Source organism: Pteronotus mesoamericanus, unplaced genomic scaffold, assembly GCF_021234165.1.
Source record: "Pteronotus mesoamericanus isolate MK-2021 breed Mesoamerican mustached bat unplaced genomic scaffold, CSHL_Meso_final contig_90, whole genome shotgun sequence".
Lineage (NCBI taxonomy): Eukaryota > Metazoa > Chordata > Mammalia > Chiroptera > Mormoopidae > Pteronotus > Pteronotus mesoamericanus.
In genome coordinates, this window is record NW_026555277.1 from 7,303,309 (window position 1) to 7,447,487 (window position 144,179).

A 144,179-nucleotide genomic window follows, 5' to 3' on the forward strand; every position below is an offset into this window, starting at 1 on the left:
TCTGCATTTTGGGAAATCCATCAGTCCCCCAAAAATGGGGATGGGGACTATACTCAAATATTACATTATTTTAGTTTAGGATGACCTTTACTTTAAAATGGTGGATTTTTTTCATATACACATATATATTTCTTGATCTTAAGAAAATGTAGTTTTCTCTACCTTACTCATCACCATCTTATATGGAATAAGCCAGGAATTAACAAACTTGTGATCCATCTAATCTTATGATCAGGTCTAGTTTTTAAGAATGAGGACAACTTAAATCTACAAATTGAGATAAATAATATATTATCAAATAATGCAAAAGCAAAAGTCCTTGACTCCTATTTAAGATTATCTGCTACATCAAGTAAACTGACGTTCAAATTGTAAAGTGTAGGTAACAATATAGTTCTCCAGGAAATTTAGTAAAAGATACTAGGAGATAGCTTTTAAAAAATGCCTTAGTTTGAAGTGAACAGAAGTTATCAGATTCATACTTTATACACTAGGTTGAAAAAACAACAATAACACTTAATTTACCATAAAAGCAAGGCTTTTAAATAGATGAGATATGGGCAAACAGCCCAATATTTCAAAATAGAAAAATGAACTTATAAACTAGAGCGCTACATCAAACTGACCTTGATGTTGATTCTGGCCATATTCTGAAATAAAGTTGAAACAAAGGAACCAACATAGACAATCAACTTGTCATACCAAACTAATTTCTATTATAAAAAGAAAAAAGAATCATAGGCAGGAAGATCAAGAAGACACCATACAAAGAATATATATTGATTTTAGTAAGTTTAAGATACAATATTTCATTTGTGGTTTATTTTTTCAAAGTTGCCCTCTATATCCTTAGCAACAGGAACACACACACACACACACACACACACACACACACACAGAGTGAGCCTAAAGTAGGTTGATTAATGAGTCAATAATAGTTTAGGGTGTGGCAGGACTCTATAATAGTCATCATCTAGTCTGCTTCTTAGTTACTGCAAGCCAAGAGTTATCCTTATCAAGTTTGTATAAGATATACAAATCAGTTTTCAAAAAGAACTTCACAGGCTAGAATTAATGACTGTGCTGATTTTTATTCAAGTCCTGCTCTTAGGCCTCAGAAAACAAGTACCCCAGTGAATTGCAGAGATGCCAAATATGACCATGAGATTGTTTATAAAATTGCTTTGGAGTTTTGGTTGATATTCACTTAAGAGCCAACAGTATGGCATAGTTGCCAAGAAAAGCTAATGCCTATTTACCATGCACAAGTTAGAAGTATCCTGTCTAAACAAAGGCAGCAGTGTTCTTGCACTGAGAGTCCTTAGCGCAATCCTTGCCACCATATTTTAAGAAAAAAGACTTTGATTGACTGAGGTTTATCTAGAACAGTGAGACCAGAACTGTGGAGTCTCTAGGAAGTGGGTTATAGGAGTAATTACTGGAGAAAAGAAAGATAACTGGGGACAGAGACCAGTGGAGACATAATAATTATGTTCAAATATTTGAAATTCCATTTTAATGAAGGGGGATTGAATTTACTCCACAAAGCTCCAGAAGACAAAAGTCAGATCAATAGGTTGAAAATGTGAATAGGCAAAACTGAGCTCAGTGCAAAGGAGAATTTTCTAGTAATTACAGCTTTTTAATAAAAAGAATGAAATACCAGTATCACCAAGGGTATGAAACCATGAATATTTTTATACAACTGAAATGGGAATGGAAATTGGATCATTCTTTCTGGAGAGGCAGTTTGGCAATGTATTCAAAAAGACTTAAAAGTGTATATCTTTTATTTTATGTATATCAGAAATTCCACGAGTAGACATTTACTTACATAATTAGAAATGCTGGAAAAAGTTTATAAAAAGATTAACTGCAGTATTTTTGTACTATACATTTTGAGATAACCTAAATAGCCATTCTATATGGCTTTACATATATATGAAACATGTAAAATAGAATACTAAGCTGTTATTTAAAAAGCACATGGTAGGAAGAAAGTTGTAGAAACAAATATTTATAATACACCATTAGCTGAAAAGAGATCTCGAGCTTTCTTTCTTAAAAATAGAAAAATAGAGAGAAAATGAAATGAAATAGACCAAAATATTCGCATTGCTACCTCTAAGATAAAGAACAAGTTTTTTCCCTATGAGTGTTTTTCTGTACTGTTCTGTTCTAACCTAAGGTAAAAATATGTATAGTTTGCAATCAGAAATAAAAAAAACAATGAAGGTTCAGAACATGTGTTCTTGCATCCCTAGTACCAAACACAGTAGGAAATCTACACAGTTTTTGTTGAATAAATTAATAAATTAATTGTTATATTTTATGGAGTGAACTCTCTAAAAGAGTTCATAGCTTCCCATTACTGGAAATGTTTAAGCAGAGGCTGAATGACTTTCAGTGAATTTGGAGGGCATTCTAATTGTGATTTAGATGAGTGGTTCCTAAAAAGAGGTACATGGGAAATCTAAAATGCTCTCCTATTTCATGAAATAAAAATTTCCAGTGACCACCCTGGATTGACTGGGTCACAACCTACAGGAGTTCTTAGAATTTGCCTAGGTTTGGGGTTTTTTTTTTTCATGCATCTGGAAAACCAACCTGTAGTCCTGGACCATGTAAAGGTTATTCAGGACTTTTTCAATGAATGTTCCCTGGTCTGAAACATTCAGCTGGTATCTGAGAATTGCTTGGTGGTGCAGGGCGGGAAACCACACATAGAAATTAGGGTACAGAATTGTTAGGCAGCCTCACAATGTCCCTGCTGGTGACTGAGTGGGTGAGTGAGCAATGGCCTAAGTGTAGACCCAGATCCCAACGTACTGATCAGGCAGAGAGTAAATGGGTTCCCCTTGCCTAGCATTTTTTGTGTAAAGACCCCTGTTCAGAACCCTAAAGAAGAAGAAAGATTCCCTAACATTCACCTTAACAATTATTTTGAGTAAATGAAAGTTTTACTTGTCTGAATCCCTACCTTTTTTTCCCAACTATTATTCACAATAAAATACTGCATTGACTTTGAGCAAACAGGATACCATTGTTATCAAGTCAACACAATCAAATATGTCTTCTGTCTTATATGTATTCTTTTCCTTGCTCTTATAATGAATTAATAAATGTCAGAATAGATATTAGTTTGTTGTTGACAGCTATATCCATATGTTTACTGTCCCCTGAAATTGATGCATCAAAATCTTAGGTTAGTTTCTAAAGAGACTACATACAGGGTCCAGCAGAAGTAAGGCCTGCTTGAGTGTGGTTGGTAGGGTAATAATATGGGTTTAATAATTTATAGTTTTAATTTGAACATTTCACCTAAAATATCATATGGTATGCTTGAGTGTGATATTGTTATGTTACAGTATTACATGCTTATGATTTTGTAATAAAAAGGGGCATTATTTGTGCCAGGCCCTGTATATTTCTGTGGTGGCAAGTTGGAATATATTCACCTAATTCATTTCCCATCCTGTTTTCTTCAGTTAAGGCTGATGTATTAAAAAACAGGCTTTTGTCTCTATTAGATAGCAGCATTTTATATCCATTCATATATAGGTGAACTAAAAATATCTCCAAACACACACACACACGCGCACACACACACACACAAACATATATTGCAGCCACTCATGATGGAACACATGTGAATGCTACTGTTGACACCAGAAACTCCAATTACTCCAGGAATTGAGCGCTGACTGGGTCCTGATTTATTTTAGGCAAATTAGGTGATATAATGAGTAAAACAAACACTTCAAGGATCAGATTTAAATGAACAAATGTAAAGGAATTCAGGTATAAGTCTAACGTTCATGGTTATTTCTCCAATTGTGGTAAAGTCTTGGCAGCTGCAAACATCAATGAATGATCCAGCGTTCCAACACTAACAGAGTCCTGCTCAGAATAGATTTACAGAAACTATGGCCAATCTGATCCAAAGCTACCAAACTGGCAAATTTATTAGAAGTAGATGGAGTCAATTGCACTTCACAAGACTATGATGACAAAAAAATTCTGCTGTACAGAAGATGATCGTTTTCAGGGGGGTTAGAAAAGAAAAATCACTTTATTGGTCATTACATTTCCAACTGGATATAATAATCTGCAGGCACTCCTTGCCCTGTGCTTGAACTGTGCTACCAGCATGCTTTCCCTTGTGCCTGAAGGTGTCTAAGGCCACAGCCCTGAGACAGCAATGAGGTGATGAGACCACCTGGGCTGGGCTGGTGACTAACCCCAGTTAAGTCCTGTATATAAACCTTTAAGTTTTGGCGGGTGGGTACAGAAAACTGCTCATCTTGGGGCCACCAACAGAAGCCTTGTAAGTAAGTTTCCTTGCTCTTTAAACCTGCCACCAATCTGGAGTGGCCTGCCTCTTTCCGTGTTCTCTCCCTGCCCTTGGCTTAGAAGGACCAGCTTTAGATTTCCCCCTGGCAGCCTTCTGTAGAGTTTGCAAACCAACATGGCCATTGTGTTTTACAGTTTAAAATGTTTCCACAAACATCATCCTGTAAAATGCTCACAATAACCCTGTGAAGTCGATGTGCTTACTTTGGCAGATAAAGAAATGGGAATTCTGAACAATTAAATAACTTCCCTAAATTCGCACACACACAAAAATGGTCCAGACAAGTGACTGTATGAGCAGCTGAAACTACAAAATAAATACATAAAGATGGCCATTCATTAAACATGGCCAGATTGTGGCACGGTCTCTTTCTTTGTGAACCAAACAGACAACCTCATTCACTGGCAGTGTTTTCCTAATCAGTGATAACCAACTGGTGGCCTGAAGGACACAGCAAACCACCAGGTGATGGAGGGCACTCCAAGGAACTAGACACCACTGGATAACAAATGCTGACACATACTTCCTCGTCGCCCACTGGTCCTGAATTCATCCGCAGCCAGTTCTGAAACACATATAATACTTTCCTTCTCAGGTTTCCAGGAACTCAAGGATGTGCTTTCAACAAAACAAAACAACCTTACCCATAAATTATTGGTAGTGTTAAATTCTGCATCTTGCCCCCTTTCTCATCTTTCTCTGTTTCCAGACACATATGTGTGGGCTTAAGAACCAGACTAAGTCTGAAAAATATTTGAACAGTATTTTACAGTTAAAAAAAATGCAATTTGGAATTTGAATAGAAGGATCCAATGTATCAGTGATCCTCAAAACACCAAATCATTCAAAGATCTGATCAGTGCTTTTCTATGTATCACAGCACTTCAAAAGTGGACTTTTGGAACCACAGATGTTAAGTTGGAAAGAAATATAGATCCCCTAATTGAAACCTCTTATTTTTCCCAAAGAGGAAGGCCCAGTGACAAGAAGTGACTTTTTATAGGCCATGCAACAAATTAATGTCTGAGCAAAACCGAAAAACAAAAGTCTACTGACTTGTCTAGGTCTTCTCTGCTACGATTGCATAGTAAGAAGGTGTCTGCTCATTTAAGCAACAATTCCTCAGATCAGTCAGCTCTAAACTACATAGATTTTTTTTTCCTTCCTATGAACAAGGACCAAAAAACATATTTTTGCTTCTTATTTCTGAACTTTCTCAGGGGAAAATAAACTGGCATTATCTTGAGGGCAAGACATTCAAATCTTCAAGAACTTAAGACATAAGGATGTAAGCTGCCTAAGTAACCCCTATAAGATATTGGGGACCAAATTAAAAATGGTAAATGTTAAGGGAGTGGCCTGGGGGTGCCGAAGATAGTTTCAGTTTAAAAGTTTGCATAATGACATATGACTTCAACAGGTATCATTTATTCCTGATCATACATAGCCTCTCCCAATAGTTCAGAGGGTTTGAGAGAGCAGAGAATTTTTCCATTTCTTTTACAACCCATCAGAGCCACAGAGTAAGTGTTCAATAAATTCTTCTTGCATGAAGTTATAAAATACTGCAATATTCTTTAAGTTTTTAAAAAACTAACTCTCTTTTTTTAAAAGACTTTATTCATTTATTCTTAGAAAGAGGGGAAGAGAGGGAGAAAGAGAGAGAGAGAAGCATCAATGTGTGGTTGCCTCTTGCACACCCCCTACTGGGGACCTGGCTGTCAACCCAGGCATATGCCCTAACTGGGAATCGAACCAGCGACCCCTTGCTTTGCAGGCTGGCACTCAATCCACTGAGCCACGCCAGCCAAGACTAAAAATTAGTTCTCTTCGGATTAGCAAAATCTCAAGAAATATAAATTGCCTGAACTCCCTGAAAAGATTAAAACAAACTTTTCATAAAATAATAGGAAAAAAACAATCTCCGGAATTATTGAATTTAATTTCACTGTATCATAAGCAAGGAAATAGAAGTCTAGTTGGAGAAACCTACTTGCTACATTTGTGCACACCAAAGGCAGCACTTGGGATAAGTCCTCGTTCACATGAGCCTTCAATGCTCCAAGAAACCTCAGAGTGTCCCAGCTCTGTGAGCCACTGCATCACAGAGAGGAACTTTTGAGATTGTGGTAATTGGTCCATTCGTCCAGGCACACAGCAGAGACCATCAATTCCAACACACCGTGCCTGCTGCCACCCTTCTCATGACTACCGTTCAAAATCCACCTCCTCACCCGGCACCATCTGCGTCCTGCTCTGTGCACTTTATCTGACTCACTCCCTCTCTTCTCCCCTCCCTCTGAAACTCTTCCACTGTCCTTTGGTCAATTTCAGGCTCCTCTCTAGTCTCCATCCTTTCTCAGAATATTCCCCTCACCTCTTGTCTTAACTAAAGCTCAGCTCTCCTCTGATTCCTTCTTTGAAGACTGCTCGGTTGAAGGAGGCTTTTATATTTCTCAGTCATGGGTCAGAGCACCCTCTGTAGTTTTTGTTGCCTCTTTACTCCAGCACTACTCCCCACTTTGTGCCAAAACCCCTGAATTCTTGAGGCTCAAATCATGCAAATATATCACCATGCTCTCTAATGGTTGTGGTCATCTACCAACCTCCTGGTTACTCTCCTCCTCATCCAATGAGGACTTCCGCCTCTAGTTCCAGTCTTCTTCTACACCTCACTACTTTTAATGATTTAGCATCATGGATGAATTGTCAACATCCTGACCTCTTAGACCCTAGATCTACTCCTACATAGGTATATGTTTTCAGAAGTCAAAGAACACAGACTTTAGCACAGGAAACATTAAAACCTTCCACCTCACTTGTTATAAAATGGTAAGTTCTGCAATATAAGAAACAAAGCTAGGGATTTTATTAATTCTCTCTCATAACATTGAGAAAGTGTAGATGAGAGTGGCTAACATTTGTGATAGACCTTGAAAGATGAGTATCAGTGACAAGACGGACAATGGCAGGAGAACATGCCAAGCAGAGGAAACAGTACAAGCAAAGCCATAATATGATGTCAAGGTGGGAAACAGCAAATCACTCAATATGGCAAAGAAACCAAATATGTTGGGGAAAGTGAAAAGAGATAGTAAATGTGCATGGCTAGGCCAGATTAGGAAGTGTATTTAAATAATAAGCCAATAAACATGGAATAAAGTGTATTAAATAACAAGCCAAGAAATATTGAAGGTTTGAAAAAGAATTATATGGTCAGATTAGTATTTCTAAGTTAACGGCTGCACAGTGTAATGAGCAGTTTAAAAGTGGTAGAAACAAAATACTCTTGGATCATGGGCAAGGGAGAGGTTAATCCCACTTCAGTAGCAAATTCTTGGCAGAAGCTGAAGTCCACAATGCTACCTAAAAAAGAAAACTGTTTTTATTGCTAGTAATAACATTCTAATTTGGTCAACTTTCAATGCTAAAAGTAGAGGGCAGGTTGCTTAGGTTCATGTTGGTGAAAAGCAAAGGGGGGTCTTCTGGGGGGCACTTCCCAGCAGCATTGGGCTGTCGGTGCCCATGGCTCTTGCCCAGTCACCAGAGCTCCCTTAGACACCTGGAAGGCTCAAATCTAGAGTGGGCTGGGGGTTCCTTCAGCACCACAGAAGACCTTTCAATTTGTCAAGAAGACCTCAATATGAATCAACTGACTTAGTTTATTGTCCACTGTAGTGGGAGGGCTTCCCTTTCTCTCAAGGCCCATATAGACCCTCAGGGTCAATATCAAAGCTCCAAATAACCTGAGTGATTTGAATAGAAGGAGTACTTGCTGGTCTAAATCATCAACCTAGGATGAAACTAGTTTATTTACAAAATTCTACAGGTTGTGACAAAGGGAGATTTGTATGACTCACTGAAATTAAAGTCAAAGTCTTGGTTTGACATCATTTTGTTCTTATCTTTTGTACCTGAACCCCTACATACAAAACATAACATATTTATGGTTTGTGCATGAAAGTATATGCTTTCATGCATGAGACTGAGCATTCTGACTGAACTGGAATTCTGTTCAAACATGTATGGGGTGGTGTTTTTTTTTTTTAATTTCACTGAAGTGTCCCATTTGACTAATAAACAAAATAAACATATTAATTGAACTCAGGATCCACCTTCACCTTTAATGTTTAGAGTGGTTAACTTGGTTTTCTCACATAGATATCCTTCAGTGACTGGAAGAGAATAGAGTGTAATTTTGCTGCAACTCATTTTTAGGATAGGATTCAAATTTCCTGTCAATTTTTTTTTAAATATAGATGTGCCTGTTCTCATGGCTTCAGCTGTTAGTACTTATTTCCCTGTTAGGAAGTGTATTGCGATGCTCCTCAGGGATCTTTTACCTTTGCCTGAGATGACCTCATGAATCATTGGCACTAACGTGTAATGGTACAATACAAACACATCTAGTTCAGAAGTTTTTTTAAAAATCACTTATTCTGCCTTATTAAACCAAACATGAAGTAGAGTTTTATACAGAAATGACAAAATGGCTACTGAAGTGATATTTCCACTTTGAGGTAATGACATCACTAACGTGATTAATATCAATTTGAGAAGCATATCAGTATGGATACTGCTACAGATGGCAATAGCACATTTTGTTTTGGATAAATTAATCTCTGCAGGATATATGCATGTGGATTTATTTAAGTCAACTTTGCTTCAAGGAAACCTGTAAAGAAATATGCACAACGCCTCATTCTGAAGCTCTCAGAAAATAATCTCTTCAGGATAAGCTGCAATTATGTATGTCTTGAATTACATTGAATTGCAACTTGACATTAGATTCTAGGGAAAGCTACAGCACCGGGGAATTGAAGTTTCCATAAGGACTTCCCTGCATGCTTACAGACTTCTGGTCTGTCAGTTTGACAATTTGAACAATTCAGATTTGAGGGCCTCTGGACCTTTACACTATTTGTCTTTGGACAAAACATAGCACAGTACCACACATACCTGTCTGTGGGAAATACAGAAGTGTGTTCTCCCATCAGGCCACGGGGCTGCTCTCCAGCTGTCACACTGTGGAACGTCTGACCACCAATGTCTGCCTAAAATGCCAGCTTGTGTCTGTTTTATCTCCAATTCATCTGAGTATAAATGATTGTTTGCAAGGCCTTGAGACTATACAAGTCACCCCAGGCAGAATAATAATTGTTCTTGTAGTGGCAGCTAGGCTATTTCATGGACATATTGGGTTGGCAAAAAAGTGAATCAATTTTAGAAAGAGTGTGTAGCATTAGATAAAGCCCAAGTCCCCATGGTCTTATCTGATGCTTTAGTTTGTTTTCGAAAAATGAGATGCCCAGAGGTATTGGTGCTCTATTTTAAGCAGACCGAGAGTTTAATAGGAAGGTGCTGACAAGTAGATGAAAGGTCATCAGTGGACACTACTGTGCATCTAATGGAATTGAAAGTTTACACCCTGCAATTGCACCAGGCACAAATAAGTTTATTGTTTCAGATAATTCCAGAACAGAACACCTGGTCTGTTTTGCATCTATTGTAATCAAGAGGTTGATAGTTATCTAAATCTCTTATTATATACATTTTTTTCTCTTTTGAATATAAATACAGCAGGTTCTCTGAATAACATCATTTTCATCCAGTCACTTCATTATAATGTTGATGATGTAGGAACTTAACTCTTGTTTATATCCATTAGCCTGAATTGATATTGTTATATGTTGTTTTGCTTAAAGACATTAAGTGAAGACTTACTGTATAGCACCCACCCTTGGGATTGGGCACTAAAATGAGAAAACAAAGCACAAACTAAACGCAAAAAGAGACAGTGATTATCTGAAGTCATATTACAATAGTGGTCAGTAACTATGGGAGTTGAGGCTTATAAATAAAACATAAAATACATGAACTATTTTGTCTCTGAATATATTCTTTGAGGATCCAGTAAACCAAACAGACTTAGTGAAATAGAGAAAAAGTCAAAAGTCCAAGGAGAGTCACATCAAGGATTACTAATGAAAGTTGCATTTATAACTTATTCCTATTATGTAACAAAGAACTGAACTGGGGGAAATAGAAAAAAAATGAATAGCAGAACTTAATCTCTTAATTGGTCTCTCTGCTTCTATTGTGTCCTGCTCCACTTCCTCCTCCTTGCTATTCTCAAAGTTAGCTTCTGAAGCACAGAGCTGGACGTATTACTATTTTGTGTAAAATGTTCAGTGACTCCCTATTGCCCATAAAATTCTAAAATTTGGAATTCAAAACCCTCCACTATTTATACCCCATCTCTGATGCCAACCACGTCTCTCACCCTGCCCCCAGGAGAAGCAGTCATTCCAACTCTCCTTTATTTATCTGCAGTTCCTGCCCAAACCCATCCTCCTCCAGAAAGCCCCCTCTGCTTCTGCCCCATATGGAGAGATTCAAGAAAACAGAGAATGTGTCTTAATTCTGAACACTGTCTGTGAGACTTGTTGGATGCAAAGCACTGTGCTGAAGGATATACTTTTATTGTCTTATTTAATATTGGCAACAGCCTTCTGAAGTAGCCTATTTTATACCTGGGAAAGTGCAGCAGAGAACATTTAATTAACTTGCCCCAGGTCACACAGCTAGTAAATGATGGAACTAAAGCCAGGTTATCAATTCAAGAGCCTTCAGAACACTTCAGCAAACTACATTACATCTCGTCATGCAACCAGCTCTCCACCAACAGGCACAATTTTTAGGTACAGTTCATCAAATAATGGTCAATAAAATATGGTTAAACCAAAGCCTCACTAGGCAATATAAAGAAAATAATAAAATGGTTTAAAGAGAGAGAAAAGTACATTACCAAGAAGCAGAATGAAATATTGACTTCAGAGAGAAGAAATGAAATAAAAAAGGAAATACATTTTTTCTCAGCAAACCCAGGTTGTTGTGTAGTAGGTACTGTCCTGCAGGTTAGACAAAACATCAGAAAAAAGAACAGCTTACCATAATGAACTAGAGAATAACAACAGTGACTCTGGAAGAATTTGCAGAGGGCAATGAGTGAGGCTTCACAGTTACTTACAGGAAAAGTCAAGTTCTAATTCAATGCTTCAGCTGTTTACCGAATGGACTTACACTATTAGGTCTTGAGGGAACACAGTATATCAAATGAAGGGTTTCCAAGCTGAAGACTTATTATGTAAAATAAAATCAAAGAAGACAGTTAAGTGTGACAAGAAATCCATCAAAACAGTGACGACACCAAGACAAAAAGTCCAAGTAACAATACAATGCAAGTGAGAGGGATCAAATGAATTGAGAGAAAGAAACTGAGTACTGGCAGGGGACATCTGGACTGGCTCTTGGAGAGGGGACTAGAGTTGAGCAGAACAGCATACACAGAGAACAGAGTCTGAGTAAGTAGAAAGCAGTGAGAGAGATTTTTTATCGCATGTTAAAGCATACAAGCCAAGATCTCTTGGGGATATATCTGTCACAATATTTTCTAAGGTGTATGCCAGAAAACATGAATCCAGCCAGATGTTCTATGGAAAAAAGAGTTAGTGGTTAAGTAAGTCTTGGACAGGCTGAACTATTCATGCCTCTTCTACAAACTCATAGCACTCATGAACATATTAAAGGCTCTGAGAAGACCCACAGTAGTAGCAGTACCACAACTAATAGTATAATAGCAGCAACAACTTACATTTATTGAGTTCTTACTATGTACCAGCCACTGTACTAACACTTTACAGGGAACCCTACATGTAACACCCCTTATGTGATTTGTGTATTACTACCCCAGTTGATTGCTAACAAAACCAAGGCTTAGATAATAAACTAACAATCAAGATCAGACAGCTAGAAAGTGATAGGATTCAGATTTTAAATCAAGTACTCTGACCTCAGAGTATATGCCCATGCATGCCACACTATTACTGCATCTGACTAAACAGTTCTATTTAACATTTTTATGCAAATTCTTTAAACCATAACATATCTATCTTGTTCCTCACTGTTTCCTGTATCTTCCCTTTGATCTAATAAAACCTTCTGTTGAATTCAGTTTTCTGCATGAACACTGTGTACTAAGAGGTATCCTGTCTGGTTACTGTGTTTGACTATGACTTTGGTCTACTACTCTTCTTCGATGAAAAGCCTGCTATCCTGATTTACTTACTAAACAACATCCTGCAAATTGGGGAAATATCATGCTTAAGAAGGACCTGATTTTCACTCACTGAGCAGATCAGTGGTCAGAATTATATCATCTTCTGGCCTCTTTCCAACAACTTCCCCCTTCACTGACTAAGACCAAATGCAAAACAGCCCATATTTGGTACATTTATTATGACTATCTCATCTTCCTGAATTAACTAAGAAGCTATCTATGACACTGTCTTACCTATTTTTGGTAGGTATGTTATATTTCACAAAATTAAGCCATTTATAAAATATATCTGCTGTATAAAAACAATCTTTTGTGTTGACAAAGGGGTGTGCTTTCAGAATTCCCTCTGGGAAAATACTGACTCTTGGGCAACCTAACACCAAGCTGATAATTTTGGGGTCTTAGAGAACAAATGCCTTGTGAATTTCAAAGAATGGAAAATCTGGTTTGAAAAAATATCCGCATCATCCTATGGAGTATGCATTTGGCACATGCATTGCCTATCTGCCATTAATACTATTTCAGAAAAGATATTTTTCCAGGGGAGCCTGGAAGTGCCATGGCGGGGCCAAGTAAGAGAGAGAATTTCTGTAAAGGTGTTGCCTGTGACACCTGAGAAGAAAACTCAGTGGCATCCACCGGAAGAAGAATGTCTTCAGGGAGGCAGACATGAAGGGGACACTGTTCAGTTTTCCACCTGAGAGGAGATAACCCAGGATTCCCCAGCCCTCCATTCCTGCCCCCAAAATCCTCTTTCCTTTATTCCTACTGTGAGGGCTCCTTCCAGGAGGATCCTAAGGTTTCTGCCATTCCCTGAGTCTCAATCTATTTGGGTAACTTAAAAATCAAACACCCCAATCAAGCTTCATAAATGATTCCCAATTGATGGAAGGTACCGCCTTTCTGCATTTGCCCAACATGTCCCTATAAAAAAGAAAAAAATCAAGCAGTGAATTTCTCAGGCCCTGCCAAAGGAATGATTAACTTGGTGAGCCTTCGGAGTATCTCTTTCCTGTTGACAGCTGGTTTTCTTAAACAAGTCAGTACCTGCTGAGATGGGTTGGATTTTATCTGATCTACCAGAGCCGATGTCTTTAAAAACACCCCAAACATCCCCACACTTTGATTTTTTGTGAACCACCGCCATGTAGCTAAATAGGCGCCCCATGAATAAAAAGAAGAATTGCAGCTCTGTACTGGGAGATTGAAATACAACTTGCTAAGTAAGCTACATGCGATTTTTCCCAGGCAAGACACGTGGTGTAATTTTTTCCTTTTGATTACATGATGTCAGCACACACTCCACCGCCTCCTGTATAAACTGACACTTGACAGGCCTATTTCAACATATTCTGAGCCTGCACCAGCACAGTTTTTGTTTCCAAGCTTCTAAGAGCAGTTAGAAGAATGAGGGGCAGGGGGGAGTTTGGTTTGATTATCAGGCTGGGAAGCTTTGAGGGAGCCAGAGCTGCTCCCTTCCCATAAACCTTCCCATCCAAGGCACCACGTAATTGCCTTTAGAAATGCCCCACCTTTGGAGAAAGTAACAATCATTCTTAACAGTTTCAAAAAAGAAGTATGTATTCAATCACTGTGGATCCAGAGCGTAACAGACACATATTGGCCTCCATAGATCTCACGTCTAAATACGAAATTGGGAGGGATTAATCTGTGAGAAAGAAAATTCAATTCTTGCCCAAAGGTTTGAGGAGGCTTTTAAGAAACATAACCATCCCAGTACTATTGGATCCTTATTAACCTTTTTATTACTATCTATGGGGAGTGTGTGTGTGTGTGTGTGTGTGTGTGTGAGTGAGTGTGTGTGCATGTGTGTGTGATAGTAGAAAGAAGTTGAAAGTATAAGAGAAGGTATAGCAACCATGGAAAAAAGAGGGTTTCTGTGTAAAAGAGTCCTATTCTGAGTTAAAATATTTTGTCTCTCTTAGCAATACTGCTTCTTCTCCCCACGCAATACCCATGCCTGCAAGGCCTAGAACTTATAATTTTCACTCAGAGATTCTGGCTTATTTGGAAATCCACAAAATGAACTCTTTGTATGCAGAATCAGAATGAGGGTATACTCTACAATATGTCTCTACAAGAAAGTGAACATACCCACTAGATGGTTATTTACTATCTCAAGGAATACAAAATTAGTTCTTGTTCAGTTCACAGCTCTTTAGGTCAGGACTTTGCTAAGGCCAAAGCAGATTAATTTTATTCCAGGAACCAGCTGTCAAACCAGAAGGGAGAACACAACCCTCCATGGTGGAAGTGAGTCTGTTTCATATTCCCAATAAGGGGGAGGTGTCACTTTGGCTGGCTGAACAGCTTGCCAGTACAACCACTCAGAGAGCTCAAAGCACCTCCAGAACTACCCCCAACTTCCCCCAGCAGTGGCCCCTAAGCACTCTTCAGATTGAACTTCAGGGCTAGGCACATCTGAGCTTAGTGCCACGTTCCCTCACTGACTTTGTGATGTTGACCAAGTCAACATCTTCAAAATAAAGTAGAAGGTACTCCTAGCGCAGCTGTGAAACCGCATAATATAGTGTACGACATTCTGAAACACTAGAGTTCAAACATATAATTGCTTCCACCTTGGGTGTTTGCACCTAGGAGTGATCGTGTTTACAAAACAGAGGTCGTCTTATCAGTGGCAGCTCACCATGGAGCAACACCTTAAAATTCCTGTTAACAACCTTCAAATGTCAGCAAACAGCGATCTGTTTCTGTCATCTCAGGTTCTAGAGAAGACATCACCACCTGCCTCTGAAAGGCAGCCCTGCCCGCACAAATGGCAGCTCTTTTATGAAATATTGGAACAACCAAGACAGTCCTCGTTTCTTCCTCCAATGGTATTTGCAACCCGGAGGTGAAGTTACCATGCTGTTAATAGGGCTTAAACTTGAGGACCCTTTAACTGCAGTTGCCCATTCCAATGCCTCATCACAGCTTCAAATTTATAGTATTAATATTCTTCTCTGGAAAGAGGGTCTCTCAACTAGTATACATTCTAGACCCTCAAAAATAAAGATCTGCCCTTGGTCTCACCGTAATGACAGTGTCTTCATGACTTTACAGCTAAAGAAATGAAAGGCCCGAGGTCATCAAGAATAAGCTCTGAGCCTCTTAGCTCCAGCCTCAAGTGTAAGCTTCTACTTAAGTCACAGGCTTTAGAGGGGCACCATCTCCATTCACCCGGGTCTCATCTCCCTTCTCTGCCCACCACTGAGCTTGCAAAACCTAACTAGGGAAAAGCAAACTGGGGATTCAGAAGGTCCACATCTTACCAATAATCACAACTAAGAAGCTCATATTTTTGTCAGGATAAGTGGTAGATAATTTTCACTTAAGTATAAATATGAAATTTTCTCTCAGACTAAAGCAAACCCTGATAATTACACAGTTGCAAATTATTGTGTTAACAAAAAAGGTCTAAATTATCTCCTTGCAACATTTATTGAATTCAGCCACTTAATGAATTCCCCGAATGCACTGCCTTTCCCCCTTCCACTTTCCCCTTGCTACAGTAAAATTCTGTGTCTTTTGAAAAGAAGAGGGACTCCCGTGGCATCCCTACAGAATACTGTTTATTTGCCAAAGGAAAGAACTCAGGGTCGGAGGGGTGGGGGTGAGAAGGAGAGACGAAATTGTCTTTGATCAGTGGGAATTAGTTGCGAAAGCTCAATAAAAATGAAAGCTGTGTTTGACTGTTAGTATGTTTAGGACTTCAATGATGCAATCACCCAAATTTAGAATTTATAAGGTTGCTTTGTTCAGCTCCTGCAGCTCAGTTCGCATGTAAATGTTTGCTCTCGGGGCAAAACATATGAAGCATCTGGATGGAATCTATTCTGGCTGCAGGAAGACAAAATGCCAACATCGTAGAAAAACTGTCCATCTTTAAATTAAATTCAAATCCAAGCAGCTTGCACCCTAACCAGAGCCTGTTTCTCTCCATCTTCTTTAACTACATGATTTAAATCATCTGTGCGGTGAGTCCTTTTTTTTCCCCTGTTCTTCACAATCTTTTGGAATAAATGTGGTCCTTGTTCGCATGAGGAATTGATAGTTTGTTGCCATTTTCCATGGTCTTGACATTTGGGAACATTTGTAATCAATAAAGGCAAACACAGCAAACAAATTTGATAAGTGTTTTAAGGAATAGAGATAGAATATTAAAATAGGATTCAAAAGAATTGCCCTTCCCCCAAATCTAATAAATTCGTTATTTGAAATGTTTGATTAACTATCTGTCATATCGTCCAACCTCCTTCTGCATACGTAGAAGAGCTTCTTCTCATTCACGTTTGCCCACATCCCATCCGCAGCACCGTACTGCGCAGGCACCAGTGAGAAATCGGTTCAGTAACATCCATGCATTCCATTTGGCACTAGGAAATGACAGTCAGCCAGCCCTCACCAAGGCATAACACAGTCAAATCCTGGTCTATGTGTCACCATCTTTCCTTCTTTATGGCAATTTTCTCCCATTTCTTTGCTAGTAGAAATGCCCACTCACCCTTTTGCCACATGGTTACATGGGATGACCAGAGTAGCAGAATCTGCTGTGTTGAACAGTTTGTCCTGTGTAAGCTCTTTCCCCATGCCTCTCTCCACATCAGCATCTCTGTGTTCAATGTCTGATCTTGCAAAGTCATAATCTAGGCAGGGCCTCTCACGGACATTCAGCTTTGCTAATGGAACTGGTTTATCTGAGCTCTGTATCATCACAGAAAAAAACCCATTCAGCATTTAACGATGGATTCCAACAGAATATCGTAATATTCTCAGATATGTTTTATTGTGCTTTTTCTAATGGGACCCATTATAATAATAGCACCTTAACGCAAAGAAGCGATTCCAAGATGACAATGACAAACAATGATGGGAAGGCGGGTGTTCAGCAGGACCCCACGAGGCAGAAAATTGTCGGCACCTCTCCGGTCACATGTCCCAGGAGGCCCCCTCTTGTCTAAATTTTTCACAGAATGAAGCTACTAGGACTACAAACATATTATATTATGACCTATTTAGAGCAAAATTTTCCAAACAGTTTTTCAAAGCATCCATGGTTTTGCAGTAGCCAAGGATCTTGAGATTGTTAAAAAACAACCTGGGAGGATGAAGGAGACAGGCACTGGCAGCGTGCAGCCTAGCATCGCTCCGGAAGGTCCGCTTCACCCTTCCTCGGAAATTAGCCGCATTTCATTTGTAAAGAAGTAGCCTATTAAATGACTCTCTTACCCTACTTAGCTAGGCTAATGAAATTCATGAAGAAGAATGAGAGAAAAACTTCATTCCTTTCACTCTCTCAGGTCAGTATAGTCCCTCTGATTGCAACTATTTTGCATGGATTCCAGAAGTGATCTTATCCAAGAGAAACAGCCTTCTTTCTCAAAGATAAAAGGAGCAGGACTTGGGAAACTCTTTATATGCCAGAGATTCGTGGTCCCCTGTGGTTCCAGTGGAAGGTGTATATAACTCTACTTTTTAGCTAAGGATAGGAAAATAAGACACATAGACCAATTAAAGCACCTAACATCAAAAATTTAATCGTGATAGAGGTGGAATGATCCCTGATCATCACAGGATACAAGCCAAGTTCAGGAAGGCAAAAGCAGCATATTATAATTATTTTTAAAAGAATCCTGGTAGAGGTCTGTGAAACTATTGTTGCCCCATGATGTCCAGAAAGGTGCCAACGGCTTTCTCTAATGCTCACACAAAGTGGAATCTACATATAGTTACCTAGATTGTCCCTTCCTATACTTATCCCCAGATTACTTACAACGGAAGATAAATGTAGAAACCAAACAAGGAAGAATGTCATTTGGCAATATTAAGGTCTAAAGTTCCTGGGCCAACTCTCATCACTGAAATAAAAAATAACCTTAATTTACATGATCCATATTAAACATATGACACACCCTACTTTCTCACTTGTGGAACTTGGAAGCACAGTGATGAAGCAGATCAGGATAAAACTATGCTGGCTGCCTCTCTTGTAGAGAGCATTTATTCCACTCCTGTTTGTGTGGGTGAAACACACTCTGGAACATGTTTCTTAGCACATTCCGCCTACTTCGCATCCTTGCCTCCTTCTTTAGGAAACAGTCTTCTAGGACATAGACCCTAATGGCATGAAAATGGAGACTTGGGACTGTGTGTAACTTCCTAGTATTAGTCAACAACTGAAGAAAAATGGATAAAATGTTTTGAAGAAGCTGCGTCATCTCCAAACAGCAAATAAAATACAGTAAATTATTATTGAGCTGGCTTGCAAACAATTACAAAAACAGAAACCAAAAGCCTTTTTGGAGCTTTTGCCTTATTTTTTGAGAAAGAGACAAATGACAAGTAAAGAAGCTGTCATCAGGGAGGCATTCGATGTCCAGAGAATGCCTCAGCTCTGCAGCGTCTGGGGCCCCATCTTCTGAGTCATCTCAGTTTCTTATTATTCTGGAATGAGTCTGTGTTCAGAGTCCTGGACCCTGGGTTCTTCTGAACCTCAGGTTCAATATATGCAGAACAATTTTAGTGTTTATTTTTTAAGTCTTTGAAATTTAGAAGTCCACAAAGGTAACTATAACCTTCTGTTATTTATACAAATGTCTGTCCAGCACATATCCAGTCATGTAAAATGAAAAATAGAAACATTTATTGAAGAAGATAGAAGATATAAGAAACATTGTACATAGGACAATGACACCTCAGTCCCCTTCAAAATAGGCACCTTGGGATCTCACACAGTTCTCCCAGCATCTCTTCCACTGCTCAAAACACCCTGCAAAATCCTTTGTTGGATTCACCATCAGCTGCCCCCTCATATTTTCTGGAATCTCATCAACAGTTTGAAATCTCTTCCCTTTCAAAGGTGATTTTAGTTTTTGGAAAAGCCAGAAGCCACAGGGCGTCAAATCTGGTCTGAAGCGGGGCTGAGTCACCTGGGTAATTTGATGTTTCACCAAAAAACTCTGCACAAGACCTGATGCATGAGCAGGTGCATTGTCATGAGAAAGCTGCCAGACACCAGTTGCCCATAGCTGCGGCCTTCTGAATTATCCCAAGAGTTTCCCCAGAGGACTGTTCAAGCTTAACACAAAACTTGATGCAGCCTTGTTGCTCTACTTGCTCAGTCATTTTGAATGCGATGGCCACACAGTACCCATGCTCAATCTCAATGGCATCTACCACCCCCACTGACTAGTACAGTGAAGTCATCATTGTTCATGTATGCACATTCCAGTCCACTCTCCTTGGCTGCCAGGTCACATAGATATCATGCAAACTGTTCTCGTTACATTAATAATGGCTGGACTTTTTATGGACAGACCTCATATGTTGCTCTCTGTCCTGAATTATACCATCAATGAAGGGCTGAGTTCTCTCCTACAGAAGAATATGCCTCCTGGTGCTGGGAGCATGGGAAGATAGGTGCTGGGAATACCTCTCCTTTCTCGTACAAACACCCAGTGACAGAGCAGAATTACCCATAGAGAAATCTAGGTTTTGGTGGCAAAGGAACAGATGCTGGCCAAACTCTGAGTACCTTGGGACCAGATCTACCATCAGAACACCTCTAGCCTCCCTTCTCTGAAGTTCCTTCCTGGCAGATGAGGTTCTTTAATAGTTACTCAACTTTTATTTTTTTATTATTTGGGTTTTCTATTCTTTAAAATTACATTCTTCTTTCTTGATGATTATATGAAGGGATTTTTCTAAAAATAACATATTTGAACTTAATTTGCAATGACATTTAATGTCACAGTTTTTCTTCATCCACTTTTTTTCTTTTTATTAAATGGAATTAGTCACTCTCACTCACTTAGAATAGAGGTAACTCACACAGTTGTGTTTCCAAAAGCTTCTTACAAACACATTTAAAAGCTTCTTTTACACGCCATCATGGGCTGCCCTCCCTGGAAAGCAGACTCTGAGGTTTGCATCAGGAGGTTGACGGGGCAGTACACTCAGGAATAGCACTGGCAAGAAGTGAGGGAAGCCGGGCCCAGCAGAGAGGAAAGAGGAACTGGGATCGAGCGGCAGGAGAGACCTCACCCAATCCTGTGAGAAGCTCCAGCACTGGAATGACCTTCACAATTGTCCCACTGAAGGCAAAGGTCCTGTTTTTTGTATCCCCACTCCCACATCAGCCAGTAGACAGATGTGGGTTGCCTCCATGACTGGAATGTGTCCTTGGACAAGGAGACTTCCTTCAAGTGGAGGAAACTCCTTGAAAAGGGACTCAGCTGTGATCTATCAGTGACTAATACTTTGGCCAGTTACAATACTACATTCTATCCTTTGCAAGCTATTTGCTTCTTCTGGAGAGCTTCCTATCTGAAAATGGCCAACCGCAGATTGTGTGGGTCCCTTTGCTAGAGAAACTTACAAGAGGAAGGTTAGTGGGACAAACTAACTAAAGCCCACACCACTGCAGCTGGTTTTAAAACTGCAACTGGTACTCCTTTCTCCCATTCGAGATCCCTCTCATCCTTGATTAGTGTCTGCTTTCGTCTTGGTAACTTTGGTGGGGTAACCAAGACTCTCATCCTTGAGGGGACTGAGTTCCTGTTACCAGGCTCTTCTCATGCCTGGGCACCAGTCCAGGAACCATCAACATGGATGAGAGTGTGACAAGTCATGCCCAAGTGGGTCAACCAGTGCTACACAAATTTTCCTCTGTCCTCACTACATAACGGATGTCTTATCTTTTCTGGATGGTAAGGTTCAGTTATCCCTGCCAGGCTGGTGACTGTATTCCTTGCCTTGTCTTTTGGCACAAAGATCTCAAAGTGATGGATGGGCAGCCAGAGTGTAAAACTTAATGGACACTCACTGCCCCCTGGAGTCAGTGCTTCCCATCTATGGCTTGGGAATTTCAGAGCCTAGTGTTGTGGGAGCAACAAATCCCCCCCCCCCCCAAGAATCACGGAGTGTGATGATAGCAGGCCACTCCTATTTCCATCTCTTGATTCCCAGACCAGCTATTTCTTCTCTTTGGGATACAGCACCTTATAATAGTCACTGATTTAGAGTGTATAGTGCAGCCTGGAGCAGGGCTCCCCTTCCCTGTGCTCTAATCTGGCACGTCCGTGTAGCCTTCAAAGGCTCATTCCATCATTTCATCAGGACGTGGGGTTTGGGGTGACATGGTTTAATAGCACTAGTGAATTCCATGGCCATGTACCTATTGCCACATCCCCTGTGCTGTAGAGCAGGCCCCTTGGTCCAGTGCACTGTTTTGCAAGATTCCATATCATTGACTCAAACTGCTTAAGTCCTCAATGGTGCTGGCAGGAAAGGCAAACCCACACCCAAAATATCAGTCTATTTCTATGAAAATAAATATCTGCCATTTCCAGGATAGAAGAGATTCAATCTAATCAAATTCCTACCACATAGCCAGTTGGTTTCCTCGAAGGACAATGCTCCCACCTCAGATCAGTATCCCTAATCTTTCCCTTTCTGGCCCTAGGCCTACCAAGCAAGCATGACAAATATCCTTTTTCACTACACACACACCTTTCATACCATAAGATCTGCTGCAGAACCCTGTCCAGACTGCTCTGTGCCACACCTGAAGCACGTAGCTTTTTGTTACTTGGTCAATCAATCAGAGCACATAATAAGAAACCGCTATGGGAGTTCTTCAGGCTACCAAGTATAGCCACACCAATGAACCACTTAGAGACCAAAGGTAAATGACTCGATGATTTGCTGGTCATGGACTCAGAAGACCTGGGCCAAACTCCCTTTATTACTTGGGCCTCATATGTCCTTACCCTATCCTGTCAACTCAGAGTTGATAGCCTTCTCTACTTACTATATATAAGAATTTGTGTGGTTCTAGTTGCATTTGGGGAAGTCTTGGAGTAATCATTACTGAATATATGCTTGCCATGGTGTCACAGAGTCCTTCCTGGTGAGGACTCAGCATCTCCCTCTTTTCAGTGGGTTCTGGGTCTGACGGCCCCCTCAGTTTGGGAAACTGGTCAAAAGATAATGACTTTTGATTAGAGCACTTGCCTTCTATCTACTGATCATTCATCCCTATTTTCTTGTGTTTTATAGACTGGCTAATACCCTTGATGGCTGACTACTTATTCTATCCCAGAGAACACCAAGATCTACTCACCATCTCCATAGCTCTTTTTAGGTCAAGCCGTTTTTGTTTCACTGGGGTCTTGCCCCTCATAATAAATGCATCTGCTTTACTTCTGCCAGTTAAGCACTATCAGCTGGAATCTATTATTACAGAATCATATCATCTATATTGTTATCAGGGAGCCCACATCTTTGACAGTATGTCCCTAAATCAATCCTTGCCTACAAAGAACAGCCCCTTTGTACTTCTTAATAATTACTGATAATGCTGATCCTGTCTCACTAGCACACTGCCTATTATTTTGGTAGATAAAGTGCCCCAAGGCTCTCTCATTGCGCATAGTCAAATAGTGGGTTCTCCAGTCACATGTAATAAATACGTTGTATCAGGCTCAAGTCCTTGAAATGTTGACCTCTTCTTCTACACAAAAGTTTGGCATTTCTGGCTCACTTACTGTGGGCCAAGACTTCATCTATACTTTCACGGGTCAACCCAGTGATACATGAACACCTCGTGGGGCCTACCCGGTATCACAGCAGTATGCCCACAGCAATAACCTCTTCCTTACCTAACTTCGAATCCTTTCTTCCTTGACCCAGCACCCTCAAGATCCAGTCCTATATGAGCTCTTCCAAGCAGGGTGTTCACACCTTCTCTGGGTATATAATCAGCATAACCTGCCATAACAAAATTCCACAGACTGGGTGGTTTAAACAACAGACATTTATTTTCTCACAGCTCTGGAGCCTGGAAAGTTCAAGATGAGAAAATTCTGTTCTGGGTGAGAGCTTTCTTCCTGGCTTGCAGATGGCTGCCTTCTTGCTGTGTCCTCAGATGTCTTTTTCTCTTATAAGGGCACCAGCGTGATCAGATTTAGGGCCCCATCCTTACAACCTCATTTAAACTGTTATCCCTTCTTCACAGGCCCTGTCTATAAATAGATAGTCACATTGGTGATTAGGGCTTCAACATATAAATTTTAGGGACACGAACATTTAGTTCATAAGGCTGAGTACTTGCCTGATGACTAAATAGTGCATTTGGGAGAGTGCTACACTATTCATAACTGTTATCCAAATTTATGTCCTGCCCTGCTGTGATATAATAAGAAGTATATTTGGTCTTGGTCCCTAGTTCCAGGCACAGAACTTCTCAGTGACAGGAATATCTTTTGTTTCTCATAAAAAGCCCTTTTTGAATTTACGCTAATAAGCTCTGAATTTAAGCTAATACGGTGATTTAGTGTTGGACTTCCAGATAGACCAAGATGGGATTATTCACCAGAAAGACCAAATTATTAGAGGATTGAAACTTTAAGCCCCACCCACCTGTCCTGGGAAGAGATGGAGGTGGAGAGTGCTGGTCATTAAGCTCTATAATTACTCTTAATCAATAAGCAACAATCATCCAAAACCAGAGTCCCTATAATTACTATTTCCCCTAAACTTCCCAAATGTAGTTGCTCCTGCTGGTGTATGACCAAGTTCCAAAATCCCATTTTACATTCTTCCTTGGACCACATCTATTGTCAACTGTCATAAGTGAAATTCAACAAGATAAAGATTATAAAATCCTGAGATTTTCATGGAGAAGGTTTACTGGGAAATGTTCTTGGGAACCAAACTTATGAGGCATGAGGACAGACAATGGGGCAAAGGAAGAGGTTAAACTGTAACGCAGTTACAGAAGGAGCTTCTAGAACTGAAATTGCCCTAACTGAGACAAAGAAGCCAGAACTTTGTACCCTTGCATTGACCAGGCATCAGATGCAGGCTTCTCACAAAGACCTGAAACCTTGAGAGAATCAGTTTCACTCAGTAAAAAGCAATTCCTGGGAAGTGAATCAACTGTGATCCATCAGCACCCTCAGTTCTGAGGTGGTACCTTTGTGCTGCATCACTGTGTGTGTTGGCCTACCCCATGGAGCATGCCACCTTTTACCCAACTGGAAGTGTCCATTCCACTCATTGCCCATAATGGAGCCCGAGGTCTCCTAGGAAATGTTTGGCAGTCCTGGGCATTAGGATCACAAAGGCACTCATTTAGTAAAAGGAAAGGAAATGACTTCTACTTTTACCTAACAAGTCACACTGCCACTCCAGTCCCCCAGAGATGGCCATAGGAATATTGATACAGCAAGGAGGGAGGGAGGGAGAGAGAGAGGAGGAGGAGAAGAAGAAAAAGGAGGGGAGGAGGAGGACAAAAATAACTGTGGTGGAGGAAGAGGAGGAGGAAAAGGAAGACGAACAGGAAGGGGAAGGAGAAGGGGAAGAAGAAAGAGAAGATAAATTTTTAGTAGGTTACACCTCTATCTATTATAAGGAAATATGATACCATATTTCTGATTTTCTTTCAATATTATTGTAGTGTGCCCAGAAGATTGTTGCCTCCAGCAGCTGCCTGGCTTTCCCACCCCTAACCTGGATCTGGACCCTCCCCACAGAGCGGATGGTGGTTCTGCTATGAGTTGGGCTTCTGGTGACTTATATTTCTCACACCTAGAGTTGCTGACTCTTTTCCTTTTGCATAGACCTTAAGAACGCAAAGAACAGAAGTGAAAAACATCAAAATTTGTTTCCACTTTTAGGAAGTTAGAGGTATCTGAGCTTCTTTAGAGCACTCAACATTTTTCCTTTGTTCCCCAGACAGGACACTGTTCCCTTAATAATTCCTGAAAATCAGAAAATTCCCCCTAAAACTGTTCTCCAAAGTTGTTTCAGTTAATTTCTCCTAACACTTGAAGGAGTCCTAAATTCTTCACATTCCACACCTTCATTAGACATAAGAGAATGTATTTAAAATGAAGCTGTGGTCCTGGAATCCCAGTCTTCTATTCCTTGACCCAGTTCCATTAGGCTTCTGCCATTCAGTGTACCTGTAGTAAACAGAATGTTAAGTCTGCTTCAATATCTCAATTCTTCTAAAAGATTAGAATTTATTGAATGTATTTCATCAGGGAAAAGGTAACACAAATACTTGCAACAGGTGGTTAAACCCTAAAAGCAGGGTCAGTTTTGTAATTTAGGTAGAAACAATAAGCAATACATGATTTTTGTTTTAATATGCTAAAAGATAATCAATTCTAATATTATAAAAATTATTCCATTATGTTTTTGTGCTCCTAATAGCATACTTAATAGAACAATGTTTCATTTCAGCTCTTTTAGAGGCTGTAGCAAAGTACAAAATATGTCTCATAAGTATGTGTGAAACAATTTGATCTACAATTGTCAGACAAAATATTTTATCATGTCTATTAGTATTTGAAGCAGAAAGTATTTTTAAAATGATTTTGTTGAAAATGTGTTTTTCGTTAAGAAATAGTGCAAATATAAACATGAAATAAAACTACATTGAGTACAGTAGAATGGGCTGATTTATTTGTTTCTTCATCAAACATTTAATAAACAGCAGCACTGTGCCAGGCACAGAGTAAAAAACAAAACAAACAAAAAAAAAACATAAAAAGATGCCAATGATTTACTTGCTCACTTCCAGAAGTTCTCTGTCTAGTGCAGGGAAAAGACATGTGTGATTATACAAGGGGTTACAAATAGGCATGGACATTTTTAGTTATGAACCTTTTGACAAGGACAAAACCTGTGAATAATATTACTATATTTTAGAAATTTTTTTATTTGAGTGTCCATCTGATTCTCACTACAACCTCATAAAATAGGCATTATTATTTTTATTAGGTTACCCTGAGATCACGTAGCTTGTAAGTAGCTTAAACCCCACTCTATCTATCTCCAAAGTCTCTACTCTTTATACAATACTACCAGGAGTTGGCAAACTGTCTGATCCATGGGCCAAATCCTGTCTGCGTCCTGCTTTTATAAATAAAGTATTATTAGAACACAGTCATTCCCATTTGTTTTCATGTTGTTTATGGCTGTTTTCCATTTACAACAGCAAAGTTGAACAGCTACAGCAAAGACAATTTCACCCATGAAACTAGAAACATTTACTATCTGGCTTTTTACAGAAAATGTTTGCTGACTTGTGTACTACACAATAGCACAGTGATTCTCAATCAAGAGCAATTTTGTCCCCAGAAGACACTTGGCTATGCCCAGAGACATTTTCTTCTCCTCAACTTGAGGGTGCCACTTGCATTCCAGCACATGGAGGCCACAGATGCTACTAAACATCCTGCCATGCACAAAACAACCCTCCACCACAAAGAATTAGTTATTCAGCCCAAAATGTCAGCAGTGCTGAGGCTGAGAAACATGGCCCTTACAAATCCTCTATCTAATGAAATTTGCATAATCCCATTATATAACTTCATGAAATATATAATTTTAATTCTGTGAGACTGGCTAAATATTTTTCTGTATGTTATACCAGTGAGTTGAACATTGACTAGAACTTTCACAAGACTTATTTCTTCCAAAATTAAATTTGGAGGCTATATGTTTCATATTATTGTATTTTGGAAATATAATCTATAAAATTGACCATTTAGAGATGTGCATAAAGATAGCCGATTAAATCATATTAACTAATTAAATCATAGTCATCTACTTTTACTCTTGAAAGCCAACCAAAATGACAATAAAAGGAGTTTTTTTAATCGTTATAACCCTGTAAGAACAGGAACGATGGCAGAGGAGATCATGCCAATGATAGCAGACCTAAGACACTGAATCCTGGGAAAGCTGAGAACCAACCAGATTTCCACCAAAGTTTTCTCCAGGGCCTTGGGAATTGGCAAAACAAGCTCCCTGGAAGGACTGCTGAAGTTAGTGCTGAAAGAGCAGAGGATTTGCCAGAAGTCCATTAAGGATGGGAGGCCCCATCCCACCCCTTGCGCTGTGCAGATAAAGAGCTGTTTCTCTCCTGCCCAGCAGAGATGTGAAAGCATAGGTTTTAGAGTGGGGCATATCAGATTATTACCAAATTGGAAAAATCTGAACTGAAAACATAGGAGTTAAGGGAACCAATGCATAAAAATAATTTTGGGACTTATATAAAGAGGCTGTATGGTGAACTTACAGCATCCTTCTTTAGTTAAAAAAATAAACAAACTGAAAGTCCAACTTTCAAACAACTACTGCACCCTATTGTTACTATTTATTTATAATTGTTCTAAAAGAAAAGACTGTATAGCGAATTACTTATTTCCTCTCTGAAACTACTTTAAAAGCAACGTGATTTAAATTTTGAGAACACAAATGAACTCATGTGTGATTTTGCTACATACGATTATGTATTACAGTTAAATTATTAGAAAAATGTCCTTGAGAAGGTATAATAATAACTTTCTTATATATTTACTATTTGAGGACTTACATACTTGTCATGCTGAGCTTCGAACATAAGTTTTAACAAACTATTCCATTTTTTTCCATATACTTAAAAGCATAATGTAGGCTCTGAAGCAAACCAACAGGAACAAGTATGGGTCACAACACATTGCCATTTTTTTCCTCATAGCCATCAAAATGAGAAGCTTTCTCTTTTTGAAGGTTATCTCAACTTACTCATGACACTGGAAAACAGATCAGTTTTAATAAAAAATTTTAAACTTCTGCTCTGCAAAAGAGGCTGTTAACATGATTAAAAGACAAGCCACAGACTGTGAAAAAATATTTGCAAAACACATTATCTAATAAAGGACTATTATCCAAAATATGCAAAGAACTGTTAAAGTTGAACAACCTAATTTAAAAAATGAGCAACAGGCATCTCACCAAAGAAGATATAAATATGACAAATATATGAAAAACTGTTCAACATTATATCTCAATAGGAAATTGCAAATTAAAATCACAAGCTAGCACTCCACACCTATTAGAATGGCCAAAATCCAAAAAACTAACAATAGCAAATGCTGACAAGAATGTGGAGCAACAAGGACTCTCATTCATTGTCAGTGGGAATGCAAAATGGTACAGCCATTTTGAAAGAAAGTTTGGAAGTTACTACAAAGCTAAAATAGTCTCAGCAATCACATTTTTAGATATTACCTAACTGAATTAAAAACAGATCCACATAAAAACCTGCACATGAATGAGTATTAGCAAGTACCTTTATTCAGAATTACCTAAAACCGATGGCAATCAAGATGTCCTCCAGTAGATGAATGGACAAAAAATTGTGGTACATCCTGACAATAGAATATTATCTAGCAAGAAAAAGAAGTGAAAAAAAAGAAAAGAAATGAAGTATTAAGCCATAAAAAGACAGGGGAAACCTTAAATACACATTGCTAAATAAATGAAACTAGCCTTAAAAGGCTATATACTATATGATTCCAACCATATGACATCTGAAAAAGGAAAAATTATAGAGGCAATAAACACATTAGTGGCTGTCCTATGTTTCGGGGCTGAAGGATGAAGGGATGAACATAGTGAACTTTTATGGTAGAGAAACTACTCTGTATGACACTGTACTGTGGGTATATTACATTATACTTAGTTAATAAATAGTTAATAATAGATCAATACTGACTCATTAATTGTAACATATGTACCACATTAATGCAAGATGTTAATAATAGAAGAATAGAGAAGAAGAGTGGTTATGAGAGTTCTCCATACTATCTGTTCAATTCTTCTGTAAATCTGAAACTGTTCTAAAAAATAAAAGCTATTTTTTTAAAGACAATAAGAACTGAAAGGATGACCTAATTAAGAAAAAAACTACTTTTACCTCCAGTGCAACTCCAAGCTAACTCCTTACTGTAAAATGAAATTTGTCTTAACAATAGTATGAACCAACTCATGTAAGCCCACCCTAAAAGCCCCCAGCTATCACAAAATAACTAAGAGGACACAGCAAAGGTCTTAGATTACTGGACCCGTTGCCAAATGCGAGTCCCACTTATGAGCTGGTAACCATACTCTACTAGTTTTCTATAATGGTATAGCAAATCACCATCAATTTACTGACTGAAAACTGTACACATTGATTGTGTTACAATTTCTGTGGGTCAGAAATCCAGACATGGCAGAAGTGAGTCCTCTGCTCAGTATATCACAAGTTATAATCAAGATCTCAACTGGGCTGCATTTCATCTGGAAGCTTAGCAGGGTAAGAATCTGCTTCCAAGGTCATTTAGGTTGTTGCCAATGAAATTTTCTTACGGTGTATGACCGAAGATTTTTTTTGCTAGCCACTGGCTGGAGGCCACCGTTAGTTCCCAGAGGGACCCTCACAGTCTCTTGCCATGTGGTTTCCTCAACATGGCCAGCCAGGAGAATCTGTATTCAGCTGAGAAGGGTCAGGTAGCACAATGTAATCACAGAGTGATAGTCCGTCATCATCATCATATTCTATTCATTAGAAACAAGTCACAGGTCCTGCACACAGTCAGGAAAGGGGCTGCACACATGTGTGGACACTGGGAGGCGGGCTCACTGGATGTCACCGAGGGTCTGGCTGCTGCACTTGCCAACTGGAGGACAGCAAGAACAAGAATAGCAACCAAAACAAAAGACATTAGAACTCATAGTCTCATGGAGAAACTTCAGATCTATGAAAAATAGCAGTCAGTCCACTGGCTACAGTTCTGACTGAGTGGGTGGGATTAGATGTCAGTGTGGGCCCTCAGGTTTCTCTGAAACATAATGGATATGCAAAATACACAGATGTCTACACTTCCAAGCCAAGGCTTGTTGTTTTTATTCTTTCTTTTTTAAGAATTATAATAGCATCAAACATATATGTATCACTTATTATGTGTCAGACATGGTTTTGTAACTCAATCATTGTTTTTAAAAAATTTTTGTTATGACCATTTTACAAAAATGAATGGAAACATAGAGAAGTTCTAGGGCTAGTAGGTTGGAATTCAAACTAGAGAGTCCACCCTGCCTCTTATTATTTATGCATGACATGAAATAGTGAAGGATGGAAGAAACGCCATGAAAGGTTAAAGAAGGTAAAAAGAATAAAAAAGTTATTATAAAATTGTTCTATCACATCTAAGCCCACTCTCCCCAGTACAACTCTTTACCATCTGGTTCATTCACAGATTTTAATGAAAGTTACTAGATCAAATTTTAGAGTGCTATAGTCCATCTGTTATAACTGGGGCTGTGGAAATATAACTTTTGCATTCTGCTAGTCAATAACCGAGACTTATTGTTCAATTCCTATCTCTAATCTACAAGTCATAATCATTGATGTCTCCATGACAACAAATCAAATTTTAAAAAGAAAGATTCTGGCAATGCATACACAGATATATATATACAGCGAATTTCTGACATGTGAATTTACTAAGCACATGGCACTGTAAGGCCTGGTCCTAAATGTAGATGTGTTATGCAGGGACAAAAATGAAGATGGATTCTTTCTGTTCCCGAGGAGTTTATAATCCAGTTGGAGAGGCAGGTGTATGACAAATATAATAAAGGAGGCACAAAGCAAGTGCTGCTAGTAGAGGAATAAGCAATATGGTATGGGACCACAACAGAAGCAGGGATGGGCATTTCAGAACAAGTCAGATGTCCAACTTGCTCCCAGGCCTTAGCGAACTACAGCCTTCTCTGTGATGTGAAAATGCCAACTTAGGGAACAAAGGAGGAAGCACTAGAGAGGCCACACAGTCATTCTTCAGCAGTCAGTAGGCGGAGCACGGGATAAGGACTGGACACAGCACACTGCTTCCACAGGGTGTGTTTGTTATCCACCTGTGAGGAAGATTCTCTGAGAAACTGACACCAGGAGACACTCTTGTTTTTGTTGAAAACTGGAGACAAGGTAGAGGAGAGCAGAATTTTAAGGGGAAAGAAAATTAGCTAGAGCTCACAAAATTTACAATTTAATCTAATAAACATAACAGGTTCAGACCTCTGGGATAACTTTTATGATGCCTTCCAATAGTGGGATTACCACATTTATCTAAATTCAAAGGAATAATCAATTTCGAATACTCTTTGTCACTCAAAACTGCAGCAGGGATTTCAAGCAATGTTTAATCTCCATAAGAGACACCTGAAAATCTTGTTACAATACAGATTCTGATTCAATAGAGTTGGGGCTGAGGGATTCTGAATTTCTACCAAGACCTCAGGAGATGCTGATGCTGCTGAATCACAGGCCACACTTTGAGCAGCAAGGATTTAAAGCAAAAACTGTAAGAATATAGTGCATGCCCTGGCTGGTGTGGCTCAGTGGATTGAGTGCCGGTCTGAGAACCAAAAGGTTGCCAGTTCAATTCCCAATCAGGGCACATGGCTGGGTTGCAGGCCACATCCCCAGTAATGGGTATGAGAGAGGCAACCACACATTGATGTTTCTCTCCCTCTTTCTCCGTCCCTTCCCCTCTCTCTAAAAGTAAATAAATAAAATATTTTTAAAAATAAAAGAATATACTGCATACACAACCTGTTCATTGTAAAGGTGCAGTTGTAGCCCAGATTGCAGACTGAGTGACTACAGGATGGATTAGGAAGAAGAGAAGAATTTTGAAAGTAGGTCTTAGTTGGTGAGTTATCATGAAGAGGAATATATTCTGCTCCAAAGCAGGGCATAAATTACTTGTATATTATAGAAAACATTCTTCCTTAAGATAGTCCCAGAATGAAGTCTGTCTCTTCCTCCTCTTGCCACCTGCTACTTCCAGCCTGGGCTCCCCACTTTCTATGGCCAATGGGAGACAAAGCATGTTATCCCAGTCCCTCTTTTCCCATTCCCAGCATAATAGAGGTTTTTGCCTTTTTAAATCTGGTACTGCTGGTAGCATTAAGGAAAAGAATCCGAAGAGAAAAGGTCTTTACTAGGCACAGAGGTCCTGGCAAGGTCTATGAAAGAAAAAGGGTAACATTTGTTTTCATTTTATGGACCTAGCTATTCCAAATATGTAATCATAGAAGTGAAGGCCAGGTGCATGGATAGGGGCCCTAGAATATAAGCAGAAAGGTTGAATTGATAGGGCAGGTTTAGGAAAGCTGATGAAGATACTAAGCCTGGGGATATGGTCATGATAGCAAAGGAGAAACAAGGGCACAGGGGTCCCTTCTCCTCATTCCCACCTCCACCCAGTTCTAGCACCCAGATGCTTCCTTACATCCTTGTAGGCCAACACAAGAAACGGTGGGGAATGGTGGACAAGAGCAGGGTTGCAAGCTGCCCTGCAGGGGTCAACAACAGAGATTAGAAATAGAGAACAGCCAAAGCATTAGCAAAGAGAAGAAAGAGCATTTGTGCAACTATGCAAGGAAGGAGGCTTTCACCAGGTGCTACTCCAACTTCAGGAAGGTAGAGGGCAATTGTGTAGAAAGTCACATCAGCATCATGTCGGGCTAGACCAAGAGATTCAGGAGGGCTGACTCTTCCTCCTTTGCTTGAGGCTCAGATTACCCTGGTAAGTATCTCTTTTTTTTTCCAAGAAAGTATAACACCTTTGAAATTTTTCTCTTTTTTCCTGACCCTACACCCTTGCGTTTGCAACAAAAACATTTTGCCTTCCACAAACTAGTTGCCCAACCAAATAAAATTCTTTATTCTCATGCTGGCTGGTTTGGCTCAGTGGATTGAGTGCCAGCCTGTGAACCAAAAGGTTGCCAGTTTGATTCCCAATCAGGGCACAGGCCTGGGTTGTGGGCCAGGTCACCAGTAGGGGGTGTGCAAAAGGCAACCACATATTAATGTTTCTCTCAATCTCTTCCTCTCTCCCTTCCCTTCTCTCCAAAAATAAATAAATAAAATCTTTTTAAAAAGTTCTTGACTCTTGATCAGACTTCATCCTGAGGAAATCTTCTGCCAAGAGAAGGAGTATCCAAACAGCCTGTCTACCAATGTGTGTTTTTCTTTTAAGAGCCCCACACTGGAACCCAGGGAAAGGACAATATTCACAGGCTCTAAAATTCACACCCCCAGCCTCATGATTCAACATTGTTGTTTCATTTCCTATACACTCTCTCTCACTCTCGCTTTAATTAAGGGAAAGCAATTTCTCAACTTTTATTAAAAAGATAAACTTGATGTGTTTCCCAGAACTATGGTTGTGTAGTTTAAATTCTCACTTATTGCAGGCTATTTATTTGCGTAAATCACATAATCTAGGTAACCTTTCAGCTGCCACTGTGTTTCCGACCAGCACATGTCCGAGATCCAAGCTCTTTGAACTTCGTGGTGAGACCTTTCTTTTTCCTCTATTCTATGGTCCTGTCACCTCCACGCACATACCCTACACAACCCTGTAAATTAGTAGGTTAGCATGTTGTCTGCAGGCCATTTGTCTCTGAATATAGTCAAGTATAATCTTTATACCCTCAGGCAACACCAGCCCAGGTGTAAAAAATGAGGTTAGTATTTTTCTAACTCTGCCTTGACCTGTTAAAAGAGACCCTCCATTCTCTTCACTCCTCTAAACTTTTCTGGGAGTCCTTGGGAGATCCATTCTGTCTGATATGAACACAGCCTACTCTACCAGTCCCTGGCATTTATGCTGTTCCTCCTCCAGTTCCACCTTCCTGCATGAATGACCACTAACAAAGTCTCTAAGCCCACGAAGTGTAATAGAAGTGCCTCCCCACACCAGGACAATTGGGGAGGACTGCCAAAGTCATACCTTAGTACCTCATCACCTGGACCAGTGATGTCTTGATAGCAACAACTCGGGGACTTAATTTGATAGACTGGGAACATTCTGAGAGGGTGTCTCATTGTTGCCCTTCCTTCTGGTGTCTGCACTGTGGTCCTGCACTCCTCTGGGGCCAAAGTCACCAGAGGGTAAGGACAATCTTAGCTAGGCATGGAAAAGGCTGGCTGTGCTCTTTGACCTTTTTAACCATCTTTGTATCACCTGTGGTCACACCAAGGGGCTCCAAGCAGCACTCCCCAGATCTCAAATTCCTTCTCTTTATTCTACATCGCTCTCTTTGCAGGGCTCAAGCACAGATTCATGGCAACGTGCAGCCTCAAGGCAATTTTAAATAGAGACATAGCTCTCAATCTATCATAAACTTAATAAGAGTTTACTATTTGCCTGGCCAGTTCTAGAGGCTGGATTTACAGAGATACATAGTACAAGCCCCTGCCTCCTGAGCTTGTGATCTGATGGGAACTCAGATAAACAATCAAGGAAGTAAAGAGAGTCTGAGGCTCAGGAAGGACCAGGGACATGTGAGGGCCCTGGAGAGTAGCTAGGAGCAGGGCTCTGCAAAGGCTGTCTGACTAAATTCTGGCCTCATCACTCACCAGCTATGTGCTACAGTAATTTATTCAATTTCACTGTCCCTCAGTCTTCTCATCTGAAGAATTCTGTTGACAGCTAGGCTATTGAAAGTACCAGATAGAGTAAACATGCATAGCAGTTAATACTGTTCTATGGTGATTACCAGAAAGAGAGAGGGGTGGGGAGAGTAGGAAGAAGGTGAAAGAGAGATAAATGATGATGGAAAGACACTCGTTTTTGGATGGTGAACACACAATATAATATACAGATGATGTATTATAGAATTATACATGTGAAACCTATATAATTTCATTAACCAATGTCACTACAATAAATTAAATAAAATTTAAAAAAAAAAATAACTCAGCACAGTAAAGTAGTGAGTAGAAAGCAAGGAAGAGGGAGGTTTCTGGTTATGAATACTCTATATCTTAACTTGGGTAATTGTTAAATTTTGTAATGTAGTGGGTTTATACATTCCTCAACCTTCATCTAGACAGATAGCTAAGATTTGTGCATTTTATAACATATATGTTATATTTCACTAAGAAAGTAGAAAAAAATTTATGGCGAAAAAAGAATTAATATTGTTTTATTAACTTTGTTAAGCGACTATAATCTGTGGTACTTAGAAATGTATACAATTTTAATTGCTATTATAAAAATGTTAACAAGAAATTACTATTAACATATAACTTATAAAATATGTATAATTATTTTTAGTTTCTAGAAATCATTGAAAAAAACTATTAAAAATAAGCATGAAAACCATGACCCCACTTGAGAGGTGATTAGAAATTCAGGGAAATTATTACCTTGGGGAGAAAATGATAAATGCTCCATGCAAAGGGAACCAGACCTCAGCCCTCTGTAATTTCTATAGAGTAACGAGGGACCCAAAAGGTTGGAGATGGTGTAAGCAGAATAATTCAATCTGATTGTTTCGTTGTGTGTATATCAACACACTTATTTGACTGTCTGCTTTTCTAGCTGTCCAGACAGCTGTGGTGCTTATTGGGTAGACCAAAGGGGTCCATGATGACAAAGTAATTACAACTCCTACCACTGCAGAAATACATGTTTTATAGCAACTCGTTTACTCCACTCCAATGATTTATTACATTTATATGTGTGCACGTGTAAGTTGGCCATGACAAGATGATGCTTAGTAATTAATTTGCCAACATAGCTTTATGTAATATAACCCAGCCATACTAAATGTACCACATTTAATAAAAAAAAAAAAAAAAAAAGTGCTTAAACAGAACTCTGTTCTGAAAAGCCATTTGGTGTGATGGTGAAACATCAGGAAACCAAAGCAGAAATGTAAAGCAGGAAGCCAAAATCTAAAACAGTGCTACAAATCCCAACGAGGTAGTCTGTTGGAGCTGTGAAGACTTCCCATTCCAAACAGCAGTGTTCTTGCATTACATAAACCTGAGTGGTCTTCTGGGAATCTGAAGAGAAAGAAGTTAACACAATTTCTTATTCTTTCAGATGGCCTACAAATTTGTACATGAAATATTAGAGATTGCTCGGAATGGAGACATTTGAAGTTCTGGGAGCGTTTCTGTTTGGAGCCTGGGTCCTCAGAAGTGACATCATCGCTGCTATAGCTACCTTGACATGGGGAGCACGCAGTGAACTTCTCAGCTATTGAGCGAGATCATTTTTGTTTAATTTGTTTGGGAAGAAAAATTGATTCACTTTTTGTCTTTCCAAATAATATTAGTGATATGCTCTCTTGAGTGGAACATCTCAGAACAAACCATTTTTCTCCCTTTAATTAATTGCTGCTGAAATTTTTATTATGTCCTTTAAAAAAAGAAATGACGTTTGAGATTAAAAAGAATCAAAACACTGTCTGTACATAGGACAAACAATTGCACATTTGCAGGTCTAATAATCCATCTGAATATCCTATTATGATTAAAAGTCTTCTAGAAAAGACAAATTCTCAGCCTTTTTTTTTTCTCATGTCCCAGCCTACACACACAGTCCCTACATACCTTATCCTGCCCTCTGCATGAAAGTTCTTCTTTACAAGAAATAGCAGCATGTGTGGAAGATGACGTGCTGTTGCTGCCACTATTTGGCTTCTATTTCACAAGAACTGTCCAGAGGATAATAACTAATGCCAATTAGTTTGGGGAAAGAGCAACAAATTCCACCTCCCTATTAGTGTCACTGCATATCCCCTAGAGAAGTTGTTCATGATTTATGTCTCTCCTCTGCCCTTATTGATTTCTCTTGTCCCTTGCTGATTTGCATCCCTTTCTATATACTTGAAAATATTTGTTTTTTGTATCCATTGACTTCATATCACTCTGCACACTCTTCAGAAGACCACGTATCCCCTATCACATCTATGAGGCCAAACAAGATAATCTACCCTCATTATATCATGCCACTGTTGCAGGAATTTAAAATCTGGAAAGGTAGATAGATTGTTACATTCAGTTGCTTCCCCAAAATGCTTTTGTAATTAGAAAACAACAAATGGTAAGCAAAGATGCTTACTTCAGGAAATTTGAGACTTAAAAGTATTAAGAGGGTGTCATTGTAAAGATATTGGTGGACTTCTGGTTTAATTTTCTACAAGAGGTGGATAGGTAGATCCCTTTGTCAAGTTCCTACACAATTAAATATGTCCCCATGCAATGAATAAGAATTACAACAATTCTATAATTATATTTGGGAGAATTTTTTATACTAAAAATATTCGGCCTTTACACATAGAAATAGGTCTCTATGTTTGTTTAAGTACCTCAGTGAAATTCTATAGGTTTCTTAATAAAATTTAAAAGTTTCCATACTCTTCTTTATAAAATACTTTTTTGTCTTTGAATAATTTTTTTTCTTGTGAGTGGAATCTGATATTTTTTATCTTTTTAGACCAGTTAATGGGTGGTGTACTGGACAAGCTACTGTGCTTCATCTATTAATTTCTTACTAAACTCTAATCAGTGGTAATAACTTTTCAGGCAAGTACATATTTTTGCAAGATAAGAGTAAGGATTCGTTATGGAGACCAAAAATGCAAGAGAAGACAAAAGCAAAGGAAAAAAAATCAGAGATGATTGGAGAGCTTCCTGGTCTGTCTGTCTGTCTGTCTGTCTGTCTGTCTGTCTAAATGGAGAAAAGAAAAGTTGAATACTGTTTTGAACCCTGTTTCTACATGTCTCCAGATGCGTATTTTTATTGTGAGTATAAATCATAAAATAAGCTCTCAATTTATGTTTTTTAAAGAAATAAATTGCAAAGCAGAATTTGAATAAATAGAAATATTACCCACATTATATGCACAAAATTACTAGTCTTATTTTTACACAAAAGAGTGATGAAGGGGAAAGATATCCCCATGAAAGGCAAAAGAATGCTGAATTGATCAATCTAGGCCATTAATCCATGAATTCTGTCTGGTGCAGTTGACAGAATTGGGATTTTTACATGGTAATATACATCAGATCAAGGCTCAAAGGCAAGATAAATTTACATTGTGAATCAAGAAGTTCAACTCAAACAACTCTGCCCAAAATGGGTGTTCTGGGACCAGTGGTTACTAGGAAACAGGGTAAAGCTCTTTGATGTGACCACAGCAGCAATGGGACATGCAGTGGGTGTCACTTGTCTCATGGCCCACCTCCTCCTCCTCGGCATTACGCTAATCAAAGTGACCTTTCTGTGATGGTTAAAACTGGTAATTTCTTAACATAAAATCATATTCCTCTCTCTGAGGGTTAATGCTTAAATAGCGATAGGAATATCTTTGGGTGCTCTAAAATAATAAGTAAAGGTAGGGTGAAAAGACAATTATAATCAGCCAGGAATTAATTAAGCCACTCTGTCTGCTCCTTCTGTAGAGTCTTGCAGTCCAGTATAGTAAAGAAAGTTCCTAGTAAACTCTAGGCCATGGATCCTTTTAAATACCCAGGATAATAAAGAACCATGAGAAAGTCTAAACCTCTCAAAATTCAAGCAAAGCATTTTATTCCTTTGGAAAAATTTCTAATTCTTAGGTTTGTCAAGACTATTCAGTTGTAGGCAGTGTGTTTGTGTGTGTGGATGTTTTATTAGATCAAAAAAAAAGTCCCTATGAACCTGTTTCAAATTAATTTGTGCATTAATCTGTGTAGGGAGCTTTCTTTATTTGATAAAAGAAGAGGGGAAAGACATCCCATCAACTTAAAGTTTTGATGAATTTCTAACTGTGCCTGAGGAGTTTCCACTTTGTCTTCCAATCAGCAAAGGATTTGTGACTCTTTTCAGTATGACTGAGATTACACAGACAAATTACTTAAGAGCCCAAAGAGATTATCTCTAATTGGCATAAAAAGGACATGGCATTAAAAACAAAACTCTGAAATTCTGACAGTGTTTGGTGCCCAAAGGGTAAGGCAGTTCCCAATGAAGAAACACTGTGGGAATAAATACATCAGTAGTGATAGCAGGTGGCTTTCTGGGGTCTTACATAGCTTTAAGGAACTTAACTTTGCTTGCACTACGTTTCACAGAGCTATGTCACACCTGCTGAATAAGGGCAATAATGGACTCACTCTGGCAGCCCCTTTCTTTGCTGCCTGCCTTTGCTGTAGCTAATGAATTCCCATTGTTTGTGAAATACCAGTATCAACGCTCACTAAAAGTCAATATGAAATACTTGATGTTTGGATAATGCAGAGACTAGAAACTGAAAACATTTGGAGAGCAGTGGGAGGAGCAGGGAGGCCATTGATAGGAAATGGGCCTTCCATCTGGGCTTGAAAGTCAGGGCAAGTTCATACTAGCAGATAGGTGGGTATATGCAGCAGTAAATTTCACCAGGTATTTAGTTAATAATAACAATCACAAGACCCTGAGTTAGGTAATGAACCGGTATCAAAGTTTCTGCCCTCAATAGGTCTAAAAATCACATGGGGAAAATAATACAGATTCATGATAAAACTGAAGAAAAATAGAATGGAAACAGCAATAGAAAAACTCTGGGACAAAAATCAACAAGGCTAGGTAAGCTATTAGAGATCATCCGAACCAAACCCTCTATTTTGTAGTTAAGAAAACTCAGGCCCAGAAAGATTAAACCTCTTGCCTGTGACCACATAAATGGCCAGATAGTCTGGCCCAGAACTCAGATCTTCTGTTCTTACCAGTACACCACACTGCCTTATAGGATGCGATGTCAAATATAGGTTTATGAGTTCAGGAGAGAGAGAAATGGCTGTGTAAAATACCAGGTCCAAAAAGTTTGACTTAATAAGTTACAGAGAGAGATATAGAGAAGGAAAAAACAGGTGTAAACACCACCACCACCAGGCCTTGAAGGGAGGTAAAATTTTAAACTTCAAGAAGGAAGGGAATGGGCTGGGAGAAAAGCCTGAGCTCATACTTAGGTGGGGGGACAGAGCCATGTTGGGACATGGGGGCGTTTAGGGGGGCTGAGCTGAAGAGACCTCATGTAAGGGCAGTGGGACAGGAAAGATGAAGCATTTTCCCTCTAACATCCCCAAGAACAAACTTTGGTTTTAGAATTCTGCCCAGGGTTTAAGATCAACATCTTCCAATCAGTCCAGTCCGGTCATTAGGCTTTAAACACCTGCGCTTCTTCCTATACCCTCACTTTTGCTCGCTCACACAGGTCCTTCCAGGACCCACTGTACCTGACTTTCAAGCCCAGATGGAAGGCCCATTTCCTTAGAACGTCCCCGATCCTTGGGCCTATGTAAAGCTCTATTTGCTGAACTCTGTGAGTACTGGCTGAAATACTCATGCAACTATGTAGCTGTAAGTTTTGAACAGATATAGGTATCATACCTGCATGTTCACAATAATTGTTGGCCTGTGGTTGGCCCTTAATAATAGCTCGCTGGCCAAATAATGAATGGAAGTCATTCTTTCAAGAGATTGTGCATTTGTCATTAAATCCTCATCAGTTATCCGTGCATCTTCACCTGAGCTGCAGAATGATGATAATGACAGTGAGGAGGAGGATGGCGGTAGTGGTGAAGGTGATGATGATGATGGTGGTGGTGATGATGATAACACCATTAACGACAATAGCAGCTCACACATTGTTTAGTCCTTGCAGCATGCCACCTAGACACTTTTCAAAGCACTAATATATTACTGTATGTAACACTTGACACAATTTCATGAGATACACACTGATATTATCACCACTTTATAGTGGATGAAAATTAGGTAGGTACCAAATGCATTCGATCCTAAAAAAGCCAACAATTTTCTATGCATAAAGTTTTCTTTCATGGCTGTAGCATATCAACTGATTAGTACTTCACATAAATTCAGATTTTCATAAAAATAATTGGAGTTAAATATTGCTTTCCTTGTTTAAAAAATTATTCCAAATTTAACATTGTGTCCTTCCACATGAAAGCAGGTGAGATACTTCAAATTTTAATAACCCCTAAGGCAGGGATATCAGCCTTTACCTGTAGATACTTGACTATCAGATCTGTGCGAGGGACCTTTTATCAGATTGCCACTGTGTCTCATCCCTTATCCCCTTGTCCCTAGGTAAGAAGAGTGATGAATCTAATTGAAAGCTTTAGGAGAAGGATCTGACCATGTGTGGCTTGGGACCTTCCTCCTTCTCTTAATAATCTGGTGCCTGCAAACTGTACACACTCTACTCAGCTCCTCTAGCACTTAACGGTGAGTTTATAAATGAGTGGGAGAACCCGTCTGATTTTGAAGTTCGGTGTTAAGTAGCACACCGCTGCCACATACCATGATCAACAACTCTACTGGAAGCTGCTGCACCTCCACTCTTGTCTTGCTCTCAGTAGTTCTGCAATTCTCATGGAGGGCTGGTGCTGTTTATTGGGCTCTCAAAAAACTGTACCATTAATCAGAATCTACATAACAGAGGATGCGCAACAAGAATGCAATTTTATATTTAAGTACAAAGCTTTAATTCTGTGCTTAACATAGAATTTTGCTAAGCAATATTTTATTTAATCTTTGTGTCCCAAGAATGAGACTGTCATTGAATCATATCAAATGCTGTCATAAAAAATTATATCATTGAGGAAATAGTTTCGAGACTCTGGCACTGCATTCACACCTGTTTGTACCACTTCTTTCTTTTCCAGAAAGATTTGTATACTGCTAAGAAGATTCTGTAAAGCAGACACTTTGTAGTGACATGCAATGACAAACCTATCACCAAAAAAGAATTTTTTTCCCCAAATAAGAAAATAATGCCATTCTTAAATGTTTCCATGTTAAGAAGTCACACTAGAATCTATTATAATATTTATATATTATAGCATTATGTTATGTCAACCATAGCTACACCTTCACATTTTGGGAGAAATTTTTTAAAAATTCATTTTATATAAAGAATGATGATCCTTATTTCTTTCATTCAAGAGAGACATTAGTAAAATGTAGCACTGTTATGTTTGGGGATTCTGTTAACATTTTTAAGCCCGGACTGTCAAGAACAAAGAATCACTTTGCTAACTAATGTATTAAATATGTTGTCTATTTATATTGTAATTGTTTGATGGAAAATTCATCTCTTTTGTTCCTTCTTATCTTTCCTTCCCTCTTGTCCATGCAGTGTATTTATGAATTATGCATGTGAACATAATTAAAAGTAACAATCGGTGAATTGCACTTCATGGACATTGTTCCATGTTTCAAGTCTTATTTAGACTGAACTAAATTTATGCAAAAAGAAGAGCTTATAATTAAATTCATAGCCATCTTTCTTGAGAAGGTTTCCTTTATGTAAAATGCATTGCTTGCTAAAGGCCGTTTATCTGACCAAAAGCTTTGCATAGCATGTTTAAGAAATCAGTAGACAATTTAGCAACAGCCCCCGCCTTTGCTACAAATGAAGATTTTCTGTAACTGGTCATATATCCTCCTTTATCCTCTATAGCTTGGTTAGTCTGCAGATCATGTAGAAGTGTTAAGTGTCAGCTTCTAAGGTGGTTCTGTTATTTGAAAACTGGGAAGAGATACAACATGGCAAATGGTAGAATGAGATTAATTCTTAAAATGCTCTTCTTTGATTATTCTCAGGAGCTTTCATAGTTTTTCATCTTTTGTGTTCTTTGTTGTTTTTATGTTCTAAGAGCAAGAATCCTGAAAAAGCAAAAAGACAGCTGAGACACTTGGAAAGATATTACTCTATCCACAGGAATGTTTATTCTGGAAGGGAAAGAAAATTACTGCAAACATTAGCTCAGCTCCAAACTTATTTCTTCCCCATTTATATTTCTCAAAGTAATCTTTCTTTAGGAAAATAGTTTTTCTTAAGTGACTCTATTTTTTTAAGCTATGATCCAAAACCCCAGCTTAGTGTCATGAGCACACTCACCAAAAATCATTAAAGCTTGAAATTTTCTGTTCAGAACCTGTTTGATATTTTACTAACATATACCTGCAGAGTCTTTCTTTCTTGACCTAGGGCATCCTTAGCAATTTATCTCTCTGCATTATTTTCCTGAAACAAAAATCCTTCTGTGAAGATACCACATGATAAATTTGTAATAAGAAATTGTCTCTCTCCTTTCACTGTTAACAATCATTCCTAATTCAAAGTCAATTTCTTCACAATGTGACACTATCATGAGATGGATAGACCTGCAGGCACTCAGGTTTGCTCTTCAACTCAGGGAAGAATCTGATGCGCTGCCGCCTGGCCTGCTGTTGTGAAATGTAGCCAGATATTCTCTCCTCCTTCTCCCTTTGCTCGTCCCTTCTCCTGTGACTTGAAAAATGTCTCATTTAAAAGCTTTGGCTGGCCTACAGTGTCATCCACTTGATCCATCATCATCTTCTCAGCTCATCTTTCTCTCTATTAAAAATAAGATATTTATATTTCTAGATGAAATGGAAGAAACCTAGGCCTGATAAATGACTTCCTGTTGTCATTATTGTTGAGCAGTATATTATTGGAAGGAGTTCAGCCATGATCTAGTGTTATTGCCTTCTGTTATGGTGACTGGAAACGATCACTCATAACCACATACTGTAAAGTTTATTTTTGAGAATTAAACTGTTAATTAAAGAGAAGAATAATGAAGCCAGGAAGCATGAATAGAAAGGCGGTGACAGATGCCACAGGCTGCAGGTGCTAAAGTCTATGGAGGGGATACGTGGATTCCCTTAAATTATCCATATCTCTGAATAGTTGAGTGAAGTCAATGATTATAAATCTGAAGGGAAAGAAACAGTTGTTTGAAATAAGAGCCACCCTTATTTACTACCCCCTTGGCAATGGAGAAGGTAACCCCTTCACAAATCTGCTGAAGAATTTCCCATGAGAGTCTGGACTAGGGCCATATTGTTGCCCTTTGAAATGCCCAGAGTTCAGTGGATGACCTTAGGAGACGCCCAGATATAGCATCAAGCACCCTGAATCCTAGAGTGAGGAAATCATCATTTTTATTTTTAGTCTTTCTTCCTGTATCTAACAGTAAGTCTCAGGTGGTTTGAGTGTTTCTTTAGCATCACACATCATAAGCTAATCTTCCTTTTTAACACAGAGAAGCCCATGAACCCTCTAATAATACCTGGATAGAATTTAGAGACATCAGTTTACATTTTATTTGTTTTTCCAATTTTCTTCTATTTATTGTAAGCATAGCTGGTCTTTTATTTATGGTAGTCCTATGACATTGCCTTCTAAAATAAACTAGTTTAAATTTTTTAAAAGTAAGTCAATTCAAATAAAATATTACAGGTAATAATAGACATGATACCCAGATGTAACAAAATAATTGAAGAAGAAAAGTCATAAAATTAGTATGTGAAAGAAAATGTTAAGGTTTGCACAAATGATCAAAGTTTGAGAAATGCTGGTTTAGCAGGGATTTGTGTCAAAAACCACACAAAGGCTGAAGTAAGTCTTTAATGTGGTGATAAAAATATCAGAAAAAAATAAAGAGAGATGCTATAATAAAATCAGTATTAAGCCCAAGGGGAAAAATTGCCTGATGTTTCAACAACTATTTTTAGGCTGTCTCTTAATAACTCTTAATTACTAATTAAACAAATCAGTTTTCTGTATTAAAAAAAAAAAAAGATGTTCAACAAAATTAAGTAAAAAAGGAGTTAACAATATTTGACTTTTTTGCCTTTCATGCATTCTGTTCAAAGTGATTCATACTGAAGCTTACAAAAATAAGTGTATTTTGACTGGAAATGGAAGGTCAAAAGTCAGAAATTTATTTTAAGCTTGCTTGACACTTGGTGGAGGGATGTATAAAACTGTCTGGTAGATATGACTAGAGCCTGGTAAATTTCTGTTCTTTTTCTTTGAAAGACCCTGACTTGGGGCGTAGGATTCCCTCTTTCCACATGAAGCCAGCTCTCTTGCCAGACTCTCTGGCCTCCAAGACTTAGAGGTTGTCCCCATCGCTGTATCTCTAGGGAACAATTCCTGTCTGGCCCGTCGCTGACACTTCACTGTTGAGTGAGTGAGTGAATGAATGAATGAATGAATGAATTTAAGATCTTTATATAGGCCTCAATCTAGTAAGATACAATAAGAGGAAAGGAAAAAGTACCTCCTCTCCCAGAAAATAGTAACCAAACTACTGAAGTCAACAGTTTGTTGTTCTCCCCATTGTTAACCTTAAAAGTGAAGGTCCTAATCAGTGCAGTTCAGCCCTCTGCTTTATACTCAGTGCACGAGTTTTGTTCATCTCTCTGTGAAGCTGAAAAGATTATAATGAAAATGCCTAAAGAAAGAAGGGAGGGACAATTGTAAATAGTTTTCCCTGACAACTGGTATCAGCATTTTCTTATAGCCTTGCATTTATTCCAACTAAAAACGACCAACGTATCACAATGAATAGATGAGATCTTTCTGTCTGGATATGGCATAAAAATAAAACAATACTGTACTGATTTTTCTCTCAGGGTATTGTCCTCTTCGCACAATTGCGGGACACTGGCAGAGCTGTTAACACCATTGATAGGAAACAAAGCAAAACTTGGGAGAGATTCTGCAGCCCGGGGCTGTGAAAGTCTGGGATTTGCTGCACAGCTGGAGACCGCTGTCAGACTCCTCTGGCTTCAGTATCTGCCAGCGACACGCAGGGGGCTTTCCTTTCTCCATGAAAGTGCACCTTTCCTCAAGGTCACACATTTACAGTTTCTTAAAGAGATTCCAACTGATCCTGGGACTTCTTTCAGTCTGAGAAGCCTCCTGGGTGCTTTGAAGCACAGCTCCCTGAAAGCTGCCCTGCAGCCCCTGGAATTGGAGCTGGAGTATAGAAAAGGGACTGTTTGAAATTGAAGGACCCCCAGCATTTCACCACAAAGTCCCTCTGCCTCCCTCACAGAGCCCAACAGAGCCCACTGAAAGTGTTCATCAGTTTCCCGGAAAACATGCTAGAATACATCCCAAGCAGGCCTGAGGGCAATTAAATCAAGTCTATGATATAGCGCTCTGGAAAGAGAGCAAGCTTAAAATATTCCCTGGCCTGTGCCCTACATTTGAGTTTTTAATAGGAGCGCAGTAACTTCTCCCGTTCTAGGAGCAATGGGCAAGGTTCCAATCATCCCCTGCTCCTGCAAACCCCTGCCAAGAGGGAGCTTCACTTCCTGATGAATCATCCCCACCGACCCTAGAGGGCCTCATGGGGCAGAGGGGCCAAGACCATGTTCTCAGGGCACCCTGTGCCCGTAATTGCTCACATCAGGGAGGAGGAAGTGATGTCCTAGTTCTGCAGATGATTGTAGGACACGTGTCAGTTATCTTTCTTTTATTTTTCCTTAGTCTCTTGTTTTACACCCTTCGGCCCATAGGGCAAGAAGATTACAGCTTTTAAGATCAGAGATGTCTTTTCAAAGGAGCCTGAGTAACAGGACTCTCTCACGGGCACAGTGAACCAAACTGAAGGTAAACTGGCTGAAATAGCCATGAGAAATGACCCAAGAAAACAAGGATTCCAAGTAGAGAGGCAGCATGGTGCCCTGAGAACACAGGCATGGGTCTCAAATAGATTTGGGTTTGATTTCAAGCTTTCTCACCTTAGCTAAACAACAGAAGTTGACCAAACCTTTATTTTCTCAATTGCAAGAGGGAAGAAGGGACACGATTGAGGAGGACCGGACATAATGTACATAAAGTATCCTGTGTATAAATGACAACTATATTCTAAGTTCCAGATTAGTGTTTTATCTGTGAGTAAGAGGATCTTTGGAAGAAGTGTATTTTGTCCTACTCTGTTTTCAAAATTTATTGTGCTCAATTCTGCCCTTAGTAAGTAAGGTTCTAGCTGTTTGATTAACTCCACTGAAATTAAATTTCATTAGAGCAGGTCATTGTTTTCCTAATTGCTGTGTTACCGGCTATTACAATATTATTTAACACATGGCGGTCGCTCAATAGTTAGTTGTTGGTAGATCCAGTTAATACTCAACATTTTAAGCCATAGTAAGAACACAAGTATTGTTCTTTCTTCCAGAATCAGCTTTTAAATTATACCTTCCCAGAATACCTCAGGTTCACTTTAAGATTGCTTATCTTTTTAAGGCTGTGTCCAATATCCCTGACTAGACTGGAGTTTCTCAACAACAAGAATGTTTCATGCCAGTATATGTTAATATTGACCCTGGCAAATGCTTCTTGCGAGAAACTGCTGTGGCTTTGGTAGAAACCTCTTCCAAGTCTTATGTCTGCCAAAGCATTTGGTTGTTTTTACCTGCCATTAATCATGGTCTATATATTTTCATTCCAATCTCTCTACTTATTGGGTATTATAATTTATGAAATTTCTAATTCAGTCAATAAACACCCGTCCATAAAACTAAAATGGACTTTTTAATTGGTATTTCTTTAAAAAGGCAAACAAATAATAAGTGACTTTTTACTTTCTATTTAGTTTTTTTTAGAGTAACTAGTGGCATTTTTATTTTTTGTGAGTTGTATCAATCACTGTTAACACTCCCGAAGAAACAACAGTGCTTCTGAAAACTGAACTTCGATCCTTCTGACTTCATCAGGAGGCCTCTTACTATAGAATGGCTGTTTTAAGTGTATATCCTCCCATAATTTATCTCTCTCCTAATATTGCAGAGTAAAGCTGTAATGATCAATCACTTAGAGATGAATCGACCCTTTCCCTCCTTGACTCAATATGAGGAAATAGCCAAGAGCATGCATCAAATATTGACTGTAGAGATAAGAACTGTGTTCTTTGGTAAAAAAAATAGTTTTTCAATGTTACGCTCATGACATATTTAGAACATCTATTTTATCATTATTTGGCTGCACAAATCCCTTTCTAAAACATGCTCGGAATATCAAGGAATCATTTCATGTATCTATCACATAAGTATATCTAGTTAATCTATTCTTGCCCATTTTCCCATGGTTTTTGAGACAGCCTTTCATATGGAGAAGCCAGCATTTCTAACATCGCTCTCCCCACAGAGATGATTGTAAAGCCAGAGGAATTTTGTCAGAATCTCCTCAGCCCTCAGCTTTCTTCCACATATTTTCCTTCTTATCCTAGCCCCTGGCATTTGTCAAGGACATGTGGAAAATTCACAGTAAGAACATGGCCTTAGATGGAAAACTCTGTTGAATGGAGCAAAGGGGTAATTGTTCTTACCTTCCTTAAGAAGAGTTCTCTCTCCTCTCCTATGGCTAGAACAGAAAATCTTCTGTTGTTTTTCACCTTAATATGAGACATGGCCAACTCACAATATCCGTGTGGGTCCAGGATTGGATACCAAGTGAAAAGGACATGCCTACATAGGTGTTTGAAGCCAGTACCAGGAAACTGGTCAACTCCTTTCAACAGTCAAAAACTCAAAGCTAATAGTGATAAACATTCAAATAAAAGTCTATTTGATATGTATATGCTTATTAAACTGTAAGCATACAGCAATTGTCAACTTTAATGTTTGCCATTCATCAATAGAGACTTCTTAATATTAGGGTGGCAAAAAAGTTCATTTGTTTCATTTGGCTTTTTTTTTTTTTTTTTTTTTTGGTAAGATGACTCTGGTAGCACTTAGTTGTCTTTAACTTCATTGGACACAATTTTGTTAGATTCTATTGTGACAGCTGTCATATCAGTGTACATTGAAAAAACAACAACAAAATTGGTGAATTTTTCTGCAGCCATTTTAATACTGAAGATGAAAGACAATATGCAACATTTTCAGTATACTATGCTTTATTCTTTCAAGAAAGGTAAAAATGCAAATGAAGTGCAAAAAAATTGATTTGTGCAGTGTATGGATAAGGTGCTGTGACCGATCAAACATGTCAAAAGTGGTTTGCAAAGTTTCATGCTGGAGATTTCTCACTGGACAATGCTTTACCATCAGGTAGACCAGTTGAAGTTCATAGCAATCAAATCAAGACATTACTTGAGAACGATCAAGGGTATACCATGTGGGAGATAGCCAACATACTCAAAATCAATAAAGTTATTGGTGAAAATGAAAAATGTGTCTTTTATTTTACTGAAAAAAACTAAACGGACTCTTTGGCCAATCCAAAATTGATGGATTTACTAGAAGGTCAATGAAACAAGTCTATAACAAATACATAAATAACATACTCTGGAAGTTAACAATTTGAAAAGAATATGGACAGAAGAGAACATACTAGATGCTATTTCTGGTCTCTCTGCCCAGTTTTTCCTACTTGCTAATGTTTTCTCTCTAAAAGTTGTTTGCTCTCTATATCTTTTCTTGTCTTCATAGTCCTAGATATGCAGGGTTGACAGTAGGTAAACCAAGACTATTTGTGACCAGTGTTTCCTCAGTGATTGTTTTGGCTTTGTCAGCAAAGTATTCACTCTACTTTCAATAACTTCAAAAACCACACAAAAAGCTATCCATGTGTTTAAAAACATTAAGTAAGGGCAATTGTAGGGAGAATGAAATATAAAGGACATTCTTGTACAATTAGAACCACAGTGGTTTTATCTACCCTTTGTTACAAATTGTTTCTTAACCACATCTCTTATTCTCAGACCTACTGGATTATGGCCAACCTGAGATTCTTAATATGCAATCCTTGGCCTAAATCACCTATCTCTCTCTGCCAGGGCTTGTTTTTGTCATGCTCACTAGCTAGTTCTGGCCAATACTCCTTACCAGGGGAAGGCAGGGCTCCTAGAGTAGTACTCATTACTAACACAGAGGTCCAGACTTCTGGGTACCCATGGAAACCAGATAACATCCTCCTTCATGTGTCTTCGTTCTTGGCTACCTGTAACACACTGCCCCTCTCACCTGTTGTTAGCCAGGCAGACCACCTTGCCTTCCCCCAGCAACTAATTTTTTTACTAGTAGGCATACTTTCCAATTTCTGTTTCTGGCATTCATCTTCAGTTTAATACATACCAATTACCCCTGGTTCACATTCACCAGCTCACCAAGTGAGGGATATTGTGATGTACCTGGGACTCTCTGTTTCTTCTTTTATATGTTAAAATCTATTCTTCCTGTACAATCACTTTGGAAAACTATTTGGAAGTATGCACAAAGCTAAATGTATTCATGTAATAGGACCCAACCTTTCAACTATTAGGTATAGACTCATCAGTGATGCTCACAAATGTTCAGCAAAAGAAGTAAGAAATGATGTTTATAGTTACACTCTTCATATTAAAAAAAAACAAACAAACAGGAAACAAATATAATGTCCCCCTACAAAAGAATGAATAAATTGAGGTATGAAGTAAGTTCACCTCAATGGAATTATTCTATAGCAAAAAGAATGCACAAACTAAAATCACACACAATTTAAAGAAATCTCACAATCAAAACTGAGTAAAAGAAACCTGACATAAGAAAATTCATGTAGTTTGATTACATTTTATTTCATTTTATTGAACAGTTTATTTTTATAGTATTTTTTCCATTACCATTTATCCTCCCATTCCCTCTTCCAACTCTAACTAGCCCGTCCCCAATGCAATCACCACACTGTTGTCCATGTCCATGGGTTCTTTTTCTTTTTGGCTCAATTCCTCTACCACCCCAACCCCCCACCCCAGGCTGTCAGCCTGCTCTCTATCTATGAGTCTGTCTCTATTTTGCTTGTTAGTTCAGTTTGTTCATTAGATCCCACATAAGAGTGAAATCATGTGATAATTATCTTTCTCTGACTGGTTTATTTCACTTAGCATAATGCTCTCCAGGTACATCCATGCTGTTGCAGAGGGTAAAATTTTCTTCTTTTCTACAACCAAGTAATATTCCATTGTATAAATGTACCATAGCTATTTTATCCGCTCATTTACTGGTGGACTCTTGGGCTGCTTCCTAATCTTGGGTGTTGTAAATAATGCTGCAATGAACATAGGGGTGCATATGTTCTTTTGAATTAATGTTTCAGGTTTCTTTGGATAAATTCCCAGAAGTAGAATCACTGGGTGAAACGGCAGATCCATTTTTAATTTTTTGAGGTAACACCATACTGCTTTGCACAGTAGATACACCAATTTGCATTCCCACCAACAGTGTGCAAGGGTTCCCATTTCTCTACATCCTTGCCAGCATTTGTCTTTTGTTGATTTATTAATGATAGGTATTCTGAGATATGTGAAATAATATCTCATTATGGTTCTAATTTGTTATTTCTCTGATGGTTAGTGATGTTGAGTATATTTTCATGTATCTATTGGCCAGCTGTATGTCCTCTTTGGAGAAGTGTCTATTCAAGTCCTTTGCCCATTTTTTAATTGGATTGTTTACTTTTTTTGGTGTTGAATTCTGAAAGTTCTTTATAAATTTTTAATATTAACCCCTTTGCAAATGTATAGGCAAATATATTCTCTCATCCAGTAAGTTGTCTTTTCATTTTGTTGATGGTTTTCTTTGCTCTGCAAAAATTTTAGTTTGATATAGTCCCATTTGTTTATTTTTTCTTTTTGTTTCTCTTGCCCAAAGAGATATATCAGGAAAAAAAATCTTGCTATGAGAAGTGTCTAAGATTTTACTGCCTTTTCTCCTAGGATTTTTATGGTTTTGAGTCTAACATTTAAGTCTTTAATACATTTTTAATTTATTCTTGTGTGTGGCATAAGATGGTGGTCTAGTTCCATTTTTTTTGTGATTCTATTCTATTAGGGTGGTGGTTACTCTCAAGGAAAGAGATTGGCCAGTGACTGGAAAGAGTATGGGAGCCCTTTCCAGATTATGGTTAAGTTCTATTTCTTGGTCTGAGTGCTGGTTACCTAGATGTGTTTATTTTGTGAATATTCACTGAGCTAAGCTATATTCTTACAATTTATGTACTTTTCACTATTACTGTATGCTTCACTGAATTACTTTAATGAATTTATACAAATGAATGATGTGCTTACATAAATTTTTAATTGATGGCACTGCATCAGATATATTAATACCAAAATATAAGATTCTCATCAAGGAAAGAAGGTTGAGAGTCACAAGGGCTGAGGCATCTTTTCCAAATGTCATCAATTAATTTGGTTTTACAGAAAGTAATTCTGGAATCCAGATCCTGAAGAAAATAATAAATGACTTTTCTTAAGGTTAACAATATATTTGGAGGTAGAATTAGACTAGAAACCAGATACATAACTCAGTCTGGTATTCTTTGACCACACATCATTCCTTTGGATAAGAAAACATCTTGAAGTTCTCCATCTAAATAGTTTGGGCTTTTTAACTCAATTTGTTATTCTTCTACTAGGTATACAAAATTCAAAAATTTTTGTATAATAAAAAGCTCCTCTTCATGACACTTCTGGAGCATGAGTATTCCAGTGTCCCAAGCATCTAAGATGGCTACAGAGTTAAGTGGTCAATCCTGGTTGAAAAATTCAGAGTTTTCCTCCAGTCCCTGCTCCTTTCATATACATCAACTTCCTCACTCTCCATTTACACCCACATTAACTCTATCAATCACCTGCACATATTCACACATTCAGTGTGGTCATTCAACACAATTAGTATCTACCTACAAGGGGCCAAGCAACACTTTTAATTGTTTTGTTCTAATAATAGTATTGGATTCACCCCAAACCATCCTGACTCTCTTATTAAGCTTTCTAATAACCAGATTACTAATTTGCATGACTGCTGATAGAAATCACTGAAATGATTTTTTTCACATGACACTCGCTTCCCAAGAGTTCTTCTAGTCCACAGCTAAATCTACATCACTTCACATATAGACTCAGAGCCAGACACATCTTAACTGGTGGGGGGCGGGGGGCACTCAGTGGAAGAAATAAAAACAAGTAGTCTTTATCAACACTTAATATGCTCTAATGGTCCTCATAATTTCTTTCTAAAGCCTTATTTTTTTTCACTATAAAATTTTGAACAAGTTGCTCAATATCTCTAAGCTTCAAACTTTTTCAAATGGGAAATGGGAATAATAATAACATCTACCCCATTTGATTTTTTAAAAATTCAATTAAAAACTGCATATAAAACAATTAAAATCATGCCTGGAAAAGTGCAAGAATCATTCAAGGTTAACTATTATTACCACTATAAATTTACCCTTGCTCTTATAACTAACTCTATCGTCTTGACTATCGGCTTATTGTCTGTCTTAGAGCAGGTTCTACAAGAAGCAGACTCTGAGCTAAGGATTTAAATGCATGTGATTTATTAAGAGACTGTTCTTAGGAAAAACCAACACAGGAGTTAGGGGAACATGATCAGACAGAGGAAGAAGTCAAGAGATAGTATGCTTTCAGGTGAAACCCAGCCTCAGCCTGATCTCAGAAGGAGCTATGGAACGTAAATGCACCTCAGAGCCTGGTCTATCTCAAGGCAAAGTTGCTGGGTGCACCTGTTTGTCATTGGTTAAGGGGCAGGAGGGCTTGGGTACCTGTCCTGGTGGGAGTAACTTCTGAGGACTTTGAGCTCTTCGCTGGTGTGAAGCAACTCCAGGAGCCTAACAACAATCTTCTGAGGGTTCTAACAGAAAAGAAGAAGTCCACAAAACTGGTATAGGAGGTTTGAGGGGCTTTGGGCAGGCTGGTAACAGTGCCTGTTTCAACTTCATATGACTAAATTTGTGCAGTCTGTTGCCAGCTCACCATGTTAATGATCAGCCTATTTGAATTTTTCAACCAGCTGGCCATATTTTACCTATTCCTAGTTCTGTTTGGCTTGACACCAAGAAGCGCCTTCCAATGTCTATAAGAATGGCTCCCATGCTCCTTTCTGTGTTGAAAACTCCTGGATCAACCTAACCTTGATAATCTACATGCATTGCCCCAGCCAGGTTCTATTTCTGCTTCTCTCCCAACTGGGAGGAAGAAAACTGGCATCACATCTCCCTTAATTTTGAAGTACAGAATTCTTAGGATTATCCAGAACTTCTCATAAGAGTCAATTTATTTATTTTTAGTAGCTATGTATTTTATTTATAGTTGTGTATAGAGCTATATTTTATTTACTAACTGTATTTGTGGCTTCGTTTGAGAACATGAGCAGTCACAGGAGTAAAAGAACCAAAAACTAAATACCAGGGAAATAACTTGTAAACCAAATAAATGCACTGGGAGAAAAGATGCAGTATCAAACTTGGCACATACAAACAATGATAAATGAATCAAATGTATGTAAAAAAAAAAATCAATTCTCCTTCCCATAATTTATGTCAATATTTTACATATAATAAAATCCTCCCTAAGCAAATAACTGATAAAGCAATAAAGCCATCAGACTGTTTGACTGGGCTATCTAGAAACACTTGCATTCAGAGTCAGATATCCTGTTATATTAAGCTACATGAAGAAAACATTTATCTATTGTGTGATAAACCTGACAAGAACTAAATCACCTGCCTGAGAAGACTTTCTGGAAATGCACCTCTACAAAGGCTGATATTTAATTCTATCACCCTGAGAGCGTGATATAATTGCACCTATTATGTGATAGGAGGAAAAACGGAATAGAAATTAACTCCTATTGAACAACAAAGTGATTACCCATTATGGAAGATAAGGTAGGACATTTCCATTGTATTTTACAACTGCACTTATTCATCGATGCTTCTGTTGCCCCCTCTGTACCTACATGACCTAAAAGGAATGTCAACCAGGCAGCAAGAGTGTTATCCACAGGTGAGCCTTCCTGACACCTGAAAACATACACTAATATGAGCTCCAAATGTCTCAGCCTCAAAATGTTATCTTTCTGCTCATCCTGGCTTTTCCTCCTGTGTTTTTACTGCCTCTACCCCAACAGCTGCCCAAGCTAGAACACTCAAAATTATTCTTAGCTACCCTCTCCTCCCTTACGTCTACTGGGATATCAATTTTTTATAATTCTATGTTCTGAAAGCCTATGAGTTCTGAGTCTTCTTCCTATTCTCTGGATCCACTGTCTTATATTATGTTCTGGACATTTCTTGACGTGTTTGTTGTATTTGCTTCTTGCCAGGCCTTGCCGCCCCTAGCCTGGAGGCTCCCCAGGCTACTGGCAGAACACTGACGGCAAGGGAAACTCACAAAATGGAGAGTTGGTCATGTCACTTTCCTGCCTCAAAAATGGCCTGAGTTCACCAGCAGAGGGTTCGGAAGAAGCAGCCAGACAAGAAAGAACATTCTCAAGGATCCCACTTACAGAAAGTGAAAAAACATAGGTAGTGTTAAGGGACGCGGACTTGGGTAGTGTGTCAGTATACTATGACTCCTGTAACAAATTACCAGAAATGTAGTGGCTGTAAAAAACACAAGTTTATTATCTTACACTTCTGTAGATGAGAAGTCTGCAATGGATTCTTTGGGGCTAAACGTAAGGTATCAGCAGAGCTGTGTGTCTTCTGAAAGCTGTAAGGAAGAATCCATTTTTTGCTTTTTCCAGCTTTTAGAAACTGCCTACATTCCTTTGATTGTGGCCTCCTATCAGAAATCAGATCACTCTGACCTCCACTTATATCCTCTTATCTCATTTTCTGCCTCTTCCGCCTCACTCTTTCACATCTAAGGACACTTGTTGGGCCCATCCAGATATCCAGGATAATCTTTCCATCTCAAGCTCTTTACCTCAATCACATCTTCAAAGTCCCTTTTGCCAAGTAAGGTAACCTGTTCACGAGTTCTGGGTATTAGGACATGGATATCCAAACTAGGGGTTAGGGTGAGGATGGGGGAGCAGGTATTATTCTGCTACCACAGGTGGCAAAATCATACAGAAGCTTAGGAAAGTAATGACCATGGAAGTCAAAACAGTTTATCTATGTGGGAAATAGGGTTGTGGTAAAAAGCAGCACACAGAAACAGGCTTGAAGGGGGTTGGAAATTTTCTATTTCCTGAAACAGGTGGTGGTTATGTAAGTATTCACTTTAAAAGAATGTTTTAAGCCATACATTTACAATTTTTTTTGCATTTTTAATATGTGTTTATTTCACATTAAAAAAAAAAAGATTTTGATAACCTGCCTAGAAGTCTCCATCATTTTACGTTACTCTGGCTACCTGGTCCTCACAAAGACAGCCCTGGTTTCCTTTGCCAGCCTCATCTCTAGGGCGTCCTTGCCCCTCCCCCAGGCCACCTCACCACCCCCACCTCACATTATGTACTTAATAAACATATCTTAAAAAAATATATTACATTCTACTGTGTGAAAATGGCTAGAGCATGGGGTTGGGCAGATGGAGGTTGAAAAAAATGAAGAAAAGCCAGATTCATACAATCATATTCTAGGCCCACAAGTTGAGTGAAAGAAATTGTAGTTTTGAAATTAAGCTTAAATCCAAAGAGTACAGCCACTTCATGTATAGTTGATTCTAATGATAGTTATGTTCTTTAAAGTCACTGGAAATAATGAATCATTGCTCCTAGCAAGAGAAGCTAGGGCTGTATGTAAGGAACAAATATCCAGAATAATATGAAAGAGACTTTTAGGCAGGTTTTTAACATGTTTTTAATGTGAAATAGACACCTATATAAAAGTACATAAAATAGGGGAAATGCAAGGTTAGGAATCTGTGAAACTCTGTTAACATTTTCATCAATTAGTCAATATATAACTTTGTTTTAGGCGTGTTTCCTTTTGAAGATACCTAATTTATTATATATTGTTGATTCATTAACTTTGAACTCATGGCCCACAGCACTGTAAGTCATGCCCAAACAAAGCTTATCTGACACACATATTTCCTCCTAAGATATATCACAGCTTTCTTGTGCTTAGGACACTTAGCATGTCAGTGTTATGCTTGAGGGCTATTTGAAACAGCAAAATCATCAACAAAAGCAGAAAAATGACAAAAACGTGGCACTAAATATGCCCTGAAAAGGATACTTGTTTACAATGTGAGAGCTGAAACAAGGAAACAGAGCAACTCCTCATCTTGTTCATATCAACTGGGAATATACACATCTGGTAACTGAACTATTTTGCTACCACGTGTATGCCCATGTCCACAAATGACCACCAACATGAGGTTGAGTATTCATTTGGGGATTAAAAATAAATTTTAGCAAGTAGGCAAATTCACAAATACAGAATCCACAAATAACAAAGATCAACTATACATTATTTTAATTTCACTGTAATACCTACTTTCCAAGAGTAGAAACCAAGTCTTAAGAGTATTGACTAGCCTAAGGTCACCAGGCTGATACACAAGAGAGGCAGAACCTAGACTGAAGCTGAAGCTCTGCCTAGGGTTAAGGCTTGTGCTCTGCCCCCTACAGGCTAGTTGTAGTCCTGCAAAGTGGCTTTTGGAGTGAGTCTCAGGGACTGACTCCAGGTTTGAGGACTAGCTTTTTTTATGGTTTCTTTTGTTCAGTCATTCTCTGACATCTCAGGATATGTAGCTTGTCTGGCCTCTTAACAGAATTCTGCTGTGTTGATTTTTACTTTCGTCATTAATAGATTATTTGACGGAACTACTTTCTTACTCTTTGCAAGATGTTTCCAGGAAGATAAATTTAATTTTAAAACCTTCACAAACCTAACACCAGAGAATTTATTAATTATTTTTTCATTATTAATTAATAGAAACTCAACTAAGATTTATTGTTCTCCTTCAGTATAGTTTATTGAATTAATTGGCCTCGGATCTTTAAAAATTATAAGAGTAATGGAGCTTCTTCGAGCTCTTCTCACACTTCCAGGGATATAGGAGTCCCAGAAAAGGGAGAAAGCTGATGCACAGAAACCACACTGTGTGAGCTGCGTGTCCATGAAACAGAAAGCCTGCAGAGTTCCTCTATGTGAATGTTTTCAGCTATGGCCCACTTTCCATTTAGCCACAGATCAATGGGAATTAAGCAATTTCATTATTGATTTATAATGCAAGAAATGTTTTCCATAATATATATTCCAGCGCGAGTGTTCATCATAAGCAAAATGTTCTTAGATACTCATTTTATAAAATCCAACAGCCTTCAGCCAAGATAACCACAGATCATAACTTCTGCCTAAGTACAGTCATTTCACCAGAAGGTCCTGGTTGGGACTCAATATTTAATAAATATTATTCTGTCAACCGCTCTTTATTAATGTTCCTTTTAATGTGATTATGATCATGACATTTATAAGATCAAATTCTAGAATTTCACATAATGGCAACCAAATAGTTTTGTAATGACTACTAAGAAAAAAGTTGTTCTGTAATGTTGAAATAAAGTTGAATGTTGATAAAGTCAATCCACCCCCAAACCCCTCCCATGTCTAATCCCCTGCTTTCACTTCTTAAGGAATTGAAATACAAAGGGAAATACATACTTAGCAGCTAGTCAGAGAGGTGTATTTAAATCCTGTACATTTTTAAAAACAAGTTTTTCCTTGTATTACTATTAAATTATATTGACCATTAGCTACTTCTCAACTTAAGTGTCTTTCAAAAGTCACCCAGTAAGGCAACAGGTCAACATTTTATTCCATTCTTCTTAGAATGAAAACCAAATGGCTTCATTTTTGGTAAGTGCTTGAGACTTACCAGGTAAAATTTTCCCTACCCTCTCTGACTGATTCAAGAATTCCCCAGCAATCTTAAATTGTTCCGGTGAGTCAGTACCTGAGTTTTTTAAAATTTGATTACAATTCTAAAAATGACAAACAACCTCTTATTCTGGATGCTATTGGAGGTTAAGAAAATATTTATGTAATCAGCAATGAGCACAGAGAATCCAAGAAGTCATTAGTGACAAGTTATTTTATGTGAGGGATTGCAGGCGGGTCAGATTCAGAGCTTAAGCAAAAGTATTTTCCTGTAACTTTTCTCCAAATGAGCACATTAAAGTCAGAGAAAGAACAATGCTTTCACCATAATTCATAGTTTTCTGAAAGCTAAATGACCTTTTTAAAAAATTCTTGGCCTCAAGATGTGATAAAAATGGAAGAGATATGAATACCTACAATGCAGTAATGAATTGTAAATGGCTTAGTAATCCACCTCCAGCGCTCACAGATCCTGTCCAAAAAAGCATCTATTCATACATCTGAACCATCCAACAATAGCTCCTTCTACTGGTATCTGAATTGAACATCAAATTGAAAAATTATTCTGGGTATTAAAAAAAGAAGTCTTTCCTAGGTGATCTGGGAACACTTCTGTGTTGTTTACTATAGCTAATTTAAAATTCATTCTAACATATCAAACAGTATATTATAGATCAAATTAAATACATTATATTAGCCAGGCTGCTCCCTTAACTACACATTTTAAGAAAAAATATCAAATGCTGCAGTCCCTTCTCTCCTTCCCAGGACGAGTGTCTGAGGATCTCGGATTGTGCTCTGAATGGAGAGCCCAGACCTTTCCAACTCATTAGGTATATTGACTGCCACTCACACTTTGGAGCCACACTACACAACAGACATATTCAGGTGATCCAATCCAAACTGAAGAGGTACGACTCGGCAGCATTCTAGAGCTTGAACTTCTAGCCTCATTCCAAAAACAAGTAGTGAGCAGTAAGGGGCCTTGAGTCAGGAGCCCTGGGTTTTCATTCTGGGGCTTCTAAGGCTTCAGTTCATCCCTGCCCCTCTCCAGTTACTGTGATGATTAAATGAAGTTACCCTGACAGGTTTTTGCATGTAGCCCAATCAGATCTGGGTCTCAGGAGGCAGGGCCTGGGTGACAGCATTCTACAAAGCTCCCCAGGTGATGCCGGATTCAGGACCAGTGAGTTAAAGTCTCTATTCTCTCTTGGAGGAGCCTGAGGGACAAATCCACAGCCAGAGCACACCATGTGGCTTGGCTGGAAGTTCCTCCTAACTCAGTCACCAGGTCCTGCAGGAACAATGGCTGAGCCCGTGAAGGAAATCTGGGGAATCTGCATATGGATGGGTAATTTTGGAAGTGAGTTACCTGCTCAGTAAACACCCCTGTGGCCTAGACAAGATCTGGGCTCAGTGGGAGCAGCCTTGCAATTATGAACAAGATAGATTAGACTGCACGGGGCCACCTGGTTCAACAATGACTCCACATAGGTACAACAGAAGCAAGGATGAGAAAAAACAGGGCTCCACTAGAGGCCTGATCATAAGCTCTGATTACTTCTCACCTTGGCATTGGGGAGCATATCTGTGCCCTTCCAACTAAGCAGACACCATGGTACTTAGTCAACCAAGGTGCTGGCGCTGGGATGAGAGAGGTAAGGAGAGACCCAAGAGAGATACTGGATTTCCTGCTAATTTACCATTCTTAAAATTTATTGCATGATACATCCTTATGTATTACATAATCTGAAAAATATTATACACAATTATGAATATACAATCTGAAAAAAGTTATTCAAAAAGTTGACTCTAGGTGCTTCTATCTCTAAAGAGTACAAATAACCTCTCTGTAGATCTTCTTCTGTTTAGTAAAGCATATCATTCGGCCTCTTGGTTATAAAAAGAAAAGCTCCAAAGCATCAGCCGGATGATAAATGGGTGAAACTAAAAGAAAGAATTCGCTCTGCATTGTGTTCCACATTATGACTGTATCATGATTTATTTATTTATTCCCTACAATGGACATTTTTGCTGTTTCTAATTTTTTGTTATTACAGATTTATATACATATGTAATATTTTAGATATTAATATAAAATGTTCATTATAAATGTATATTAGACAGACAGACAAACAGACAGACACATATGTGTTAGTGTTTCTGTAGAATAAACCCCAGCACTGAGATTTCAGCGTTAGGATACAATGTTTCCTAACTTTAACAGGCATATGAATAATCATTAGGGGTCTTACTAAAATACAGATTCTGACTCAGTAGGTCCAGGAAGTGGCCTGAAATTCTGCATTTCTAACAAGTTCTCAGAATGCCCATGCTGCTGGTTCATGGATCATTTTTTTGAGCAGCAAATTTAGAGGATATGTACTTTGCTTTATTCTGATAGTTTTGAAAAAGAGGAAAAGGTTAAAAGTTAAAAGTAGAAGAGTGGAGAACAAAATCTTTAATTTCATACATTTATTTATGTATTGTTGGAATTTGTTTTAGTGCACATATTATTTTAATAATTAAAAAATAGACAATTAACACAAGCAATAAGACTGCCTTAATAGTTAACAAGTAAATAAAAATTACTATTTTTTCATCCCAGTAATAATCAGGTGGGTTTCTCTCCTTCTCTCCACTGTAAATGAGTTTTTTAATATTACCGCAAATTTTCTAGAGAGATTTTTATTTTCCTCTTTTCTTGCCTCTTCTTTGAAATGACCTCTTTCATTTCTTTTCCCCAACCACCTGCATAGTGGCCTCACCCTGCCTCCAGCCGGGTGCCTCGTAAAACCCCCACAGCTTCCTTCTCTTTGTAAAATGTAAAAAAATCTTCAAAGGTCCTGGGATCCTCTCTGTTTGAGATGAATAATGAAATTTCCTGCCTGAGAGAATAAAACTATTACAGGATATCTGGAAGTCAGGTATGCCAGGAGCAACTCCAGGTGGTCAACTCCGTTTCTCTGCAAAACCCTTCAGCGACCTAGTCTGCACAAAGTGGGTCCAGCAATCCCAGGTGTGACATTTATCTTAGGTAACTGACTAAACTTTATTTTATGTTATCTGCTTTTTCTGTAAATCTGTTTTTATGAGTTTTTCATTGTAGGTTTTGGAAACCAGAGAAGTTTAGGCAGTTGGGAAAAGTCTCACTTGATGGATAAACAAAAACAGCATTTGATTTTTGGAAAGATAAATTTACAAGAAATATTGTATAAGAACCTGAGAACGGGTTTGAAATCATTTTGATATTATGAGAAATCCAGGCTTACCTTGATAACCATACCAACAGAAAGAAATATTAGGGTTGGCAACTAATTTCAAGATCTAATTAATGCACTGACTGGTGTTAGATGACCTTGAGAGTATAATTCCAATTAATTTTTTGCTTAAGTTCATCATGTTGTTTCTGCAAACTTGGAAATCTGCCATTCAAAGTATTATTTGCCTACTTATCTGTCAGCCCAAGCGGGTGATACAATGACTACTCCCCACCCCAGTCTCTAGCAAGGAAAAAGGAAGATGTTGTCATCTATGGCTGAAGTCTTGGCAATGTCAAAACCTGAGATTAAACATTTTATTTCAAAATTGTTTGGCATTTTATTGGTTGAAACTCAAGAGACCCCAAGAAGAGTTAACATTTTATAGTTTATAAACTATAAACTAGAACATAAAGATTTATTGAAACCATAGATCTCACTTTTTGATCCTTTGTAAAGACAACACCCCAGGATTTTAGGGCGGGGCAGAGAATCAGAATCATTTCCCTGGTTACAAAGACACATTTATGGAAGCAAAAAGCAGAATAAATGTGTCACTATAAGCAGAGAAGATGACAAATGGTAAGGCGGGGGAGGGGGTGTGTGTGTGTGTGTGTGTAGATGTGTGCGCGCGCGCGCGCGTGTGTGTGCGCGTGCGTGTGCGTGCCAAGCATCTCGCAGGTGTCTTTAAACAGAAAGTAATTAGGGCAAAGTGTACTTATTGTTTCTCCTCTGGCTTTGTAAATAATGCTGTGTAACTGCTGGTCCCAGGACCCAGAAGGGTGTGCCAGCACTAGCCAGTCAGGTGCCATTGTGATACATAAACAAATAGGTTGAGACTGACTTCTGATCCAGTGGTTTTGGTGAGACATTCTTAAGTATTTATTTAGCATGTGTTCCCCTATTTTACTTTTATGTTTACCCTCTCATCCAGCCTATACTTATTTGGGCAACATAATCAGAGTTGAACAATTATTCCATAAAAATAATTATATACAGCAACCTTCCCGGATTCACTGGGAGACTTCGAAATTGCAAATTGGGTTTCAACCAAAGATGCCGTATGCTGGAGTAGCTGCAATAAACTGAAACCATTAGGACTATTTGCAAACTAAGTGGATGTGTCTTTGTTAAAATTTGATGTTTATTTTTAATATGGTTGCCTGCCCTTCTCTATTTGAACAGCTCATTACACCTTAAATATAAACCACATGCACACTAGAGCATTTATGTAATTTTCTGGGGCAAAGAATTTGGGCTATGATCCAACACTAAAATATATTACTTTAATATTTATTTGCATCTGTTTGGTATTGTCATGATCCATATAAGACTGGATCATTTTGCTTTCCTTTAAAAAAAATAAAAAGGGAACAAAATTTTCTGTTCACAGACGACTACTTCTAGTCAAGTGGATTTGAAAAGCTTCATTTAAGATTCAGTTCCTCTTTGCAGATATTAGTATCATAAGCATTGATGAAGAATAATGTAATGAATGATGAGTTTTGAACAATACTATAGCTGATTTGGTAAAGCTATGTTTTTGGCTTAAACAATAGGATGTTTGATCAAATCAACCACAGAGAAGGAAATGGTATTGCAAAAGATGAGTTTCTAATTGAGATAGACAATGAACTCTGCATCAGAAACAGCTGCAGAAAAATGGATCCCACTGCATTTTTACATGTTAATATGCTGAATTTCCACCCTAGACAGTCACAATTTTGAGTCCTAGCACATCCAGGTGCCTTTACATCTGTGTCGTATATTTAGAAAGAAAGAAAGATCAGATGGAAAATATGCTATATTCATACTGTTCCTTATTTTAGGTTTTTCCTTATTAATTTCATTATCATTATAAGCTATGCAAATGAAGACAGGCTTTCAGCAAGGACATCATTCATAAGGTTAGATGTCACAGTTCCTTCCTTTCCATGAAAAAAGGACATGTGCCCTGGGTCTGTGGTAAATATCTGCATTTACCTTTAGATAGTGTGTTGAAAGAAGCCAGGCAATGAGTGTTATTTCTCTGCAGAAGGTACTTGTACCAGGCAAGGTAATGCTGAGAACAAATAAACCCCAAATCTCAGTGATACCACAATGTAAATGTTCATATATTGCTGTGATGTATTTCCCCCAAATTTATATATTGAAGTCCCCAGTATGATGTATATAGTCTTTGGGAGGTAATTGGGTCAGCAGGGTAGAGCTCTTATGAATGGGATTAGTGCCCTTATAAGTAGAGATATCTCTTATGGAAAGGTGAGAATACAATGAAAAAACAGCCATATGGAAACCAGGACTGAACCCTCACTAGGCACCAGATATGCTGCCACCGTCATCTTGAACTTACCAAGCTCCAGAACAAGGGGAAAGGAATGTTGTTTAAGTCGCATGTCTATGGTACTTGGTATATCAGCCCAAGCTGACTAAGACAGTTGCTCAAATTATGTATTCAACATAGGTCAGCAGGAGGCTTCGTTCCACATCCACCAAAAGCCCATATGATGACATTCTACCATCTTATAACATCACCATGTTGGCACATGATATTCAGGATTGACACATCAGGGGGAAAGAGCATGAAGAACTCATGCCTACCCTCATTTCCTTATATGTGCAGTGACAATGAGCACTTACCCTCACAGGTCATTGGCCAGAACTGGTCACCTTGCCGCACACCAGCTTAGGGAGGCTAGGGAGGGAAGCAATTGAATATTTGGTGAACATTACCATTGCTGTCACAGTGCTTTTTCCATCTGTGGGCTATAAAGCCCAAATCAATTATCTCCTTCAACAAGATATATTGTGTTGGGAGTCAATGCCATCTCTTTACACATTACCAAATATTGTGTATCTTATTAAGTTCGGTTTTTAAATTTCTATGAAACTATTATAGATTAAAAAGAAATCCTGATGTGAATTTACATATCAATCACAAAAATTAATTATTTTCCTAATGGTTACCTCTCTTAGATTTTGTGGGATTTTTTCCAAATTCCAAATATATATATATTCAGATTCTTGATGCAGAAAGAGAAAAACCATAAAATTAATGAAAGCATTGACAAGACCTATGAATGGCCTCCAAGGACACAGAACTTATTATGATCCATCTTTATAACATGAAATAATATGTGCTATGATACCAACTCTCACTTTGGAAATAACTAATTGAACTCATTCTCCTTATATAGAGCTGAAAGCAAGTTTTAAACTAGCATGTATCAGTGGGCTTGGTGGAATTGGATCAACAAATCCCAAAGGCAAGTACTACACATTGATCTCAGGAAAGACCTGAGTGCCAGGAAACAGTTGAGAAATTCTAGGCTCAAAAAGGGTAAAGGCTGGAAAAATACGTGACTACTTGAAATGTGCCTAAGGAAGGGGCATATGAAATAGACCAGTATAACTGGAAGTATTAGCTTGGGCACAATAATGTTCCTTAAATTAAAAAGCAATGGGACTGATGGGAGAGCGTATATGAAAAGACAAAGAATAAAGTAAGGGAAGGAGATATCAACCAGTAGAATGGGATTACATTCATCAAGCTTAAATATGAATGCTCACACTCATATCTACACAGCAAAGACAAGTTTAGAATAAGGATTTTATTTGCATGTCACTTCTTAGGCAAATGACTAGTTGTTTTAAGGGAAAGGATTTTCTGCCTTCAAAAATGGTTTAATGCCGTGGAAAAAATGTAAACTGTGTTTGAATTTCCATAACCTCTACATTTTATGGCAGGGACCCAGAGCCTATTAACAGTTTTCTGTTTCAACACCTGTTATCAAATCATAACATTTTAGTTAAACTGGCAAATAATTCTCTTCCACAATGAAAGTGTAAATGAACTCTGATTTAGAATCATTTTTCTAATTTTTTTTCATGCTGTGGACATTAATAGCTGCTCAGTCTCCTAACATGACCTAAACACACACTTATCTTTATGCAGTATATAAAAGTAAGTTGTGTATATTCTCTCTCTGCCACTGGAACATAATTTTTTCAAGGACAAGGTCAACCTTATCTTCTATGAATTAACTCAGTGTGTATTTATGGACTTTGAACAAAGATGGTCCTCAGTAAATGCTTACCAAATGATACACACATAGTTCAAAGGTGAATAAAGGTTTGTTTGATTAATGTTCGATTGCTGACTTTTGGTTGAGAATCACTTGGTGACAGAGGCCTTTCAACAATTTATATTTAGAAGGAAAAAACATACCTTAAGCCAAAAATCATTAAGCAAATTTCTGAATTTGGGGGGGAACCATTACTTAGAGATTTCTCAGTAAAATGGGGTTAGAATGCCTACCTGCCCAGATTAACATGATCATTAAATGTTTATAGCTCAGTGCCTGATTCTTTATGGGTTTTCCATAAAGAAAGATAATGTCTAATGAGAGTGTATGTTTTCCTTACCAAAAGGTATAAAAGTCACAAACTAGGAAAAATGGCCACAAAATAGTCCCCAAAGAGAAATGATCACACACACACACACACACACACACACACACACACACACACACATCATTAAAGTTCAGGAATCTAAATTTTAACAATTCTAAATAATCCAAAGAAAATTAAGAAAAGACAAGAGCCAACCACGCCACATGCTAGAAGACTTAGATAAAAACAGAAAGGGCAGTTAGGAGACTTTCCAATGATCCAGATCAGAGAATATGGTTGTTTGGATCACACTGATGACAGCAAATGTGGTGAGAAGTGGGTGGATTCCACATATTCTGAGAGGTAGATCCAAGAGTATCTCCTGATAACCAGAATGGAGGATGTAAGAGAAAGTAGGGAGGTGGGGCTTTTGACTTAATCAAACAGACAAGAAGACTATAAGGGAAGCACACTTGCAAAGTAAATCAGGAAATCAGTTAGAATACATTAAATTTAAGAGTTGAAATGCCTACTAGAGATGTCTATCTAAGTAGAAATGTTCATTCACTATGCCGGCAGACACACTTTAAAAATTTATCTTTTTAATCATAGAAATCCTAAAGAGAAGCTAATTTTTCAGGTGAACGAAAATTCAGAGAAATAAAACAACCTGTCCAAAGATCATACAGCCAGTGTAGCAGATATTATATCAGCATACTAAATGTGCAAATGTATTTTATATGTATTAATTATGCATTTCATGTGAGGTTTATGTATGGTCTGATGATTTCATGCATGTGTGTCTCACATATCTAAACAGATAGCAAGGTGTCGGGAGGAGGAACCAGACCTTATTCAATTCTATATTCCCAAAGATGGTTAATACAACACCTTATCAACTGTAGACACCCTTTAACAATTATTGTAACTCTGAGTAACTACACATTGTAGAAAGACATATTTGGAGGCTGGAAGAAAATATAATAAACCCTTTTCTCTACCCCTGATCCAGGCAGAATTCTCTCATCACCAACAAAACATATCTTAGAAGAATAGAAGGGGGAAACATAATTGTGTGTCAATGTTGTGAAATCTCTTCCTTGTCTCTCCTTTCTGAGGACTAGGGGTATATTGGCTCACCACGGTTATTTGTAAATAGCTACTTATTAAACTGGCTTCAAATCATCCAAGTTGAGGGGGCTGGGACCACACACAGGTGGCCTAAATCATCCAAGTTGGGATTGTTAGATGTTTCATGCTGGCAGGGAGGGCTACCATAGAGAGATCTGACTCACAGGAGTGGTTGGGTCTGCAGAAATCCTCAGAGAGGGATTTGAGAGAACACATGTCCTACTCTCCTCCTCCTCCCTTCACCCAAATTCTGTCAGTGTTCTCCATAAACCCAACTGGAAATCAGGGGGCCAAGGAAACTGTTGACTGAGGAAGGCAGAGAGAAAACCTGATGGGCAATGGTGAGCTATCCCTTCCTCTTGTAGTCTTTCTCATGCAGAAGCAGAAAATCACCCACTTCTGCACCACCACCAACTCCCCAGTTCTACGATGGGTGCTAGAGGTTACAACATAAACTGGGAATCAGAAAAGTAGGCCATGATCTCCTCATTAGCTCTGAATTGAATTATCCCTTTTAAAAAAAAACACCTGGGCCTCAGCGTCCCCATCTGTGGTTCTGTGACTTCATCCTTCCAGGACCCATGATGGACCTAGCTGCCCCAAACAGCTCTGAAGATTTCAAATGTGGCCAGTGCAACTGAGAAACTAAACTCCTAATCCTTTTAAATTGTAATTCGTTTAAAGTATATAATCACCTGAAGCTAGTGGCTACCATATAAGACAGCCCAGATATAGAACATTTCCCTGAATGCAGAGACTACATTCAGAATTGGGGGAGCAGATCTTACCTCCTGGCCAGCTGACTGTGCTTCTTAAGTCAATGGCATTCTCCATTCTCCTTCACCCTACTCCCCCTAGCCCTTCACTAGAAAATATTTGGAGGAAATTCCTTTTTTTTTTTTTTTTTTACTTTTTAACATTTGTGTTCCTATCAGCCAGCTTCAATTGAATATAGATGTATAACTGAATTTCTGTGAACCTTTCTCCAGTTACATTCCTCTCCCTCCTTCCCAAGAAGTAACCACCATCTTGACTTTGTGTTTATCACTTCCAGTCATGCTTTTAGCTTTTACTATATGTGTACCCATAAACAAAGACAGAATTCTTGAGCCAAAGCCCATAATGTGCCCCTCAGATGACTGGACCCTTAAATGGGAGAGAGTTTACATCCTTATAAAACATGGATATTTCCCCAAACCAGATGATTCCTGAGACATGTTTCCAAGTAGCCTACCACACCAGGGGTTGTAAAGTCTGTCTCTGGAGGAAACAGCAAAGTTGTATTTACTTAAACTCACATACGAAGATCATTCTGAGGGAGAGCAGAGGGGTGGAAAGGCAGTTTCAAGCAAGGAACACCAAGACTCTTCACAAGCAAAATAAACACAAGTCATGGAGGACGTCCTCTAGTAACAGATCACAATTGTCCAGAGGCAAACCAGTAAAGTGGCTCTATCTTCTCTTCAGACACCCACACTCTCTAATAACTACCTTCCTCAGTGCCCTGCCCTGCCCCTGTCCTCTCATGGATTCAGTTTTAGCAATCTCAAGGGCCCTTGGTTGTCTTCCATCTCTGAAAAGCTCTAATAAACCCTCCACATATTCCATTGTGTTCCCCAGAAGCACTGAGATAAATATAATGCGAGTGTCCTATTAAAGAAGTTCTCCCAAGAGACACCCCCAAAGGAGTGAGAAAAACAGAACAGTGGCAAGGGATAAACCGGATTCCATGGAGGAATTCTGGAGAAGAAGTTTCTTCAGAGTTGTCCTGATTCTGTTTGAAGCCAGTGGTTTGCCTTTCAAGGTCACATTCTTAGCCAGCTTTGGCTAAGCACCACCTAGGAGTGGCTTGGGAGGGAATCTAAAGGCCCAGCTCTCTACACCTCCAAGGGGGCAAAGTGGCTCCTGTAGGGTCAGGTTTGAACCCCTGGAAGCAAAAACATCAGAACCAGAGGAGGAAAGCTCAGGAAGGATAGAAGTGACCCACGGAGGTCAGGGAAGAGCACTAGCAATGTTCACCATACAGCACTTGCTGGAGTTGACGGATAACTGCATTTTAGTGGTGATCAAACCCTAGAGGTAATGGGATGACTTTAGAATTTCAGAAAAGAGCATTTTGAGTTGAAAATCCCTTTAATATCTGTACTTCCCAAAATTCCTCCCTTCAAATCAGATGATGAAAGTAGACTTCAAGCAGGCACTAAGCCCAGCCTTAACTGACAATTCGTCATTAATAATCATAATTGCTGCAGAGTTTTGATAGGTGCTCTTAATCAAGTTAAGAAGTTTCACTACTATTCATAATTTACTTAAGAGTATTTTCTAATTAACACAGGTTGAATCTTATCAAATGCTTTTTAAATTTCAAATATTGGAATGATCACAAAGGTTTTTTTCCTTTATAATGTTGTTGTATTTTATAATAGATTTTGTTGAGGTAGAAACCTCCTTGTAGTCATTAGATAAAAATCTTCTTATTCATGATGATTAATTTTTGATATAATCTGCTAAATTTAATTCATCAAATTTTACTTATTATTTTTGAAGCTATACTCTCAATAAGATCAATTTATTCTTTTTCTTGTATCGTTCTTGACTGGTTTTATAATATAAGTAAAATTGCTTCTTAAATAAGTTGGGGAGTTTTTCTTTTTTCTGTTTTCCAAAAAACGTTCTTGCAATTATTGCTTTTCTTAACATTATGGTAAATATCACCTGAAAACTATCTAGACCTAATAAAGTTGGGGGTTTAGAAGTTTTAATATCAATTTGATATGTTTAATACTTACATATTTAAGCTTTTTATTTCTTCTCTAGTAAATTATGAAAAATTATAGTTTCCTAATAAATTTAGTTCATTTAGTTTACATTTTCAAATTTATTATCATAGTCATTCTATATTATCTTATGATTCCTTCAATCTTTAATTATAATTGTCTTTATTTTCATTATTAATATTATTTATTTAATTTAATATAATACATTTTATCTTTCATATTTGTTTTGTTTATTGTTATTCTTGTCTATTGTTAGTCTTTCAAAGAATCAACTTTGGTTTTACTTCATAAATATTACTTTTTCTTTCTTATGAGCACAACTATATATTTGTAATATTTTTAATATTTTATCTAACTTATCTAAATTATTTTTTTAATTTGTCATCCTTACAGAAGCAGAATGTAATAGGAAGAAAGGAATGTGAAGGGAAGGGAAGGGAAAGGAAGGGAAGGGAAGGGAAGGGAAGGGAAGGAAGGAAGGAAGGAAGGAAGGAAGGAAGGAAGGAAGGAAGGAAAGAGAAGACATTCTGAATGACAGATACATTGTATATATTCCTCTGGGTTCTCTCTTCTACAGGTACTTTAAAAATTCCACTATCAGCCTATATTTAGGAGGATGTATCTGAGACTAGGGAGGCTCCCCATTCCACACGTCAATTTTTCCATTCTCCAAGCTGAAACAGAGAACCAGGCCCACACTGGAACGGTGGGAAAACAATTTCTATTATACAGTAAGAGCAACTAGACTACAGGGAAAGTATTTTGATATAGCACATGTTGGGGACCATCTCCTGTACCTTCTAACCTAATTAGTTCATACTGGAGGCTTTCAGTAAAAGAACACTCTTACGAGGCTTCTGCTGTGTTTTTCTTTTCATCTGTGCTAATTACTATACCTAAAATCACAATAATCAACCTCTTGGGTTGCAAAGAAAAACAAGGGTGTGAGTGGTTAATTACAAAAGCAAGTGGTCCATTGCTTATGCAATCAGCAGACCTCCAACATATAAAATTTGGTGCCCAGTTATAGCTTAAATATTACAAGTGGCAGGAGCTGTCCTCTTAAAACTGACTCCGCCACCCTTTGCAATTCTCTTTTAAAAATCACAAACAAAAAAACATCACTGCCATTGGCCCACTTATTGATTTCCTTCCCTCCACTTTCCAAGCTATGACATCTTTGTGTTTGGCTTCAGAACCCATTTTGGTGGTGGCAAGACAACTGTCTTTGGGATGATTTATGATTCCTTGGGTTACACAAAGAAAAATGAACCCAAACATAGACTTGAGAGACCTGGCCTATATAAAAAGAAGAAGATCAAGAAAAAAGGGAAAGGAACTCAAGAACAGAATGAAGAAAGTCAGGGGGACTGCAAAGGCCAGCTTGGTGGGGGCACAAAGTGAGCTGGAGACTGGACAACAGAAGGAGAAAAGAGTCTTCGGTGAGTTTATCTGTGGTGATTGTGCAGATTTTTCACGAGAAAAAATAATAAACTAAGAACTTTTAAAAATGAAAATGAACTGGTAATAAAGTTTGTACCTAGTTGTAATATTTTAATGCTATAATGCAATTCAATCATACCCTTCAAGCAAGTGAGAGCTGTTTTCAGGGTCATTTGCTAAATGTCTCACACCAAAGCTAAAATGGAGAACAGTAGTTAGTTGTAAACACTGAGCTAATAGTATTCTTTCTATTCGAGATCTAATGAGGCTCAAACCCTCAGAATGGGAAATGATTTAACAACAATATTTATTTAGATGATGAGCCCGGTTCTCTGACCCATATGGTGATGTGCAGCAATGTTGTGAAGTAGATATCTTCCATATGGACATTAAAGCCCCAGCCCCATTCATTCTGGCAGACCTGACAAATGGAGAGCAAGGTGTGTTTATTTTTTAAACGGAGCCCGATAGTACTAAGGTTAGCTAAATCAGTTTTGACATCCTATAAAAGAAACTTTAGAAGCTACCTCTAGGAAATAATTTTTAAAAGTTGACATACCATGACAGTGTTTAATTGGATCCTAAAAATTAGTGCAATTCGCAAGGATTTGTGATCAGAAAATTTGCATATAAGTTTGGACTCTCCTATATGACTTTGAGAAAAGACTAAGAGTTGTAAAGCCTGTTTCTCCACCTGCAAAATGAGGGGAGAAATCCATAGCTTTACATCTGTGAAAGGACAAATTTTGTAAATGCTGAAGTACTAGAAAGAGCAAGCTGTTATTTTTGTTAATGAGAATTATTTGACACTGAAAAAAATTATGGATTGTTATTTGACCATGTCTCAGCTAGATCTACTATTTCATGTTTATGATGAACTTTTGGCCTATGACTTGCCTCGACTCTTCAGTTAACAATTCCAACAGCCACATGTGAAGGGTCCTCTTTTGCATGGTATGTGGATGTGTTTTCCTCATATTTTCTGCAGATGTTTCAACTGAGTGTTGAAGTCAGCCCTATGGAGCCAGCCATGTGGGAATAAGCTGTCATTTCATATGACCCAACATATCCTAATCCAACCTCCTTTTTTTTTTCTACCCAACTTCAATGTTCAGACAAAGTTCAGAGTTTTTATTTAAAGTAAAGTGTCTTGTCTAGGGGCAAAAGGTATTAAACAGCCCAGGAAGGACTCCACTCATCAATACTGTCCTATTGTAGGGATGATCTTTTCTTTGAGCTGAAAGGAACCTTTGATTTCATATTGTCTCCAGCAGTTTCATGAGATCAAATTTATCAAACATATCCCAAATCATTAGGACTGACAGCTCAAATGTTATTTTTAAGAATCAATGTCCAAAATTACTTCATATTAAGATAAAAATGCAATTTATTTATTCAATCTCTGTCCTTTTGAACTTTACTACCATATACATAAAGCCTTTAAGACCTAGTATTAGAAGCAAAAATCCCTTGATAAACTAAGCAAGGGGCTATGGAACTAATGCATTTTCAGGGATATTTTTAAACTGGCTGTGGGAAGAAGTTAACTCTAAAGGGATGAGTCTTTAATACTTCAGGCTCAGGTGTCACAAGAAGAAGGATTGTCCTGCTGTCTCTGGAATCAAACCAAGTAGGACAAAGAGCTTCTATTTACTGAGCTACCAGGAGCTAGGTACAGGACAAATCTACCAGAACACCAAATTTTTCTTCTTTAGCAAACCATGCTGGTGAAAATGCATGTCATATGTTGAAACAGTCTTTGGAATATCAAAGGATTTGGTACAAAAATAAGATAATGAATTCATTTTCATATTAGCACCTCTCTATTCTACTTTTAGCTTGTAAATGTTAGCTTAGAAACTTCCTAGTGGGATAAAATACTGTTTTTGTACTTTTTATAAAATAATGTATTAAATCAGTAATTCTGTCCTAGGTCTCTGAAAAAATTCATGCTCTGATAAACTCAGCAGTGTTTATAGCTGTTAATCCTGTGGCTTTGTTTGCCCTTTGATATTTCTGTAGCAATTCTCTTTCTTACAGGAAAATTACTCATGTTATTGTGCCTGCTACCATATGACCAATTTACAGAATCAGTTTCTAACCAAGTATATCACATTTTAGTTATCACCTTCAAATCTCACCTACATTCAACATAATATGATGGTACATAAGGAGACAACAACACTTTCTTTTTTTTTTTACTTCCTATGTCATGAAGCAAAAATAGACTAGAAGTAAAAAAGATGTTTACCTTATTGCTTTATGAGACAGGCTGACTAATGTTAATGCTTGATAAGCTTCAAGGAAGTTAGAGACCAAATGACATTTACCATGTCCCATACCACCTAACACACTCAGTGAGCACAGATCTCAAATAAGAGGTTGATCACATGGAATCCAGAAAATGCAGGGAAGAACAGGTGGTTTCTTTCCTCAGAAAGGGACCAGTTCTGAGGGCATGTGATTAAGCTGAAGCTCAACACATACCTGCATCAGTGAGCCACACAGTCGCACATCTCTGGGAATAATATGTTTTGGGAAGTTGTGGGTGGAGTCATCTAGCAGAGTCAGATAAAAACCTAGTTGTTAGCTAGGAAAGTCTGTGCAGAGGGCAGCAAGGGACTTCCACAGACACAACTGAGGGCAGTTAGAAAAAAACTGAGAGAAGATTAGAATTCCTAGATTCTGATTTAGGACTTTTAGAGGAAATGACAAAGATATATCCAATTACCAGAAGCAGTATCCATGTTGTCCAGAGGGACTGGGAGAGCTGGATAACAGAGGAGCCAATCAGTTGGGATTGGGTAGATGAAAAAAGACCTGTCTTAAAAACTTCTTAAAAATTCTCTCTCACTTTCTCCCAAATTTCTTCTTTTCAGCAGCTATTCCAATTATCTTTCTCCCAAAACTCCTCCAGCTCCCTCTTGATTGTCTGCCTTTTTCTGTGCACTTTCTCTACTCCTCTTCCTCACAAGCAAAGATGTTTAGATTCATCCTGGTGCATCTCTTCTATTTCTTATCAAGGAAATTGAGCTTAACTCACTTTACTCTCAACTTACGCCATTTACATTCTTGCAAAACAAATGCTTATGTGATCTTGAACTTTTTTGGCAAAATTAAATATCAACTAGTTTCAAAACCTACTATTTCTCAACGAGGTTTTGAGGAAATTTAATTTATTCTGCCCTGGTACATCTTCTTAAGAACCTTTCTTTAATTTATTCATTCATTCGCTCACTCTCTCAAAAATTTATTTGATGAATATTAATGAAGTTTTTATTTACAGAGGAACTGTGTTAGATGTTGAAAAAAATATGATCTAGACACAGTCTCCATCTTCTAAAGGTCACAGTCCTTTGGGGAAGACAGACATCTAAATAAACTCCAGCTGAATGTGATGCAAACATGCGTAGAATCATGTGGAAGCTTAGAAGAAAAAGCAATGGTTTGCCTGGACAGGGAAGGTTTCAAAGAGAAGTGTATATTTGAGATGGTTTTTGGAGGATGAGAAGAAACTCATCAGGCAAACAAAGGAAGAAATAAAAATTATGCCAAGTTACAATTATCAAGCTTGTATGTACCAGAAATTATGCTGAACCCTTTCTATGGATCATCTTCTTTAATCCTCACAATAGTCCCAATGAGGTAGATGCTTTCATTATCTTCACCTACCAGATGACAGAGCAGGCTCAGAAAGGTGAGTTACTTGCCCAAAGGGGATGTCATACAGGGAGAAACATGCATACAAGGCACTGTGTATGGAAAAGCAGGAAGAATTAGAGAAATGATCAGTGGTTTAGCGTACTTAGGATGCAATGAGGGAGAAATCCTTTGGGGAAAGGGCAAGAAAATAAGGCAAGAATTATATCTGGAAAAGCCTCATCTAGAGTTTGAAGTAAATTCATTAGACAACATAGAATACTTAAAGAATTTTCCCCCATAACATTTATAGACAGAAAACAGATGGATGTCCCCACTTTCAGGCTCCTTTCCTGCTCCTCTTTGCTCAGTTAATAAATTGCCAATATTGTAGAATATGAGGGTTGAAGCAAGATGACCCCCACCCTCTGGAGTAGATATGTTTGACTAAAGCCACAGCAGCAATTACTTGGGTAAATAAAGGTTTTTCATGTCTGAAATAGCACAGAATTCTCACAATTAGGAGTCACAAGGATGCCTTCAGCCATAGGAAAATTTCCCACTCTCTTTACCCTGTTCAGAAGGAAGTTTTGTGAAATTGGGATTGTTATATTGCTGGTCCAATGGAACTCCCTTACTTAAGGTCATTGGGACATTTTCAAGAGAGGACAACCACCCAATATCCATTCTTCCCCCACCCCCAGGCACACTAGACTCTTTAATGCAGTCAGCCAAGTGCTTAGTAAAAAGGGCCACTCATCTTCCTGGTGTGCCTTGGGCTTTGACTTACAAAAGGCTTTCTTTCAGTCAGCTCTTGCCCCAAGTCACATATTTAGGTGCTCAAATCCTTCAGCATAGGAGTTTAGGTATGTCAAGCAAATACTGTGGACTCTTAAATGTCTACAATAATAAATTAAAAAGATGTAAATAAAAACAATTTTCAGTTAATTAAATTGATCCTTCTGAAGGCTTTCCTTCAAACCAGCAATGGAACTGAGCTCATGCCTCCTTTGATCTGGATAGTATGAGGAAGAGAAGCCCAAGGTTAAAACATGGTGAATAAAAGCAAGGAAACAACTGCACTGACAGGTAGAAGGTGCAGTGTGACAAGTGTGTTGCAATGTACTCTGAGAATTTAAGGGAGAAGGTATCTCTCTTTGCTGAATATTTTTTTTCCAGAACACAGTAATAAGGAGAAATCTGAGTGCTATTTAGATTTTATTTCTGCTTTTTCTCTACAAATGGAAAGTGTAAAGGTGAAGCAAAGTAAATGAGTAATCCACAAATTGAAAAGTATGGGACTGACTACATTCCTGCCTCCCAGTGTATATGGACAAATAAACATATTGTCACACTCACATCACATAGCTCTGTATCTATGAACAATTGTATTTTACTGGTTCTTGTCTCATCAGCTAAAGTAGAGCCCAACCCAGAGCAAGAGTGTTTCTGGGAATCCCCATGGTTTGGCTAACGTACATATTTCTAAATCCCTGTCAGTCATTTTATGCCGGTCATTTTTTTCATCTTCCGTTCTGCTTCCTCCCCTTGAGTCCTTCTCCAAATCACACCACTAATAAGTAGAAGAGCCAAGCCAAGACTCAAATTCAATTTTGTCTGACCCTGCATCTAATACCCTTAACCAGATTGGATTCTCATTAACTGCTCCCAAGAAAGAATGAATCTTGGTCAAATTAGTGTTTTTCTAACAGTAATGATCCAGAAGACATTGACCATGTTCTTATGAGTTTTTTAGGCCTTAGCTTGAATAGTCTACTGTTTAATAAGGAAAAGGAAGCAGAAGGCCAGTTTGTAACCAAATCCCCATTTCATCCACTCACCCTTGTATTTCATTTTATTTATTGATTTAGTGTGTTTCATTAAGTCTTTCTTATTTTTCTACTATTTAACATATTTATTGTACATCTATGAACCACACACTGATTGAAGCTTATAACACCATGGGAAGTGAGACAGCCTAGCCCCTCACATTTTTGGAACCTATGATAGAACAGAAAGCAATGCTTTCTAGAAAGCTCCCTTTCCCTAATCCATCCTCTGGATCCCCCGACTCATGTTGTCCCTCAGTTCCAAAATCATCAGTGACTTTACAAAGACAGTATAATTCTCCTACTTATCTTTCAAGGCCCCAGGTATGATCTTCTGCTAACTAGCTATCTCTAAGGCTAGCACAGAAATAATCATGACATTTTACATATGATGCAGTAGAAAGCCCACTAGATGAGCAAAGTAGATTTGAATCTCATCTCTGCCACTATTAACTCTGGAAACTTAAGTTAATTTCTTTAAGCCCCAGCTACCTCATGTGTTAAATCAGGAGAGGAAATAGACTTGGATTCAACAATTTCAAAAATTATTCTCTGAACAGGCAATATGAATTTAAATTCCACTAGGCATTTACTCTATTCCAATACGTATCTTATTTAAGCCTCACTTTAATCATGAGCAAAATTTACATGGATTTTTGTTTGAACACAGGTATCCTGACTTCATTTTTAAGACCTGAGCAGATGACTACAAAGAACTCTTTCAGCTCAAAAATTCAATCCCTGCTACCTTCGTGGTTTTATCTGTACTTCCCAAATACTCAGAGTCAACTCTTTGGCCAAAGAAGTCTTCTCACTATTTAGTAAACATGCATTCTTTTGCTTATGGTGCCCCTTTTTTCTCTCCTTTAAAAAATGTCTCTATGTTATTGAACAAGATAAACTTGTCTTTTATCCCTTCGTACACATAAGCAACTGCTCACATCTTTATTCACAGGATTTAAGATATTTCATATTTAAGCACAACATAGGTAGCATGTGTGAACGAACATTAACCAATGCATATCAAAATGCCTTAAGTGTTTCACATTGAGCAATATGTTCAAAGTTCCATTATGGGCAAACATAATAAAAGTCCAAGGGTCTTATCAGGGTGAATAGTAATCAGAGGATTTCTCAGATCAACCTGTGAAGGACAAACACATCCCAGGAATAAAAAATATCAGAGGATTTACACCTGTCCTCACTTCTGGCATCAGGAACCAGAATATCAGGGATATAAAAATTCTGAGTCATGCCAAATGCTTGGGACATTACCAAGGGGATTTCTCAGTTGACGCAAACACATATACTGAGACCTAACCATTCTTTTAACACATAATGATGAGCAATAAGACAAGAATCTTAAATTGACCAAGAAGAGCTCAATTTCATTGCATCCCATCTCTGTTTTTGTGGGACTCACATCTGAAAAGTTTCAGATTCCTAAGTGTATAGTGGAAAAATAGGAAAAAGAAGTGGTAGAAAGGAAGAGTTCTATCATGTTACCTTTTATGGCTGCTGTTTACATTTAGTGGGATCATGAATAGGTCTGCCTATAACAAATGCAGCATCTCAGTGAATCCACACAGGTTAGAAACCAGGAACCAGAGGTGGTACTAAGAGCTCTAAGGCTCCAAGGCTCTTCCTTCGACACTGAAACAGGAAGCCTAAAGATCTGCTATTTTGTCAATATCCTTTTCAAACACTGACTGCTCCATGAAGTGTGCCTTGATTACTCAACCTTAAACATCTCTGGTCATCTTGTCATTCCCTTCTTTAAATACTGCTTATTCCCCTGGCACATGACGCCTGTCTTGGCTTTAATCCTAAAGCTCTTGCTACTTTCATGCCTGGATTTTCAGGGGCTTAGTGACATCCAGACCCTTTGCCTCATGTGTTCCTCAAGACACTGGCTTCCCCTGTCTTGAGTCCATACATGCCCTGGCATGATCTTGCAGGATGCATGCCCACCTAAAAAACCAAATCACCTTGAAACCTGGAATATTTTCCACACTTGAACCTGTGAGATACTCACATGAATTCAGAATTAGTCTCTCCAGTTTCCTCCTTGCTTGTAAACACAGAATAGGATTCAGAATAGACAAGTTAACACTGCTCCTCAGACCTGGCATTCATAAGTTGAAGCTAGAACCTCACCAGTGCTTCAGAGGATGCACAGAACTCAGTTGCTTTGTCTTTTAAAAGCAGCTGGTATCGTTCTACCCATCAATCCTTAAAAGGCCCACGGAGAATCTCTTTTCTCTGTCACTGGATGTTTGCCTCAGCTCTGTGCCCATCAGCCAGACCATGCAGGAGCCCACGGTGTGATCTCCATGGCACCCTTGTGGATCATTTGAAGTCCCCCCATAAAAATAATCTCTTTTCTGTGATCAAAATCTCCCAACACTGTCATTCACCAAGGGTGAAATATTGTGTCTGTCTTCAAAACTCTCATTCAGATCACCGTAGCTAAATGCCAACTACATTAGTATAAAAACTCACTTGGACTAATATAAGACTTAAATCACCCAAATCAAAAGACTCTGCCCCATCCTAAGTCTGTGGCCCAAAGCCATACATTTTGGCCCACCAAAACTTGCCACAAGTATAATACTCCCCCCAATTTTACTCTTTGTTTTAATTTCTCAGTGACACTGATCAATGCAGAAAAAAAAAAAAAAAAACATATTGGAAGATTTTTAAGTTACTACCTGAAAGCTACAATCTCCCTCCTTCTGTTTGCCACTTAGCATCAGAAGGGCCATGCAGGACAATGCCACCCAGGGCAAGTGCTCCACGCAGGGAGGCAGGCTTCAAGGATGAAGGGCAGAATCAAGAAAGATAGGTATTCTTCCCAAATTTACAAATCAATGAGCCCCCTACATTCACTGGTGGGTAGTGAGTTACGAGGTAGAGAGGAGCGGGCAGATACACTTGGACATGGAAGAAAATGCCAGGAGTGGGGGCAAACCATTTCTCCCTTCACAATGTCCTGTTTATCCCCAGCAGCACCTAGCAAAAAATTCTCATTGAATGGACGTCCAATATATGTGTAGTTATTGGCATGAAACTGAATTAGAAAAAAGCCTGGATGCTTTTCCTGTTCTGTTTTATTGTCACCCTAACAGAAACCCTTTACGAATGTGAAAGAAGCAAAGCCTCCTGAAATGTACATTAATTCCTAAATCCCCCTAGTATACAGGGTTAGTTAAGGGATGAGATATTTTATTGACTCTAAGAGGTTTAATTAGAGAGTCCTTTAAAATTAAGTTCACAATCAGTCATTTCTCACTCTCTGGCTCAGGACATGTTTTCAACCAGCTGTTTTAACCCATTTTCCCCATGTGGACTAGTAGGAAATACCAAAAGAGCCTTTCGTCCTGGAAACATCACTGTACTGATTTTCCAGGTGGCTGTCCCAAGGCTTAGCCAAGACCAGGCTTCCCTCATATCTGCATAATTGCAGAATATTGAACTGGAAAGGATGACACAAATCATCTATAATAATGATCTCATTACTCGGTTTTAAAAATTGAAGTCCAGCTAAAGCAAGTGATATTTCCAGGTTCCCTCCACATCTGCAGTGGCAAAGCCCAGGCTACAACCTAGGCCATGGCGACCCTGGGGACAGGGGTCTCAAGGCTGTAATGCCTTCTTCACAGTTTTTGGACGAAAGGCCACCATTTTGGTGGCTCTGTTCTAATGGCTGCAATGTCATACGCTAGGAAAAATAGAAACATGAGCTAAAACAATCATGATTCCACCAAAATTGCCTTACATGTTTCTCTTAGGGCCAGGGATGGGGAGGTGCAGACATTCTTTGTCTAAAGCTGCTTGACCTCTATTTGATTGAAAGCAACATCTGGTCTCCAGGCTTCCAGCGGTGTTTCTCCTATTGAGAGGTAGCCAATTGCAGACAGATGTGACATTTCCTCAACACATTGTGTTGATATCACTGACATATACCTTATTTGAACAATGGGCAGCCAGGCTTCTCAACACCTTTAAACCCGAAGCAATCCCAGCCCAAGATGGCGGAGGAGCTATACTGTGCCTAGGCTTTCCACAGAGAGAGGCAGAGCATGTCCAGATCCCCTTTCTTTCTGCCCTATATCCTGTCACTTAAGCCTCAAACCACTCCTTTCATACAATAAATGTGAATTGCAGAGCTTAAGTCGTGAATAGTTATATGGCCTATGGAAAAAAAAATGAATACATCTTAAATTTCAGCCACCCAAAAAGCCCCCAGCTTTTCACAGCTGTCATGTGGTGACTTAATTCTTACTCCAGGACCCCAGCCTCTCCTTAATGCATTCTCTCCTACCTACTTCTCTGTACCCTAACTAACCTATACTTCATGAGGTATGCAAATATTATTACTTCCAACAAAAGCACAACTAGTTAGAAACAGAGACAGGATTTGAACCTAGATAAGTACCAGAACCCACCCAGGAATCACTGAGCTATTCTCCCATGGGTATGAACCGTAAGTCCTCAGATCATACGATTAGATTCAGTAGTTTAATTAATTGAAAAAATTTAGCTAAAGCAGAAAGTCATTAAAAAGAGAAATATATATCTTCATTTATTCTATGCATTTATTTTAAGCTAAAATGGTATTTTTTAGCAACCTGTTGTTTTCAAGTCTTTTAAAACCATTCACTGGCCTTATTGTGGTGATCATTTTGCAATATGTGCAAGTATCGAATCATTACACTGTGCACCTGAAACTAATATAATATTATGTCAAGTATATCTCAGTAAAAAAAAAAAAAGAAAAGAAAAGAAAAGAAATAGAACTTGAGTTAGTTCAGGTATGTCATGTTCTAAAGCAATTGATTAAATCATGTCAATGCTCACTATCATTCAGCCATTTTCTGATTTTTGCAGAAGTTGAAAATCCTCAGAAGTTTTTACAGAATACAATAAAAATTTATGATAAATGTTTTGCTGAAGATATTTTACTGGAAATATTTTGACTGCAGAGACATTTGCTAACTTTTAAAACTGATCCTGAGGGAACAATAAAAAGAACAGTATTAAAATTTTTGTAATTTTTTTGTAAAATGGAATTATTTAGGAATTTATGATAAATATATGTTATATTCAAGCTTTTTCTTATATATTTGTGCTCCATGGGAAAGAAATGCTTCAAATTTCAAATTAATAAAATATGTTCTTCAGTATAAACAAAATTTCAACTTAGCTTTCCCAAACCAAGTCACTTTTGATGGGCACTCATATTTTGTTGGTCCACATAATTATATAATAAGTTTTAATGGACATAAATAGATTTTTTGAAGAAATGCAACTGGCTCTTGGAAAACACAGAAATACACTTTGGGCCTTCAGTAGGCCACAGGTATCATTAAATATGTTTGCAGGAAGGAATGAAAAACATTAGTTAGACCAGTAGGTTGAGTAAATGGGTGGATCATTAGTTCCTGCTATAGCTTATGCTAATATACTATTATACTATTAGATATGCTAGTATGTGGTATATCTAAGTGGCACATAATATCTAAACTCTAATTCTAAATGAAAATTACTAAAACAAGGGCTCATATAAGTACCCTAACTATTGGTTTAGATAGAAAATATTACCTTAATTCACCACAGAAGTAGCTCAAAGGAATAACATAAGAGACTTAGGAACTGGCTAGTTATAAAAGAAGAGAAGAGGAGGCAAAAGAAATTCTGACTTTCCATGTCTGGTTGCCTAAGGGAATGAACTACAATGAGGTTGAGAACACGGGTTGGGCCTGCGACAGGATTGTCAGACTATATAGTGAGTGTTACTAATTTGAAGTTCGCAGAACATCTAAGAGTAAATATTTATAAGGGCATTGAGATTGAGTGTTGAATCTTGGGACTAAAGTCAAGGTTGCTGAGACTATAAATTTGGGTAAGCTCTCCAGGGAAAAGGGAAAAGAAAGGGGGGAACAGATTTTTGAAAGAACAGTAGAATAATTAAAAAGTGTCAAGAAGTATAAATTAGGGGTGCTGAGAAACACAATAAAGGGTTGTCCACAACTTAATTGTGTGACAGCTGGCTCTCCTTCAAGAGCTGAAGATACAAAATAAAGCCATTTTCTTTTAACAGTTCCAATGCCAGTAACTCTAGAAATATCCTTGTTCCTTCTTCTGTTGAGTCTTTTTTCCAATGTAACTCCAAGACAGTATTAAAAAGAGACAAGTGCCATGCATGACTATGGCAATACTTTCCAGTACCTCTGCAGGCTGATGACTTCCAGGCATGTTTATGCAGTGTTAGTGAAACCTACTAATTCAGCGCATTGGTCCACCCCTCTCTGGAAAAAGAGATGAATCTATATAGTTCAAGGATCACTGTCACAGTCCTGAAGTAGTGTTCACGTCACTCAGGGGCAAAAAAAAAAAAAAAAAAAAAATTCTCCCTTCCCTGCCAAGTTACACTCCACTTTCAAAGTTCCATCCTGCCCCGGGGCTCAGCGTTCCCACTGTTACTCTGTTTGAATCACATGTTCATATATACACATCATATTCTTAGCCATCGTATGTACCTAAAATGCTTCTCCTAACTTTCTCACCCCAACTCTAGAGCAAAGCAAGCCCCTTGCATTTCAGTCCCCGGACCAACTTCCATTTCTGTCTCAGAATGAGTGCTTTTTTTCAGACAAAACATCTAATCTCAGTTTTGCTATTTCTAGCTGCCTGTGCTTTTCTGGCTAGAGAAAAATAGATCTAATTCCTTAGTGGGAATATTTTGAACATGTTACCTTTCCCCTTAAAACATTATTGTGGTTTAGTTGCATGCATCAGAATTTTGAATATACAGAAAAAGCAGTGAAACAAATTCACATTTAACAGTAGAATTGTACACTCTTTTCTTCATAGATATTTTTCCAGCAGACCTCATAGCCATCTACTTAAATAGTCAGTTTAATCAAACCCTTTTTATTTTTACTTTGCACTTCTACTAAGTGAGAAGCCTAGCACTGAAGAAAAAAGTGATCCATGTTCTCCTGAGACTGGAGTTTTGGTAAGATTCAATGACCATCCATAAATTTACTGACAGTCAATCAATGCCCCTAAGATATCTGCTCAGGGTCACACTTACTGGTATCACCACTGAATCAGACATCATACTTCCAGATTTTAAGTTTCAGTGCCTTTTCTCCTTAGTTGTGTTATTTTTCTTGCTAAATAGTAACTTGAAGGATAAAAAATTACAGCTCTTATTTTAAAGTAATAATGTTCACTCACTTTGGAAAATTAGAAAGTGATTAAAAATAAATTAAAATCATCCACAGTCTCACTCCTTCTTGAAGTGGTTGCTACTAACATACGGTTACATTCACTTATATTCCACCCCCACCAACTTTATACATTTAGCCATTTTTGCTCAGACTTGTGATGTTGCTGTATAATTTGAATTCTTGGTATATATTTTATTGGAAACATTTCTCACCCTTTTAAAAAGTATCCAAATCACTTTCAGTGGCTACATGATATTTCTTCCCTATTGTAAGACACCCAGGGTATTTCAGTTTCTAATATTATATTATCTCCATAATGACCAACTTGAAGATAAATGTTCACTCAGGCTCAGCAACTTCCCAACTCATACTAGTTCCTTGACCTATATGTAAATCATCTTCTCCTTTGTCTATAAAATGGTAATAGTAATAAGCCTTCACTTTAAGGGTGGCTTAGAGTACTAAGGAGTTCACATTTGCAGGGTTCTCTGAATAGTACCTGTAATCTGTTAGGTGCTATAAAGTTTTGATGAAGAAGTGAATAAATGTGCAGCTCTTACTATTTTCACAGGTCAACCAAACATTGATGCAACAAAAACTTTATTCTCATCCCCGTACTGGGGGTTAGGAGGAATGAAAGAGGATAAACTATAAGAAGCTCATATCATATTTCATATATTTAGTCAAGTATTTAGTGATTCCAGACAGGGCACATAGAACCCAAACACAAAATATACGCATGAATTGATCTCTCCAGAAAAAATGCTCTTCCTTCTACAGATCAATAGTTAAATAAGTGTCTGTAAATGAGTCATTAGTGTCTATAACAAGAAAATAAAGTTTTACCCATTAGATCACTACAGAAAAATCTTTGTATATTATTAAAACATAACATTTTCACCAAGTATTTCATAAACATCTATAGTTATTACACATGTTTATAATGTACATTAAATATCTTCATTGACAAAAATATATATTTTTAAAATAGGCAAAAATAAAAACCTTTTAAAATCTAATTAAGAGTCAACTCAAATGTCATTTTGATGACTATTATTTCAGTGTATATAGACTGCTTTCCCATTTGTGTCAAATAAATATAGTTTCTATTTAATGCTACACATATTATTTTGTAACCAATATTTGTACATAACATGACGTAAGTATCTTTCCATATGGATAACTGTACAGCTATATTATTTTGTAAATTTCACTTTATGAGTATACCATAACTGACTTAAATGAAGCCCTGTTATTGCAGTTATAAACTTCTCGCTATTATAAACAAGATTGTAATAAACATCTTGAGATAAATATCTCTGTATACTTGTCCAATTCTTTCCCTTAGGCTAAATTCCTCAAAACAGAATTGCTGATTCATATATATATATATGAAGACTTTTGCCAAATTGCTGCCAAGAGTATAAACTTCCACCAGCAGAATGAGTCTCAACGTTGTCAACACTGAGAAGTTTCATTCTTGCAATTTCACCATAGTGATAAATAAATTGTAGTATACGTATATTCACATCTCTTCGATTACTAATAAAGTTTAAACTTTTTAAAAAAAATGTTATATAGAGAGTGTACAAATAAGGGGCTGAAAACTAAAGATACTCACAATGTGGTAGTTCTTAACATTATCTGGATCCTCATATGATGAAAACTGAGGATCTGATGAAAACCGTTGGGGTTGGCCGGGAAGCACACATACTCACAAATTGTTGCCTGCCATTTCCTGTGTCTTCCACAGTCTATCTGTGAACTTAACGATGACCACAAAGGTGCCTGCTTTAAATCAGTGCCCAATGAACAACCACAGATTCACCATGCTGCTACCCTGCTTCGCTGGAATGTGGCCAGTGAGTTTCTGTCTTCCAGTAGCAGGGCACAGACTTGGAACTAATTCTAACAGCAACTCCTCAAGCCGTGCTATATTTAAACAAAGTCTCAACACGAGAAAGGTAAGCAAACTGGAAAGCTCCAGCCTCAGTAATGGATGATTTGGGTAGATGAGCCATTTTTCTTCAAGGCATTGGGGCTGTGAGGTCTGAGAGGGGAGATGGGACACCCGCAAAGGAGTGCAGAGGGTGAGTCATTAATCCTCAGATAAGTCACATGCAGCTCCAAGAGCTATTAGGCCTTACGGATTTTATAAAGCTCATGGGGGGAAAAAATGAGTACAGGCAGTCTCCTCTGAGAAAATTTGCTGTAAAATAGCCAATCTCAAGGGGATAATTATTAAGTTTTCTTAGAGATTTTTCATTTGACAATAGGTTTTATTATAGGTCTCCTGTAAACAGTACCTAAGAGTATTTAAAAATAATTCCGTTTTAAAAAATGTGATTTACCACCCACTTATTGTGTAAAACATCTTGTCCTCCTGAGACTAAAGATGTTCTATGCCAATAAACTATTTTAATGCATCATCTGTGGCTCCTTGGGAGGCCACAGGGCTTGATAGATAGTGGGAGTAATCCACTGTGTTATTACAGAGGCTGTACTCAGAAGGATAATCAATAGTTCAGTGTCAACCTTAGGAGCAGATGGGAGCTTCACTAGTGGATTTTTTCTTGACTTCGACTTGAAAATATCGGTATTCCATGTTTCTTCCAGTGATCTGTATGATGGAATAGTTAGTAGAACATTCAGCTTTGCAGGTGACACAAATCTAGAGTGGCTGGCATTTTGCATTGGAAGATTAAGTGCCCTTGCATATTTGAAGAGTGTTCAGAAAAAAAGAGAATTGAAAATGAAAAGGATAAGTGAAGGAGAATTTCTCTGGGGAGAAATAACATGAGCCACCAACTGAAGACACACAAAGGAAAGAGGAACTGCCTGTCTTGAAAACAAGATAGCAACCAAAAGGCATAAAGAATCACATTTGAAGGTGTGATGACCTTGGACCAATAATTGTGCTTTAATTTTTTTTTAATTTATGTATTAACTCAATAATATTAATCAAGCACCTACTTTTGGCCAGTGCTTGTAATGCTGACGTATGTTAAACTGTAGGCACCATTATCCTATCTTTCCAGCAGATCATTTTTGATAATGGAATGCATTTTATGAGGGCCTAAAATCCAGGAGGTTTCTTCTCAGTTTTGGAGAAAGTGTGAAGATTCTGGAAGACCATCGAGAAAGAGATGCCAAAAAAACAGGGTCAAAAGTTAAGACTCAATTGAAAAGACAATCATCTACTGAAGGACAATTTGGTTGTCTTTAAATATAACTTTCGAATGTCTGCCTAATAGTCCACCATTTGCACTTATTACAAGTTATTTAATAATTTCCCAGATAAGGTAAGGGGGTTATTTACACAATCTAGATTGTTATAAATAGTAATGTGGAATCAGAGGATTGCAGAGCTTGTACAAGTCCAAAGGTCTTAACTCACCTTGCTGAACTACCCTCCGGAAGTCTGGATCATCTCACAGAGCCACAGGCAGTGTATAGATGTTGCATGTTGGTTTTTAAGTGGAGACTTTCACTCACCAAAGCCCTATCTACCTTCACTTAAACCTCAAGATGATGATAAAAAATGTAGTTATTCTTTTGCTTATTAATATCCACCTGGCTGGTGTTTCAAACTAAAGCTTCAGAAAACTCAGTCTAACTCCTTCTGACTTCCTGTCTCTCAGTGCCAACAACCATGTCAGCAATATATGCTTAAAATTCACCTGGTCATTTACACATTCTGCTTCCCTGCCATCATTATCAAACAAAAGTAAAATTCTGTGACATTTCCTCCAGAATATCTTTTGGTCCTGCTTTCTTTTCCATACCTGTTGTCATCTGTCACCAGCCTAACGGACAGCGTCCCTTCTCTCTGGCTAATACCATTGCAATAATGACCCAACAGATCTTTTTCTTTTTCAGTTTCTCCTACCCCGCTGCCATAGTAACCAGATTATGCTTGTCTGCACTAAAAGTCCTTCAGAGGATCCATACTGTGAAATAAAACCCAGACCTCTTAGTCTGGGATTCAATATCATTAAGTAACAAGTATGATTGGGCATTGTTGGCTTTGGAACTGGAAGAGCCCACTAGCCAAGGACTGCAGGAAGCCTCTGGAAGCTGGCAAAGACAAGAAAACTGATTCTCCCATCAAGCTCCACAAAGGAACACAGCTTTGCTCAGACCTTGATTTTAGCTGCCTGATACTCATTTTTTACTTCTGACCTCCAGAAATGTAAAATAATACATTTGTGTTGTTTTAAGCCATTAAGTATGTGATTATTTGTTATGGCACCAATAAGCAACTGCTATAGAATGCATCATAGTGTGGTGGAAAGAGTAAATACACTTGGATTTTTATCCCAGGTCTGCCACTAACAATGTGATGCTAAACATGTTTTGTTTTTAACTTTTTTATACCTTAATCTATGAAATGTGGAGGGAAATGCTTACCTCATGGGTTATTGAATGATTAAATTACAATTTTTTATATATTTAAGGCCTAAGATAGTGTGTCTGGCACATAATAGACACTCACTAAATCTTTAATAGTTATTCCCTCTATTCCTTTACTATGACCTTTAACACATTCATTCTTTAGTCATTGCTATATGGAAATTTGCCTTATTCTTGCCACTAGATTGTGGGTAATCAATGTCAATTTTTTTTTATTTTTACTTTTTCATGCCAGGTTCTAAGCACACAGTAAGCCAGGTGGAAGAAGAGAAGGAAGGAAGGAAGGAAGGAAGGAAAAAAGGGAAAACAAAGTTAAAGTTTAATATATTTATCAATTTGCATGCAGTGTTTTCTATTGTATCATTTTAAAACATTGTGCCAGTCCAAGTATAAAAGAAAAAAAAAGTTTCATAAAATTCTTCCCAGGAGAAGAAAAACAAAAGTAAATATGTTTTGTTGTGTTTTATAATTAAATTTTAGCTTTTTATGAATGCTCTACATCAATCAATGATACATTTTCAAATTGTAAATGGCTTATGATGATCAAAACAAACAGCAAAAATAGGCCACAAATTGATACAAATAATTTTCTCTCTAAGGTGTTGATTGAACAAAATGGAACCTCATTGAGATCCAATTAAGAAAAACTCCCCAGGAAGCCGTAAGTGACCCAATGGCTTTACAAAAATAGCTCACAGAGTGAAAGAAACTGCTGCTTTTGCTTTCATGTTTGCTCAAAGTACTGTTTCCAAAATCATCTCAAGAGTCAGTTGCATGTCAACATAAAGTTTTTCATATTGGTTAGAGGAAGAAAGGGGGAAAAATGAAAATAGGAAGGGAGACTAAGCCTTCATTTGCTCTGCTTTATCCCAAGACCTTACTGAGCACTTTCACATGCATCTCACTTAATTAAGAAAATTTGAAGTTCTCATTTGTGGACTCCGAAGTAATCCACTGGGTAGTGAGCGAGTGAAGGATCATAAGAGCATGCTGACAATGCATTGGTCTTGTGTCGCTCGAGTACAGACTTAAGCTCTGAGTTAAGGGAATTCAGCTCTTGTTGAATTAATGAAATATTTTTTATCCCAGAAGGATTTGTTTTTAAATTTTTCATTCTGGAATAAATCAAACTCAATTTCCTCAGGTGTAACCTTCCTGTTTAATTTCCAAGGAAACAAGTTAAAAAGTTAGTAGCTCCCATTTTTGAGAAGGAAACAGACCAGCCCTGATCAACCAGGGAACATGTTGCGGTTGGAAAGTGGCAGGTGAGGCTTCTCTCTCACCACCTGATTTTTCACTGCAAACGGACAACTTGTTTACCATCATCACCGACACCCATTAGGCATCTAATGGAACGGAGAGTCACGCAAAGAGAGTTCCAGACACAGTTCCCTGTATTCCTCACCTTCTTAAATGATGAAAAATTAGCTCTCTTTGACTCCAGGTTTTCAGAGAATTCTGCTGGTGCCTGGTTCAAAAAGTTTATTATCCTGAGAAAATTGTGTTCAATCACAATTCATAAAAACAGACTGTCAGGCTGCCAAAACCTGTCATTACGGGCTTTATTATAAGTATTTTTGTTATGGTTATTAAGCATTGCACCTGACCAAGAATTATTTTCTGGAATGTGAGTTTAAAACCACTAACTACAAAATGATTTTTTATCTTTCATTTCAAGTCTCTTCTATCTCTCAGCACAAAAATATGCAAATTTAATGCAATGACTAGAAATGGCTTTTCAAGAAGAAAAGTTACCAATCATCTCATGACTGTATAAAAGAGCCAAAGTGCAGATTCCAATTTTATTTATTCAGCTCTAATTGCTCACTACTAGCCACGTGTTGTATGGCATTTTATTTGGTACTTGTAAGAACCCTATTAAGTAATTACTATTAATGTCTCTCTAGGTGATGACATTAAGACTTAGGGAGGCTAAGAAACATAGCCAGATATACAGCTGGTCAGCATGAGTCATGACTGGAACCCAGTTCTGATTTAAATCCTTTGCTCTTCCCCCATCACTTAATGCTTTCTTACACCCCAAACACGCTCTTGTAAATAGCTGCAACCTCTTACCTCACCTCCACTTCAATGGTTCTCTGCTATGCTTTAAGCATCTGTTTTACCTGCAGGTGAAATATACTGGTTGTATGATTGGAACCCAAACTAACTGACTTAGAACTTATTTTAACAAAATAAGACAATACTTAGCTCCAAAACATTCATTGGGCAGATTAAGAATTTCAAAGCCAATTGGCCCAGTAATATGAAAATTATTAATTTGTGACTTCTCTTTATAGAGGCATGTGCTAATGATTTCCTTTTCTTGTTCAAGTCACTCCAAAAAAGAAACGAACTCCAAGTGAATGAAGAAGAAACCAACTAATGGAAAAGTGTGCTATCTGTTCATTTCCATAACATTTTATGTTGGGTAGTAAAACTACCAATTGTTTCTGTACTGAGGAGCAGGTGTCATAGTAGTTAGGAATATCATAGACTTTGGAAGTTCTTGCTTCAGCATTTATTAGCTGTGAGTGTTGTGCAAGTCACGTAATCTCACAGGACCTGAGTTTCCTCATCTCTAAAATGTTAATAATAACAGTGACAATGAATAGTTTATAATATTAAAACTCATATAATCATTCAGTGCATGAATAAAATATATATGTATGGGATTAACACAATAAAGGAGAAATGGTAAGCACTAAATAGTCACAAAAATTTATCTTATGGCTTTTTGTCTCTGGAAGGTGAATAGAAGATACTAAACTTGGGCTCCTATTCACTAAATTATGTAATCAGTTGCAGCATTGTTCCCTGATTCCTCCAAGCCATTTTAAGTCTTTCCAACAAGTTATTCCAACAAGAATGGTTCTTCAATGGAGAAATGTCTCCAACATTTGTTGTACTTCTAAGAAATGAATATTAGGGAGAAAGGACCACAACAGTTACATGTTTTCCTAGGGGTGAGCTTCAACTATTTTTATGAAATATATAAAATGAAAAAGCTTTCTGGGTTTTACTCCCCATAGAAAAAGACAAAAAGAAATTGCCATAGAAATGATTTTTCTGGCATTTCTATTATAATATGAGAAAATTATATCTGAGATTTTTTTATTACAAGATAGAAAATTCCATAGTAAACAGAAATTAAAAGGTGAAGGTTCCTTGGTTCTTATTACTGAGTCTCAGCTGCACAGTAGTAGCCACTGTGACAGATGGTATCTCATTTAGTTCTGTCAATAGTGCGCCCATTGTTTCAGCACCACAAGAAACAGAGAAGAAATTCCAACACTGCGGCACCCATTTTTGCCACATATGCCTTAGTACCGGTGAACAGACATCTAGGAGTAATGGGAAATGAGAAAGCTGGATTCAGGGCTTAGAAGGCCATCATTTCTGGGTTCTAACTCAGTACTTTTCCACCCTCAAAATAACATACTCTTACTGTTATGGCATGAAAAATTCTAGTTTAAGCAGCTTATTCCCAAAAGCAGAGGGTGTGTAAACCATGTGCACTGGACCCAAATGGGCTCACCCCAGCCCTAAAGAAAAAACAAAACAAAACAAAACCCATTCCTACAGTCAAAAGATGTCAGTCCAAGAATGGTTCTCCACATTTCCTATGGGAGTCCAGAGGAAGTTTCTTCACAAAACTCACATTAGTTTCTCTAAATCCAGGGAAACTTGGCATGTCATCTGATAGGGAGTGAAGGTAAGCTACCTACCACCACATATGCTAAATGCTTTAATTCCATGGTGGAATGAGTTTTATGTTAATGATTCTAGGAGCCCCTTTGCAGAGTTTTCCTGCTTCCTCTAAGACAGTCAATCACCGGGCCAGCAGAGAGCAAACACTTTGATGATGCCACAGATCAGCACACGAAGAAGTACATTTGGGAGTAAGAATGCCTACCAACAGACCAGGAAGAGAAGAGAGTGAACTTAACTTCATTTATAACGCATTACATCAGCACAAAAAGTATGGAATTAACCAAAATTCCTTGTGCTGTTTCTTTTAAAGTTCTCTAGAGCCCCACAGTCTGTTTTTTTATTCTTGAGATTTTACCTAATAATTTCATATCCAGCATGCACTAGATGGTAAAGAATGTATTTCAGATGGCCATTCTGGGAGTGAATCATATTGGCTAACTCTTTATTGACCTGAACTAGAGAAACCCTTCCATTTGGCCCCACAAAAACTATGCTTCTGGAAAATTAACAAACAGCAAAATTCAATCATAAAATTCCTAAAATGTTTTCATCTCTTCATTGCCAAGAAATTGTCATTTCTACATCATAATTCCAAAGTAAAGGAATGAGGAAAGAAGGAAGGAAGGAAGGGCAAATGTTTAAATGGTGGGTATAAAAATGTATTCAAATTTCAATCAAACAATGTATACTGTGCTCACTCAATATATATTTAACTTATACTTGAGTAAGTGGATGAAAGCTTCAGATTATTACCAGTAATATTAATAGCAGTAGTGCATGCATTAACCAGGCACTGGTCCAAGCATTTTATAAAAAATCAATTCATTTAATCTCAGAATCACCCTAGGGTCTTGGGTGCTATTTTTATTTCCATTTTACAAATAAAAAAACTGAGACACAGGATTTTAAGTAACTTGCCTAAGACCATGTAATGAATATGCAGCAGAGCCAGGATTTGGACCCAGGCAGCCTAGTGCCAGAGCCCACGCTCTAACCACCAAATTTTCTGAAAACCTCACTCCAATTCACTTAAACAATGAAGAAATGCATGGGAAGTTCAGAAGTAGACAGAATTAGTGATCAATATTTGTACTTCAAAAGGACTCAAGTTCTTATGATCTATCTGCCCCATCATATGTATCGTTGCTTCATCCTAAGCCAGGTTCCCTTTGTGAATACAGATTGCCTTTGTTACCATTTGGAAAAAGAGAAAAGGGAGGAAATTGGCCCTCAACATTGATTGGAATAGACCCTCCATTCTGGTCCAATTGGGCCATTTTATGAATCATACCCAACCCTAGACCAAAACAGCCACCAAGAGAGTGTCACACACTGAGAGACAGAGTCATTTGGAATAGAGTGATATTCGAGAGTCAATCAGATTGTCCACTCTAGTATTTTGGCATAGAAATGGCTGTAGGCTTACAGACACCAAGTTTTAAATTCTGTCTTCAGAATAATCATGTCATAGTGACTTCATAAATTTTATGAATAGAACATTTCTAGGTTAAACTACAGTTCTAGCATTCTCTGATCTTATGAATTCATTCTATTTTTGTTAATATTTCTTAGGAAAAATGTTCCCAGAGAAATAATTTTGTCACCAGAATTTTTCTAATAAAGCACAATTAAGCTTGCATCATTTGCTATACTGGTGACCTAGAAGGGAAACGCAATGAAATAAGGGGAAACATGTGGCCCTGACTTTGCTTTCTTTTGGTATCTTAGGAGCAGATATTTTCCATCATTCCCTATTATCTTCCCATTTCTGTCCACATGATAAATGCAGAAATGGATCTTGGGCATGTCTGATGTGTGGGCCTGCTAAGAGTTGCTACACCCAAGAAAGTGATCTCTGATTCAGTTGGTCTTATAGAGAACGCTCAGGAAGGTCCCCAGTTTGTTTAATTATTTATTTGTTTGTTTGTTCCCTTGTTTGTTTTACCATGAGCTGGAACCCAGGTAGGTTGAGTCCTCATATTATCAGCAAAGACATGAAAATACAACTGCATCCCAACAATGAAAAAGAGGCACTTCTCACCAATGAAAGAACTCCAACTTCATGCAGGTGGTATTAGAAGCTGCTGTATGTTTTTACAGAGACCTAGGGACCTGGGAAGACTTCATCTGAAAGCACATCTTACTGTCTCCTGCTTTTGTAATGATCTTCAGTTTCCATATCTTTTGCCATTAAGGAAACATTGTGTTCAATAACTGTGTCTATGGGCCTCTTACTATCAATCACACCACTGTCCCACAGAGACACTCATGCAGTTATACAGGAAATTGAACAAGAGAAGTTTGAAAGTCATTCATTTTCTGTAAAGTTTATATGTATTGAACCTAGAAAAGGCCAAAAAGTAATTTTTCTGAGGTGTCCTGTATGGTTCCACTAGCATCTGGGAACACCCTAAAATGATTGAAGTGATCCACTTATATTAAGTGCCCAATGGGTCGATGAGAATACTTCTGCCTTGTCAGTGAGAGTAATTCTCTACTGAGTTGGTTTTCTTTTAGGATCTGACTACTCAAAAGAGTAGTTCACAGACCAACAGCATCCACTGCAAGCCAGTGTCTGAAGTCCTACTCCAGAATTACTGATTCAGAATCTGAATTTTAACAAGATCAACAAGTGGTTTCTATGCACATTAACGTTTGGGTAGCTGTCACTGCTTTACAGGACTGCTCTCTTTGTCTCACAATTTACTTCCTCCCATTCCTTCATTAAATAGAAAAATCGTACTAGGTCAGCCATACATGGAGTCATTGCTTCAGAATATAATGCAGTAAATGATACAGACACACAAATGATATTCCCCCGTAAGTCCATGTGATACCTCCACCTCTACCTCTAAAACTCTAGATATTCTTAACTTCAGAGCCACTGATATAATTAGTATAAGAATAACCAACTATCAGGATTAAAGTCTAAAGTGTTCTTTTTAAAAACTATGTGAAACACAAGGCAATCAAACTAACTTAACTAAGTGAAACTGTGTAGGTTGAAGTAAAGCAATTTAAGGGGATATCACTGCCATTCTCCAACATGTGAAGGCTTATCACACAGAAAGACAAAAAACAGAAATACCATGAAAGACAAGACAAAGAACAAATACTATAGAAGACAAAAGCTGTCAAAACTGCAGATTCCAGGGACAGGGAGTAAAAATTCTGCAAGAAGACTAGCAAAAGTAATAGTGAGAAGAACCATTTCTGCTTCTGTCCTCAATTCTGGGACCCGTTAATTTTGGCAGTAGGAGAAACAGCACCATATCACTGACTCTACTTTCTAAAATAGAACCCCCATGTGTTTTTTCATCAATGGAAAATTAACTCAATGTTTAGTTGGCCATTCTACCATTTTAGCAGACCAGTTGCTTCCTAAGTAGTAGAGCATGGCATAACTCTTTGATGGTAGAGGTAATTTCCTCAACTCCCTATCATAATGGACCTTAATCCATGGGTGATAAGACCCATGTGGATGAGTATCTGTATTCCAATTATACCTTTGGAAACTGAAGAAATAACTACAGAAGGATTCTTTGACCCATTTGGCCCAATTGTGAAAAATACTTGAGCCAAAATTTTATTTATTGCTTGAGATCATAAGCTCCTGATTGACTGGTGGATGACAGAATTGCTTTGGGTCGTCAGAAATTCACATCAATTCAGAGAAAATGTCTATTAATCCCCCATTTCCTGAGTATTTTCCTTTTTCCAATATATTTCTCCTCCTATTTCCTTTCCCATAGTCACTCCTGTAAATGGATGAGTTAGGTGTGTATTTGAAAACAATAATACAAATTAACCAAACTCTCTGCTCTGCTTTATCTTTCTTTATAACACTCATCATTACCTGAAATTACATCATATGTTTGTTCGTTTATTTGATTATCTTTTATCTCCTATTTTCCTGAAAAATATAATATAACTGAATTTCTCATTATCACTGTATCCCCAGCACTTAGAACAGTTCCTGGCCCTTAACCCTTGTTAAATGGATGAACATTTCTGGAATGTGATTTAACAATAAATACAAAAAGCTTTAAAAATGTTTAAAGCCCATTGTTTAGAAATTTAAATTCTGGGAATCTATCCTTAGAAAATACTTAGATTTGGGTAAAATTTAGTATTTAAAGAACTGTTCATTTATAGCATAAAATTTGAAAAAGTGAAATAACCTAAATATACATTGGAGATCATTCATCCATTCATTCAACAAATACTTATGAGTGCTCACTAAGTCCAGGCACTATAGTTAATAAGACCAATATGAGTCCTCAAGGAACACAAAAAGGAAGATGTCAAGAGACAATTTTACTTGTTATTTTTTTTAATACAGCAAGTAACTGAATGTCAGCTTATAGATGCTCCACTAATAATAGAAATAATAATGAGGATACTTTACATTTGCATAACACTTCTAACTTTCCAAAGTAACTCTCCAGCTATTATATTTCTTAAAATGAGGTCATATTAAACCGCACTTGAACTTTATTATTAGATATCTTCTGAGAAGAGAGTTGAGAAATTGTTGGCCTTTTTACATTAATTATGGACATATAAGATGAATTAATCAAATTCTGCTTTATTTGCTATTACTGTCAATTGTGGGGGGGTGGGGAGCCACTCTCTGCAGGGTTTGGAGTAGGCTGCAGTGGAGAGCATTATGCAAAAACAAAAGTTCTTAAGATGATTGTAGTTTTAAATAAACCCTAAACTCATTGTCTTGATGAAGCATCATTAATAGTCTATAAGAATACTACCACTTTGCAGATTCAAGTTAACAAGCTGAGGTAACAAGCTTCATTTTCAGTGAAGCTTCAGGGCCCCTTGTTTGTATGGGTCCCATCCAAGGTTATGGAAGGGGACTTAACAAGATATTCAGTAGTCATATGCTTTTGTAAAATTGACCAAAAAAAATTTTACCTCAATCAGCTTAAATGGACATCTCCTTCCATCAAATTTACCCTCTTTTACATTTTTATTTTTGTCAGGTTGTGTTAAAGTAGCCACAGTCAGGCTACCTATAGGATATGCAGGGCCCCCAGCAAATATTTCAACAGATTTCTGTTGATATATACAATTTTAATTTTAAAAAATCTTAGAAAATGCATGGGTCTCTGTGAGATATAGTTAGAACAGTTAGAACAAGAGCTGGCGAGGACCAATGCACAGGCCTACACCCGCAGCTCAAGCCTAAGGGTTAACAAGGAATGATTAGTAGCTCAGAGCTGCAAACTCATTGTGTCAGATGTAATCAAGAGTCACCCCAAATCAGTGTGCTATCACTATTCTGGTGGCCCAACATAACACGATGGCACGAAAGAAATGCCATATTGGCAGTGAGTGCAAGCCACCCACCAGGCCACTCTACACCTGAGGTCTACAGATCACTGGGGCATCTGGTCAACCCCATACATGCAGTAGAGGGTCAGAAAGCATATAAAAAGTTGAAATGAGGATCAGAGGCCTTGCATGCCCAGGTCAGTGTTAGGGGGCTTCATCCAGATGGTGCTGCCAGTTCCAGCCAATCTCAGGAACCACAGCGAAACTTAGACAATTTTTTAGAAGGCACCCCAAAGCACATAACCTCCTAAGGTACAGCATCTAGATAGTGGACATGCTTCCTGGAGTTCAAGGATAATGCTAGCCACCGGCATTTTAAATATGAATTTCAGGGGATGTTGACTTACAAGATACATTTAGTTAGAGTTTTGTGAATTATATTTATTTGGTTTGCCATGGTTTCCATGTATAATTAAATTATTGCTAGCCATCCCAATGCAAGAATGGCTTTCAGGAATTCTCCTACCATCCAGCATTGTGTTATAAAGGCACAGGGCCAGAGGCCATGTCATAATGAAACACTTGCACCAGAAAAACATGGATAGTGGGTAGTGACAGGAAACAAAGTTATATGGTAGGGAGCCAGAAGCTAGTCTGTGGAGATATTTTTTTCAGTAACATCTCACATATGAAAGGAATATGAGAGAAGTTTTCCCAAATTTAGCAACTACAGTTATTTACATAAAATTACCAATAACAAGGTGTGAGACCAAAGAGCCTTCTAAACTATTAGTAGTAAACAAAGAAGAGAAAAAATTATCTTTTTCTTTTTCTATACAGAAAATATTACAAAGTCATTCCCACATAATGAAATGCCCAAAGAGTATACAACTCAAAATATATTAAAAAGTATTATAGTGTATATGTTAGTCAATCTACTAATAGGTCTATAATGTTTCTGGATTTTGAGATTTTTATGGCAGTCAACTTTTAAATTTGTAAATCACTGTGATTTCATTTCCCATTCTAAATAAATATTTACTTTTCTATGTAATTTTGTATTTAGTTTTTTTAAAGGCTGTCAAAACTTTATGGGGCTACATTTTGCATAATTCAAAATACCTGACCTGTCAATTGAAATTCATCACTGGCTATAAAAAAAGACATGTCAATTTATGAGTTCCTCTGCAATAGGAACTACAGTATTTACTCCCCAAAAGAAGCCATTCGCACTTAGAATCAAATAAATATATATTCTTATCAAATGAGACACTGACCAGATGTAAACACGCACACAAATAATCTCTTAACCTCTTCATTCTGACTGGTAGGAGATGGAATCATAGCGTGTCTGGCAAAGTTCCTGTTCCTGAAAATTCATTTAATTCCTAAGCAAGGTTGACATTAATTTCATCTTTGTTTTCCTACCAGCTCCTACTTTCATGGAATTCTCTTGGGAGATGTTCCTGAAGTATTGAGGACTACAGCGGCCAGCTGTGCAGGGCTGGGCTAAGGGCCAAAGTATAAATATGTGCAAGGTCAGCAGGTCAGCAGATCCTGGCAGGGTTCTGCTCAGGCTGCATCCTCTGAGGAGCAGTTCTCCACTTCATCGCTGGGCAACCTGACTCCCACAGCCAAGTAGGCTGTATATGACCCAAAACACGCCATGGTGGAATTTGAGCACTTGAGTTTAAGGTGGTCACTTTCAAAGCAGCAGATGGAAAAGAAGAGCAGGATACCAGTAGGGGTTATTAGAAAGCTGAAACACCTTAGAGCTAATCTTATATAATCTGATTTTAAAGCATTTTCTATGGGATAAGACAGGAGTAAATTAAGGTGCATCCTGTTACAGTCAATGTGAAAAGAATGAGTTGCAACCAGTAGCTTAGTCTAGATTTAGCTTCCACAGTTAACTGACTCTCTGAATTTGTGTTGGCCAGAGTAATTAATGTAAGCCATGCTAACAAAAACAAAATCTCAGTGGCTGAACAAATAGAAATTTATTTCTAACCTATACAAAGTGCAGTATGAATGCTTGTGTGACTCTCCTACAAATAGTGACTGGAAAACCCAGGCTTCTCTAATCATGGGACTCTGTCATCTTGTTGCCCTGGTGGCGTACACCTGGCAGGTGGGAGGGTTGCGAAAATGGACCTTCGGTATATGCCAGGACTGCGGATGGCATTTATCACTTCTGCCCCTGTTGCACTGGCCAGAACCCAAACATGGAGATCCACTTAGCTAGAGGAGAAACTGGGAAATATCACTTCACTATGTGCAAAAGTATGACAGGAAACAGATTTGGTGCCACTGGTGGTGTCAACATGAACCAGCTGACCCTTGAGTTTCAGTCTCAGTTCTCCACACACCAACAACCACATTGCATGCTGGGAAAGCTTTAGACACCCCCACTTACGGTTTACAATTATTTATTTGATTTTATGCTTAAATTAACATAGAAAAGTTTATCATGTGATTTGTATGATTCTTCTTATGTTTAAGTAAATCGACTAAAGATCTCTTTTCTCCTATTTGGTTTTAGGTTATTTGCTACATGGATGAAAGCTGGTAGAGGAAATACTCAAAATTCTGAAATGTTCTCTTTTTTATCAATCCACCCTCTCTTCACTGAGGCCTCCTGGTTAACTCACTTGGTACCCTCTGGCCCCTGTCGTATTTATTTCAGTCCAACCTCCTTTCTGCAGGAGCTTTGCAAGGCACTTGCAGTTAATTTGATAAACTAATTGAAACTGAGGACTTATGTTGGTTAATAACGGCTTCAGATATCATCACCTCCCTGTTCTTATTTGTATTTTAACCAGAATTTTTCAATGTTTTCATCAATGCTTTTTCACTTTGAGCACTCCTTCAATTATGCTTCAGTGAGGATCAGCCTCAAGAGATGTTGGCAGGACTGGTGTGTGGGTAAAATCTCCCTGTGAGCTGCATGTAGGCCCCTTACATGGCTGCATACTATAGCTCTTCCTGGAGATTCCCAGTGTGCAGGAGAATATTACTCGTCCTGGAAAATCCTGCAATAAAGATTTTAGTTTTCTTTGTTTATCCCAGTTTTCCCAAAATTCTTAAACCATGAAAGTTCTTTTTTTAATTGCTTTTTGGTTTTGGGTGTTATGGTTTATTTTTGTTTTTACACCACTTTTACACAGATCATGAAAAATCTTAATGGAGGAAATTTAAAGCCCAACAGAGGGCCATAAGGACAATAGTAAAGGCCAGGGATTTTCTCATGAGGCACCCTTACTCTGTTTGTGGGGCTAGCACTGGTTTCAGCTTCTCATTCTTCCCAAGGCCCAATCCCACATGTGTTTGTTGAGCTCCTAATTCCGTGTTTTATCAATCAAAATTTACATACTCCCAGTGATAGATTAAAAAAATAAATATGAAGTCAAACAATCAGTCCCCTCATGGGAATTCCAATCTCTCTTTTAAATTAAAGAAAATTCACAGTCAGCATCACTGTTTTCTTTAGTCCTTTCCACATTTAAAAAAAAATTAAATCATATTTTAAATTTTCCCACTTTGGGCTTTGTACTTAAAAGAGAAATGAAGAACTTTGTCCTCTCAGAGGGAAGAACTTTTAGAAAAAAAATAATAAACCAAATAAATCCAATAAGCCCCCTGCCAGCAGTCTCCCTTCTTGTCTAGATTTTACCCGCTGGGGGAAAAAAAAATAAACTTTCCACTTGACTCTCCCTTGCTGACAGTCTCTTCTAACTGCATCACAAATGGAACTTTAAAATAAATAAATGGATAAAACCAGCTGCTATGGGATGGGAAATGCAGAGACGTGAGTGGAGAGTTTTGAGAAAGAAAACTTCAGCATTAACTGATCTGAAAACATCTAAGTCAGTGTTTTTGACGTGGTCCTAAAATAAATGGAAAAATAAGGAAGGGCTTTTTTTTTTTTAGCCATGTGAGTGATGAACGCATCAAAATAAAACTTAAAACTTTGTTTAGATGATTCACCAAAACCAGACAGTGAAAAGAAATGTAGGATAAACCGGAACAACTCTCCCATTTCCCTTTCTTCCTAAAAACCTGTAAAAATTAACCACCAGGACTGCAAAAGACAGCACCAAACTGGTTGTGGGAGGTATTGAAATGACTGGAAAGTGTCGCCTGCGTCCTGATGAATGGTAGCTTCTCCCCTACAGGTACTTCTCATTGACTACACAGGAGGCCTCCAGCAAGATGAGGTTTGAGCACAATGCTGAGCGCCTGTCCCCATGCCTCTCCGTTGACTCAAAGTCTTCCTGTATGTCCCCCTCTCTGAAGCGACTATAAACACTTTGGTAACTAGGGGCAATTTTTAAACTACTTTATAATTCTCATAATGTTTGGAACACTGCTTTAGACTTCACAGAATTTCAATGGAGAGAAGGTACAGATCATGGGTCACAGGTCACAACTTCCGGGTCTTTGTTATATCTTATTAACCATGTAAACTTAGGCAAATTACAGCTTCTTTGAGCCTCATTTTCTTCATCAGTATAAGGTTAAAATAAAGCCTTTACTGTTGCCATCACAGAGTTGTCAAAAGAACCAGGGTGGAGACGTGGGCAGAGGGCAGGGGGCCTTAAGGACTTCGGGGCCCCCTCCTAATTTCAACTCTATCAGCTCCCCTTTTATCTATAGTATATATTGAAATTCCACATAAAATTGTGTTTAAATAAAGACATGTGGTGCTTAGAAATATATGAAAAATATTATTGTGTGAGAATGTTCTTGCTAAACTGAGAAGCAGTGTAAACTATTTTTACAGTATTTTATTGAGGTATAATTTGCATAAAGGAAACGTACACAGCTCAAATGCATATTCAAAGACCATATATATATATATATATATATATATATATATATATATATATATATGTATATATATTTCTTTCACTGAGGTAAAGATAATAAGCATTTCCCTCACCCCGAAAGTTCCTGCACTCCATTCAAACACACACACCTGCCCCAGGCAATCACTATTGGGATTTCCATCACCAAAGATGTCTTTTGTCTAGCCTAGAGCTTCCTATAAATGGAATCACATAGTAAGTACTCTTTTGTATCTGGCTTCTTTCTCTTAACATAATACCCATGAGACACATTAGGTTATTATATACAAAGATAATTTTTTTTTATTGCTGCATAGATTTCCATCATATGACTATACCACAATTTGCTTATCCATTCACATGTTGATAATCTGTGGAGCTGTTTCCAGTTTGGAGCTACTATGAACAAAGTTGTTATCAATATTTTCATTCAAGCCCCTTTGTGGTCATTTGTTTTCACTTCTCTTGGATAAATACTGATGAGTGGAATCACTAGGCTATAGTGTGTGTGCATGCTTAACTTTATAAGAAACTGACATTCAATTTCCCAGTTTATTGTAGCATTTTATATTCCTAACCAGTTTAGCAGGAGAGTTTCAATTGTTCATTAACATTTGGTGGTGTCACTATTTTTAATTTTAACCATTTTAATGGATGCGAAGTATCATACTGTGGTTTTAATCTGCACTTCCTTGATGTTAAACACCTTTCCATATACATACTCCCCATTCTAATACCCTTTCCTGAAGTGTCTGTTCAAGTTTTTGCCCATTTTTTTAAGTGGGTGATTTGTCTTTTTATCACTGGTTTGTAAGCATTTTTAATATAGACCAAATAAGAACACTGTGTTAGATATCTGTGCTTTAAATATTTTCTCCCTGTCTGTGGCTTTTTGCTTTTTAATAACCAAAAGTTTTTTATTTTTTAAATTTATTTTTCCATTACATTTTACATTCAATATTATTTTGTACTAGTTTCAGGTGGACAGCATAGTGATTAGACAGTCATATACTTCACAAAGTGGTAGTATCATTTTAAAAATCTTTGCATCTACAAGTTCTTTCAGATATTCTTTCTTCCATAAACTTTACAAATTTAGCTTTCCCCTTTCGGGCTATCCTGAAAAGTGTATACTTTCATTTGTTACTATCTTAAATAAGATGTTTGAGGTTGAGAAATGCCACTTGAATGACTTAAGACTTATAATCTTGCAATTAGATATCAATAAAGAGCATCTAAATCTAATCTCATTTTGTTTGTCTACCTAGCAAGTTTTAAAAGAATTTGAGGTAGAACACTTTTGGCTGTGAAAAGGGGCACCATGCATAATAATGCCAAGAGAAGAGGCATGAACCAGGACTGTTTCTGCAAACTCAGACATATAGTCACTCTAGATTCTGTTCTCTAAACTCCATGTTAAAAATCATCCTTAGATATTTTCCATTAATAGTGACTCAATTAACAACAGTCTACTTTTGTAGTTATGCCTATGTTTATGCAATGACTAAAACAGTTATTGAGGTGTCAAAAACATTTGGAGATGGAACATGTCAGGCTCTTCTCTCAGGTCAGGGACAAAGGGCATCAGACATGGTTTAAAAATCAAACTTGTAACTTCTTTATTCTTGAAGACAGACCATTGAGACTGAACAAAGAATTTTCAACCCTGGTGTTCCATGACTCCTTTGGGGAACTCTTCTAAAATGATATATTGTTACTGCTCTAGTTTGCATCACGATTTGGTTTAATTATTATTCGTAATTGGGAAATAATTAGATAAAATGATGATGTAAACCCCAGTGGAAAAAAAAGACATCTCTTAAGAACTCTAATGTTTTCCGTCAGTTGAAAGGAAGGGGATATGACTTACTGGAGGAAAAAACTAATTAGAAAAGCAGACACATCTTCTCCCTCTCCTCATATTTCAGGCATGCTGGCAAGTGCTCAAAAATGATCAGAGACTGGCCTATTTCTCAAGGACCCCAGGAGAGCATGATAATTTAAATCATCATCTCAGGAAAGCGCCTTGAGCACTTGTCTGTGCTGCTTTGTGATCTTCAGTCAGGGGAGAGTTTGGCTCTCCAGACTGGCATGGCCATGCAAAATATCGGCCGAAGGAAAGCTGAGGTCACACCCACACCTAAGTGAATCCAGACAAGTTAGGATGCCTGCCAAGAGAAACACATTTGAGCAAAGTGAGAAGACAGAAATGTTTAAAACAATGCTGTCCCCAGCAAAATGAAAACAAGGCTTTTATCCAGGGACACAAATCGGCTTTCAGAAAAGTTTGACAACACAAGGAGATGAGAGAGAAGTGATTAGATGCTCAGATGTGGACCCAGCAACATCAAAACCCTAAGTAAATCTCTCTAAAACCGTCCGTCTGGAATTAGGTCATTTTATTTTAAAAAGTTGAATTAACAATAACAGAAAAATCAGGAAATATCTCTAGAAAAAAACACTTAACGAAAAAAGCAAATTTTATAAAAATGATATCACAATGATGGGATACTATTTAAGTACCCTATTTTGAAAATGTAAATATTTATTAATAAATCACAATGAGGTCATTTGAAGATGACAAACAGAAAGGCTTGAAAATAAATAACTAGATTTGCAAGCATACTAAAAGACTCTCATACTTTCTCCCAATTTCAGTTAGACTGTTGGCCCCTTGTTAATCAAATAAAAAGTAAATCTGGCACTCCGAAACTCAATTCTTGGTTATAAACCAGAAAATTTGTTAATGATCTTAGACCAGCCTCTCTGTAGCAGAGAGCTATAACATCAACTCATCTAAGCACAAATATTAACCCCAAATTAATGAGTTCTAAGTGCAACCTGATCCTGATCCTGAATAGATGACCTTTCTTCTTCACTTTCTTCCCATCCCTTCACTTAAGTAAGCACTGACTCCCTGGACTGGTTCTAAGGTTAATAAAAACCCTTGGCTATGGGGCATTTGGAACTACACTTTTCAAGTTCTGCAAAAATGTTAACTGAATTACCACTAAATACAGGGCCCCTGTGCTCAGCAATACAACATATAAATTAATGAGTATTGTTGATAATATGAGCCATTGTGGGGAAAGGTATTTCTAAGGAGGTGTGATTTCAGTTAAGCTTTGGAGGATTCAATATGTGGTAAAGAAGAGAGAAAGAGGGATAGCACTCTTGGCAAAGGCACTTAGTTGTGCATGCAAGCAACACACACGAGAGAGTGAGAGAGGAGTCTGGTCAGAGCAGGGCACTAGTGTGATGGAGAATTGAGAGTGGAAATGCAAAGAAACCGTGGGATCCAGGCTGTGGAATGTCTTAGAAAGCACATAGTGCATATGCTTTCACTGAATGGTGATGAATCCTTTGAAAATCAAGTGATTGTCACATCACAATGAGCACAGGTCCTGTCTTACAAAAATGCCTTAGCAGAACACCCATTTCTGTTGGCGTTTTAAAGAAAAGATTAGAGTGTGCTGAGGGGGGGAAGAGACTGAAGCCATTGGAAGCTTTATATGAATGGTAAAGGATCAAATCAAAAGTACTGGACCCAATTCTTCAAATTCATTCAGGCTTATGGATCAGACCAGGGTCATTTTTAACAAGGTGAATAAATGTAAATCTGTGCCTCTACTTGACATGATCTAATTGACCTCTGCAGTGGTCAGTGTTTTGATTGATATAACTTTCAAATCCACAATCCATTTCTCTTTCCATCAGTAGGATGCTGGAAATAGGCTACTAAAAAAAAATAAAATGCTCTGATTGGTAGCATTTGCCAATTTCCATGGTGTAAATATTCCTACTATGGCTGATTTCAAGCTTCCAACATGAGGGATATCATTGAAACTAGAGTTAGAAACATATGTACAAAATCCGCTCTTGCAAAATCTACCCTAAAAGCCAATTCTAGCACATCATTGTACCAATTCCTACTTTTTTCCATCTTTGCAATGGATCTATTTTATACCCTATCTTCCTAGTTTCAGACCCCTTGAGCATCCTAATCAACTCACCTGTGTTTCTATGAGATGTTCTGAGTTTCTCCCTCTTTTCCCAGAAAATATCCCTAAATCTGGAATCAAGAAGGGCACATTGATCCAGTCACTCTCTCTTTACTGGTCACAAGGAGGATGGGAAATAAAAGATGAATCAATATAAACCCATCTTCTCCTTCTAAAGTAACAATTAAAAAGTCTTCCTTAGCCAAGAGTGGGTTAATATTATTAGGTCCAAAACAGTAAATAGTGTGTTGTCTTTTCCTTAAAACACTGAATGTAAAAAATTGACTCAAAAAACCTCTTTTTTAGAAATCCTTTTATTCATAAACTTCTATTTACAGTTTTGTTTATGCTATTCAGTATAGAATATTTGAAAACAAATAGTACAATATTTGGGTGGTTTTCCCCCTCTTCAATAACTCTTTTGTAAATGGTGTCATGAATTCTTTCAAAATCAAGAGCAAAAATATTTTAAGAGTGTTTTGTTCTTTCTTTGTTAAAATGTGGTGTAGTGTTTATTATCATAAGTTTAATTGCTATTGCACCACCTCAGACAATGTATTGTTTTCTACTTAGCTATTATTTGGCTTACTGTGCATTAATACCATTTAAGTTTATACAATAATAATCAGAAATTATTATAATAAATATTGAACCACATTTCAACAAAACATGACATACTTACGTGCAATTTTTTAATGTTTTCACTGACAAAGCAATCTTATGTCTCAGTGACACTTTAATTACCAAGAAATTACCCAAGAAAATATGTACTTATTTCTAATAATTGACAGTGACTCTATATGTAACACTTCTTTGTGTTAAAATAATTGTTAAAATTTGACCTTTTTTCCAAACATGTGGCTTAATTTACTGTCTTCTGTTTTTCAAAATAAAAAATTAATAAAAATACCATCATTAAAGTACATAAGTAATTCCAGTTCAATTGAGGAGTGTTTTAGTGACCTCAAGACAGGTTTTTACATTATTTTTATTGTATTTTTTCCATTACCATTTATCTCTCTTTTAACCTCCTTCACCTCCACCCAATGGCCAGTATTAATGAAATTATCTTGATAAACTGAGGGTAATTATTTTGATTTCTCAATTTACCCCAATGTACTATAACATTCTCTTTTCCAGAAAGGCTTTACCGTCATCCCAAAGCCTCATGGACATTGCAAAGACCATTCCCCAAGTGGCTATTCAAAAGATCAAAGCCTTTGCTTATATATGAACATTCATTAAAAGAAAAAGAAAAGGCTCCTCTCTCAAAAGCTAAAGCCACTCTTGGGAAAAAATCATTTGATCCCTTCTAGCTTTAAACTTTCAGTGCTTTATGGTTCTATAAAATATATTCATAACTTAGACACATTCTTTAAACAAAAGAAAAAATCCAATAGTTCAGATACGCCCATCTCTCTGCTTCCTTTTTTTTACCTGTCAGTTCGGTCTAGTGAGCTCCTTAACTCAGGAACCAAATATGCAGCTCCTTCCACAAACCTCTGCTTTTTCATTATTTTCCCACTGCTCCTGTCCTTCTATCCCTCCAGGCAACACACCTTCCAGATAACCTTCATCATCACACACTGTCCCTTTTGAAACTGACCAATGTGGGGAATTTTTTTTAATCAACAATAATATAAAACCATGACCCATGCAATAACATAGGATCAGTGTAGTCGAATAATCAATACAGATCTCCACAAAATAGAGAGGGACTGATATTTTTTAAGAACTTGGGCATTACAAGACACATTGATCCTCCTAAATATTTCTTTCCTCTTTGTAAAATCACCTTAAGCATCATTCTCCTACTGAAATTTTAGGAGAATGTGCAAAAGCCTAAAACCATAGTAATAACAGCCTGACATTCCTGCCATGTGACCTGTGAGAGGATTAGCATGGGAGGCTGCTTTGTGAACACTGGATACCTACAGATCTGGTAAAGCCACTTGAAGGGATGGTAGAAAGGAGCAGAGGACAAAGCAATGGATCCTCGGTCCCTTGGCTGTCATTCAACAAGAGCTCCTCTGAATTTATTTGCTGCACATACTGGGTTTTCTGGTTGGTTATAATTTGAAGACAGCCTTCATTTTCTCTGTTTATGGATTAGGAAATAGCATTTTTGTAAGTGCAACTGCTTTGTCCTGAGTCAAACAGCTGCTCAATGGCAGTGCCAGTTCCAAAGTATAGCCTAAGTGGCTCTCAGCCCAGTGCCCCTTTTCCTAGAAGATGTCCCCAACCTGGGACAGAAAAGTGCTCCAGTGTGTTGATTAAGTCTATAAACTGCTCTTTACAGTTATAACCACATTTTCTTAGGGAGATAAACCTGGCCAGGAAGAGATCTAAGGCAATGAGTATCACAAAACAAAAATATTGGCATTGAGTCAGGACTCAGCTGAATGTAATATGCTGGAGCAAGTCATATAGTACTTTCTCGCTTCATCCAGGCTCCACACACTTTGCCAGCCATGCCGTTGAGAGACTGCTCCTCCCCATATGTGATTTCTAGATACAGAGTAGGGCTTACTGGTGGTTACGTGGACACTCACTGCTAAAACCTTCAGCACACTCTTCATCATCGCAGAGGGTTTAACAAGGACGATAACCATGCCGTGTGTCTTCACTTTATGTTCTGGTCTGATTCTCGCCTGTGTACACTGGGTGGCTCCTTTTATCCTACCCCATTCACTGCAGAATTCATCTTCTTTTACCTCTTGCTGGTAGAGGATGTTTTTTCAATGCAATGGGAAGCCTGAAAGGCGAATGTTTTTGGAGTAATTTTTCCTGTGTTTGTTTTCCACTTGTCTCGATACATTTTAAGTTTGACAGCAAGAAAGAGCTTTCTGTTTTTCTGTGAGCTAGAGAGGGTCTCATCACTCAACAAATCCCGTGAGCTTTTACATCCCCAGTGCTGTGTCCTTCTCCTGACCTTAAACTTTCTCACTGCCTGGAAAGAAAGCTTTTCATGAGAACTCACAAAGCCCTACAAGCTGAGTCTGACAATGACATAAGCAATGAACAGGGAAGACTATCGTCAGAAGAAACTATAGCTTCCTCATCAAAAATCATGGGTTTAACATAAAACGCAAAAGTTTACTGCAAGCTAACAGACTTGCTCCCTTACCTCCAAAAGATTATAACTGCTTAGGGACACAGAGGAAGCGTGGCACTTAACAGAACTCAATGATTTTGCTTCTCCTTGCATTAGACAGCCCCTTCTCCCACTTCGGGCATGAAAGGATCCTCAGCCATTTCCAATCCAGCCTCAGGGAGAGCCTCTGAGGTACAGCAGAAACACCATACCCCACCTGCTACTGCTGGTTGGGATTCAACATAAAGACCCTAAGAGGATCATGAAAGGAAGGGCACAGGGACCAACACCAACCTGTCCTGAGCACCCAGTGGATGGCAAGCTGCTTCTAAGTTGCTGATGGAGTATAAGATTCGGTCTGTTGGTAACTCACCAACAGACCACAGGAAAGACACTTCACCCACCAAGCCCCATCTCCTGATTTTTAAAACAAGACCAAAAAACTGCACCTCCCTGCATGGAATTATTGTGACATTTAATAAAATGAGAAATGGCAAATCATTGACCCAGAGCTAGCCCAAGCTTGCTGTTCAGTAAATGTCACCAGTTAATATTAAGTGTCCTTTAATCCTCCTAACAATCCTGTGAAGCAAGTGGTATTCCCATTTCACAAATGAGCAAAATGAAGCACAGACTATAAAGGGGCTTGCACAAGACTGCCTAAGCTTTGCTGTTCGTGGCGCCTTATCTCCCTCGTAGGCAGCAGCTTCTAACGAGAATTTCGGACTCCCATGTTTTCTTGACACGTGACGAGAGAAGTGATATAGGTAGTTATGCCTAGATCAATCCTTGGGTTGTGGAGTCTAAGCCTACTCTTAGCAGGAGGGAACAGCTCAGCCCAAGCATCAAAGAGAAACTTAATCCTCATAGGGAAAGGATCAAGTCTTTCCCCAAACCACCTACAATGGGCTTTGCTACCCAAGGACTTGGTGGAGCAAATCCTCTCTTCTGCCTGTGAGATTCCAAAACCTCCCATAAAGGAAGTCATCAGGCTGTAATTGTTTCTCATTTAATTTTCCACTTAGTGTGCACAGAGTCAAGGTTCGAGCCAGGGGCTTCAAAGAACACTGAAGTTATTGTTCCAGATATTGAGGTTCAGGTATTTCAGTCAAGCAAGGATAGGCTGCAATGTGCAAGTCCCAAGTTCATTGTAAACAAAGAAAATCCATCAAATACAGAATCTCTCAGGAGAAATCCTTTTCAGGCTTTTATTACTGACTGCAAAGGATAAAAACCTTTCAGTTCACTGATGCCTTGGTGTCTCCATACACATTTGTTCAGGTGAAGGCTTATGTGTCCTCTGAAGCAAGGCCATTGAAATGGTGGTTGTTAAATATGTGTGTGGGTCTCCAAAGCCCTTCAGCATCCCCTGGCTTAGAGTCCAGACCCAGCACAATTCCAGAAAGAGGAAACGTTGTAAACTGTCACTCTTAGACATTTGAGCTCTTGGCTACCAGATGGATATGTTATCAACAACTTCTTCCATTTTAAAAAGCTGAGTAAGAAAGCCAGGGACTTGGCTTCTATCTCATAAACTCATCATGGAGCCTTGTGTTAATGGCCTTACCTGTCTGTGCCTCTCTTTATTCATCTGTAAAGTGGAAATAGTAACTGCCCTTCTTACCTCGCAGGGTTTGTATTTGTCAGGTCTGTCCAGAAAAAGTCCAGCCATTAATATAATAAAAATGGTTTGTGTGACATCAATGTAACCTGGCAGCCAAGGAGATTGGACTGGAATGCACATGCATGAATAATGTACTAGTGAGTAGGGGCAGTAGACACTGCTGACTGAGCCTGTGCACTGTGTGGCCGTTGCGTTCCAAATGACTGAGCTAGTAGAACAACGAATCTGCATTAAATTTTGTGTTAAGCTTAAACATTCCTCCCCAGAAGCTATTCGGATGATTCAGGAGGCTTCCCGGGACAATGCAATGAGTGCAGTGCAAATAAAAGTGTGGCACAACTGCTTCAAAGATGGTCAAGAATCTTTTGAAAGTGATCCACATTCTGGAAGGCCTGCAACAAGCAGGACACCTGAGAATGCTGAACATGTACGGGCTGCAATCAACAAAGATCAGCGACTGACAATACGAGAACTGGGAGCTGATCTGGGGATTCCAAAACTACTGTATCTGAGATTTTGACACAGGATCTTGGCATGAAACGTGCCATGGCAAAATTCCTTCCAAGGCTTCTGCTACTAGAGCAGAGGGAACATCGTGCTGCAGTTGCTAATGACTTGATTCAAACCGCTCCCAATGAACCAGATTTCCTCAAGAAGGTTATAATTTTGAAGGAGACTAAGGCATCATTGTCCTATGTACAATGTTTCTTGTATCTTGTATCATCTTCAAAAAATGTCTCTATTTTTCATATTACATGGATGGATATATTCTGGACAGACCATTTTATGCACACGTGTGTGCGCGCACACACACCCATGGAGAGAGAGACTTATTAAAAAATTGGCTCATGCAGTTGTGGAGGCTGGCAAGTGTAAAATCTGTGGGACCAGCTGGCAGTCTGGAAATTAAGGTAAGAGTTGATGTTACAGTCTTCAGGCCAGATTCCACAGGGAGCCAACTAGAAACTCAGGCAAGATTTCTCTGTTGCAGTATCGCAGCTGAATTACTTCTTCTTTAGGAAACCTAAATCGTTGTTCTTCAACTGATTGGACGAGGTCCACCAAGAACTCAGAATTTATTTATAAAAATTTGTACATTTATTCTTACATATTTAAGCTTCAGTCACCTTCAAAGTGCTCTCCATTTGATACAGTACACCTATCATTTTTTCCACAGCTCAAAATAGTTTTTGAACTCATGCTTCTTCCATATTTTGTTTCACCTCTTCCATGTTGGCAAGGCATTTCCCTTTGAGGACTCTTTTCATCCAGGAAAACAAACAAAATAAAAGGTCACTCTGGGTGGGTGAGATCGGGTGAATAGGGAGGATGGGGCCTGAGGGTCATGCCATTTTTGGTCAAAAACTGCTGAACACTCAGCATGGTGTAGGCAGGTGCGCTCATAAATCATCTATCATGAAATGGGGGCAAACCATTGAAGGAGCTTTCAAAAAATATTCAGTGAAGCCAAACACAACCTCTCACAACAATGACAGCTAATACACTGGTACAAATGAGCTCCTAGAACATTCACCTAGCGGGGGAAGCCTGTACTACAAGGGACCCACCCTCCAGAATATAATTCCAGTTTTTTGGGGGGTTCCCCCTCATAGAGTATCCTGCTTTACTTGAAGTTCAGCTTATTGTAAGTTAATCATATCCACAAATAGCTTCACAGCAACATCTAACCTAGTGTTTGACCAAACAATTGGGAATCCTAACATAGTCAAGTTGACACATAAAAGTAACTATCACGGGACTATTTTAAAGTTCACATTAGATGAGGTCATACATAGTAAAGAAATTTCAAAGGTATGAAGAGCTGCACAGATATTAGCGTTTTAATAACCACTGCGTTCCATGAGGCTTTGAGGGATGTGAATATGAATAAAACAAAAGGCCTGCCTTCAAATTGCTCAGCATCTAATTGAGATTCCAAGATTAAGTGCACGAGGTATAAAATGCTACTAGGACGCCCGTAGACATGCTGAAGGAACAGTGTGAAGACACAGGAGTTTGTGGGTCAGAGTGGTCGCTAAGGGCCAAAGTGTCTTAAGGGGACTCTTAAAAAGAAAAAAAGAAAAGGTATTTCTACAGAAAGGCCTTTCCAGTCACTCACTCTAACCTCATCCAAATTATGTCCCCTCTGTCACTCTCTCTCATAACACAACCCTTGTTTTGCTCTGTAACATATTGCAATATGCATTGAAGTCCTGAAGAACTAATTCAATTGTCAAATTAAAGGTCCCCTGGCTGGATTTGTCTGCTTGTTTCCTTATGATGTCATTCAACTTGTTCTCCTAGCTCCTGTATATCCTAGAAACTATATAGAAGGTAGGCCCAAAGGCTCGATTAGATTCAGGTAAACGTGTTTTCTGAGAATGATTGATAGGCAGTACTTCTCACTGCACCTTGCATCCTATGAGGAGGCACACACGTCAGCTTGCCCATCATTTGGGTGCCAAGATTAACTAACTGCATGATCAAACAATGACCGCCTCACTGTCTGTTACATATTGGTGCGTTTCTTCCTTTGTCTGAGCAGGATCTTATTCAAGCAAATTTTTGAAACCTATTTATAATTGAAATCCAAGTTAAATTTCTCTCCCTAGAACTTAATACTACATTAGTCACAAAGCTTAGTTTATTTGTAGAACTCCTTTATTCCTTTTCTTTTGGCAGAAGGGTAGGGGGTGATTGCATGGGAGAGGTCATCAATTGCCTTCATAGAAAACATTGCTGCACTTAAACTCAAGCCTTCATGAATTTTAAAATAAAAGCACCCCAACATATATTTTAAAAGACAGCATTTTGTACAAATCTTTGACTACAGCATTTTTCACTCAGCATTAATTACATATATCAACTCTTCATCCTTCCTGTAAACTTATAGTATTTATTAAGAAAAGACATAATTAATCTTCATGATTCATTGTTTCTCCTGCAAAGAACTAAAGCATATACAGGGTTGATTTTTTTTTTCCCTATTGGGGCTGTATTTTTGGGTTGAATCAGCACTGCTCAAGTCAGAGTGCCTCTGGGGGCGGGGAGAGTGGCGTGCGGGGTACGCAGTAAAGATGGGGCCTCTTTCTGAAGCATCAGTTTTTCCTTGATGATAAGTAATTCAAAACATCTGTATATACCAGTATGCACTCATATATAGTACAGAATAAAACAAAAATTTCACATGAATTTCAAGAAAACACGTAAGCCACCAGTCAGTGCCCTCTCTACTCCCAAACACCCACTCCTACAGCCCACAGAGGATCACTCTCCTCTGCTCTTTGAAGCCCTGGATTAACTGAAACATCTGGCTAACTTGCCAGCAAAATTTAACAAAAGCAAACTTCTGGAAAAGCTACCTAAGATCTCTAACAGCCAATCTCTCCAACCCCACCCTCCGACACATACAAGTAAGTATGGGAACTGGAGACTGGGTTTAGGGGACCCCACCCATAATTAATGAAACAACTCAGTAAATGTCACTTACCTGTTAGTGATTACAGGTTCAGTGTCTGTATCTTCCTCTCTCCTACACCTCATATTTTCCTTAACAAGTATTTATAAAGGGCTTATGGAGCACAGTTCACTCCACATCAACCTTATAAAATAGTCACTAATAGTATCACCGTGTTACAGGTGAAGAGAGTGAAGCACCAAGAAGTGACTTGCCCAACACAGCTAGGGGCCCTTAGAGCCAGGATTTTAAATCGGGTGGCCTGGCATTTTAACAATAGCACCTAGCCCAGGACTTTGCATTTAAGACCTCAAATAGTGTGTTTGATAATATAGCAAGAAAATTTTGAGCCATCTTTGTTCCCTCCTTCAACCTTATATTCAAGCAACCAACAAGTTGATCAATGCCTTACATAGTTCATTTACTTTCTTTAGACAAATAATAATATTACCATGAAAAGAGTTTTGATCTCATGGACCCCCTGAAAAGGCTGTGAAAATCTCCAGGGGGTCCCTGGCCCGCACTTTGTAAGCCACTACTTGTGATATTTCTTCTCTTTAGAATGTTCTTCCCCTTTAATTTCTTACTATCAAAACTTAACCATCAATGTTCAAAGTGTCACTTTTTTCTGACCTCCTTCCATCTCTAGTAAGGATTCCCACCTCTTTTGCAGTTCTCTAGAACTTTGTACCTTGACTTACATTTAAAATACTTAGTGATTTGGGCAATAATCATTGAGTGACTTCTATAAATGTGAACAGTGTCTACCCTCTCTCTAGTATCTTTTCCCTACCTACTCCCCCTACATTAAGATTTACCTCCAGCCTATCCTCCTCAAGCTGACAACCAAAGCAATCCAATAGTGGGAGAATTTCAGGTACACTGGTTTACTACAGGTAAGGAGATTATTCTGAGACTCAGAGAACCTTTCAAATTTCACCACATAAACCATTTGATTCTGCCATTACTTAAGATCTCTACTATACTTAAACCACACTAAAATAGTTCCAGTTTTCTTTAATAAGCAGAAAACCAAGAGCAATTCATAAGATAAATGTTTATAAGCATAAATTGAATGCTTTAGCCCTTGTCCAATACACCATGAATATTCAATTTGACAAATATGTAGTATAACAGTTGTTGAGGAGTTCGAATGCCAGATAAATGGGATGGCCCTCTAGTCCCATGTTTCCGTAATGCTAAGCTTCAAATGAACAGTATTTCTGTAAGGAGACCCAAGGCTGGCGCCTCTCTCTTTAGTAAAGACATGTGTCACTTTATGCATGAGACTGGACACTTCCGGAACTCAGTTTCTGGATCTCAGACTCCCCGCTGGACTCGAATCCCACTGAAGCCAAAAACCATGGCTTTTTCATCTCTGGTCACCACAGTTCGGGCACTGAGTAAGTGCTCCATAATTCTCTGTTGAACAAATGGCTCCATGGTGAAGAATTATGCTAGATAAGCCCCAAGGTCCTTCTCAGTCGGGAGAGTGTAGGGCACGGGGTCTGCATGTTGCACCAGTCATTATATATTTGATACAGACATGAATGAACAATAGAACAGTTATCACCTCAGATTCTACTATGAGAAAAACACAGCCCTGGGCACCATAATATCATAGTAACAACTAAGATATGATCCCTGCCCTGCAAGAACTCAAACTTGAACCCAGTATTAGATGTCAGGACATCCACAGAGCAGACAAAACACCGAAATTCATGATTCTTTATCGGACTTGGGACACCAAGATATTTGAAATTCCACCTCTGACTGGCAAAATCACTTTTACTTTTGCTCCTAACAGACACATAACTAAAGGCAAGGGCTAATGGGATGTCAAAGCAGTGTCATCACAGCCCCTTAATTGATTTAAAGGTGCTTGGGTAACCGTTCAAGGCAAAATGATGTTCTCGCTGATGGGAGATATAGAATGTACAATTTGCATCTCATCAGAAAAAAAAAAAAAACACACTCCTTGGTTTCCTCTACAAAGCACTAATGTTCTCAATACTGCTGACTGTGCTATTTTCAGAAATAGCCAGCATGCCCTCCGCACTGTTAGAGAGTCAGAGGAAATATTGCCTCCCCAGGTGTCAAATTTCCTTTCTGTAATGGAAGGATGTGTGGGACAGCATTTCAAACACAGTCACAGAGGAAAAAGGAGGCTGACAAGTAAGATGGATGAATGAGAGGAAAAACATGTGTTGAGAAGGAAGCTGTCAAGAGTAGATCCCGTTTGTGCATCAAAAGTGTCCTAATTAAAAATGCCCATGATAAGAGCCTTTGGGGAGGAAAGAAAAGAAGGAAGCTCGCATCTCTGCAATGCAAGAGATCTCAGCTGAAGGGTAGGACTCGGTGCTCCACTGAGCTGCAGCATTTGCATGGGTGGCTGTATTCTGGCAACCAGGATATTAACTGCATCTACAACTCAGCCCAGGAAATCTGCATCTTCATTAGGGATGCCTTTGCTTTTAACGAATATCACAAATTCAGTTGAAATATTGAAGGGGTGTCATTATCCAGTTCGGGGTGTCACTATCCAATTCGGGGCTCAGTTCTTCCAACTTCTCATCAGTAATGATTTCCTTTGGCCCATAATTTGAGTCCTGAGCCTTCTATGTTTACAGTGACATTAGTCAATTCCCAGAGGCACTAGGCCAAATTAAATAAAGGACTGCAGGGAAATTTATCTATAGAGCATGAATCTTTAATGAGCCTTCAACCCTATAACTCTTACAGTAGAGAGAGACTTACAGAAATGGATTCTAGTCACCCATGAAGGCTGGGTGGACTTGAACAGAAAAATGAGCATGCCTGATCCTCTTTCGCTTCATATGTAGCACAAGGGGGAGGGATTAGATAATCATTGAGACCCTTTCTACTCTGAACTTCAGACTCCATCATTCTTCTCAAATTTCCGCCTTCCTTCCTAAGAAGGGGTCAGGAGCCATTGTTAATATGTGCCGGGTTTTCTGTGAAAGCAACAGTGGTAGTTGAGAATATGGGCTCTCCTATTAGACTGCCCAGGTCCAATCTCATGTCAGTCACTTACTGGCTGTGTGACTTTGGGCAAGTTACCTGAGCTCTCTGTGTCTCAGTTTCATCCTTTGTTAAATGGGGATATTAATAATACCTGTATCTCAGACGTTGCTGACATTAAATAAAATAATCTATACAAAACACTTATTAAGGTACTTGCTACATAGTGAACATGCAACAAATGTTTGTTGATATGAAGTATATTAACCTCTAGTGGTCAGAGAAGATACTTTCTCTGCAGAACCTACTACATCTGTGATCAGAGGCAGACCTGTCAAAGTCCACTGATTTCTAGGGGTATGGAGATTTTTTTCTATAAAACAAGTAAACGTTTAGTTGCTGATATTAAAATTTCTTTTCTAGTATAAAAGGAGAACAGTAATACACCAGTTTGAATTCATAGCCTGTTATAAATTTTTTACTCTTTTATCAACTTATTGAAAATAGATGTATTTTAAAAAGGTACTTTATGGAAGAAAGAGAGAGAACACAAGGATAACTAAAGAATAGAGCAAGGGAAAGACAAGTGACAAAATAGAGCAGCTTCTGTTACTTTATTGCTTGGTTTCAATTCCACTTCTATGTCTATTTATGTCAGATTTCATTTGTATCTATATAAGTACCTTTGAAATGGCTCACAAGGAATGCAAATGTAGGCTCAACTTGGGGAGATTATATGGAGCCTATATACATGAATAGGTTAGGCCTCAAATTTTGGTTTTATTAAGAAGATTCCAACCTAAATCTCAGAAAGAATATTTCCACAAGCAACCATGCTGGAAGTTTTTTACATATTCCAAGATATTCCTGGTGCTAAATACAACCAAGCCATTTAGTGTTCCTGAGGGTGTGACTCTAGTAGCAGCCTGCTATAAGCCTGGGGACATTGGACCAAAACCACAGTCTCAGGAGGACTTTAAAACTGACCAGAGTGCTATATCACACACAGATGTCTCCAAAATTTGGCATTATCAACCCACATCAGAGATTTTAGCCAAACTCAATCCAGAATGTATTCAACAGTACAGTGAGTTATATGGCCACTTGACCACTGCCTCCCCATTGAAAATAAAAATAAAATACACCTTACAGGCATAAAGCTCAGCAGAGAAAGGCCAAATAAAGATTATAACCTCATTAAATAAAAAATACATCCACATTAGTATTTTTCAGTTAGCAGGATTAACTCATCAGTCAGATTGAACTATACTATTAATTTCTATTTCACTGATACAAAAACATCATCACAACACCACCTAGATTTATACAGCAAGACAGATAAAAAGCATGGGAGGAAGGAAGAAGGGGGAGATGTAAGGAATAAGGGCAGGAGCCTAGTTCTAAGATTAAATCAAACTACAAGTAAGAAGACTAAGGAATAGCAGAGCCTAGTGACAGTCTGGGGGAGTTTTTGCGTGCCTTTGTATGTCAGATTCACTCTGATGTCATTTCTTGACTTTTCTGTTGTTTTATTGACAAAATCAGGTCAACCACACAGCCAATCAATTGTATGAAAATAAGCTCATGACCACTTTCAGGGATAAAAATAATACGTTCTGGAAAACAACAGTTTTAGTTATGCTGCATGACAATATTTTCAACAAAGCTATCATTCAGAAATAATTTGATGGTTGGCTTAGGTACCCTAATAATGACAACAATGGGGCTGAATAGTCCAATTACTACTTTTTATACTAAAAACAACATACAAAATCTGCTTCTTAAATGAGCCTAAGCATTCTTCAAGAATGTTCATTTTTAAGAATCCAAAAAAAGAAACAACCAATTATTTCCAAGAGAAGTTCACAGCTTTTCTTTCAGTTGATAGTAGACACAAGGACAAGAAACACTAAATGCAACTAATTTCAAAGGGATTGAGTTTATAAGTTCTATTAAATGACATGTATGAGTAATGACAAGAAGAGACTTACTTCCCCTCATGTTATCTGTTGAAGAGTAAATGAGAACCTGCACTGCTATAAATTGGCCATTTTTCATCAATGTTTAATCATTTAGAATAGGGAAAATGTACTTTTCCTTTCATTAATATTAAATGAACATAAATTTTCTATATCCTGGGGTATTGAAAAAGAAATCACTGGCATTGCTTGACCAGTTTTCATGAAACAGATATTTAAGACTTTTACTAGAATTTATCAGGTGCTTTATCTATACGGAAAGTGGAGGTATTTGTAAAAGAATAACTCTGAATGGGGGAAATAGCAGAGCCAAGCATCTCAGGTGTTTTCCCTTTTATAGATTCATACGGTACTCAAAAATAGACATCAAAATGCAATGACTACTAAAAACAAAATAGAGCTCAAGAAGTTTTTCAAGGAAATCCCTTCAAGCTTTCAAGGAATCCTGTTAAAAAGAGTAGAAATATGGAGGACTGCCAATGAAGAAATCAGAAAAAGGAAGCAAAATGAAATGGAAAAGAAAATGGGGATTATTAAAATAAAAGTCAACAATGACAAATTTAGAAAACAAGCAAAGATCCAACATACACATAATTGGTGTTTGGAATGATTAGAAAATCTGAAACAGAAATATTTTTTCCAAAGGTCTAAAAAGGGAAAAAAAAAAAATATATATATATATATATATATATATATATATATATATATATTCCTAAAATATAACAGGACCAACACCTATAGGTTAAAAGACCACATGATTATCCCAGGAGGAATGTTTCTGAAAGATCAATGCAGATTTGCCGTGATTAATCTTCCAGATTCTTGTGGGCATCATGTCAAGAACATCAAATCAACTATGAAAGTGAAAAAATTATCAGGCTGACTTCAGGTTTTCCAACAATCACTGTCAATGCTAAAAGGCAGTGGTAAGCTGTCTACAAAATTCTGAGAGAAACTGCAATCCAGTAATTTTATACTTAGCCAAGGTTTTAGTTTTATGAAACTAAAATGGCCAGAAATATACATTCTCATATGTTCCAAAATTCAGGCATGAGTCAGAAACATATATGTGCTAGGTTGGATTATGTGCTCCACAAACACATGCTGGCTCTCTATAAGACATAAATGAAAATTAATAAAATTATCTTAAAAAATAGGGCCCTATATTTTTTCAATGAGAAAACATAGTTTTTGATCCCTAAATGAGCTTTTTTAAAATACAAGTATAATAAAAGGCTTAGTGAGTGTGCAAAGAAAAATCATTGTAATGATTTATTCAGAAAACCAGGTTAAAGCAAGGCAGGAAGAAAGAAGGGAGAGATGGAAGTAAGGTCAGAAGCCTAGTTCTAAGATTAATGCAAACTAAAAATAAACAATCTAAGAAACAGCAAAACCTAATTAGAGCCTAGGGAAGATTTTGTGTGCCTTTGTATGTCAGTCATTCAAGGTAATTTACAAATTTTTTAAAATTTTTCTGTGATATATTTTCACTTTAAATGTATGTGTCTGTGTGTGTGTGTGTTTCCATCTTTGTGGGATTCATTTTGCCTCTACTAAGTCATTACTGCTGCAGTTTGATTAAACAAAATGATTGTCCTTGAACTCTTTCTGTATTTCAAGGCAGCAGAGCAGGAAGGAACATATGGCACCAGTGCCATGGCAGCACAAGTCTGGGCCTCCTCAAGAGTTATGTGGCCATGGTGGTGATTCGGTATCAACAATTTTGTGGCTCCTAATTCAGAGTCATGAATTCATGGCCTTATAATGCAAACCTATGGGTCAGCCAGGCAGTTTCTCTTGTGTTCAGAGCAGGCCAGCTTTTCAGCACACAGCATCTGTGTTTCTCTTCACACAACCACTGCACTCAGGAGAATTTGGACCAACTCAGCATGCAAGGACAATAGGACAGGCATTTGCTCTGTAAATAGCACACAGCATGATTATTAAAACAACTGACTTTGTATAAAAGGAAAGAAGAGCACTTGTGTGGGGGTGTGTCTATGTATGTGTGCTTTCCATGCACAAAAAAAGCAAACTTCTCATTTTATGATCATTACCAAGAACTTTTATCCAAGGCTTGATTATAGGAAGACTTTTTGCAGTTGCAAATGTGTGAATTTGAAAAATAAAATTTCATCTCAACATTACAGTATTGATGGAATTTCTTCTCAGCTGAAATCTGAAGTACCCACAGTTCTCAGAACTATAGTTCTGACATCTCTTTCTGGTTTGCTGAATTTATGTTTTTCTGGACAGCTTTGATGTAGTGATAGATTTTTATTATGTGAGCCTAGTCTATGTCTACATTATAACAAATTTGCAGTTGATTATCTCAGTTCCTTCAGAGCCAGTTTCCAGAGACAGTTTGCGTGACCTTGTGGAAGCAAGTGTAGGACAATGATTTTTCTTTGCAAACTCACTAAGCTTTTTATTATACTTGTATGGGGGGGAAAAAAGAGCTCATTTAGGGATTAAAAACTATGTTCTCTCATGAAAAAAATATGGGGCCCTACTTTAGATAATTCTATTAAACATATCAATGGCTTCTCTCTTTCTTGGACATGCTATACTCTATATCCCTTAAATCCTGATGGAATTAGAACTTATCTTTCATTATAACATAGATGTGTGACTTCGCAGAATGTATTTTGGTCTTAGAAATGGCCTCTTCTCATCAGCCTTGTTGTTTGACCTTTGTTGAATTTCATCATGTCAATAGACAATGGGTACCTTGCTATTGTGCAGAGGCAGGATTGCTAGTTAGGATGGCATAACCACAACCACGCTTCCCCTTCCTTGTCCTGTCACAGAGCCACTCAGCTCACTCTCCTACAGCAGGATGTTACTTTATAAGCAAATGTAGTGTTTTCCCACAGGCATGTTCTCATGGGCAAGAAAGCACAAAAGGAAGATGACACACCCTATTTTTGAGTAAGGAAGAGAGGGAGTGTCAATACTGACGTTACTCAAACACCATAAAGCATGAGAAAGGACAAATTGTTGAAAAGAGCAATCAGGAAACTCCAAATGTTGTCCTTCATCAGCTCAGACCTTGAACACTGAGGTTATCCCTGTTTCAAATCCCTCAGCAGTTCTCTCATCCCCAGGTAAGTGTCAAGGGCCTTAGCATGGTGCACAGGGCATCTGTAGGCTGAGCTCAACTCTGTTTCTTGCAACTGCCTCGGCCTTTTGTGAACCAAAGCTCACCTTGGGGACCCAAATGCACCAAGTGGTTTCCACTTCTAGGTCTTTGCCTGGGTTCTCCCATCTGTCTAGCATCCCCTTCCCTGCCTTTCCCTGGCTAACATCTAATCCTATAACACTTGTCCTCCTGGAAAACATCCTCTCCTCTTCATTTACATAATACCTTGCATATGGGTCTCTCAGTCTAGTTGGGTTAATTTATTATCATCATTTGTTTATTTGTGTATTTTCCTGAAGCACTGTGGCTTATCCTGAAGTCCTGTATAGCCTCTGGAATGTATGAGGAACTTTACAAGGATGGGTTAAATAAGTGAATTATTTGAAATGTTCATCTTTAAAGGGAAATACTGAAACATATAAAATAAATCTAATTATTTATTTGCCTTAAGCAAGTTACTTCTCCATCAAAGTCCTAATTTCCTCACCTTCACAATGAGCAAAATATCACCTACCTCACAGAATTGGCATGACAATTAAAGAAGAAAATGCCTACCAAGTTGCTTAACCAAGTTTCTAATATATAGTAATAATTAAATAAATGTTAGGTATTATTATTAATCAAATAACTAAAGTGAAGTCAATCCTAATCCTTTGACTTCTACTATCTATATCTTTTAAGGGTTAATTTTTCAGAATTATTGGTATTTGTTCTTAGGGAATTATTTTGGTCTCTTTTTGAGAGTTTTATGGTATTGTGTTGCTCTTTTATCTGAATTTGCTGATCCTGCCTTCAATTTTGCTCCTCTCTGTGTGAGAAGAAAGAGCCAGTAATTCAGGTGCCCAGTAATTCAGGGCTGGGTAACTCACACACATGTCGAGTCAGCAGGGACTCCAATTTAGAACCACATCAGCAGACATCATCCTCTGTAAATATTTCAAAAATTGATGGGCATGGCTGTTTCCACTATTCCAAATTACCATATGTGTCCATCACTCAAATCTGTTTCCATTCACAAATAAGCTTCATGATGTTCTTGAAAAAAAAAAAAAAGCAGTGAATCCAAATTTCTACATACATCAGTTTTAGTCATTTTCACTCCTATCAAAGTTGGCAAGAGAAGGGGAGGTTTACAAATTGGTGACAGGAGTGAATTCTGCATAATCCCATAGGGTAGCAAAGCCTTAACGCATGTTAAAAACTAAAGGTCAGATCTCCAAAAGTCAAAAGTTATTTTCCAAGGGCAGTAATCTTATTTTATTTCTTTTAAGACCACAAACATACTTATTTCCCTGAAGGTTTTGGAGGTTTGCTTGTACTGTAAGTAGAATTGGAAATGAAGTTAACTTTAGCACTCGGCTAATTGCGGACCACCCTGGTGCTTGAGTCAGGGCGGTCTCCTCTTTGTACCACAAATATGCCACGCTCATTTCCATCTTCTTGCTTTTACTCACATTTTCTTCATTCTCTATAATAACCTACTACTTTCTTGGTTCAAATCCTGGCTCCACTGTTCATTAGCTCTGAGATTTTGGAACATGTACTTCACTCTCCCTTAACCTCAATTTCCTCATCTATAAAATGGGGGTAAAAATAGTATCTATCTCAGAGAGTTGCTCTAATAATTAAGTTAGAAAATGATTTAATGATTTCATTTTTTCTCATTTTCTGGATTTACATGGCATATACTTCATGACAATTAGGTATTTGTTATTATTCTGTTGTTATTCTGCCTATCCTACCCACAAATAAATGCCCAGTTTACCCTGTATCTTTCCTAGATAGTTTTGCCCTTCACAGTTCTCTCATTTGTATGGATTTCACCCTTTATTTGATTATATATATTTGACACTCTCTATAACATGGTGCATGATTACATATACTATATACAGCACTTTGGATTAAACATCTTACATACAAGATAGACATGTACCATAGTGTGTTTATATATGTAAATATATATATATATATATTCTTAGCTCTTAGTATAGATATATAGATGTAGATGACATAGACATAGACATAGATATAATAATAGAGATACAGGTAGAAGTAGAGATGGAGACAGAGACAGAGACTGAGACCGAGACAGAGAAGATAGAGATAGACATAGACATGGTCATGGACATGGTCATGGACATGGACATGGACAGGGACAGGGACATGGACATATCACTCCTCATACTATGGTACATGCCAATAATCAGATCTTTTAGGCACAGAAGATGATTGTACATACTACCACCTTGCTGCTCCAGATGGGGGAGCCCACATGAGTAGTCTGGTCAATGAGTTACGTATAGAAGTAGATGACATATCACTTTTAGGTCACAGTGTTTATTGCTGGTAAGAGATCCTCTGGAGTTCTTTCCCTACCCCCAGTCATTGGTCCTAGAAGTATGTACTGAGTCAAGGTCTCTACCAGATTAGAGCTGAATAACTATAATGAGCAGAATTCCCTAATAGCTATGCTTTGTCTGTAGTTTAATAAGAAATAAATTTTGCCATAAGTTTCTGAGGCTGGGGCAGGTTTGTTTTGTTTTGTTTTGTTTTTTGTTACTGCAGGTATCCTGACTAATACTACATGTTGGTTTTGTCTTTTTGACTATAATATAAACTATATGAGGAGAAGGAGCGAAGTCTCAGCCTTCTTTTTACCCTATACACCAATCACAGTCCTGGGTACAAAGTATCTTGTACTCGATTGAACATCATCCAAATGCATTTCAAATGAAGAAACATAAATAAGAGTCTCCTCTAAAGATTCCAGTTCTTCACTGATATTCAGAATTAACAGACACATTTCTAAAAATACAAATTACCAGTTCCTTACTCAGAACTTCCTGAGATAAAGTGGAGGCCAAGAATACATTTTCAGGTCTACCATTAGCGCATAATTCAACAAAAGAAAGTGGACTGTTCTCTGAGTTACATGAACTGCTCTATTTTATCCATAGTTGTCATGCAATTTTTCTAGAACAGCCATGTTCTCTTCAGGCCAAACATAATTATTGTGTAGGTATCTGAATGGCACTAGAAATATCATTGGAAGAACAAGCAAATACCCATATTCTTGAGCAGATGTTCTTGTGACTAGTCAATTTTACAAAATGATCTCTTAAAGGCCATAAAACTGCTATTAGCCCTTATTTCCTGATAATAAGATTTTAGGTCGGGGCTCCTCTGTCACATGACCTACATCAGCCTTCTGTACAGCTGCTATTAAGCTCTGCCATAGCTGGGTTCTGGGATTTGCCATCAGTTACGCTTAGGGTCTGCCTAGAAAGAAATCTAAATATTGGCTTTAGAGTCCTAATCAAGTAGTTTTGAACACATTTAGTTTAATATATTTCCACTTTAACAATTGGAAAATGGATCTAGGGGCCTCAATTCTACTCTTTTTTCCTTATTAAGAATCACTCCTTTTGCAGCTGGGGATGTTCTGGGTCCCAGAGAGAAAAATCCAGGTGCGATTCTTCCTATAGAGAAAGGCACCTGGGAACCTGGGAGAATGAAGGGAAAAGTTGGTAGAAATTGTTCCAACTTTTCCCCTTGCCATTTGAGACCCAAAAACTAAGAGGAAGTAGGGGCTCCAAGGAAATTGGGGTGGCCCCCAAGATAGGTTTTAATTGTGTAACTTCACTGCCAGGTGTTTTCCTGAGGGACAGAGCCTCATGTGGGAAAGCCTGGGACGCATCCTTGGGAGCCTTTTAACCTTCTGTGTTGTCACTTTACCTGCATCAAGAGAAAATTCAAGGCAATGTAAATAATGTATATATTTCCTTTAAAAATCAGTGTAAATATTTCATAGACTCTATAGTAAATAATAAATACATTTGGGAAAAAATTATACGAATATTTGATTATTCACAGAGCAACTGTTAAGCCTGGAATTACATATGCATGTTCAAAGAAATCCAATACATCCTAAATTACATACAAGTGGTTCAAAAGTCACCCGAACATAGTCTTGGGTACAGTTTTTTAGATTGCAGGCTTTGCTTCTGAGCCAGGGGAGTGTTAAATCAAGATGTCACAGTCCATAACAGCCTGCTTGAGACTCATCTGAAATTTTGGTAACTCCCAAGGTCCTATGCCTTCTGATAATCCTTGGCATGCATCTTGAGGTAATAAAACACCCTCTGCCTGTGGCAGGAAGACAGGAAAACTATGTCTTGTAGATGTTGATTTTACTGCAAAGTCTCCAACCCAGCAATGGCGGCTCCCATATAAAGACTGAATTATAAACATCAAATGCATATTTAGACAGAACAGGTAAAATGTTCTCACCCCAACAGTGGGCCAAACCTTTCAGTAGGAAGCTTCAGCCAGATAAACTTTTTTTTCAGATTATTCACAAAATAATCAATCCATCCTGCCTGCAGACTCCTGGTCCTTAATCTGTGCCTTTCCCCATCTCTCTGCTCTCCTAGAATTATATAGAATCTAATCCCCACAACCCACCCAAATTCATCTATGTTTCCCTCCACTTGTATTATTTCCTGTCCTATATTCCTTTCGAGACATAGCCCCAGCATTGCTCCCCTGGGAAACTGTTCTCAGTGACCCCTACACATGCCTGCATTTCAGCGTCTGTCCCAGGAAATTAAAGTACTTGTTTATATTATTTATTCCCCCACTGCATCTCAGAATCTAGAAGACTGCTTGTTACATACTCAACTCCATAAATATTTGTAGGGAGGGAGGGAGGGAGGGAGGGAGGGAGGGAGAGAGGCACCCCTAGAGATTAGGGACACTATTTTTATTCATTGTCTCCTCACAGCCTGGTACAGTGCCTCACACAGAGCAGGTACTCAGTAAAAATATTCTGAGTAGCTAAATAGAGCTTATCAGGCAATGTGTCTGTATGGTGAAGGTATATGCAGTATGTGAAATAGAGAAAAAAACAAGGAGTATGGCAAACTAAGGCTTCAACTCTTCTCATTGAAACATTGCCCTAGGGGATATTAATAGGTATATGCTTTAATGAAGGTTGATGAGAGGAATTAGAAGTTTATTTTTTCAAAAATAAGTGCTATTCATAAGATTTAAAAAATGTTCCTGATTACACCCATATAGTACTTACATGGCAAATACCTCTAAGAAACTCAAAGCATAACAAAAGTTAGCACATTAAATTTTGCATCAGACTACTCCAGTGTGGCTGCTGGGGGCCATTTATTCCCCTCATTTTGCACTTGGAGGAAGCAAAGGCAAATTAAAGGAAAACGTGTAAGGCTTTTCCCAGAGGCACACAAAATTCACAAAGAGGCAGCAGTGAGCCCAGCTTCCTCTCCACAGCTCTGACAGCACATTGCCCAAAAGGCTTAGACTAGCAAGTCTGGCATGAGAAAGCTCCAGCTGTCTATAATCCACCAATAAACAAAAATCCATGGAGTTTAAACACCGTGGAAGGCTTGACAGTGAGAGGTATGCAAAAGAAAATAAGATATAGTCCTTCTCCTTGTGGAAGAATCTAACTGAGGACATAAGACAAACACCCAGGAAACTCTTAAATCCTAATGCATAGCACTAAATGGCAGGTGTAATTGAGTGGAAGAAACAGTGTTTCACTTAGGATTCTTTTATTGCATGCAACAGTGACTGGAGCAGAAAAGAAATGTAATGAAGGCATATGAAAAGCCGGAGGACAGGAAAGAAGATTGCATAAGCAGGAAGTTCCAAAGAGCTGCTTGCAAATTTAGCCCAGCCATCATTGCTGGAATGAAGGAACAATTGCCATCCATTTCTTTCTTTTTTTAAATTTCTTTTTAATATTATTGACTATATTCCCTCTGGCTGTGCTTTACATCCCTATGACTATTTTTTAACTGCCAATTTGTACTTCTTAATCCCTTCACCTTATTCACCCACCTTCCCAAACTTCTCTCTCCTGAAAACCTGTTTGGTCTCTGGATCTATGAGTCTGTTTCTGTTTTGTTGTTGTTGTTGTTGTTGTTGTTGTTCATTTATTTCGTCTCTTAGATTCTTCATATAAGTGAAATCACATGGTATTTGTCTTTCTCTGTCTGATATGTTCCACTAGGTTCATCCATGTTGTTGCAAATAGCCCAATTTCATTCTTTTTTTAAAAACTATATGGATGAACATTGCCAACTCTTTCTTTCTGTCTCTCCATGATTCCATTCCAAATTCAAAGTCCCAGTAGAGAGAATACAATTGGCCAAGTTTAGAACAATACTGCGATCTTGGCTGTGTTGGAGATGTAATAGGAAGGATCTGGTGGAGGAAGTCCCTAAGGACCTCTCAGCCTCTGACCTGGGAGAGCAGAGCCCTGTGATTTATTGTTCTTCTGTGACTCCACCCAGCAAGTCCTTTCCCAGGGGGACCCTGAGGCACTCTCTGAAGCGAAGGATGCAAAAGGGCTGCCAGAAGATGGCAAATGCTCTTTACCAACAATTCCTGTGAAAAGAACTCAACAGAGGGGAAAATCCCTGAACACAAATGGGAAGAATTATGGAGGAGGTGAGACTTGAGACTAGACTAGAGTGTTCACAGCACTCAATTAGATGGTGAGGGTATAAAAACAAGATGAAACCCACAACTCATGGACCAAGAGGTGAGGCTAGGAGGGGGTAGATATCATTAGCAAAGAATTTAAGTCCACTAGTGTTTAATAATAATAAATATAATTTTAAAAAAAACAAAAGTCTGTTTAGTTGCAGTCAAGAGAGCACACACCAGTGACGAAAGTCACCAAATTAGCAGAGGTCAAAATCAGGAGGTTTTAAGTTGTAGCAAAGATGTTGATAGTGGTTATGTTAAACTATCTTGATGGGCAGCGCATGGTGATTGGTAGATCTGCGCAGTGTGCAGGATTTTCAAACACATCCTGCTGTTTGTGGATTTAAAAAAGAGTTTTCAGTGATGTTCAGTAAAAACTGTCATAAAGGAGTCACTCAAGTTCATGGTTCTTTAACTGTCTTAGAGAGTTGTAATAAAGCAATGCATTCAATTTTGGTATTTCTTGGGCAAGAGGAAAATTTTCCTTTTAGTTGGCTACAGTTTAAATCACACAGTACAGTAATAATGCTTTATATGTGCAAATACCTTAATGTTTCTAAATTATTTCACAAATTTAAGTCAACTGAGTTTCTTAAAATCTCTATGTCATATCTACAACTTCTGTTTCTAGTCTCATTTTACAGAAAAGAATCAACCTCAGAGACATGAATGGTTTGCCCAAGATAACAGTCAGGTCAACCAAATGACTTTATGCATATCTCCTTTCAAGTTATGATTAATGAAGAGGCAACAAAATATTGCACCCAACTATGAACGTTAGAAACTTGTGTTCTCCTTAACATTCAGACTGAATCAAATCACCTAATAAATATTTATATGTTTTAAAGGATAATGAAGATATTTCCCTGATTAAAACAAAATAATAGTAACTACTATTTAATGGGAGAAAGAGTCATGGAGAGAATACTTCATCAGTTAACAAATATTTACTTGGTGTTTTATTTTGTGCAAAATCTCCTCCAAGACAATTGAGGGCCCACGATCATGGAGCTGGTAAAAGCCATCAGCGTTGGACCAGGTGGAGAAATGGCGAAAAAGCAAGGTTGGCCTGTGACCTGATGTTGGGAAACACCCTGTTTGGTTTGTAGCCTCTCCGACAGGCAAGAGGGTGCCGAGGCTGGAAATAACCAAGGAGGCCTTAGAAAAACAGGCCACTGAGGAGATAAAACCTGTCCCCATGGCAGGGGCACTGCCCCCCTCCCTCACAGGACACTGCTTGGCCCTGTGATGGTCAGTAGTCAATGATGGATAAGTTTTCTCATGAGGAGAGATGACCTAAGACAGACATCGGCCGGTATGGGCAGCAAGAGAAGGACTTGGGGCATACAGAGAAAGGGCAAAAAGACCCACACCCCTCAGCTCTGCTTGAACAGGGCTGGAGTCCTCATTCTATCTGAAAGAAGTCTCCTTATCCCTTGGTGGCTCTGCCCCACCTGCCTGGCTTGGGCTTGAAACAATACTAAAGGCAGTTACAGCCCTAAACTGGATCAGGCCCTTCCTGGGGACAATCAGGCCTAGGAGTAAGTTCCTCTAAGCACGCTTTTTTCTTCCCTCAAAAGCTATGATAACTGGCTCATACTGAGGAGATTTACATTATTCATAGACCCTGACCTGAGGCAGATCTCTGGTGTTCCTCCAATTGTCATCTATGATCTCTATCTGTTTTCTGTAAACATAGCCTTTTGACATTGACTGATGAGCTTTACATCATTACCCCTGCTCATATGGTTCTCAAGAAAGCCTTTGGACATGTGAGTTCGGGGCCTTCTCCACTAGAGGGAAGAGCTATGCCCCCTCTCCTGGCAAACAGAGAAGTATTTGTGACAACTCGTGTTTATTCTCCCCATCCGTGACAACCCCAGGATGGGCTCTGTGGGATTCAGAGCCCCACTCCTTCCCCAGCTGCCTCCAGACAGTAACCCTCAGATCCAGGAGCGCCCACGCCCCGTGCTCTGCCATGACATGTCACTTCCTGTGACAGATGGCGCCCAAACAGGGACAACCAGAGTTTTAGGAAAGGGGAATCCAAAGGATGTCATCCAAGGCAAAGCCAGAGACTAGGCCTGAGCAGATTATGAAACCAAAGCTTCATCCTGAAGAAGGAGGAAAGGCAGGGAGAAACTAGATAGTAACCAGACAGGAGCCAGAGGTCCCAGGCACAATGGCAGGGAGAAGATGTGGAGGATGAGGACTCTCACTGAAGCTTCCTGTGAAGTAGCACCTGCCACTGGAGCGGGCACCCAGGTCTATGTGAAAGAAAGACATAAGGGAGCCCAAGTATAATCTCTTTTAAGGGGCTCCTGATCAAGCTCGAAGGAGAAAACACAAACATTCAAAGACATAGTTAACAGCATGGGACAGGAAACCAATACAAAACAAAAGAAGTTAATATGAGACAGGAGTTCAGGAGACAGCAGTTCACTTTAGGCCAGGGCAGCAGCCATGGAGAATTTCAGCAAGGGATCACAGACCCAGAGAAACGTGCTTGTGAGCTGTGTGTCTTGCCAATTTGCTTTGAAATGTAATGGAGGCTCGTATTTTGCTTCTCAGTTTATCACTCTTGGGGAGTATAACCCTTGAACCCTTTATTTATTTTTTATCTTCCTACACTGGATGATTTCTCTGAAATCCAGCCAAAGTATCAGATCAGTATGCCTTTGTTTTCTCTAATTTCAACAGACTTTTACTGGGTGTCTCTGCTCCGTTTTTGGCACTAGACAAAGTACTGGACCGAAGCATTCTAACACTAGGGGGAAGATCATGAGAGGAGAGAGGGGTGGGAGGGAAAAGCAAGAAGTAAAAATCGGATGAGGTGTTTCACCTTGAGGGTAAACCTTGGGGTGGGGAGGAAGTGATGGAAGTGCTTGGACTGGATTCAATGGTTCCCACGGGGGAGGAGTCCAGCATTTTGTGTTTCTGGCCACACACTATGGAAAACATTAGCGTCCTTGAGAAAACAACATACAGACACAAAACCAAATGGGTGAGGTGGGTATCCAGACAGTTTTCTGTGGCTTCCAGGGACTTAGAATCCTCAGAAAGCCCAGTTGGGGAAGGGTACTATGAGGACTGATGGGCCAACATGGGATTACTGAGACCATGTGTAAGCCATGACATGGATGGTGGTCTTCAGCATCATGGGCCAATGAGGTGCCCCCAAACCAGGTGAGTCCAGCTACACTCAGCAGACACTAGAACAGGATACCAGTGACCAGAGGGAATGAAGGCCCTTTTGGAGGAATCCAGCCAGGACCCAGCACCTCTGTGCCTCTCATAGCCCACACACTAGGTGCCACTGGGAAGGAGGCAGGAGAAGATCCCCTAAAGGGAAGAAAGATGGCCTTCATTGGGAGTCTGAACTTTCAAATAACTATTTGAAAGAAACAATTAAGAATGCCGTATTGAGTGATCTTTTATTAATGAGACCAAGTTCCCCATTCCACAGTCAACAAAACTGAGGACGAGACTTACTATGAAAAATAAAGTTACTTTTTTATATATATACACAGTTGAAGCCCACATGTAGATAGCCAAAGTTATAGTGACAGCGTAACTGGAGACAGCCTGTACTACCTTCATAAACAAATTTATAAACACAGATAACAACATGATGGTTACCAGAGGGGAAGGGGTTGGGAGGAGGATGAGGAGGATAAAAGGGGTCAAACACATGGTGATGGAAGGATAGTCGCCTTTGGGCAGTGAACACACAATCAATAGACAGAGGATGTATTATAGAATTGTACACTTAAAACATATAATGTTATTGAACCAATGTCATGCCAATAAATTTAATGAAAAATAAAATTGTCTATTTCATTGTCTACATAATCTTTATTTTCACTTAGAAAATAAAGTGTATTATCCAGAGACTGTTATCTTTTCAGAAATTGTTAATTTTTCTAAGAAAAGAATCATCATGCTCTTCCTAAATAAAACATTGTTAAATATGTAGAAAATACAATGTAGGCTTCTAACAGTAAGTGAAACTTCAAAAGCTTACTCCCACTTGCTGTGGTGAAAAGAAATTTTTACTTTGGCCTCCTTTCAAATAAAAAGAGAGTCTGCTATGCTACATACACACTAGTTCCAACTTACAAAGAGGCAGCAAGTGCCCAATATAAATATTATAGCCAAAGAAAACCTAAGAGAAAAATTCCGTAGGTTCAAAAAATAAAATGCCCATAAAGGCTAGAAGGGCAGAGTAGGTCTTAAAATGACAATTCTGGGTACAAAGAAGCATATTTGAGGGTCCCATTCCATTACTAGACAAAGACTACACCATTTCTGCTTCTCATTCCTCAAATTTTTCCCAAGTCCTAGAGAAGTCTGGCTTTTTTTCTAACCTGAGAATAAGTCTGCATTACCATATGGCACAACTCAAGAGATGGAGCAAAAATTAAATAACCTATTTACCTTAGGTCAGTATCAAAACTTGAAATTACCATTGCAAAATATAGCTAACATGATAAAAGGTCATTTCCCCTTATAATGGGAAAATACAAAATAAAGTAAAGCAGAGGGATTGTTTCACAGTTCAAAAATCAAGGAGCAAATAATTTTGATGATAATAGGTAATTCTGATGAGGTTTCAGTGACATTCGGACGCTCACTGCTGGTGAGCATATGGTGGGTAATATCTAACCAGAGCCATAAATACGTCCTCACTCACTAAACAACAAAAGCAGAAATTCCGAAGAAGCAAACAGCTATATGTACAAAGATATTTACTGCAGTCTTATTTACTTGCAGAGTTTTTTTAAAAACTCAAAAACTGCAAGAACTAAATGTCCAAAATAGGTTGACTCTATATTTAAACATAGTATTTTGCTTCCTTGAAGTTATGTACAATACAAACATCTGAAAACATGGGACTACTTTCATTATACAATGCTAAATGGAGTGATAGGATATCAATTGATACCCACCCTCTGCCACAAATATGTTGAAAATATTCACTCACAATATGAAAATAATGGTTTTATTCCAGTAGTGGGGTTCAATGTTTTCTTATTTAAAAACTCCTTAACTTTATTTTTGTGGTCTTAGTAAACAAATTATTCTGTCTCTTCAAATGTATCTTTTTTAAGGAAGTCTCTTCAAGAGGCAATGGAGCTGCCTCTGATACAAATTCATATGGCAAAACTACAATGCATTTAGATTTCTCTTTCAATGTAGACAATGTAGAGATTAAAAATAAAGGGACATAAAAGGCCGAGCTGAGGAACAGTGGCTAGGAGTTGCCTGTCTCACCACCATCAATTCTTCAACAAGGTGAATGACACAGGTAATCCAGGTGAGGAAATTTATTAAATTTTGTTTCAGTTTTTCCTGTCTGAAGGTTTCTCTCTCCTAACTATGGAAGGTGAGAGATTAAAATAGAAATAAAACCCTCCTTTTCGTTACTGCTCTGCAGAGCTGTCAAATCTGAGCAGAAAAGAAAACAATAGCTTTGACAAGACTTAACAACCAAATAAGATTCTTATACGTAAGAAATAATTGCCCCCATCAGAAATTCCCATAGGAGTGTTCAAGATCAAAGCTCATAGTGACTTATGGGTAGTCCAAATATTGGACAGAGCCCAGCGTCTGAAGGTTAAAGTGCTTTCTGAGGAGAGAATGGAAACCAAATTCAAAGCAGTAGCTATGGATCGTAAGTTGAATTTAGTGTTCAAAAAGGTGCCTGGTAGTTGGGATTTCTACTTCTTTAAATAGCATGGTAGAGCGGAAAAGGCACTAAATCAGCAGGGTGAGAAGATTGGGTACCAATCATGACTCCCACTAACTACTTGATGCCCTTAGAGAAAGTAAATCACAGTTTTGCTATTTTTGATGTTTATTTTTTAATCTGAAAATTGAAGAAATTCTGTTAGATCACTCAGGTCTGCTTCTAGAACAGAGCCATCTTGGTGGGGCTGCCTAGGAGCCTGGTATTTGGCATTTTGGGGATTTGTAGATCATGTCAAGAAGCATGTTGTTCACTGAATGAATATTTCATGGAGATGGAGTCTCCATTGCCAGTGCTCTCCAGCCACGAACCACCAGAAATACACTTACATTCCACAAGCCAGGTCAAATTGGCCCTTGGCAATGAGAGAGAACCACACTCTGAAGAATGAATGGACTGGTGTCTCAGTAAAAGAGTTTTAGGATGAGCTTGTATGAAGACTGGAGATTATGCATAATTTTAAGAAAGGCTCAAGGAAGCATGGTATTGTATTGAATTGGGTGCTCTCAGAAAGCAGGGGCAATTCTATCATTAAGCATCTTAGTAATTTTTTTTCCACTGGACAGGAGAAACAGGGTTGTATTACAGCTATAACACTGTAAAGAAGCAGAAGTCATTCATGTGGGCCCAGAAAGGGGACTGTTTGGCCATTTTTGTTTGGACAGTGTTCTTGTTTTCAACTCTGTGCAGACATGTTTACAGAGTGGTTTTGTTTTTGTCTTGCCCCATCCATGATCAGAGAGTGGCATTGTCTGACACTGATATTCTGTGAAATTGTTTACGTCTCACAGAACTCTATGGTCCAGCTGTTAGAGCCAGACAGCTCTGCGCTGACAGCAGTCAGGGGCTGCACTTTCCTTTCTCATCATGAGGAAAATAATTAACTCCAGGGATAAGTAATTAGCTCAGAGGCCAGAAAAGGAGGCCCCAGGCTGGAAGCTATTGAAAGGTAGAGAGTCAATCCATAAAGCTCAAGCTCTAGGAAAATGAGCCAGACAACAGTAAAAGGTATTGACTTTGAGCGGGGGAGGAAGGGGGAGACAAAGACTGACGAGCAGGTGACACAAGATAGCTGTGGAACGAACTCCTGGAATGTGGAGCTTCTACCAGGCTGCTCCACTTATGCACAGACCTGGAACTTTCATTGCTAGGGCAGATCTTTGAAGAGATTAAGCTAGGCCAGACACAATAATATCTCAAGTATTACCCAGCTCTATGCTGTTACGAAACCTTGTTCCAAATGGTTTCTTATTTTAAACACAAAACTCATTTGTATTTGAACAATTATTGGTCTATTTTAATAGCTTATGAAAAATTGAATTAAGTGAGGAGATGATGTGAATGAACTGTTTAACCTCTCAGTAATCTATACATGGTCAGGGGATTACTGTTTACCGTTTGAAAGTATAGAAAAAATATTTAGGGGGAAATCAATTTAAACAGGTAGGGAGAATATGCATTTCAGATGACATGGAACCTTTCTGGCTTCAGAGAGAGTAAATCTCATTTCTCAGATAGAGTATCTGCTCATCCCAAAGTATATACTCTGGGTTTTTTTTTTCAAATATATACACACATATTAAAAAACCTTGTCTTGCCCATGCAGACCTATCTAGTGAGGCCAAAATCCATAGTCCATACTGGTTAATTGGTACCCATTCCAGGAAGCACTTGCAAGACAGGGAACTGGATAATACTGGAAAGTGTTTAAACAGTACATGCAGAGGCACACGGAATCTCCCTCCTGCATCTCAGGATTTCCTGGGGTACACACTTAAACAAAATGGGCACTAGATATCACACCGGGCTACCAGTATCCGAGGAGCCCCCCACATAATTTTGTAAGTTACAGCAGCTAATTCCAGAGTTAGTTCCAGTAAGTGACTTGGCAGCATCAGATACAGGGCACCTTCGACAGAGGACACCAATAACTTGGCTCCTCAAGGGGAAGGCCTGCTGGTACCTGGGGGGATCCCTGACCTTTGGCAGAGAGAGGAGTATTTTAATATACCCAATCAGGAAAATTAAAAAGAGTAAATAAAGGCAATTTGCTAAAAAGAAAATCTACCTGAACTGAACTCCCTGCCACAGTTCATCAGAATCTGTGAAGAACACCCCAAAGGTTTTAACCCCCTCCACCATGCCAGCAGACTCTGCGATAACCTCTGTTGTTTTATTTAAAACTTGGTCATTAGGAAAACAATGTATTACCAAGAATAAATAGATATGTACTTGGCCCCCATCCATTTCAGGCCTTTGTTGCCAGTCTCTGCTTTAAGATGTGTGTGTGTGTGTGTGTGTGTGTGTGTGTGATAAATATAATACTCATATGTATATAATATACACATAACTTTATACCCATTGCAATCTTTACCTGTTAACAAAAAGCAAAGAAATATTTTCCCCCATGGAGAAAACTTTCATAAGACCTTTTCTGAACTGATTTTTTGTGAAAAGAACAAATCATGCAATTATGGACTAGCTAGGCTTTCTTAGGATTCAGATTCTATCACTGTTATTTGGACCTCAAAAGAAACTCTGAGATTCAGTGACTCATCTTGCCTTTTCAGTCCCCAGAGATGGTGTGCATAAAAAAGACGCCATGTCCTAAACCTGACAAGCTCAGAGGAGGCCTGCATGGAGAGAGCCTTACAAACTCAGAGACCAAAAGTAACCACATAGGATGGTCTGAACATAAAAATTCCTAATTGAAAGCTGGTCATGGCAGGTAGTCACATCCTACGCCTGTAGCTTCCTTGACAAAGGTCAATCTTTACCTTACGTGAGCTTGCCTATTGTATTTTTTGCATCTAAAATAGATACTTTTGAAATATCAGAGTAATCTCCTTTTCCAGACCCCTCGGGGCACAACCATCCAAAGGGACAGGAGACCACAGAGCTCCTTGTTATCTTTTTCCCCAGACACCATCTCCACATGCTGCAAATGTTAATTATTAACTATCCTGTACCCACTAATGTAAAAGATGTATGTGTCTCTCTATTTTGCCTTTTTAACCAATCCCAGAGATAACTCAGCTTTGCTTTCTCCCACCCCCTTAATCTACCACCAATGGATTTCATGTAAGTCTCCTTGCACCTCCTCTTTTCATTTGAATGTATAACTTAAGCCACAAAACTGACATACTTTTATTTTCTCAATTCGTTGAGATTTTGTTTCCTGGCAATTGTGGTCCGTTTGGTTCAAATCAACTCATAAAATTTCTCTACAAGTTTGGATGTTGACGTCTTTGGACGTCGACAATGGAAACAGTGAACTTTGTAAAGGTTGCCAAAATTCCTGGCAGTTCTCGGAGGGTTAATGGGGGCCACTGAAAGGCTCAGTTTCCAGAGTCTTGTTCACATTCAGTCGCCTGTCTCCCCAGATCACCTGCATCCCAGGATATGTGTCACTTTAAAGTAGGATGGAAAGGAGACCACAATCACCTCCATTGAGTAGCTTACATGAGTCACTGCTTAAGTGGTTGGTTCTCACACTTTGCCACATATTACAATCACTAGAAGACTGAGAGAGAAGAAGGAAGGAAGGAAGGAAGGAAGGAAGGAAGGAAGGAAGGAAGGAAGGAAGGAAGGAAGGAAGGGTGGGAGGGAGGGAGGGAGGGAAGGAAGGGAAGGGAAGGGAAGGGAAGGGAAGGGAAGGAAGGGAAGGGAAAGGAAGGGAAGGGAAGGGAAAGGAAGGGAAGGGAAGGGGGGAAAAAAAGAAAAGCCCTAATACAAGGCCCCAACCCAGACCATTTAAATCCGAATCTCTATCAGTGGACCCAAGCATCAGTACTTTTTATAGCTCCCAAACAATTCTAATGTGCTACCAAGTTTGATAACCACTGGTTTAGGGCAATGGGAAAAATAAAACAATGAAGACCAGTAAACATTTCATTACTCTGACTGGTTGGAATGGGGCCCAACTAACCTTCAATGACATTTTGGAGCCATCTGCCCCCAAGAGTCAAGGAGGAGATAAAAGGACTAAATAGGGGCCCATTTACTGCTACAGTTTGTGTGTGCAGGATTCTGCGGTTCACCATGTGGAGCAGGGTCGAGTAAACCAGCCTTGAAGCCTAAAAAAGAAAAAAACAAAACATTCCAAGATAATGCAGGAGGGGTCCCTCTGTGGATCTCTGTACCTGAGTAGAAATGACTTCACTCTCCTTAGGCCACAGCTCACCGAGGTCTATAAAGCTACCTTTGCGGTATGAGACGGAGTCCAAGAATAGGACACTCTTTTCAGTTTATCTAAGTCCTCCCAAGCACTCACCTTCCTTCGCTGCCTCTGTTTGCACATTTGCCTTGGGTATCAGGCACCTGGGAACACAGTCCTGGAATAACCAAGCTTTGATGTCCGAGAACCAGGTGTGTGAATGCAGCTAGGATGCAGAAATGGGCCGCTGTTATTTTTCTATGAAACCCAGGGAAATATTTTGCCATACACCCCAGCCACCTAGTAAGATTCAATTCAAAATTGTGGATTCTGCTCCATGTTAAACTTACCCATACAACTGAAGGGAGGTTACTGACAAATTTCCTTAAAACCTTGCCACTTAGTGACAATCCCAAAGTTTGAGGAATCTGGGACTACATGAACCTAGTTCCTGGCTCCTTCTCTCTTTTTTAGCTTTTCTGGTTCCTCCTTTCTTGTTTAGATGATATAAACACTGTGTATTACTCAGAGGATTTTATATTTACTTAATATACATATGATGAATAGATGAATAGCAATAGCTTTTAATAATATGGCATTTATTATGGACCAGGCATTGTTTCAAGCACTTTACATATATTAACTCACTTAAGCCTCATTAAGTTCTATGGAGGGAGTACTGGTAGCAGGTTCATTCTACAGTACAGGACACTGGAGCAAAGAGAGGTTAAATCATTTGATCAGCATCACCAAGCTAGAAAGAAATCACAGACTGGAAAAGCCAGATTCTACCCCAGGCCTACTAGCTCCAGCATCTTCTTCTTTGTGGACACTGAGTGAACAATGAAGCCTTTTCCTTGCCATTGAGTGTGTCTTCTGTTAAATCACCTATTTTCTAATTTGTTGCTTTTTCCACTCAAAGTTGTTTTCAAGGTCTCCACATTGCTATATGGGAATAAACACATGGCTTCTGACCACTATGTTCCACCAGAAGCACAGAACACATTTACAAAGCCATTCCTCCAGTGACCGACATGCAGCTACATCCAGCTCTTGCTACAACAAACAGAAACAGGATGCCCCTGTATATTTATCTCTCATGCAAGAGTTTCTGCGGTGTCTAAGAAGGAGTGAAACTCCTGAGGTATAAAGTAATCATGCAGTTTCGTTGACTAATCATTGTCAGTTTACTCTCCAGGAGCCCTTAGACCAGTTCATGCTAATGGTGTATGAGCAAGAAGAGTACTGGACAGGGTCTATGACCAAACAAAAATGAATCACTCAAATCCATTTATAGTCTCAAATTCTTTCATTGCCAGGCTTCTACCTAAACCCCTTTTGGCTCAAGCCAACGTTCTTAGGCATTGTTGCAATTATTTTTATTCTCACTAAAAATAGATTAAGTATTCATTGCATAGGCTCAAGAATACCACACTTCAAATCCCAGTTATGATTTTAAATATGACTTCATCCTGTGGATAACACAGAATGTATAAAGGCTACTATATATGTTTTTGTTTTCTACAGAACAATAATTCAAAATTAATATGAAAGTTAAAATATACCTAACCCCACAAATTTCATACAAATATACCAGTCGGCAATAGTACTCTGCTTAAGAAACCACCTTAAGAAATGTCATGCCCACTAAAAAGCATGTTGGAGTTTAAAGGGCGGTGGGGCAGCAGCGGGAGGGAAGGAAAGAATAAAGAGAAACTATACCCAACATACAAACCACCAAGAATGTGCTGGCCAGATTGCTTGTTGGCAGGAAAAGATTTTTATAATTTTTTTTCCATAATTTAGCTTAGCTGGATAATTACATTTAGAAAAATAAGAGAGTAACCACAGATGTGTATGTAATGGAATTTTTTAAGTGTAGATATATCTCTCATGGAAATAAAAGGGGCAATAGAAGGCTATCATTATCAACTTTAGAACAAAACTTGTATTCATGCCGACCAAAAGAACAATTTAAATCACCCAGGAAGACATAGGATGCCAATCTTATCTGCTTGTCACTTCAGCATGCAAGCTTGACAGTTGTGCACCCACTCTCGGTGACGTATTTCTAAGGAATAGATCAGCTTCAACAAGTGTGGGAAGCAGAGCCTTGGTATTCAAACCAGTCTCACTCAAAGAGCTCAGAACTCTGTTTTAAGCAGGAGCATTGCCTAAAATCATTCTTGCTTCTCCACAAGTAGTTTAAATATTCTGGAAAGGTAGCATATTGAAAATAAAAAGAACACAAGCTTTGGAGTCATCTGGGAAACAGTCGCACTGATTATGTGATCCTGGGAAAGTGACTTAACATCTTCTGGATGTTCCGGAGAGTCTGATTCCTTCCTTGCCTTCCCCAGCCTGTGTTCCTTGCCACCTGTATTCCTTGGCTCGGGGCCCCTCTCACCAACTGCATCACATGGACCTCTGCTTCCCTCATCACATGTTTTCCTCTTATTACCCTGGTCCTCCTGCTTCCCTTGTTTACCTATAAGGATCTTCCTGATTGCATTAGCCCCACCCAGATAATCCGAAATAATCTCCTCATCCCCAGGTCGTCAAGTTAATTGTATCCACTAAATCTCTTTGCCATAGAGTCACAGATTCCAGGAATCAGGACAGGGGCATCTTTGGGGAACACTGTTCTGCCAACCACATTAGCTCTATGACATTTGGCAAAGTGCAGTCTTGATGGACCTCAATTCCCTTACGTGACAAATGGGGATTTTTAGTGTATGAGGCTTGAATCAAATAATGACTGCAGAGTACTCAGCAAAGTTCCAGCTCACGGGTTAGGGTTCAATAATTGCAACTCATAATAATACCAAGGCAGAATTTAAACAACAAAAAAAGGATGCACATGGCCTGAGAGTTTTATAATTCAAATGATTTTCATATTTTCATTGCCTGTGATTGAAAGACATCTTTATAATCGCATTGAACCTACATGTCACTTGATTTTTGAAAGCTACAATCAGGAGTTTATGTCATAAAACAGAGGGATTACTTAGAGCGAAAGTAATAGGTTAAAAAGAGGGCCTAACAGAAAAGATGAAATGGACCTTACCTTAGCTCAAAAGAAAAACCAAAACTGTGGACTAGAAAATAGATACAAAAAGCCTTAAAACTGCATATTTCCAGTGACTCAGATAGCAAACACCCACGAGCACATCCAAGGGATATGGACAAAGATTCAGCTACATGGTGTTTACAGCTGCATAGTTTATAACAGAGAAAAGTGTGAAAATCAAATTGTTGTACAGTAGGAAACTCTATTAATAAGTTAACCCTATATTTATTTTTAAAAGAAAACAAGGAAGAAAAAAGAGAGAGAAGAAACATATCAAAATGTTAAAAGTATAGAACTGGAATTAATTGTAAGTGTCAAAATAAAAATTTTCTCCTATTTGCTTAGCTTTATGTTCTAAATTTTCTATAGTTTTCGCCTCTGTATTAGACCAAATCCAGTGTTTGCTTCTCTGCAGAGTTCGTTAGTTTTGCATCGCAACACAGAACAAGCAAGTTCAGTTAGGACTCTGCCTGAAGAGACCCGCCCCGTAGAGGAGCCGGTAAGCAAGAGATAGAGCTTTCCCATTTCTCAGGAGTCCAAGAGCTCCATTTAAGTTACACATAAAAACAAGCAGGTACCAGAAAAAGGTGTTGGATAATCAGAGGTTCCAGAAAATGGAAAAGGCTAAAACAATTTATTTCCTGAGATGGGTGCAGATTGAACCTGAGTGGATAGGTCGAGACATCCAAAATAAAGGAGTCTCAGAACAAAAGCCTTGACTACTAATTCTATGTCACGTCATTGTTGATATTAGCATTCATTCTCCACTCCTGTATTTACATGTGTAAACAGTACCTTCTGCTGCATTCAAAAGTATTGACCTGAGATTATCTCGGGAATACGAGAAGCAGGGGCACAAGGGATACAGGGGTAAGACTTTTCTGATGATAGAGCCCAACAGAAGAAGTACAAATAATACGATTCTCATACAGCACCTCAAGTAAATACTCTTGTGCCCTGGACTTGCTATTCCATTAATTAACTATGTGACCTTGAGCAGATCAATTATACTCTTGGAGTTTATTTCCAGAGAAGATCAAACTAGAATTAATTGTTTTTTTAACTATTATTTTTGGAAACAGCACGCGGATGGAGTGAGGGATGAATGGAAAGACTCCTCCCCTTTCACTCTTTCTTAGAACCAGAGCAGTTGCCATTTTTATCTTTTATTCATTTATATTTTTTCAAAAGGTTTTGTTTAAAGAAAGAGTTCTGCTGTCTTTATAAAACAATTTGAAAATTCCTTGACTAGATGATGTCTGATGTATTTCCAAAGCATAACCATCTACCCAGAAGGACTTCAGATGGCAGCCAAATACTTCGAGAAACAAAGGGTTCAAGGGCCAGATGCCTGAAGCTTGAGGACAAAGGTGGTGGCCGCCTAACACAGGCCGAATGCAGGTGAACAGCCATCAGGCAGCTGTGAAGCCAGTGAGTCTAGTTCTACATCCTGTCTTCCCACTTTTCCAGGTAAACCTCTGCCACCCACATTTCTTAAGTGGTGTGCTTGCTTTATTGTTGTTATATAGGCTGGGTCAACTGGACCAAGTATTCTATTGTAATTATGCTCTATACCCAAAGCTTTAAATGGAAAGAAAAGGACTGGAGCACATATGTATTTATTTATATCTCATTGTCACTTCTAGTTTAGTTAATTACCTGGGTATGGAAAGGAAAAAGCCAAAGAGCACGAAAAGGTTTGTATTCACTTAGATATACCAATGAGAATAAAAGCCAGTACTTGCCCCATATTACCCTTCATTCCCATCCTCTGAAAACCTGTACACCTAACTCCATCTCCATCCT